Source organism: Eleutherodactylus coqui, chromosome 8 (genome assembly GCF_035609145.1).
Source record: "Eleutherodactylus coqui strain aEleCoq1 chromosome 8, aEleCoq1.hap1, whole genome shotgun sequence".
In the NCBI taxonomy this organism is placed as follows: Eukaryota; Metazoa; Chordata; class Amphibia; order Anura; family Eleutherodactylidae; genus Eleutherodactylus; species Eleutherodactylus coqui.
In genome coordinates, this window is record NC_089844.1 from 115792315 (window position 1) to 115936493 (window position 144179).

Consider the following 144179-nt stretch of genomic DNA (forward strand, 5'->3'; position numbering starts at 1 on the left):
ATGAGCAAGTTATTCCCTATTCTGTGAGTAGGTGATAACTTGATATTCTGGTACAACCCCTTTAAGAGGGACTGGGGACAGAGGAATGACTCAATGGAGAATGTGAGTGCAGAGAGACAAGTGAGCTACGACAGGTGTGGCATCAGAGGGAACATCTTCTTGGAGCAACACTGTGCAGCTGTTGCGGTACATGGTCGTATGGATTGCTAGCCACGGTGAGGAAGAAAAGGAGATTTCCATGCAAAATCTGGCTGCTTCAGATAAATGCACTTTCGTGTTTAAAATATTGAAATAGTCACTGGCTCTTCTCCCCCCGCTTCATCAGTAATCCTCAAACAAACAGCTAGAGCAAGTTCCTTTTGTTAAGAATGATTGTTAATATGGCAAACAAAAAGATTCATTGGCTACTAGCATTACTGCTCGGCCTGAGTACGAATCTTTCCCTGAACTCTCCAGTATACCCCTTGTGCCAGAGCTCTCTTCATCATTCAACCTGGTGTGGCCTGAACCTGTGCCTGCCCTGTATATGACAACTATGCCCATGAAGGAGAAAGGACCCGCCCCAATTAACAGAGGTAAATCTGAGTTAGAGACTGTTGGCCTGACCTGCTCCAGCGAACCTGATATAGCAGAGCCAGCTATCACCAGTTGCACTACAAAAGAGTCTCCCGAATATAAGCTGATCACATAGGTGTCCTTACTCTATTAATGGATGGTTTTTATTTTCAGACTGAGTGATTAGAACTTTGTATCTGAGGCTAAAACAAAGCTGTCATTGAATTTATGGTGAAAGAGGGGTGTGCAATTAAGGAAATCAATAATTGGCTGCATATGAGATGATTACTAAAATGGGGTATCACAAAGTTGGTGCTGAGTGGGTTCCCAAGCAGTTTACTGTTAACAATTGGAAGAGGTAGATGGAGGTCTGTCAAAGTTCCTGAATGACTCTGATGTTGCGGAACAGGACTTCTTCAAAACGTGGTCAATGGTGGACGTGTGGGCATACCTGTACCGTTAAATCCAAGAAATGGCACCATAGTGGTTCTATACATCCCAAAACATTCAAGTCTGCCAGATTAAGGCTTCTTTCACACAAACGTTTTATCGCGTCTATTTTGCCACGATAAAACGCCGGACGAAAATTGCGACCATCTATGGATTCTAATGCATTCGTTCAGACGGGCGATTTTCGGGTGCGTAAAATCGGCCGGCCGGAATAGATAGCACATACGGTGCGCATTCCAGCCGGCCGATTTTACACCAACCTGGAAAAGATAGGTCTTGTCCTATCTTTTGCCGGAATACACTGGCCATTCCCATAGACTCCTATGGGGACCTATGAGATCTGGCAGAAAAGGGAGGTGGGAGAGAGTTGCTCTAGTCCCTAGGGGAGGGGAAGAAACCTTTGCAGCGCTAAGGTCTCTCCCCCCAGCCCACGGAATTCAGGGCTGCAGCGTATATATACGTTGTAGACCGGCCATGTAAATAGGCGAGAAAACAGGAGATTTAGCCGTGACTTGGTCACAGCTTTCTCCCGTTCATGCAATTTTCGACCGCGATGTCGGCGGCCCAAATTGCAACGCCCTTGTGAAAGAAGCCTAACACAGAAGGTAACTCCTCAATTTTTCCAAACTGGATTTAAAACTTGGGTTCAACAATGCCATCAATGTATTGCATCTAAAGGTTACTATCTCGTACAGTAGTTTTGTGCACAGGAGACTTCAGGCTATAATTTCTGTTACTCTTGCTTTGATCTGTTCATTAATAAAGTTGTGGTTATGGTGGAGGCATTACTTTTTGATTCACCCTCAAATATGAAATAACAAATTCTTATTTCTGCTCTCTGTTTTTTAGGGGGGAAAAAGTTAGAAAGTGGTCAATGCTGTGACGAGACTATCAGTTTATTTAACACTGCCTTTTGTTATTAGCTCTAGGATCTAGGTAATGATGGCATACACATTCAGCAGCAGGCAGGGATCTCCTAACAATTTCACTTATATATCCTTAAAATACAGGCTCTTCTTAGCGATTAACTAATCGCCATACAAATCACCATAAATCTTGCTGCTGAAACATTGGGATTAGGTGATAGCTTTAGGGGAAGCCAAGGGCACCCACACAACTATTCTACTACAAAGTGGCTATTTAAAAGAATGAATAACCATTTAATACATGATCTCTCCAGACCCTTGTTAGGGGAAGATTGACATTCCAACTGCTCACGACTACAATAGAGAGGCATCTTGAGTAGGTGGGTGACCCACTCTAATAGAGCATATGGAAATAAGTTACCATGATAATATCCTGTGAAAGCCAATGATGTGCCACCAATAGAAGCAAACCATGCAACTGCTACAGGGCATATAGAGCAAGTGGGCCAACTGCTGAATGGCCATAATGATAACCCAATAGCCCCAGCTCCCAAACCGCCAGCCACCAGTTTAAGAATCTTCTTCAAAACTCACAAGCTTTTGAACCTGATGCCGGCCACTCACACAAAGCATAATCTGACTCCTCCCCTCTTGGTTTCAGGGCACAGCACAGCGCCTGTGCAGGAGACAGAGGAGAAGTCAGATTATGCTCTGAATGTGTGGCTGACATCAGGCTAAGACGTGGGTGGGTTATACATCCTATGCGGAGGCATGTATACATATATATGCATGTGTGTGCAAAAGTGTTCATCTGTGTGTTTGTAAAAGTGCTTTGCTGTGTTAGTAGGTAGAAGTGTGCCAATAATGGCATCTATATGTAATAACATGGTGTTGTGTGTATGTAGGTAAAATTGTCCCACTGTGTCTAAAAATGTGCTACTGTATGTGCAAAATTTACCAACACCCCATTTTTTCAGTGTTCCGCTGAAATGTCACTTCCAGAGAATCATGGGTGACTTAGATGCCGGGAGTACCAGAGGAACTGCTACGGTGATAGTAAGCGGTAGCACATGAAAGGTCATGTGACCGCGGACAGTATTTTACTGGCTCCATCAATGGAGAATGCAGATCAGTGAATAATGTACATATTAGAAAAAACAGACAAACACTTGAAATTAAAATAGGTCCGTAATTAACTGACATAAAGCAGCTAAAATGAAGCCGGTCATTCAAATCATCTGTAAGGTGAGTGTCAGAGTTTCCCTTTGAAGAGCCAGTCCGTCAAAATTTACCCTTCTTCCCGAGTGAGCAGTTTGCCATTACCACAGCAACACTGTACACCATTTGGTTTAAAATATTTTTTTCTTATGACTTTAAACTAAAACTTAGGTGTGTCTTATAGTCCGGAAAATATGACACTTCTCCCAGAATGCAATGCATCATTATAAGAACTCAGCTAAGGTGTTATGGCCCATCCACACTGACACGTTCTTGTACATTTCAGATATGCAAAAAATATGTACATGAAAAAAACGTGTAAAAACACACGCATTTTAAGAACATGTTTAACCCCTAAACACTCCAGGACATACATTAACCTAATGGAGGTTTGAGGTTTGTATGAAGGAGGATCAGGGGTTGATCCCGCTCTATACAATGCGGATGATGCCGGCTTTTTCTTACAGCTGTGCCCACAACAGCTCTGATCAGCACCACTGCTGATCGCAGCTGTTAACCCTCACATTTCCATATGTTTTCCATTGAGCAAATCGGAAAATATTTTAGCCTACGATGAGCTTTCTGATGGAATCTAGACAAGGAGCTGTCCACGATCTCAGGTGCTGGAGGGAAACAAGGCTTGGGCTTAATCCTCACCCTTTTCTAGCCTTGTTGTCTTTTACCTATTTAATATTGAGATGGATACAAGTAAATGTTTACAAATACAGCCCCAATATAAGAACTATATAACACTGGAACTGATATGTGATATTAAAGGTTCATTTTAATATATCAAGTCGTTTATATAATAGAAACAACAAAGTAACAACAACAGAAAAAAGACACATGAAGGAATCCACAACTATCGTATGTGATTGTAGACTCGAACACAATATTCTTCATTTTCTCCTGAATGATTTTACTTGTTGAGAAAATGTGAGAGAAAAGAACGCCTGTCCTTCCAGCTACAGATTTATCTAATTTGTACCTCTAAAATTTCTCTTGCCAACCGTCTCCATGGTAAAGTACACAGGAGCACCATGGAGATAGTAGTCAAGAGACAGGTTAATTTGGAGCTAAAGTAGAAGCTCCCTTCGTGTTCCTACTCCTGGTCAAAATGCAATATTGAATATTGTGAATTTGTATTCAGAATACAGCATCCTTGATTTGCATTAGATAAGTCGAAAGGAAGACAGTCCCTTTGCCCCGTTTGGTGCTAGTCATTTCTGTAATGACATTGTGTAACCTTCATTCTAGAACTATGATAATCACATTGGCATTAACGATAAGAGACATGTGGGGCAGCCATGTGAGTCATTGAAACTAGCCCCATGCTATCCTTATAACAATTCGTCCGTTCACTGGTAGTATATACCCTTATAAACGAAGCTTTCATTTAACAGTTTGATTTTCTCTTTGCTTTTCCATTTTCGATGTTAATATGATATACATTGTTAAAGGAAACTCAGATAATATAATGCATTTTCTTTGCAACATATAATGAGAGTGAATCAAAAAGTAATGTCACCGTGTCTGTAACTTTATATCTATTCAAGTGACTATGAATAGTTATGAATTATGTTACACAGGGTTATTACAAATGATTTCCCCCATTTGAAACTCACATTTAATGACACTCCGATACATAAATGTGATGTCAAATGAAACAGAAACTCAAACATTTTCATTTAGCAAAACTATCTAACAGTAAGATGTCCTGGTTGCCCGTGGAAATCAATCACAGCGCAGCTTTCATTTCTCAAACTGCTGATCTAATATGAATGCTTTGCTGTAATTGGGCAAAAAGGCCATCTTAGTGTTAGATAGTTTTGCTAAATGAGGCCCAAAAAGTTTTATTCTACTGTAGTTCCTGCAAGGGAGATAAGAGACGAAATGGCTGTTATTGAAGACAGGAGAGCATTTTGTGTCCTTGATTTTCACGTCTACCAGTCTGTTATTAGAGTGCAATGTCATTTTCGAACAAAGTTTGGTGAAGATCCACCCAGTGGGCGCACAGTTCATAAGTGGTGTTCCAATTTTAGGGAAAAAGGTTGCATCTGTAAGTGAAAAACATCCAGCCATCTAGGAGTAAATGTGGAAATAATGGAGCATGTCCATGCAAGTTTCAAACAAAGTCTTCCAAAATCCACCATTAGAGCCAGCAGAGAATTGGTCATCCCACAGATTCTGAGCAAATGTTTGCGATGTTATCCCTACTGATTGCACTTGTTACAGACCCTGAAACCAGATGACAAAGCAAGGGGATGTTCTTTCTGCAAAAGAATGCAGGCTTTAATGGAAAGTGATGGCTTCATGGAACCTATAGTGTTTAGTGATGAAGCTGCCTTCCACCTTTCGGGCACAGTTAACAAACACAATGTCAGAATCGGGAAGAGAAAACCCATGCCTACATGGAGTATATGAGTGACTCCCCCAAGATGAATGTGTTTTGCGCTATAACCTGTAAGAAAATGTACAACTCCATGGGGATTCCTGCCTGGACATGCTACAGATATGGCTTTTGCCGCAGCTGGAACAGGAAGTCCCAGGTTTTATCTTCCAACAAGATGGAGGCTCCCACCATTTTCACAATGAAGTCAGAAGTGAACTCAATAAACGACGAGTAAGCAGATGGATTGGCCGTGCAGGTTGTGATGATAGTGAACGTCTTCCTCGGCCTCCACATTACCTGGACCCTATGCCTTGTGATTTTTTTTCTCTAGAGGAATGCTAGAGTCTATGTGCCCCCCTCTACCACCCACCATGCATGACGTATCACAGAAATTATTGCATCAGTCAATCATGTACACTACAATGTGTATGCCAGGAACTTGACTACAGACTCATTGTGTGTCGAGTGACAAAGAGGGCTTGCATTGAACACCTCTGATGTGGAAAACATTTTTGATGTTGAGCAACACAACCTTTTGAGTTTCTGTTTCCATTGATATCACATTTATGTATTTGAGTGTCATTGAATGTGAGTTATGAGTGGTTCAAATTGAATGCATTTCTTTCTCAGACTGAGTGATCTGATGTTAAAACAAAGAGCGGTCATTGAATTTATGCCAAAAAAAAGGGGTGTGCACCTGAGGAAACCCATAATCAGCCAGACATGGGATCATTACTGAGTTGGAGTGGAAATTAAAGAACAGATAGAGATGTTTCTTGTGACACGCCGCAGACACCATTTCGGCTCCTATTCAGTGGAAGGCACTGTGTTACCATGCAGGGCTGCGCTGGGTCCCGTGGCCGGCGCGCACCGCTCCAATGTCGGCTCCGGCGTCCCTGAGCTCTGCTGTCGGGGCTCTCCCGGCGGCGTGGAGCAGCCAGCGTGCAGCGGCGTGGGCGTGTCCACCCGTAGGGTGCCGCCCACTCTCCTCCACCTTCCATATGCAACAGTGGGAGTCGGCTCCTCCCACTCTCCGCCCCTGGGCGGAGGCTTTAAGTTAAAAGGCTGGCAGTGACCTGAGCTCACTGCCAGTTATTGGTTCTGTTAGCCTCTAGTCAGGTCTGTCTCAGTCTGCTCTAGTTGCTAGTCAGTGTCCTTTCAGTTTGCCTGTTAGCTCCATCTCCAGCCTTACTCTGCCTTGTAAGTTCTGTTGGTCTGTTCCACCTGTCTCTTCTGTCGGGACTCTGTCCCATGTTAGTAGTTCCATCTAGGTAGTCTCCAGGTCCCTAGCCAGAGCAGGGACCGCCGCCCAGTTGTCCGCCTGGGGTTAGCCAGGGCCGAGGCAAGTAGGCAGGGACAGTGGGGTGCGGGAAGTTCAGGGCACCCCACCTGGCGCTCGGGGGGCAGAGTGCCGTAACACACTGAAGTGCGTCCTGAGAGGCACGCTATTCAAACATGGCTTCTGGCTCAAAAAAGAAAGGGCCTTTACGATTACTAAACTTCTTAAGCAGATTCACACCCTAGAGTCTGCACGTAAAAAAACTCTCTCACCAGATATTCTGGCCGATCTGGTTTGGGTCAGGAAAGAGCTGAAATCAAAATTAGACCAGGCATATCTCCACTTAAGAAACCAATACAAACGCTTTCAATATAAATATTCCAATAAAGCAGGCAAACCCCTGTCCCGGCTGATCCCCCCGAGGGCGGCGCAGACATTCATTCCCCCAATCAAAAATGCGACAGGCACCGACACATATAATTCCACAGAAATCCTGGATATATTCCAGAAATAGTACTCCCAGCTCTACAATCTAAAGGGACAATTTGCGGACAGGAACTAAACTTTACTAAAAGACTGCATTTCCAAATATATAACAGCCCTGTGGTAATAAGTTCAGACTCTAAAGATGCGTTGGAGGGGGACATCACAGTAGAGGAGATAGAGGAGGTTGTCAAAAGTACCCCGGCAGAAAAAAGCCCAGGGCCTTACGGCTTCACCCCCGCCTTCTACAAATTTCTCAGACAGCAGCTTGCCCCCTTTCTAGCCAGGGCTTTCTCCTCAGTCTCCCAAAAATCCCCCTTCCCACAGCAGGACCTTGAGGCACACATAAGCGTAATTCCAAAACCAGGAAAAGACCTCACAGTCTCCTCTAACTATGGTCTCACTGATTAACGTCGACATAAAAATTTATGCTAAGGTTCTGGCCAACAGGCTTTCTCTGCATCTCCAGAACATTATACACACGGACCAGGTGGGCTTTGTCAGAGGGAGAGAAGCCAGAGACAATGTGTCTGTTGTCGGTGGATGCGGAGAAGGCCTTCGATAGGGTTCGCTGAAGATTTCTTGCGGCAACCCTCAGGCAGATAGGGTTGTGTCCTAAATTTCTGACTAGAACACTTGCCCTTTATGCTTGCCCCACGGCCAGGGTTAGGATAAATGGCACGCTCTCCTCCCCCATCCATATCGGGAATGGTACCAGGCAGGGCTGCCTCCTGTCCCCTCTGCGGTATGTCTTAGTGATGGAGCATCTAGCGACAACAATCAGAAATAACACGAACATCAGTGGACTGACAGTGGGGGGGGGGACCCATTATAAAGAGGCCTTATACGCTGACGACCTATTGTTATATATCACACAACCGCGCATCACTCTTCCCTTCTTGATTGATTTTAAAATTAACTACAGCAAAACTGAAGCCCTAAATATATTCTTGGGCCCAGAAACAAAAAAAAACACATAATAGAACGCTTTCCCTTTAAGTGGCAACAAGAGGCCATAAAATATTTAGGGATACATATTCCAACGGATCACTTTAAACTATTCTCCATGAACTACTCCACCCTGCTGGACCGCACTCTAAAAGACCTCTCCGCCTACTCTACCAGAGTCTTGTCATAGTTTGGGAGGATACATTCCATTAAAATGGATGTCCTACCCAGATTCTTATACATTTTTCAGGCCATCCCAATTATGGTACCAAAGACATTTTTTAACACACTGAAGTCGGCACTGATTAGATTCGTATGGGGGGGACAGAGACCGTGGGTTGGCATGCGCACATTATCGTACCCCAAATCAAAAGGAGGAGCGGCTTACCCGACTTTAAAAACTATCATACGGCGGCGGTTCTTACACACCTTCTAGACTGGCACTACCACACCAACAACAAACAATGGATAGCATTGGAGCAAACAGATTGTACAGCTCCCCTGAGGCTACTCCCATAGGTGAAAAAAGAGGATAGGACCCAATCTGTAGGTTCATTATAACACGGACCCCACCTCTGTTATCAGTCAGTTTTGCACTGATATAATAAAAGAATAGTTGACTGGGGGGGAGGTGGTCTGGGAGGTCATTTTTGGGCTTGATTGTTCTATTTGTTATTCACATGAAGATGTGCCTAATTGTTGTACAATGTGAATTGAAGGTCCTGCGAGACCTGTTTTCATTTTTTTTTATCCCTATTGCTATTTTCTAGTGTTTGTGAAATATTTTGAAAATTTAATAAAAAGAGATTAAATATAACTGACTTGGGATATCACAAAGTCTGTGCTGAGTGGGTTCCCAAGCAGTTGACAATTAGATGAGGTGGGTGAAGCTCTGTCAAGATGCTTTTGAAGCTGAGGAACAGGGTTTCTTAAAAAATGTGGTCACTCTGTCCAAGACATGGGCTTACCTGTATGACCCAGAGATTAAGGTTCAATATAAGAAATGGCACCATAGTGATTCGACACATCCCAAAAAATTCAAGTCTGCCTGATCAACACAAAAGCAACATCCTCAATTTTTTCAAATTGGATTTCATACTTGGGTTAAACAATGGCAGAAATGTATTGCAAGTAATGGCGACTACTTTGAACAGTAATCTCATGAACACCAGACCTCATACTATACTCTATGTCACTTTTGCTTTGATCTGTTCATCCCTATGCCTGTGGCTGCCTCCAGCATGACTGGAGTGTTTTGGGTTATTCTGACCCTGTTTTCCATCTGAATCTTTTTGTTAAAAACTTGTTTTGCAAATCATATTATATGTAAGTATATTGTTTTAAACCATTCTGCAGACAATTTTGGATACATAGCACCTCCACTATACTCTACGTTAAGACGGGAATACTAACTAAGTTTGCATATCACTTGGGATTCTGTTGTACTATATATATTTGGTATTTTGTGCAATATCTACATTTGTAGGAGTGTTTGTGATTATTATAAGGTTGCATGTAATGATGTTCTTTGCTCCCCCCACTTGGCTGGAGGTGTTCATTTGATCCTATAAATGCCTACTTTTAAATGTATTTTCCTTATAAAGACCCCAATTCGGGATTATAACTTTTGTTTCACTTTAGTTTTCAACAAAAGTGCATTCCTTTTGGAGCAAGATTGACATTATACGCTGGTGGAAATTAAAAGTGTTACAACCAGAAGACATTGGTGGAATCTCATGAAAGATGGCAGATCTTAACAGTCATACCCAGAATAGATGATAGCAAATTGGAATAAATCAGATACAGTTAATTACTGTTTAGAAGAAGAAGAAATCCGATAGCAGCACAAATTGCAGGCCCCACTCTGGGGCTGGGCGTATAATATGCAATAGCCGAGGCAGCAGGTGACCGAATCCTTGCACCTGTGATAAACGTATAGTGCAAAGAAAGTAGCTTCGGCAGAATCTGAGGTGCAATTTCAATATTCCATTCTTTATTCCCCCATCACAGCCAGGCAAGCCAGCAACGTTTCGGCCATGTTGGCCTTTGTCAAGCTCCCAGTGTTCAGATATCTTGTTGGAGCGTCTCTCCGTGTCTGCATGTCTAGTACCTTCAGTTATTGTACAGTTTGTGGTAATGCATCTACCAATGACGTCCCAGACATGTTCTACTAGGGATAAATGGGCCAATCCATGGTCGTGATACTTTGCAAGGTGTGTAGTGATGTTGCAGTATGTGGAAAGGCATTATCCTGTTGAAAGATGCAATTTTGGATGGTGGTCATGAAGGGTATGACAACAAGATGTACCACTCTGTCCACATAGTGGCAGGTATTCATTGCACCTTCAACAACCACTAACGCAATCCTGCTGTCAGAACCAAGGCTGGTTTTAGAGAAAGTGGGGCCCGAGGCAAAATTAGAATTTGGTCTCCAAATACTGAAATACTGCATAAATAACATAGTCACATTCAAGATAATCAGGATACGGTGTGCAGAGTGCTACAGTGCTGAACCCTAGTACTTCCAGGGGTGTTAGTAGAGTCTTACAAAAAAAATATTAATGTATATTTCTAATTATCAAATACCAGGACTAATAAATATTACCTCCATATAGTGATTAAATATTACCTGCATACTGTTCTTGAACAAAACACACTATTTAAAGGGGTTGTCCCGCGGCAGCAAGTGGGTCTATACACTTCTGTATGGCCATATTAATGCACTTTGTAATGTACATTGTGCATTAATTATGAGCCATACAGAAGTTATAAAAAGTTTTTCACTTACCTGCTCCGTTGCTAGCGTCCTCGTCTCCATGGTTGCCGTCTAATTTTCGCCGTCTAATGGCCAAATTAGACGCGCTTGCGCAGTCCGGGTCTTCTTATCTTCTCAATGGGGCTCCGTGTAGCTCCATGTAGCTCCGCCCCGTCACGTGCCGATTCCAGCCAATCAGGAGGCTGGAATCAGCAATGGACCGCATAGAAGCCCTGCGGTCCACGGAGGGAGAAGATGCCGGCGGCCATCTTCACCGGGTAAGTAAGAAGTCACCGGAGCGCGGGGATTCAGGTAAGCGCTGTCCGGTGATCTTTTTTAACCCCTGCATCGGGGTTGTCTCGCGCCGAACGGGGGGGGGGTTGAAAAAAAAACAAACCCCGTTTCGGCGCGGGACAACCCCTTTAATGAGCGGTAGTACCAATAATACCACCACACCGTGCCCACTACCAGTACCACTATATAGTGAATATTACACTGGTCGACATCAAATCTGCTGCCAGCATGATATTATTTCATCTTTGTAGCTTTCTATGTGCTGAATTCAAATATCACATTCCTTTATTCCAGCTGGGTCCGGTGTTCCCTGAAATCACTGATATTGTTTATGATATACAGATTGTTTGTTATGTGTCTATTGAACTAATATGACATATCTATATGACTGACATAAGAAATAAATGAGCTGAAGACTGGATCAAAGAGATATCCATGATTGATTCCTTTAAATGAGATTAAATAAACAGAGGACTAGAACTGATAAATAATGTTGAACTCTTTCACGCTTCCGGCATATGAATAAAGGAGATATTATACATGAATCCTATTGCAGAATAATTACTTCGATAGACAAATTACATTAATTAAAATTAGGAATCTAGCCAAAGACAGGGAATTCGTGGACACCAGGAAAAGCATAGAAAGGGATGCTTGTTCTGCTTCTTCTGACATCATGACCAACCTTCTTGGCAATACCAGGGCTGAAAATGTTGTAGTCCTAGTTCATACTTTGACGACTTCCTTTCATAGACTGGGAGCAATTATGAGTACTAAGATGCATATCCTCAACAGTCCAACTACTTCATCCAAAATCTTGGAGCTCCGAGTGTGTATGCCATTGCGTAAGTGCTGTGTGCTTGTGCGGGAGGCTCTTGCGTACTGCCTCATACGGTCTTGTGCGCCCGGCCTTACTAAGGGCCAGATGGTGAAGCACGCTGACTGCTGTGTTTTGTACTTGTAACGGGATGGTTCATATTTCTCATGTCTACATGAACTGAAAGGCCACTTCATTAGAGACTCTATCCTTTTCATGAGCTTTCCTGCATGGAAATTAGATACGTGACCCCAAAGTGCTGCATCAAATTAAATGAGCAAGTTTTTCATGGATCACTTTCAGTGTGAACCCACATTAAAATGAGCTACTTCTAACAAGGCAGAATCATTAAACTTTTCCTTGCAATAGTGTTGAAAGTACACCCAGAATGGCGTGATGAAGCGAAAAACATCCAGCGAAAGGGATCCTGTGGCTGTAAATAATTTATCAACGAAAGTGGTCAGAGGAGGATGTTAAGAATCACTCTGATGAACAGGTGGAGCATAATCAAAAAAATTACAACCAAATACAACACTAGTACTCCAACTAGGGCCTCGCTCACACAAGCGTGATTTTAGCGCAGTATAGGCACATGAAAAGACTGCATCTAATAGAACCAATGGTTTTCTATGGAGGAATGAAGGAATATCAGTTGGACAATAAACCCAACAAAGATACAGCTACAATGCCCGCATCTAAGGCCCATGCTGCGAGAAAAGATAGGACCTGACCTATCTTTGGTGCGTGTTGCACCGGAGTTTCCATTGACTCCTATGGGAGCTGGACAAAAAGGGAGGGGGGGGAGGGAGTTTAGCTGGGAACCACTCTCGGAAAAGAAGACAAGTGTCTGTTGTTTAGACTTTAGAAGTTATTAGGAGGATATCTACCGACCGAGAGAATTCCATATGCCGCTAAACCTAGATGCACATGTTAAATTTCCTGTGGTAAACTCCTGTTAAGTCCCCATGAGGCTGAGAGGGCTCCCCGAGGGTTCTGTTCATCTCCCAAGGGGTTCCCTTAATCCTTGCTGCGACTAACAGGAGTTTATAGCAGGAAATTTAAAATGTGCTTCTGGGCAGCAAGTTTAAATGTCCTGCTGTAAGCAGCAGGGAATTCCTCTAGCCCCGCTGCTGGGCAATTCCCCAGCAGCGGGGGTAGTAGGGAGCTCCCTCCTCCTCTCTCCCCAGCACTGGGTTCCCCAAGGGATTTCCCCATATCAGGGAGAGAGAGGGGGGCTCCCCATAGCCCCACCCTCTCTCTTCCTGCTATGGGTTAATCCCCCATACTTTCTATTAGTGGATATAGCCAGGTTTAAAGTGCAAAAAAGTCTTGTTTCTTTATTAGAAGTTTTTACATAAAAGCTTGGGACAGTGCATTAAAATATTTGAGTAGCATTTATGTCATGTCAACTATGCGTTTCCACCAGCTAGTGGTCTTTTTCAAAATTTCTCTGGTAACCCATAAGAAGACTGATGAGCTAATTTCTTCTTTTTTCTATTAATCCCCCATAGCCCCACTCTCTCTCTCCCTCCCTGCTATGGGGAAATCCCAAAGCCCTGCAGGGCTTCTTCTCTCTCTCCTCCTGGAGCAGCTATGCTTTTTTTAAGAAACACGCTGCTCCAGTGAATAGGCAACTTTCATGCGCATTTGGCTTGGGTCTTAGTGCAGTATAGACACAATTTTTTTCACGTGCCTATGCTGCGCTAAAACCACGCTCTTGTGAATGAGGCCTAATGTGTCCGAACTCACAAATCATCATTCCTTTTTAATGACACTGAAACTGATTATCTACTGTTATATCCCATCCATGCTAAGGAATGATGATTTGCGAGTTTGGACATGTTAGTTGAAACACCGGTGTTCGCATATCAGTCGTTCACATTCACTGGTACAACAAAGCAATCGCTCTTCACACGCAACGACATGCTAACGAGCAAGCTTTTTTTATGCCTGAATGACAAACGAGAAGGGAATTGTTTAAATGTGCACAATCAATTTTACGATTTTTTGAATGATTGGGATTTTTTTGAATGCTAATCGTTCCGTGTAAAAGGGCCTTCTTATACTATGATAATGAATGAAGGTCTCTGTGTGAGATGTTTCAGGAGGGTAACACAATAAAACAGGGCTGAGGAGCACATTTATATTGTCAAATTCTATGAGAAGAGATATTGCTTCATGCGGCGGAGGCTGCCTGACAGGTGGTTTATTCTAGATCAAGAAAATAGAAAATGTCAAGATTCAGAAGGCTTTGTACTGGGTGTAATCTGCTGTGGCCAGAAACTATGATGAGTGGCAATAAAAGGACCACGTCTGTACGGTGATCGATACTGTCTAATGTATCTGTAGCCAAGGGGGGTTATACCGGAAGGCAGAAAAGTACTCAAAATATAAACTATGAAACTTTTCTTAAAAACTTGTTAATTCAGATAAAATACTGTACTGATCCAACACAACTGTTAGGCAGACACAGCAAATATTAACTGTTACCTTATACAAAACACTTCTAGCTTCTTTTTCCTTAACCCTTTCCAGTCCACTGTCTGACCTCTAAAGACATTATGATTTAAGGCTGTACAGCTCCGATGTTGGTAGACATCCGTCGGGGTTCTCTTACTGTATATTGCCAGCCTCTCTGCTGTCGGAGCCTATCCAACGTGTCACCTCATGCAGTACTGGCTTTAGCCAGCAGATAGCGCCGTTGTATAACGGCAGAAAAAGAGTAAGCCCCCTAGGGAAACCAGGATACAAATTGGATTGGAAAGGGTTAAAGGGGTTGTCCAAGTTATAGAATTTATGTACAAGCAGAACCCCAAGCTAAAAGATAATAAATAAGTATATACTCAACTCTTCCGCTGTGTCCTGTGTCACTGCTCGGGGCTCCCCTCTGACATCACTTTTACAGGCTTCCCCACAGGTGTTGTAGCCAATAACAGAGCTCAGCACTGGATCGCTAAGCGCTGTTATTGGCTGCAGTGCCTGTGGCGTCCTGTAAACCGGACAGGCCTGCAGACTGTAAACAAACACCGGTACGGAGGACCGGGCACCGATGCAGAACATAGCAGGAGCTGGGGGAGCTGCTTGTGCAGACATTCCATAACTTGGACAACCCCTTTAACATACAAGTGCTATCTGCTTTGGGCAATTCCTTCCAAGAAGAAGAGCCCCTCAAAATATAAGCTGATCACTGAGATCGTCGGGTGTCCCAAAAAAGGGTTATTTCTCTGTGAAATCAATGGGCTATAATGTACAGCAGTCTTGAGTCCTCCAGAGCTAGAGCTGCTCTTTGTAGCTTCTCCGGCTAATTCATAGAGGTTGATACTAGGGTACAAGTTCATGGGATGACATAAGTAAGAGAAATATATTTGAATATGCCATTTATGGGGCAAGACACTTAATAGTTGAGCTGATATTTTGCTATTACAGCTCAACCTCATTAAAAATGAATATAGCTGAGCTGCAGTACCGGATTTATCCTATGGACAAGAGTGCGCTGTTTTCAAAATCAAATCCAATCAAAACCCTTTTTCGGGCAACCCCTTACATTTTTTCCTTAAAAAATGATTGTGGGTCGGCAAAATTACTCCCACCAACTGCCAGTGCTTGGTTGGGCACTTAGAAACAGGTTGATATATTCCTTTGCTGTGCTTCATATGCAAATTTGTATTTGCAAGAGCAGTCCCGATTGCAGCAAGGATTTTAGTGAATATCTGGTAGTCTTGCCCAGCGCTTCCCCCCTTGCCTTAATGAAGCACCAGTCTTGTTTTATCATTATTTTGGGCTTTGAAATTTTGCGCATATGTAATTCATTTCCAACCTGGTGCAGGCATGGTATGCTCCCTGCTGCAGACAGCGGACGTACTGTGCATGCAGCACAAGTAAAGTGGGCCAACTCATCCAGAAGTTCATAAAGAATAGAAAACTTAGAACTTTAATTATAAAGTAATTGAAAACTTAGAACCCATCTTCCATTATCAGACAAACCATGAGTCCAGAGTACGTCATATACAGTGGCAGCTCCACATGTCAGGAACGCATCCGGCAAAAACGGACAGCAGCGTCCATAGCATAATTGTTAGGCACACAAACATATTTGCGCAGCCTAAATAGAACCCATTGATTTTTATGGGCTCGTTCACATGCACATATTTTGTGCGCAAAAAAAAAATACGCAGCATGCTGTATTTTCCTGCACATTTGCACACGAGAGATGCACATTATGAACTAATTAACTTAACTGCCCATTTCAATGAATGGTTGCATGTTTTTTTGCGCGTGCAAATGCACATGATTTTCAAATGCATAAAGTACTGTAAAACTATTATATGCACGAGCAAATACATAACATCCATGGCGCAAATGCCCATATAGATGCGCTTACGCCAGTGTGACACCAGCCTTAGGGCTTCTTCAGATGACCGTATTTGTGCGTGTTTTTGCATACGTAAAATATACGAGCACAATGTCAAGAGAATAGAAACTATTGATGTCAATGGGTTTATCCCCATGAGCATTTTCTGCTCTATCTAAATTCCCCCATAGAAGTCTATGCGAGGTGCACAAATGCACACGCAAAGCCCAGGAACATACGCATTTCTGTGAAGAATAAAAAAAAACATCTGGACCAAATTAGGCTAAATAGACTTTTAAATCAGGGTGGGGGTGTTTTGCGCACATGTGAACAGGTCGTACATGCACAAAAAGTACAGTACAATGCACTGATATGCGCACAAATCTGCATCAACCTCATTCACTGGCAAATACATTGTGCTGAAGCCTGCACAATTGTGCATATGGTTATCTAAAGAATTCCTTAAAAACACATTTACTCAACAAAAAATCTTCGTAATGAAAACGACATGGTGACACCCATAAAATTGCATGGATTTGCCATATTTTTACACATAGTAACATTGTATGTTAGGCTGAAAAAAGACATATGTCCATCCAGTTCAGCTTGTTTCCACCCACCCATGTTGATCCAGAGGAAGGCAAAAAAAAACAATGAGGTACAAGCTAATTTACCCCATGTTGGGGGAAAAAATTCCTTCCCGACTCCATAATGCAAGTCAGAATAATCCCTGGATCAACACTCTTCAGAGACAATTTCCAGCAGTCAGAAGATACCCAGATCAACAACCCGCTGGTCACCTAATGTCTATATCATGTAATATCCTTCCGCTCCAGAAAGACATCAAGTCCCCTCTTAAACTCCTCTATGGATTTTGCCATCACCACATCCTCAGGCAGAGAGTTCCACAGTCTAACTGCTCTTACAGTAAAGAACCCCCTTCTGTGTTGGTGATGAAACCTGCTTTCTTCTAGGCCAGGAGGATGCCCTCTTGTTACCGTCGCAGTCCTGGGTATAAACAGATCATGGTAGAGATCCTTGTATCGTCCCCTCATGTATTTATACATAGTTATTTGATCGCCCCCTTAGCCGTCTTTTTTCCAGGGTGAATAATCCTAATTTTGATAGCCTCTCTGGGTATTGCAGTCCTCTCATTCTGTTTTTTTTAGTTTAGTTGCCCTTCTTTGGACCCCCTCAAGCGCTGCAACATATTTCCTGAGCACCGGTACACAGTATTCCATGTTGGGCCTGACCAGTGCCTTAGGTAATGGAAAAATAAGGTTCTCGGCCCTTGCCCCTATACCTCTTTTAATGCACCCCAAAACTTTATTTGCCTTTGCAGCAGCTGACTGGCATTAATTGCTCCAGTTAAAGGGGTTGTCCCGCGCCGAAACGGGTTTTTTATTTTTTTTTCAATAGCCCCCCCCCGTTCGGCGCGAGACAAACCCGATGCAGGGATAAAAAAAAACAAAACGGGTAGTACTTACCCGAATCCCCGCGCTCCGGTGACTTCTTAATTACCTTGCGAAGATGGCCGCCGGGATCTTCACCCTCGGTGGACCGCAGGTCTTCTGTGCGGTCCATTGCCGATTCCAGCCTCCTGATTGGCTGGAATCGGCACACGTGACGGGGCGGAGCTACGAGGAGCCGCTCTCTGGCACGAGCGGCCCCATTCAGAAGACAGAAGACAGGACTGCGCAAGCGTGTCTAATCGGGCGATTAGATGCTGAAGATTAGACGGCACCATGGAGACGAGGACGCTAGCAACGGAACAGGTAAGTGAATAACTTCTGTATGGCTCATAATTAATGCACGATGTACATTACAAAGTGCATTAATATGGCCATACAGAAGTGTATACCCCCACTTGCTTTCGCGGGACAACCCCTTTAAGTCTACAGTCAACTAGTACCCCCATTTACTGTATATTGGTGACATCTGTTTCTTCTGCCCATGTGCTAACCTTACATTTATCAATACTGAACTTCCTTTGACATTTTTCTATCCAAGCCCCCAGCTTATTTAAGTCATTTTGCAGCCGTATATTGTCCTCTGTTGTATTAACCTGTTTAGGACCAGGCACTGTAAATATACGGTGCCTGGTCCTGCGCTTAAAGCCCCACCCTATGTAAAATTACATCAGGGATTTAAACCTCCTGCTCTGCAGCTGATAACCCAGAGGAGAAGGCAGGAGGGTTTTTTAACCCTTTCTGTCTTCTCCTTCCCCGAGGACACGGTGCTCAATGAGCGCTGTGTACTAGAAAGTGAAAGCAGAAGTGTAACTTCGACTACGGCAGCCCGGGGGTCACGTGCCGCCAGGATTCCCTGCTACAGCAGAGCTAGAGGGTGCCAGAAGACCCTGATCACCTCTGCCAGTGACTAATTTCACTACAGGGGATGTTTCTCCCTGTAACTGAGGCTCCTATGGATGCCCCAGCTACAGTGGAAAAATGTCAAATAAAAAACAACTAAAAACATGTTAATGTCACCCATCTTATATGATGTCATGGGGGACATAGATAGTAAAAAACATAATTATATACATCAGTAAATAAAAATTACAGAATAAAACAACAATATATATATAAGAAAGAAAATAACTCAAAGCCGACGTCAATCAAAACCGCCACCATATGCACCCTGTAAACTAAAACCATACATATTTTATATCAAAATGTCCGAAAGAAAATGAGGAACCCATTCCTATACTTTATTTTAGCGTAAATATACTAATTAAAAAAATAACTATAAATGTTTAAAAAATCATTTTATTTAGATTTTTACCCCCAATAAAACAAAACAATGGGGAAAAAAGTCAGTGAAAAAGATATTAAAAAATAGCCCTATATGTCAAGGGGAAAAAAACGCAGCAAAAATAATTTTGGTAGCTAAAGGAAACAAAATAGGGCAGTAAAACCGCCACATGGGTAAAATCCCTAAAAAAGTTTCTGGTCCTTAAGGTACAAAACAGCCTGGTCCTTAAGGGGTTAATTATCTTGTATTATTTCAGATTGTCGGCAAATATCAATATTTTACTGTGCAGTCCTTCTATCAGGTCATTGATAAATATATATACTCAATGTCGAACAGCATATATGTACCGCAAATCACTTGGTGTGCCGGACTATGTTGCTCCATCTTCTATTAGGTGGGACTTTAACTCATTAAGGAACAAGTACTGTAAATTTATGGCACTTGGTCCTGGGCTTTAATCCCAGCTGATACAGAGGGGGTTTAAAGCCCCTGCTTCTGCAATGAATCGGAAGAATGTCAGGTTGTCAGCTGTTAGTAACAGCTGATAACCCGAAGGGGAAGGCACGAGGGGTTTTTAACCTTTCCTGCCTCCACCTTTCTTTAGTACACAGCCCTCGATGAGCCATATGTACTAAAAAGTGAAAGTGGAAGTATAACTTCCACTATGCGAGCCGGCGGTAACGTGACCTCTAGGGTTGAGCGAACGTACTCTTCCGAGCTTGATGCTCGTTCAAGTATTAGCATACTTGAGCCTCATGTGGCGCAGAGTGTAAGCTCTCGCCTACGACCTGAAGGCTGCAAGTTCGATCCCCGCATGATTCAGGTAGCTGGCTCAAGGTTGACTCAGCCTTCCATCCTTCCGAGGTCGGTAAAATGAGAACCCAGCTTGGTGGGGGGTAATAAGTAATTATTACCTGAAAGCGCTGCGGAATAAGTTGGCGCTATACAAATACCAAGATTTATTTTTATTTTTTATACTTGATGGTGCTCGCTACTCGAGCAAGCATCACACCATGTTTGACCTCGCCCCAGTTTTGGTCCCTCCCCACCGCTGACGTGTCAGATTTGACCCCTCCCCACTGAGAGAGAGAATACGGGGAAAAAAATGCTCGAGACTCCCATTGAAGTCAATGGGGTTCGTTGGTCGAATAGAGTTCTCGAATTTTACGAAAAGCTCGACTCGAATAAAGAGGACCCGAGCATTTTGGTGCTCGCCCATCTCTAGTGACCACCAGGATTCCCTGCTACAGCAGAGCTGCAGGGTCCTAGCAAACCCTGATAAGCTTTGTCAGTGACTATTGCCACTACAGGGGATGTTTTCTCCTGTAACTGGGGCTCATGTGGGTGCCTCAGCTGCAGTGGAAAAGTGTCAAAATTAATAAAAAGCAAAAACATGTGAATGTCCCCCAGAGGTCTTATATGACGTTATGAGGGAAATAGATGGTTAAAAAAATAATTACATAAATAAGTAAAACAGAATTATAGAATAAAATAAAAATAGATACATGAAAAAGAAAATAACCCAAAACCGACGCCAACCAAACATTTGCCATATGCGCCCTGTAATCCGAAACCATACATATTATATATCAAAACGTCTGAAACAAAATGAGGAACCCGTTCCCACACTTAATTTTAGTGTAACTATACTAATGTTAAAAAATAACTATAAATGTTAATAAAAATCTTTTTTTTAGCTTTTATCCCCAATAAAACAAAACAATAGAAAAAAAAATCTGTGAAATAGATCATAAAAATATTGCTCTATTTGTCACAAAAAAAATACAGCAAAAATAATTTTGGTAGCTGAAGGAAAAAATATAGGGCAGTTAAACCACCACATGGGTAAAATCCCTAATAAGTTTCTGGTCCTTAAGGTACAAAACAGTCTGGTCCTTAAGGGGTTAAACAAGTGATTGTTTGATATAGCAGGATTGGCATCTCTCTCCCAACCCTTATGTAATTTGTAATGGCAGTTAGTGATTGGTTAATGCTTTATTAAAATGTGAACTGAGTTCTGAACCTCATTTGCTACGACTAAGGACACTAAGTGGTGTCAAAATGTATCAGCCGAAAGAATGTCTGTGCCATGGTTTGCTGCCATGATGGAATATTACCCATGTCTAATTAAGTTCTAATTTTGAATTACTTATGAACTACTGGATGAACTGGACCTTTTTTCTTGTAGTGCATATTCTACATTTGATCGGACGTAGCCTATGCTCTGTTCTTCAGTTCTGGATATTGCTGGTGAGCTGTTTTTTTCCCCTCCTTTTTGTCTACATATTGTGCACGCACCATAGCCACCTTCACAATACTTGGAAGAACAGGCAGAGCAACATCAATGAGAACAAGTGACGCATGCGCAACATTTCACAGCCAAAAACAGTGTTGACAAAGGCTATTGCTGCAATCAAGCAAACCTGAGACAGTGGAAAGGACTACCAAGCGAGAACCGGAGCAGTTGCCGACTTGAGTCTACCCTCAGGGCACCCGTCAACGAATTAGCATATAGAAAAAACATATTTTCTTCTCAATTAAGACACTATGAAATGTAACAAGAATATGTGCCAACCTGTATCTCAGTGCCCTACCAAGCGCTGTCAATAGTATAAAGTTTTACATGGCCCAGAATACCCTTTTATGCCTTCTATTTAATTTTTGGATGGAGTTACCTTTACATTTCGTTATCTATTTGACATTGTCACTCACTAACATTTTTACAAAGGGCATGTCTGCTTCTTTTCTATAGAACATCATCTTTGAGATCACTAAAGTGATCTATTTTTCAAATTTCATTTTCCCATCAGCTTCATGCAAGACCAGTTAGTGGTGGCATTATACTGTGCTAGGAGCAATGATATATGACTCTAATTACTGCATACATTGAAGCTCAATACCCTGCTTAATTCTTTGTGTTGCACACAGCCGTGCTTCGGCCACCATACTGTAGCAATGATAGAAATCAGATGAAAAGTTATTAGATTTTAGATATATCATTATTTTTGTTTGCTGTGGCCTCGTGTAGCCCTTGAGCAAAAGAATTGAAATTTGGAGTAAAATTCTATTAAAAATTTATGTTAAAAAGATTCAAAAATAAAATATTACTATGCTGAACTCTTAAATATGAAGCACCATTCAACAGAATCATATTATTTCATTTCTACATCCCAAAGTGCAGGGTGTGGTGCAATATACAGCATGTAGTTCTTCTATCCAGAACCCTTGCAATCTCACTGGCCGCTGCAAAGACCTGATAGCAGATACCACATCTATGAAACAAATGTTTGAAGCCTTAAACTGCTATGCAAACTAATGGTCAATATCCAATCTTTTAACAAGCCCTGCAACGTAACTAGTGATGTGGACCAGAAATGAGTGACTGAATAATCCTTTCATAGTGCCACCTACTGAAATGTAAAGGAGAAAAATGTCTTAACAGGTCAGTAATAACTACATAACTTAACTTTGTAGGAGCCCACTTCAAGAAGAAGTAATGTCTTAATGATGGGCCACATGTCTTAAAGGGGTTAACCGCTTTGGACATTCTCTGCTTGTTAGGAGTGTCCCATATCACTAAAATAATTATAGTGCCCCCTTCCTGCTGGGACCCCAGTGGTGAAGGGGAAACCTGTTCACTTTCCCTGTAGGACCACTTCCTGTGTTCATTTAAGTACTACCCAGTCCCCAATCAGATCAATGGGTTGTCTATGTAATGCAGGACAGGATAAGTCCTCCGGGCCGAGAGACAATGTGGAGAATTTAGTAATACTATCTAATAACAGTAGCTTCACAGAAAGAGCGCATGGGCTAAATGTAATAGGTGGTATAAAATTAGGCTAGGCCGTAAAAGGATGCACCAGATAATTAAGCCCCTCCTACATGCACAGTCACTTAGTTACATTGTAGGCCACTTTAGTTACTCACAGTTTCTTATTATTAGTTCAGCAACCCTGTAGAACATGACTGGAACTCCTGGACAGGGGACTCAAGGGAACTTATGCACAACTCATATTATGAATCTCGGCATACAGGCAACCAGGGTTCTTGAGAAGCACTAGGCTTGAATCCGCAAGTCTAGCACCTTCCTTCAAGTTTACTTGCGCTTCTCACCAGTGTGATAATACAACTTGCATGTGACCCTTCGCCATTTATATCTCTCTTGGCAACAACCCTCAGAGCATAATGTGTTCTCTGATTTGACCACTAATGCAAAACTCCCATTTTAGCATTGTGATCTGATGCTTTACACCTTCTAATGATCACATGTCTCAGTTCAAGACCACAGAAACACACATTTGCGCGGGCCACAACAGGGACTGTTGTAATTATTTAACTGCACAGTTATAGGAGTTTTCCAGGGAATATACTATTGATGACCTATCCTCAGGATAGATCATCAATAGTTGATCAGCCAGGGTCCACCCCTCAGGAAGCCAACTGATCAGCCTGCTAACAGTGCTGCAAATACACTGGGGTCAGAGTGTTGGCACTTGTAACTGTAGGCACACCTCTCATTGAAAGCTTGTTATTGCAGGCACAGCTCTCATTAAAACCAATGAAAGCTATGGTACAATTACCAGTGCTGGCCACTATACAGAGGTCGGAGCAGCAGCTTGTGCTTTGACCCCGGTGTACCTGCATCGCTGTCAGCCGGTGCCCGATCAGCTTATGGATCAGGGTCCTGAGTGGGGAACCCTCGGTGAACAATTATTGATAACCCCTCTAAACATAAACATAAACAATATAACCTATACTCTAACCATCAGTTGTTCAATACACAGTTATAATATATCATTAAAGGGGTTGTCCCGCGGCAGCAAGTGGGTCTATACACTTCTGTATGGCCATATTAATGCACTTTGTAATGTACATTGTGCATTAATTATGAGCCATACAGAAGTTATCAAAAGTTTTATACTTACCTGCTCCGTTGCTGGCGTCCTCGTCTCCATGGTGCCGACTAATTTTCGGCCTCTAATGGCCAAATTAGCCGCGCTTGCGCAGTCCGGGTCTTCTGCTGTCTTCAATGGGGCCGCTCGTGCAGAATGCCATCTCCGTGTAGCTCCGCCCCGTCACGTGCCGATTCCAGCCAATCAGGAGGCTGGAATCGGCAATGGACCGCACAGAAGCCCTGCGGTCCACAGAGTGAGAGGATCCCGGCGGCCATCTTCAGCGAGTGAGTATGAAGACGCCGGACCGCCGGGATTCGGGTAAGTACTACCCGGTTTGTTTTTTTAACCCCTGCCGAACGGGGGGGGGGGGGGTTTAAAAAAAAACAAAAAACGTTTCGGCGCGGGACAACCCCTTTAAGCTCCATATATATGTAATACTATTTAGCTCTGTAGTGCCTATCTTATTATGTTATGGCACATGCATTAACAATATTATTCATTAGAACATTTTCCTAATAACACAAGTATCTATAAAGGCTCATTTAGACACAACGACTATCGCTCAAAAGATGTCTTTTGAGCAATAATCGTTGTGTGCCTTTAAGCGCAAGGTGATCACTCAAACATTGAGCGATCACTTTGCGCTCCAAGTGAGGGATGCAGAAGACAAGCGGGCCACTTGTCTTCTGCATCCAGCTATTTCCCGCTCGGAGCGCCCGGCTGTTATACAGCCGAGCGCTCCAAACAGGGTATGCAGAACACAGCTGGACCGCTGTGTTCTACATGCCCCGGCTATTCATGGAGTGCTCAGCTGGTATACAGCTGTGCACTCCGTGTGGAGTATGCAGAACACAGTTGGACCGCTGTGTTCTTCATAGAGCCTCGTGTGGCACAGTGTAAGCTCTCGCCTATGACCTGAAGGTTGCAAGTTCAATCCCTGCGTGACTCAGGTAGCCAGCTCAAGGTTGGCTCAGCCTTCCATCCTTCCGAGGTCGGTAAAATGAGAACCCAGCTTGGTGGGGGGTAATAAATAATAATAATTACCTGAAAGCGCTGCGAAATAAGTTGGCGCTATACAAATAACAGGATTTATTTTATTTATTATATCCCGGCTGTGTTCACAGAGCAGGATACAGCTGAAACAATAGTATCAGTTGTATCCTGCTGTGAATCACTGATAAGGCTCATTGTTGTCTTTCAGCATGCTGAAAGACAACGGTTAGTGACTGCTTCACGAAAACTGCACGATGTCAGTGCAGTTACACACGATTATCGCTCAAAAGATGGCTTTTGAGCGAATTTTGAGCGATAATCGTTGTGTCTAAATGGGCCTTAACACTTATCTAGTGAACATTTGTATGTTACTTTCTCTTATCAGCTAACTACAACTTATATTTTATCTGGGTGAACACACAGCATTTATAGCATTACCACTAGTAATTAGCATCATTACTGACTTCTACTACAGAGTCGAGTCACATTAATATGACCTCCAGCTAATATCCAGAGTAAGGGCTCCCTCACACAGGCATTTTTGTACTGCGTTTAGTGCTGCCTTTTCAGCACTGCGCTAAACGCTGTACAACGCTCCCATTCATTTCAATGGGGCTCCTCACATATGCGTCAAAACGCAGCATTTCCAATGCTGCGCTTTGACAGCGATGCATGTTCTATCTTTGGGTGTTTTCAGCCCTGCATTGCCCATTGGAATGAACTGTTTGAGCGCTGCTGCATAACCTACAAAAAAGTGATTCCTACCTGGCAGGTGTCATTGGGATCCCCCGGTGCCGCGGTGCAGGCTGCTGTCCACTTGTCACGCCGACAGAGCATCTTCTGCTAGAGACGGAGATTGAATTCCCCGCCTCCAGCTAGAGATTGCTTTAATTGGCTGAGTCAGATGTGAGTGACAGCCCTCTCAGCCAGCGCTGAATGCACCAATCACAGCCATTCATTCAGTGCTGGCCGTGATTGGTTTATGTGGGCTGTCAATCAGAGCAATCTCTTGCTAGAGGCGGGTATTTCCAATCACTGTTGTTAGCAAAAGATCCGCTGCCAGCTTCACAAGTGCAGGGAAGGCTGCACGGAGATCCAGCGACCCTGATGACACCTTCCAGGTGAGTATTGATTTTTTTTCCCAGCATCCTTGGCCGCCAAAACGCAGCCAAAACTCTGGCATAACGCATGCCAATGCTGCTGAAACCAATCTGAATCTGCAGTAAACGCAGCATTGAAAAACGCCTGTGTGAGGGAGGCTTAACAGATGTGTACTACACAGACAGCAGCTAGACAGGATGGGAGTGACTTAATAAGGTGCTGTTAGTGTGTCTCAGGTATCTGGAGCCATACTGACTGCAGTCCATCCCACAGTTACTGGAGGGTGCATGGAGAGGATCCATAGAGAGAACGCGACGAGCGAGGTGCTCCCACACATGGTCAATCGGGTTTGGGGAATTAAGGGGTCAAGAAAGTACTTTTAAGCCTTGGCCGTATTTTTTAAACCACTGTCGGACATTTCTAGCCGTGTGACATGTCGCAATGTCTTGTTGAAAGATGCAATCTGCTCCAGGGAAGACAAACAGCATGGGTGTACGTGATCTGCAAGGATGGATTCATAACTAAATTTGTTCAGAGCGCCTTCCACATGGAAGATGGGCCCAGAGAATGCCACGAAAAAATCCCCTAGACCATAATGCTGCCAACACCAACTTGTGTCCTTCCAGCAATGGTCGTAGGGTGTTTGTTCTCTGTTTCTCGCCTGACATGCCATTCGATGAAGCAGAAAATGGGACTCATTGGAGAAGGCAACTCTTTGCCAATCAGTGGTGGTCTAATTTCGATACTGCCATGCAGATTCAAGCCTTTTATTCTAATGCACCTTTGTTGACATAGGTGCAGTGACCATCCACCTGCTTCGGAACCCCTGACACAGTAGGCTTTACTGAACTCTTGTTTAAGGTACATGACTGTTACCTCCCTGGTTCATTTTAATGCTGAGCTGCTCCACTGTAGCTTATCAATCGGCCCTCATGCACCTTCTTAGCTGAGGTTCACCTCCCACATAAATGGCACATGGTGCTCCATAGCTTCTACGACAGTTATTCCCAATGGTGCCATTTGGCAACTCATTCATCACAGCTGCACGCGAACAGTTCACAGACTATGCTGTTTGAAAAATACTGCCACCCTTGGTCCGAAAGTCAATAATCAACCCCTGTTTGAAACTCTGACAAATCACCCTTTTACCTGTGACAGCAACAAGTAGTATGTGAGCAGACAGCATATCACACATCTTATATACCCACCAAGCCAGACAAAGCCACATCACTTCCTTCATGGGCTATGCGCTGCCGACGTCGAAAGTAGGAGGTGGTGAGAATAATCTGACTCGACTCTGTATAATAAACACTGGATTTATAACATTATCCTTTAGCAGCTAGCATTCTGTGCTGTCCTGATAAATGAACTCTAATAAATGGGACATATCTACTAAGTTGAAGGGGTTAACTTTTCCATCCCCCTTATAAGTGTCTACTACAATTAACTATCTATCACTGGTCATGAAGAGGTTAGTATAGCAGTTATCTCTTTCAGGTCTAGGACTTTGTGCATATAGAATATGTGCTGTTTCTGCCTTTTCCTGGTATAGCAGATTTATGTGACCACAAATGAGCAGCAGCCTCAATAAGATTTTGTGTGGAAAGCTTAGCACAGCAACCGAAGAACCGGAGCCATTTACACTGCATGCAGAAAAGCATCTATTGGGAAACATTGCCGTTACACACTATACATGATCATCCTTCCAGACGCATAAATTGTTTCCCGCTACGTCTTGTAGAGTAAGTGATTGAGGGAAATGTGATGCAGCTTAAAGGCTATGTACAGTTCCTGAATCAGTGCTGTTCATTGTTCTCATCCAAGTAAAATGATGCAATTTTGCAATAGGTTTGGATTAAACAGAAGAAACAGCTTCTGTCACTGATAAACCCAAAACAGGTGAATGAAGCCAGAAGAGCGGTTGCTGATGCTTCGTCTATAATGATTTTTGGTTGTCCAGATTTTGGGTTGTCACTGACAAAACCTGTTTCTTGGACTTCGGAAAGAAGTTTGCATTGTGGGTAATGGGAAGTCTGGTTGGGTGACGTTGATTAAAATTTGCGGCGATGACACGTGTACTTAGTTCACCTGACATAAAGATAATCTCAACATGTTCTATTTGAGATAATGTTGGGGAGCACCATACTGGGGTAGAGGGTTCCAATGTGGAGGATAGCCCAGAATAACAGGCAATAGAGCCCTGCGCGGGGTGGAATGTCAGTTCCCCCGATGGCACCAGCTGCCGTTAGGTCTGAAGAAATGCTCTCCTCAACCTGGGATATGGCTAGCACAGTCAGGATAGTTTGTTGGCCTGGTTTACACCCCTTACTCTACAATCACACTATCGCCCACATGTAATGAGGAAAAATCACTGTGTTAACATGAGAATGACTGACGTTATGTTAAAATGAAGCACACAGTGGTTTCTCTGGGGAAATTATCTGTCAGTTTGATATATCACACACCTACATTCCCATCAAATAAATTAGGGTTGAATCTAAGATGGCGGCACTTAAAACGGCCGTCATGTTGATAACATGGCCTAACATGGCTAAATTGCATTATCATTTGTTTTTATTCTACATGGATGTTTCCACAGTTTGGAGATACACTTGTGTGTATATTTATATATATATATATATATATATATATATATATATATATATATTGTGAAGGGATCTGTTTGGGATCGCCTTTGTTGGGGTGATAGTTCTTTCTCAGGTTCTCAGGAGAGCTCCCCTTATTTTTCACCTTGTACCCACATATATCAATCATATTCACATGACATCACAAATTGTTACATTTCTAGACATAACCCAGACATTCACAGACATGAACCTCTTACATGCTGCAGCTGTGCAATACACATAACTAGTGATAAGACAATTTGCACAGAGCATCCACAGTGAAGACATGACATTTAAGACAATTATGGAGGGGCCAGATATAGGTATTTCGGGCCACTACATAAATATGTTAGTGGTGGCATTTATTGCGACTATAATAAAGGCACTGACTGTGTCTATCAAGTGCATGTGCATCCATTTGTATGCATGTGTATAATCATTCAGTCCTTGCTATAATAATTGCAGGGGTAACTTTAAAAGAAAGCTGTCACCTTCTATAAGCACAATAGACTAAGTTATGGTATTGGTCCTGCTGAGTCCAGAGTGTAATTTTTATACTTACCAGTCTTCCCGTTTGCCTGGGAAGGTAGAGCTTTGTCAATCAGTATGACTCTTTTCATTCTGTCCATGTGTGTGAACTCCCATAGAGAACACTGGAGTACGCTCGCACAGACAGAATAAAAAGAATACTATTGATTGACAGAGCGCCAACTTCTTGGGTGACAGCGCAGGAAGGGGGAGCCAAGCAAGTATAAAAATTACACCCTGGACTCAGTGGCACCAGTCCTATAAGCACCATAACTTAGATTATAGTGCTTATAGGAGGTGGCAGGCTCCCTTTAAACCATTCCATTATGGGGGCATCCCCTCCAACATATGAAATGTGTAACATACTCAACTTGCTGGGTAAACACTCTTCAGTCATTTGTGTTGGGGAAGTGAGATAGTTCACAGCTTTGTATTTAACAGATAATAACAAGAAACAACTACTTTTAACCTTCCATACCGCAGAATCCATTTCTTCTCTCACCCAACCTATAGGCTGGGTTCGGAGGAGTCCAGGGATGTAGCTTTTATACTCAAAAAGCTCTATGTTCCCATTCTGTCACCCATGGAGGCCAGCACCAGCAGACTCATCTCTGCAGCTGTGCATGTACGCTCCCATAGAGTAAAAAGTGCGCAAGCGCAGCCTGTAGAGATGATTCCGCTGTGCATGAACACACAATGTCCTTTACGGCAGCTGCAGAGATGAAACCACTGGTGCCAACATGGGTGACAGTGTGGGAACAGAGAGTTGGGGTGAGTATAAAAACCACAACCCCAGACTCCTTTGGGGCCTGTCCGATGAGCACCATTAACTAAGTTACGGTGCTCATAGGATAGGTCCTCAGGAGGCTGGGGATGTGTTTTCATACTAGCATTAGTTGCGGATTTTGACACAGATCCATAAAAATTCACCCTTTCAATTGAAGGAGTGAAGTCCAATGCTGATCCATGTCAAAATCTGCATTAATTGTGCAGACTTTGAGGTGAGTTTTGAAGGGAATTTGGTGCAGATTTTCTATTGTGCAAAGTCGGCAACAAATCCGCTAACATGTGAAGTACCCTAAGGCCTTATGTCCATGGGAAAATTAAGAATTAAAATCCGGAGCGTTTTTCCTGCACGTGGATCCGCGCCCCATATGGATGCATTAGACACCCGCAGGTAGTTAAATACCTGCGGATGTCAGTTTTCCTTGCAGGTGCAGGTCCCCCGTGCAGGAAAAAATCCGGACATGCTCCATTTTCGTGCGGGTCTCCCGCGGGGACGGCTCCTGCAGGCTTCTATTGAAGCCTATGGAAGCCGTCCAGATCCGCGGGAGACCCGCTCCTGAATTAAACTCACCTGCTCCGGACAGTACGGGTCTTCCCTTCTTCGCGACCTGATCTTCCTTCTTCATGGCTGGATCTTCTTTCTTTGGCCCGGAGGATGTGCCGAGCACATCTGCCGGGCCGAAGAAAGAAGATCCGGCCGCGAAGAAGGGAAGACCCACACCGTCCGCAGCAGGTGAGTTTATTCTTATTTTAATGCCTCATGTCCGCGGGGCAGGAGGGACCCGCTACGGATTCTCCATGGAGAATCCGTAGCGGGCCTGATTTTCCCCGTGGACATGAGGCCTAAGAGTGTATAGATATGAACTAGTCCTTAGTATTTTTTATTAGTATTATTTAATAAGAGTTGACCACGAAGAATGTGGCAAATTAGAGTTAAGAATCAACTTAGTGAGGGGTGTTTTGGTGCTGCCCCTCCCCATCATTAAGGCACTTTTAGCCAACTACCTGCTCTAAATGTGTGTAAATTTGTGAAAATTTGGACATAAAATGATGAAGAAATTTTCAGGACATAAATTACTGTAAATTCATGCTTATTTTTCCTTAGGGGTTTTCATAGGCTAAATTTAAACTCCGATAAATGTTGTCTCCATTCTCTCTTTGTATTAGCACTCTTGTAGGAATTCATGCCTGTAATCTGGGGAAAGCAATATATAATTAACTGCTTGCTAAACCCCCAGTATTTATCAGTAAAGCATATTAATTCAGATATTTATTAGTGGAGCGTTCAGCAGTTTGCTAAGTGTGTATACAAACACGCTTTCTCTGGGGTATAGTATACAGAAAACAGCGTGCTTGCCAACATGGCATGAAAATGAGACACTGTTGTAATACATTTCTATTGCTCTTTCAATTTTCAGCCTTAATAAGAGATGCCATGTTATGAAACAAATTATATACTGTTTACCACGCACAACATGGAAGAGGTGATAACACTGACTCACAAAATACTTTGTATCTATAAAGTTTACATTATGCATACTCAATGTAGCATTGAAGAGGTCATCTCACTAAGGCCTCCTGTTCACGGGCCATTGTTCGTTGCGTTACCCGCAGCGATAATCCAGCTACGGGTAAAGCAATGAACGTTTTCCATAGTGTTGCTATGGAAAGTGCAGCCGTGGCTTCCACGAGCAGAGAGTCATAGCGATTCCCCGCTCGGGGGATCTAAATCGCGGCATGCCGCGATTCTCCGTGGTGAGCCTATCTGTCAGATAGGCTCACCACAGAGAACCAACAGCTCTCCCCCCTGCTCCCCCACGGGAGCATGAAGGAGAGTTGTTAATGGCCCCTATACAAAATTAGGGAAAGGTCATCCAAACCTATCAACTGTCGTATGTATATGGGGCCTCCTCACTTACCCCTATCAGATGATGTCAGGGTAAAAAAAAGATCAGGGACATTGAACTTTGATGCCTGATCCTTTTGCTCTTCCTGGAAATAAGCTGTTATCAGAGGAGTCTAGCTATGGTTTTCTCCATACTGCCCATGAAAACCTAATGGATATTCGAGTGTACTTTATATGGGGAAGTTGGGAGAAATACCAGTCGCATTAGCAAGCATTCAGCCAACAGACATTGAAGGTGTATGGGCACCTTAAGTATGAGTGGCTCCCACTCTGCTGGACTTTACTCATGCATGACTTTGTGTGATGACACCTTTAAAGGGGAATTCATACCTACGAATATTATGGCATATTGTTAAGATATGCCATAATATTCAGAACTGTGGGGATCTGTTCCTTGTGTAACAGGTGTGGAATATGATTCAGTTTATGGAAAGCCTTCACACAGGTTTATGGAAAAAAATAACTCTTTACTCAAAGTTGAATAATGAAGTTGATAGACCAGTTGGTGACAGGTGTGGTCATTGAGGGTAGGCATATTTACCCTAGATTCCTCACCTATATGAGATAATAGGGAGTGTCCACCTGCTGGCTAATTAATCCAGGGGGTGGATATTTAAGGCCCACTTGAGGTGTTCAATCTAGGAGAGACAGGAATGCTGCTCTGTGTGAGCTATGGACTGTGAGCAAGGTTGCAAAAAGCCTTGTTTTCTGTAAGCTGGAAGGGAAAAGCTCTTGAGTGGATAGATAGGGAAATTACCGTATAGTTAGTGCCGGACAGGCTAGACTTTGATTTTGTACCTGTAATTTTGCATTTCTGTTTATGAATCGCAGCCTGATACAATAAAGTTAAACTGCTAACTGCATGTATTTTGGAAAAGACACGTGACATAGTAACATAGTATGTAAGGCCGAATGAAGACAATGTCCATCTAGTCCAGCCTGTCTATCCTCCTGTGTTGTTGATCCAGAGGAAGGCAAAAAAAACCAAGATCAAAAGCCAATTAGCCCTTTTGGGGGAAAAATTCCTTCCCGACTCCCTAATGGCAATCAGACTAATCCCTGGATCAACCCCTAATAGTTCCTACCTGCCTGTATACCCGGATTAACAATTAACCTAAGATTTATATCCTGTAATATCCTTCCACTCCAGAAAGACATCAAGTCCGCTTTTAAACTCCTCTATGGATTTTGCCATCACCACGTCCTCGGGCAGAGAGTTCCACAGTCTCACTGCTCTTACAGTAAACCCCCTTTCTGTGTTGGTGATGAAACCCACTTTCCTCTAATCGTAGCGGATGTCCTCTTGTTACCGTCGCGGTCCTGGGTGTAAACAGATCCTGGGAGAGATCCTTGTATTGTCCCCTCATGTATTTATACATAGTTATTTGGTCGCCCCTTAGCCGTCTTTTTTCTAGAGTAAATAATCCCAATTTTGATAGCCTCTTTGGGTATTCCAGTCCCTTCATTCCGTTTATTAGTTTATTTGCCTTTCTTTGAACCCCCTCCAGCGCTGCAACATCTTTCCTGAGCACCGGTGACCAAAACTGTACGCAGTATTCCATGTGAAGCCTGACAAGTGCCTTATATAGTGGGAGGATAATGTTCTCGTCCCTCGACCCTATACCTCTTTTAATGCACCCCAAGACTTTATTAGCTTTTGCAGCAGCTGACTGGGATTGGTTACTCCAGTTTAGTCTGCAATCCACTAGTACCCCCAGGTCTTTTTCCATATCACTTTTCCCTAGCAGTACCCCATTTAGTGTATATTGGTGACATCCGTTTCTCCTGCCCATGTGCATAACCTTACATTTTTCAAGATTGAACTTCTTTTGTCATTTTTCTGCCCAAGCCCCCAGCTTATCTAGGTCCGTTTGTAGCCGTACATTGTCCTCAGTTGCATTGATTATATTGTATAATTTTGTGTCATCTGCAAATATTGATATTTTACTGTGCAACCCCTCTATCAGGTCGTTAATAAATATATTGAACAGAATGGGGCCCAATACTGAACCCTGTGGCACCCCGCTAGTGACGGTGGCCCAATCAGAGAACGAACCTTTTATTACCACACTCCGCTTTCTATCATTGAGCCAATTCTTTACCCAGATACACACATTTTCACCCAATCCGAGCTGTCTCATTTTATGTATTAACCTATTATGCGGCACGGTGTCAAATGCTTTAGAGAAGTCCAGATATACGAGATCAATAGACTCTCCCAGGTCCAGCCTAGAGCTTACTTCATCGTAGAAGCTGATCAGATTGGTCTCACATGATCGACCCTTCATGAACCCATGCTGGTGAGGAGTTATTCCGTTGTTTTCCTTTAGGCACTCTTCGATGGCGTCTCTCAGAAACCCCTCAAATATTTTCCCATTACTGAAGTGAGACTTACCGGCCTGTAGTTACCAGGCTCACTTTTGCTCCCCTTTTTGTAAATTGGAACCACGTTGGCAATGTGCCAATCCAATGGTACAACCCCGGTCTTGATAATATCCACAAATATTAGATATAGCTTCCACAAAGGAGATGCCAAACTAATGATGAGCAATTAGTGGAATAATCAGTTTGAGTCTGTGTCGGGACAATTTTACAAAAAAAACCTATTGTGAATAATTGATTCCAACGCCTATTACAGTCACTGGAAGTAAAAATCGGATTCACTAATTTGCCCTCCAGAAGGTCTCCAATGCAGCCAAAGCCCCCTAAATTGCATGGGAACACATCAGAGGAACACTGGTCAAAATAGTGTACAGTGGTGCATGGGTCAATCGTAGCACAGGAAAACAAAAGACGTCCTACATAGATCAAAAATTGCACCAAGGAAGACAGCAGGTATGGTGCTTATTTAAAAGCAGTGTCATAAGTTTTGCAAAAGACAAATTCTGCCAGGTGAACAGAACAGTCAAGCACGGACCTTCTCCAAGGAAAAGCTGTAGAGCGACAACTGTTTCATATGCTTTAGAAAATGTTCATATTTTGCATTTGGGGGGAAGTAGGAGAAGGAAACATGGTAAAAGCAGGAGAAGGAAAGCAGCAGCAACACCAACACCACCAGCAACAGCACCTTGAGGGCACAGTGTGGTCTTTGATGTAAATCTATGCTCAATCATGATGTGACTCCCGGAATTAAGCACCAAGCTCATAAGCTTATTCAAAATATATATGTGGTGACCAGAATCCATAGAGCGGTCAGATGGAAACAGCCCACCCCATCATTTAGAGAAGTGCAGAACAGGATCTCACAAATTGCCCTGTATGAGAGGCCACGTGCTATACAGTCTGACAGCCTAGAGAAATACGGGTGTTGTGGGGACCTTGGATTGAACTAGTCGATATCCCGGGCTTTAGACACAACCTACTCAACCTAAAATGATCCCGTTGACCAGATATTTGTGATTACCTACTGTTTGAGTCTACTGTAATTGAAGGACCAATGGGAAATGATGACCTGCGTTAGGGTTTGTTTTGTTTTTGTAGTTTTGATTTATATTCAGGATTATTATTAAACAATGCAAAGTTATGACAAGTATGAGAAAGTGTATGGCAAAAATTTTCAATATGTTAAAAAGCAAAGTGTTGTTATTCCTCTTGCTCAATACTGTACCCCCTGCGTGGGGAAAATTGATTGAATGAATTACATATGTATCAGATTTTGTATTTCAATAAAATCTTTTGAAACTAAAAATTACTAGCATGCTAACTAATTAGTGGAATCTGCCATGGGGGTGCAGAAGTCAGGTGAAACCTATGCCTGGTTCATTTTTAAAAATATCAGGTGATCCACATTATCTATGGACAGGTGGATGTGTCTGTCAGTTATCACACCCCTAGCTGTGCCGAACACCCTTTCTGATAGCACACTGGCAGCGGGGCAGGCAAGCACCTCTAAAGCATGTTGTGCAAGCTCTGGCCATTCATGCAGCTTAGACACTTAGAAGTCAAAGAGGCCAATGCCATGTCTGAGTATATCCTTGTGGAAGCTGTCATACTCTTGGACTATCATGGATAAGTGCTGCCTGTGACCGTCAGTCCTACCCTGTACTTTTACTGCAGACTGCGACAGGCTCAAAACACTGTGCCACAAGTAAATCGCAGCGATATCGCATCAGAGGTCTGTGCAATATCACTGCATTTTCTTGCTGCGATATCTCAATTTTGTGTCGCTACAAAGTCGCACGATTTTGTAGCGCTCTTTTGCCAGGATTGTTTTTAGAGGGGGACTTGAAACATAAGCCCTACTCCAAAAATAATTCCTTGCTGCATAAAAAAACTAATACATCACTTAAGAAGTGCTGTCAACTCCATCTCGTCTTCTCTTAGGTCCCCGGCACTTGTCTTCAGGCATCTCTTCCTGGTCAAGGATTTGAAAATCCCTGCCTCCAGTAAGCACTGCTCCTGATTGGCTCTGAAGCACTGCAGCTCAGACAATCAGAGCCAGAGCTCGATGAACCAATTACAGCCATTCATTGAAAGCAGAAAGAGATGCCTGAAGACAAGTGCCAGGAACCTGAGAGAAGACACAGTGGAGCTGGCAGCCCTAGTACTTTTGAGGTTACTGATAGGGGCCATGATTACTATTGGGGCCACTGAGAGGGGGCACTAGTACTATGGGGGCCACTGAAAGCGGGCACTATTACTACTGGGGCTACTGAGAGATGTTATTATTACTACTGGGACCACTGAAAGGGGACACTTAATAATGGGGTCACTGACAGGCTTTCTGTGGAACTGCTTCAGATGTCTAAAGGCTACAATTCACAGGAAATCGGTGGCAAATCCACATCAAAATCTGTATGTAAGACATGTAGATTCTTTAGCATATTTGTCTGTAGCTTAATAAACTGCATTGCATGTGATTCCACTCTATTACAAGAGATATACCATCACTCCCTGTAGTGTAGATGAGCCAATGGCAGCTGGCTTTGCAATCACGGGCTCGCTGGACTGCGCTGGTTCAACTGCCCCCTCCTCAGACTTGCCTCTGCAGGCCTGCACAATGCCGCTGAGTATAGCGCTAGTTCAGGTTCAGGCCACACCGGGTCCACCAGAGGTCAAGTTAGAAGCAAGGTTCAGCTGCAAGGACTGCACCAGAGAGTTTGGGGAAATGTTTGATAACCAGATCAGCAAGCCATGATGCAACTGCTAAACCATTTATTGTAACCAAGTAGTTCTTAAACAACACAGAATGCCAACTTGTGGCTACTGATTACCCAAAATACATCAGAAGGAATGGAACCACTGGAGCTATCAACTGTAAGAATGTCTTGTACTCAACAGTCTCTTTCAACCAGACTCATAGGGTAGGGCTTCTTCCAGCTTCTCATTGGCGAAACAATCCGTGGGACCAAATGCACAAATGCTATTTTGCGTTGCTCCGCGGAGAGACTCGGACACGCCATGCCCGACTCACTCACTTTTGTTCCTCCGCTCCTAGAAGTTCTCACTCCTCTGATCCCACCCCACTTTAAGGACACAATACACATTCTACATCAACAATCTCAATATTAAAAGATACGAATTTCCACCCTTTGCAATGGTGGGAGAATACTTTCAAGGTGACATGATGAATTCTACACTAGCAAGTGTTCCGGATTATCAGACAGGTCCAGAAAAATATAACGTTTAGGCCAGTTTCACATCTGCCCTGGAACCTCCGGCCGGAGGTTCTATTAGAGATCCAGCTCAAAATACAGGAAGAAAGAATGCTGCATACAGCGTTTTTTCTTCCGTCCAAAAGCTGGGCAGTTGGGCAGAAAGCGGACGTACACCATCATAGTCAATGGGGTCTGTCCGGTGCTGTTTGGTTCCGTCCAGAGACGGAGCCATTCAGCTGCAGGGATTTTCCTTTCCTGCTCCCTGAATGGAGCAGGAAAATGAAACCCTGAGTGCAGATGTGAAACCAAACCACCCTTACTTCTACAACTCATCCAGGAAGAAAGTAAATTTTCGCATAAAACATTCTCCACTCACTAAATCTGAGATTTCAGATTCTCTTATTCTTCCTTGAAGTGTTCCGGTCTATTATGATTTTTGACTAGGATGCCAAATGAAAGGAATTTTGCTTTATTTTCAATGCAACTTCTCTTATTTATCTGAAGCTGCCTGGATAATATTAACATTATCCACATTCATTTTCCTGTATTGATAATATACATCCGTCATAAGGAAATTAATTATTGATACGTAATATATTATTAAAACAAGGTTGTATTATTCTCAAATTAATTTGATTTCCAGCGGCATGGGAATATTATAATAATTACAGACATAAATTTCAGAGTAGCAATGAACAGATGAGAGGGGGATGGTGCCATGAAATTCATTATCGCCACTTGAACCTAGTTGTTCTCCAACTGGTGCAGAGGTGGCTTCTTTCCTGCCTTTATTCTGACAGCATACACACACACACACTCTTCTCCCCCACTGATGTTCACATCCATTGCACAGAACTGCTCGCTCATCCACAATTCACCATATAAATTGGTCTTCGTAAGGACAGCTCAGCTCTTTCCTCCTGAGTGTGAAGCATGCAGCTCGCAGCAGCACCACTGCACTTTCTCTTAATTATAGCAGCGAGCAGCAGGTGGAGGGAGTCCTGGGATACAGGGATGCTCTGAAGGACAAAGCCGCCTGCTGGATACACAGCTCTCTTAAGAAGGGACCAGCATCTTTTCTGATTCTTTCACTTATGCTTTGAAAGAACAGAATCCAAGAAACCTTGAAAAAGCAAGTAAATGGAGCACAATCATATCTACAACAGCTCTCTCCTGTCTCACAAGTATGGCTGTGGATTGGGATATGTACCTGTCATCTACTACAGTCTCTTGCTTTGTCTAGGATTACCAGGTAAGGGCATATTTTATAATTTAATGATGTGAAAAAAAAATTCTGGTGTGTACGGTTCAGAGCCATAGTAACTGTGTAACACTTTGTGCTGTGATATATAATATCTGCAAGAACATCTGCATCTGGAGGAGGTCGTAAAAGACACCAAGTAACATCTGTATAGAAAATGAATCAATGTATCATTCTCAGACATGTAGTTAGTTGCATTAATATTATCAGCATGTTCTTATCGGTGTATTTCAAGGCTTCTTTAAAATAAGCCTTTAAGGGTTTTCGACATAGCAAGCTCAAGAGCAAGGGGATCCCATTCTCTGATTTAGTGCAAGCTAGTATCACTCTCCATGAAAATGAATGGAAGTTTTTGAAGCCAACTTAGTTGTCCGACCTTCGCATAGTTGCTTGACCCACAAATCCAACTAACGTCATTAAAGTTTTTCATTAATAGGATAATGAGGGTCAGGGTATTTCTTCTGGAACCTCAGAAACAGCTTGTTTAATTCAGTTTGTACTTGATTAGTGTTAATTTTCATTTAGATGGTTTTGACCCTAATTCTCAGTTTTATTACCATCCCTAATGAAACATAGTATTTAGAGCTGCAACCACTGGGGTCAACATGTGGAGGGCCCAAGAGCCTCATGTGGCTCCTGGGCTACTGAGCAGGTGGGGAAGCACTGCTTAAGCATAATAAGCTAGCAATATATAAAAGTATCTCCATTTATTTTAGGTATGGAAATGTAAAGATGGCACTAAAGCATCTAAAATAAGAAAATCTGGAGCTGAGCTGCTTTTTATATGGTTTGCAGATGGGTTAAATTAATTTTTGCTACCGTCATAACTTGAAGATTAAAAATCAAGCCCTACACTTTTACTCTGTTCAATTTTCTGCTTCCTTGCTCTGTAAGAGATTATGGAGATGAATCAAGAAAACACTAATGCTAACCTTCTCCTATAGAGAAGTAATTTAAGCAGTCTCATGGAGAATCCATAGCGAGCATGCTCTTGATTGCCCTGCGCTTGCTCATGTCTTTCACGGTATATTGATCATTTTACACACGGTCTTAAGTTTATCCCTATCTCAGAGATCTACTAAGATATGGATTGCTTAAGAATTGAGTCAGTAAACTCTAAAAATCTTGAGGAAATTAGCTAAAACATGTCAGGTCAACGATATCTATCGCATAAGTTTGCCCCTTAGATTTGTATCGTAGTCTCTTGTCAAAAATTATTGACTAGAGAACCAGGTCAAGTTAAGCAATGCTATTTAAATTCATGCTTCGCGGGCTTGTTTGTACCTTCACCCCCTTTCTCCAGGAATGAGGGCCCTTCTTCATACATAGGTCTAGTGTAATTGGTTTGGATGATTGACTAAAGGCATATGTAAAGATATGTCCAACCACTTTAAGTGGCTTTCTCCATGCTGTGGGGGAATTCTTTTCAAGTGTAGAAACTCATTAATGGTTTGCTGACTTTGCTTTTACCATTGCTTAGGATATTATTTTATAATCTAAACTATGGATGATGTAACTGTATGTGAGATATCAGAATATTTGGACTTTGACTCTCAACCTAAGCATCTACTGTATTATGTACAAGTCTACCATATGGGCTTTTTTGATTATTCCAACTTTTGCCTGTCCAATCACACTTATTTCTATGGCCAATTCTTAACCCCATTGTTTGCAAATACTGCAGTTCCTTTAGAGGAGAAAACTCCTGAAAAGGTTCTTGCCAACCAAGAGCAAAGTGGGTCAGATCATCCAGGACAGGACTCTCTCTCTCCTATTTCAGTTTGCCATTAAGTGCCTGGTAACTACTGTACTCACACTTCCAGTCCAAGCAAGCAAGAAAGATACTATTCACCTAAGGACATACCATATATGAAACTGCAGGTAGTCAGCATTGCAAACACTAACATTACAGATCTGAAGCAAAACTATCTGAACTACAGTTAGGATTTTCCATACAACATTCATGAGTTCCACCATGGTAATCCACATACTGTGCTGTATTTCACTCACAAATAGCTAATAAGTCCTTTTCACTGCCCTCCACCACTGTTACTGATGATCTATGCAAGTAAACCAAGGAATATACAGTATCTAAAAAATTAACTCTACCAACATAGTTCTGTACCGATTCCTCAGTTGTAAGGCTTTGGTCATGTTTGTGTTAATAAGGTCCTCTGGGGTTCCCATCTGTAGCTTTTGCAGTCAAAAAATACTGGGGCAATCAGAATTTGCCAATATGCATTTAAAAATGTATCCAATCTAGCTGTCATTGCCCTGTTATAACATGAGTTCATCAGGCCAGTATGGGCAGTGCCTTAAAGGGGTTGTCCTACTTAAAAAAAAGGTTAATGGCTGTCCATGCAATAAAACAACAAAAGAAGCCATAGTCACCTCTTTTCTCCCCATGGGAAACAGCAAAATGGCTTTTGCGGCACTTTCAGTCTGTACTGATAGCAGAAGTCAGATGACTGCTGCAGCCAATCAGAGGCTGAAGCATCACTCTTCTGAACTCCTGGCATCAGGGCACCCAGGATGTAAACGTTGATGCTAGGAGACGGATGCTGCAGCCTCTGATTGAGCGTAACAGTCTCCTGACTTCCACTGGGAGCTGTTTTGCTGTTTCGCAGGGAGAGGGTGGAAGGAAATAGGTATGGCTTCCTTGGTGTTTAATTGCATGGCCAGCTGCTCAAAAAATTAAAGTCAGTCAACCCCTTTAAAACGTACCCCTGAAGCTTGAAAGTGGAGGTTGTGCATCCACACCATCACGCCATTCACTTCAATGGGAAGTGTTGGAGATAAAACAAGTTCAAGCACTGAGAAATCTCTTGTGGTCACATTCACTTCAATGAAACCGCCAGTGATTGTCAGCTGTTTGAACTCAGCCATGTCCAGCAATTCCATTGAAGTTTATGGTGTGGTCACTGATGTAACAATTTTGAGACTCACCGGAAGTGATTTGTCTGGATCGGTGGGGATTCCAGCAGTTGGACCCCACCAATCAGCAAGTTATCCCCTATCCTGTAATACCCTGTGGCTAGAGGATAACTTGCCAAAATGGGAATACCCATTTAGGTTGACCATACACATTAAATGTATATCTTCTGAACCCTTTGATTTCAGTTGGACCGGCCAATTATCTAATATGTATGAGAGACTCCTAACTCTCTGGTGATGACAGATGCGGTGAGAGATACAGTAAGAGTTAGGGAGTGGGATTTCAACTTGTCCAATCATTTTCTTTTTGGGGAGATAAGCTGCCCTTCTCTACAGTCAGAACACCTGGTACACTCGGCTTTTGTATATGGAAGGGTTGGGATAGATAGCTGTTGGCTGGCCAAGCATTCAGTCAACTATATAAGGTGTATGACCATCCTTAGGAAATATTCACAAAGAGCAGTCAAATCTTTATTTTTTTTCGTTGCAAAGTGTCAAAATCATGGCAAAAAAATTTGCTCTAACTGCACAGTGTGAATGCAGCCTGAGTCTGGGCTTCCATGGAGCAAAAACCGCAAGCAGCTTAAACCCAGCCTAATCAGGGATGCATGGTTTTGCCAATATAAGGGCTGTATTAACAGCAAAATTGTGCAGGAGCAAGGCTTCAGCTTCATGTGGTTTTCACTGTTTGGAAAGCTAGCCAATTATCAGACCTCTGAGTTTATACTAAGTACTGATTAATTCCTATCAGTGGTTTTGCTGAGCACTGCGGGTACTACCAAAATCTTACCACTGAGTTATCACAATTGACAAGCAATGCATCTGCAAGGATTTAAGCTCTGTTTAATCTATACGGATCATATTTTCTAGAGCATATGTATAATATACATACAGGTATTTAGATATCTAATGCTACCAAGCTTTACAGTATATGTTCTCTTCCAGTTTATCGCACACTAGATGCTGAGGAGTGATCAAGTGTCCAGCGCAATCATCTTACAGTGTGAAGCAATATGTACAATGCCAAGATTACATGTGTTGAATTCTGCTGAACCGTACAAAATAATATCCTGAGAGCTTTTAATCTGAGACTAAAAGTAGGACATGTAAGTGATAAAATGAAAGCTTCCAAGGGCAGGCAGACGATATATCACCAGAGTAGTGTCATAGATACACTTTCTGGATGTGCACTGACAACTGTTATCCATAAGCAACACGTGTTATCACCGCATATACTAAAGCAGCCAGCTCATAGTACAATTAGCTGATTGGAATAAAATACTTGTAGATTGGGGTTTCCAAGGCAATAACGCAGGAGATATTAAGTACGAAAATATTCATGCTGCTTAGTGCAAGGCTGACAGTTTGGAAGGGTCTCATTAGATGCCTTCAGTCTGAGGGATCTGGTATTTAATGCTGCTCCCTGGTTGCCACTGATCCGTGGTTGGAATAAGGTTGGTTGCCAGTGTCTACATTCTCTGATCCCTTTGGATTTGTGAAAGTAACAGGAAAGTGGGAACCTGCACAAAGGCTTGGATCTGGCGTAAGGCTTGGAAGACAAAGTTGGGTAGGGCTCCAGGATGCAGAATCCATTCAACTACAACCCACCAATCTGGTCTATGTCCTAAGATTTGCAGTGCTGAACAGTGCTCTAAACCAGTATTGCACAGGTGATGTAATTATTGCTGGTGCCTCAGACATTGCTACAGGTGTTCCTACTATAGGATATCCTGAAAACATGACCTGTTGGGGGTCCCTGAGGACTGGAGTTGGGAAACACTGCTATAAAAAGTGCTTATCTGATGGGGAATATTGGTGTTTTGTGGCCAGCCATGGGCGTATATGATGTGAACTCTTGCCCCAGCATATAAAACTGCTAGTAATTCCCATCTTAAAGGGATTTTCTGGTTTTAGATAATCCCTATCCATCTGCTACATTAAGGTAATTGGATGTAATAGAGAAGAAACCCCCTTCTCTATTAACTAGCTTGTCCTCCTTGTATTATATGGATGGGCCATTTAGATGTTGGCATCCAATACTCTTTCTTACTAGATAATTGTCAATAAAGATATATGTTAGGAACAGCATTCAAGATGTCTTATATAAATATTCAAGAGGCAATATAAGTAAGAGGAGACTTGCATGGTGCCCGCAGTCTGACTCTACAATTAGGAGTCGACTGCTGCACCTTTTTTAGGCGTCCCTCCACATTCTAACTGACTTGCTCCCTTAAACCAGAAATGGCGAGCAGCAAGATATCCCCACCAGATGCCAGAAGGTGCCCAGGAAAATATAAAAAAAGAATGATTTCAAAAAACTTATCCTGCGCTTCTTTTTGGGAAACATAGAAACATAAAGGCTCACATTCCAAAACTCGGGGGTTTCCATGGAGAAAACCTCCCAAAAAAGTTCTCTAACTTCATTTGAAGATAAGATTGCTTTTTTTTCCCAAAAAGCAGCGCAGGATAACGTATTTTGAAATCATTATTTTGTTTCTAGGGAATTACAAACTCACAGGTGGTCCGAATATGGTGACAGAAAGCAATGTAAAAAAAAAGTAGTACAACAAAAAACCTGCATAAATTTGGTATCACCATAATCCTACTGACCCACAGAATACACTTCACATATCATTTTTGTTGTACCTTGCATGTTGTAAAAAAAGACCCTCCCCCCCAAAATGGTACAATTATGTTTTTTTCCCATTTAACTGCATTTAGAGATTTTCAAAGGTTTTTTAGTGCACTACATAGTGTCAGCTATGTTGATGTAAAAATGAAAATGTCAAGTTTTTTTTTTTAAAGCAGAGAGGAAGAGAACAAAAATGAAAAAGAATGAAAAAATGTCTGTGTCCTCGGGGGGGAGGGGGGGGAGGGTTTTGATGTAAGAACTGAGCATAGCAGTAGCAGCAGGAGGCATCTTTCAAATTCATTCTATAGATCAGCATGTATAAGTACTTGAAAAAGAATCCCAGCTTTACCCTTCATCACCCTTCATAGGTGGTACCAGTGCTCCGATTAGTGTATATGCGTACTTTCCTGTATAGGAATGTTTTGATGTCATAACCTTGATGTTCATCAGAGACATCTGAGTGTAGGATAACGCTCACCAACTGTCACATGTGCTAATAAATCAGTATGCTTTGACCTGTAGAAAGTGATCAGCCTCCAGGCCTGAGCTGTGATCCGCTCACAGTAATAATGAGGTAGCATTTTTGTATATATACTATTGTAAATGTACTTTCTGCATCTAATCTGTATGGAAATCAGACCTGTGACCTTGGAGTGCAACATAAAATCAATGAAGCAAACTTTCCATGGATCAGTTTCAGTGTGGATCCACACTAGAATGGGAAAATCCAGTGATCTGAGCGATTTCCAATGTTAACTCTGGAGGGGTAAAATGTGTCATTTACTGTACTTGAATATGCAGTTTGTTAGTTTGTCATGACAATTTATGCCATGAAGCACTGGCGTAACTATAGGGGATGCAGAGGATGCGGTTGCACCCGAGCCCAGGAGCCTTGGGGGGCCCATAAGGCCTCTATTCTCCATGTAGGGAGCCCAGTACTATGAATAAAGCATGATAGTTGGGGGCCCTGTTACAGGTTTTAAATTGGGGCCCAGGAGTTACGTCTCTGCCATGAAGGACTGTAGTAACAATAGGTATTGCTTGTAGTTTCAGTACAGCTAAGGACTGCACAAAAATGGGACTACAAATAGAAGCTCCACCTTATCACTAATTCCATCTGATTGTAGAATTCCTTTCATAGGATACTTGTATGGTTGGGCTTGGAGACCTGTCTGCTCTTCTGAGAGGTTTCCCCTTTTTTCCGGGGGTCTCTCAGACATTCTAGAACACTAGTCATTTGCGCTTACAAGACATTAGTGGGAGCTATGATTTCTCAGCTGCTTCGCTCCTCACTTGTAAGAGGAATCATTCTGATAATGTAACATTTCAGAACATCAACTCAATTTCTTGTTAGCTAAATAGATACAGTATGTCCTCTTGAATTAATCATTTCATCACTGCTAGAAGTTAGGAATGGAAGATTGTTCTATGAGGTCCTAGATGTCAATCATAAGAGTCCAAACATACTTTTATGGAGAAACTCCCTATGTAATTATTTATTGGAACATACTGTATAGCTGACTCTCTAATGGATTATTTTGTAACTGTTCAGGCTGTTATACAGTAGTCTAAATACAGTATATTCGGGGGTTAATTTAGTAACATAGGCTTTGGCTAGGACTTGACAACACTGGATCCATAGATGCAACTAGACTAGGGTCGGCAGTAGGGGGGATAATTGCCCAGGGCCCCCATCCCCAAAGGTGCCTCTGGTTTTAGGTCTTCAGTGCTGGCTGCGCTACTGTTGCTATTCAGTTGCCTGTCTATGAAGTGAATGGGAAGGCGGGCAACTGAAAATCAGAGTGGCGGCAGGGTACGATAGTGCAAGAAGTGTGTCCTAACCCAATAGTGATGACTGGAAGTGAAATCCTCCTGGTCAAAATTATGTCACTGGAGGGGGCCTCTTAGGATTACGGGACCCGACTAGAGATGAGCGAACGTGTTCTTCCGAGCTTGATATTCGTGCGAATATTAGGGTGTTCGGGATGTTCGTTATTCGTAACGAACACCATGCGGTGTTCTGGTTATTTTCACTTCCTTCCCTGAGACGTTAGCGCGCTTTTCTGGCCAATTGAAAGACAGGGAAGGCATTACAACTTCCCCCTGTGACGTTCAAGCCCTATACCACCCCCCTGCTGTGAGTGGCTGGGAAGATCAGGTGTCACCCGAACATAAAAGTCGGCCCCTCCCGCGGCTCGCCTCAGATGCGGTGTGAGTTAGATGAGGGACAGTGCTGTTTGTACCGGAGCTGCTGTAGGGAAAGAATTGGTAGTTAGTGTAGGCTTCAAGACCCCCCAAAGGTCCTTATTAGGGCCACTGATAGCTGTGTGTTGGCTGCTGTTAGCAGTGGCAAATTTTTTTTTCTCAAAATCGCCTCTGCAGACCGTTGCACCTGGCATTAGGGACAGAAGTGCTGCATAGGCAGGGAGAGTGTTAGGAGTGAGTGTAGCCTTCAAGAACCTCAACGGTCCTTTCTAGGGCCATATTTATCCGTGTGCAGTACTGTCCAGGCTGCTGTTAGCTGTGCTGCATTTTTTTTTGCTTCTCAAAATCGCCTCTGCAGACCATTGCACCCTCCATTGATACTGCAGGGAAAGAATTGTATAGGCAGGGCGACAACACAGTTGTTATTCATTGAATATACGCAGTGCTGCCTTTTGGTGCCAAAAAACTGAAAACAAATCTATTTGTCCAGCCTCTGTCCGTCCTAAGGGCTGTGGACACGTGTGAGCTGCGTGAACAACATTGCTAAATCAGACGCACCCAGCTACGCTTTACTGCTGGCTTCGCCATTTGCTTTCCTTAATTGGGAAAAAAATACCTGCTCTCCAAGAGTTATAAAACTCTGCTACCCTCACGTTCTGTGACACATAAGCAGGGACACAGCACAGTTATTAAACTTCTCATGTTCATTGAATATACGCAGTGCTGCCTTTTGGTGGAAAAAAACTGAAAACAAATCTATTTGTCCAGCCTCTGTCCGTCCTAAGGGCGGTGGAGACGTGTGAGCTGCGTGAACAACATTGCTAAATCAGACGCACCCAGCTACGCTTTACTGCTGGCTTCGCCATTTGCTTTCCTTAATTGGGAAAAAAATACCTGCTCTCCAAGAGTTATAATAACTCTGCTACCCTCACGTTCTGTGACACATAAGCAGGGACACAGCACAGTTATTAAACTTCTCATGTTCATTGAATATACGCAGTGCTGCCTTTTGGTGGAAAAAAACTGAAAACAAATCTATTTGTCCAGCCTCTGTCCGTCCTAAGGGCGGTGGAGACGTGTGAGCTGCGTGAACAACATTGCTAAATCAGACGCACCCAGCTACGCTTTACTGCTGGCTTCGCCATTTGCTTTCCTTAATTGGGAAAAAAATACCTGCTCTCCAAGAGTTATAATAACTCTGCTACCCTCACGTTCTGTGACACATAAGCAGGGACACAGCACAGTTATTAAACTTCTCATGTTCATTGAATATACGCAGTGCTGCCTTTTGGTGGAAAAAAACTGAAAACAAATCTATTTGTCCAGCCTCTGTCCGTCCTAAGGGCGGTGGAGACGTGTGAGCTGCGTGAACAACATTGCTAAATCAGACGCACCCAGCTACGCTTTACTGCTGGCTTCGCCATTTGCTTTCCTTAATTGGGAAAAAAATACCTGCTCTCCAAGAGTTATAATAACTCTGCTACCTTCACGTTCTGTGACACATTAGCAGGGACACAGCACAGTTATTAAACTTAGATAATTCATTCACTAGAGGCAGTGGAGCCTTTCGTTTTCCAAAAAGGGCAAAAATGATATTTGGCCTGCAGTCTTGCGCCAATTTATTTCCTGCCTGTGAAATCAAATCACTGGTAATACAGCATGCTGAGGGGTAGGGGTAGGCCTAGAGGACGTGGACGCGGCCGAGGACGCGGAGGGCCAAGTCAGGGTGTGGGCACAGCCCGAGCTCCTGATCCCGGTGTGTCGCAGCCGACTGCTGCGCGATTAGGAGAGAGGCACGTTTCTGGCGTCCCCACATTCATCGCCCAATTAATGGGTCCACGCGGGAGACGGTTATTAGAAAATGAGCAGTGTGAGCAGGTCCTGTCCTGGATGGCAGAAAGTGCTTCGAGCAACCTATCGTCTACCCGCAGTTCTGCGCCGTCCACTGCTGCCAATCCGAATCCTCTGTCTGCTGCTCCTCCTTCCTCCCAGCCTCCTCACTCCACTACAATAACACCTGCTCAGGAGCGGGAACACTCCCAGGAACTGTTCTCGGGCCCCTGCTTAGATTGGGCAGCAGCGGTTCCTCTCCCACCAGAGGAGTTTATCGTCACTGATGCCCAACCATTCGAAAGTTCCCGGGGTCCGGGGGAAGAGGCTGGGGACTTCCGCCAACTGTCTCAACAACTTTCTGTGGGTGAGGAGGACGATGACGATCAGACACAGTTGTCTTGCAGTGAGGTAGTAGTAAGGGCAGTAAGTCCAAGGGAGCAGCGCACAGAGGATTCGGAGGAAGAGCAGCAGGACGATGAGGTGACTGACCCCACCTGGTGTGCAACGCTTACTCAGGAGGACAGGTCTTCAGAGGGGGAGTCAAGGGCATCAGCAGGGCAGGTTGCAAGAGGCAGTGCGGTGGCCAGGGGTAGAGGCAGGGCCAGACCGAATAATCCACCAAGTGTTTCCCAAAGCGCCCCCTCGCGCCATGCCACCCTGCAGAGGCTGAGGTGCTCTAAGGTCTGGCAGTTTTTCACAGAGACGCCTGACGACCGACGAACAGTGGTGTGCAACCTTTGTCGCGCAAAGCTCAGCCGGGGAGCCAACACCAACAGCCTCACCACCACCACCATGCGCAGACATATGATGGCCAAGCACCCCGCAAGGTGGGACGAAGGCCGTTCAGCGCCTCCGGTTTGCACCCCTGCCTCTCCCCCTGTGCCCCAACCTGCCACTGAGATGCAACCCCCCTCTCAGGACACAGGCACTACCGCCTCATGGCCTGCACCCACACCCTCATCTCCGCTGTCCTCGGCCCCATCCAGCAGTGTAGTTCAGCGCACCGTTCAGCCGTCGCTTGCGCAAGTGTTCGAGCGCAAGCGCAAGTACGCCGCCACGCACCCGCACGCTCAAACGTTAACCGTCCGCATAGCAAAATTCATCAGCCTTGAGATGCTGCCGTATAGGGTTGTGGAAACTGAGTCCTTCAAAAGTATCATGGAGGCGGCGGCCCCGCGCTACTCAGTTCCCAGTCGCCACTACTTTTCCCGATGTGCCATCCCAGCCCTGCACGACCACGTCTCCCGCAACATTGTGCGCGCCCTCACCAACGCGGTTACTGCCACGGTCCACTTAACTACGGACACGTGGACAAGCACAGGCGGGCAGGGCCACTACATCTCCCTGACGGCACATTGGGTCAATTTAGTGGAGGCTGGGACAGAGTCAGAGCCTGGGACCGCTCACGTCCTACCCACCCCCAGAATTGCGGGCCCCAGCTCGGTGCTGGTATCTGCGGAGGTGTATGCTTCCTCCACTAAAGCACCCTCCTCCTCCTCTGTCTCGCAATCAAGATGTGTTAGCAGCAGCATGTCGCCAGCAGTCGGTGTCGCGCGGTGTGGCAGCACAGCGGTGGGCAAGCGTCAGCAGGCCGTGCTGAAACTACTCAGCATAGGCGATAAGAGGCACACGGCCCACGAACTGCTGCAGGGTCTGACAGAGCAGACCGACCGCTGGCTTGCGCCGCTGAGCCTCCAACCGGGCATGGTCGTGTGTGACAACGGGCGTAACCTGGTGGCGGCTCTGCAGCTCGGCAGCCTCACGCACGTGCCATGCCTGGCCCACGTCTTTAATTTGGTGGTTCAGCGATTTCTGAAAAGCTACCCACGCTTGTCAGACCTGCTCGTAAAGGCGCGCCGGCTCTGCGCACATTTCCGCAAGTCCCACACGGACGCTGCCACCCTGCGCACCCTGCAACATCACTTTAAGCTGCCAGTGCACCGACTGCTGTGCGACGTGCCCACACGGTGGAACTCTACGCTCCACATGTTGGCCAGGCTCTATGAACAATGTAGAGCTATAGTCGAATACCAACTCCAACATGGGCGGCGCAGTGGGAGTCAGCCTCCTCAATTCCTTTCAGAAGAGTGGGCCTGGTTGGCAGACATCTGCCATGTCCTTGGTAATTTTGAGGAGTCTACCCAGGTGGTGAGCGGCGATGCTACAATCATTAGCGTCACCATTCCTCTGCTATGCATCTTGAGAAATTCCCTGCAAACCATAAAGGCAGCTGCTTTGCGCTCGGAAACGGGGGCGGGGGAAGACAGTATGCCGCTGGATAGTCAGGGCACCCTCCTGTCTATTTCTCAGCGCGTACAGGAGGAGGAGGAGGAGCATGAGGAGGCATGAGGAGGATGAGGAGGAGGGGGAAGAGACAGCTTGGCCCGCTGCTGACGGTACACCGGCTGATTGCCTGTCATCCTTTCAGCGTGTATGGCCTGAGGAGGAGGAGGAGGAGGATCCTGATAGTGATCTTCCTAGTGAAGACAGCCATGTGTTGCGTACAGGTACCCTGGCACACATGGCTGACTTCATGTTAGGATGCCTTTCTCGTGACCCTCGCGTTGCACGCATTCTGGCCACGACGGATTACTGGGTGTACACACTGCTCGATCCACGGTATAAGGAGAACCTGCCCACTCTGATTCCCGAAGAGGAAAGGGGTTCGAGAGTGTTGCTATACCACAGGACCCTTGCGGACAAGCTGATGGTAAAATTCCCAGCCGACAGCGCTAGTGGCAGAAGGCGCAGTACCGAGGGCAAGGTAGCAGGGGATGTGCGTAGATCGAGCAGCATGTACATCCCAGGCAGTGCAACAGTCTTTAAGGGCCTGGCCAGCTTTATGGCTCCCCACCAAGACTGTGTCACCGCTCCCCAGTCACGGCTGAGTCGGCGGGAGCACTGTAAAAGGATGGTGAGGGAGTACGTAGCGGATCGCACGACCATCCTTGGTGACGCCTCTGCCCCCTACAACTACTGGGTGTCGAAGCTGGACATGTGGCCTGAACTAGCGCTGTATGCCCTGGAGGTGCTTGCTTGTCCTGCGGCTAGCGTCTTGTCGGAGAGGGTGTTTAGTGCGGCTGGGGGAATCATCACAGATAAGCGTAGCCGCTTGTCAACCGACAGTGCCGACAGGCTAACACTCATCAAGATGAACAAAGGCTGGATTTCCCCAGACTTCTGTTCTCCACCAGCGGACAGCAGCGATACGTAAGCAATACGTAGGCTGCACCCGCGGATGGAAGCTACGTTCTCTCTCACCATCCAAAACGGGGACATTTCTGCTTCATCAATCTGTGTCTAATATTCCTCCTCCTCCTCCTCCTGCTCCTCCTCCTGAAACCTCACGTAATCACGCTGAACGGGCAATTTTTCTTAGGGCCACAAGGCTCACTCAAATAATTTTTCAGAACAATTTTTATAAGTTTCAATGCGCTTAAAAGCATTGGAACTTTAACTTGAACCAATTTTTCGTTACACTGGGCTGCCTCCAGGCCTAGTTACCACTTAAGCCACATTAACCAAAGCGATTAATGGGTTTCACCTGCCCTCTTGGCTGGCCATGGCCAATTTTTGGGATGTACATTAGTACTGTTGATACAGCAATTTTTGTGGGCCCTCGCCTACAGTGTAATCAAATTAATTTTTAGCCCACCTGCATTACAGCTGACGTTACCTCAGCTGTGTTGGGCAATGCAATGGGATATTTTTATGTACCGCCGGTGGGTTCCAGGGAGCCACCCATGCTGTAGGTGCACACTGAGTTTTTAATACATCTGTACACTTCTAAAGAACCCGTCTGACTGGGGCATGCAGTGTGGGCCGAAGCCCACCTGTATTACGCACGACATTACTACCTCAGCTGTGTTGGGCAATGCAATGGGATATTTCTATGTACCGCCGGTGGCTTCCTGGCACCCACCCAGGCAGTGGGTCCACAGGGAGTTTAACCTACATGTGTCCACTTGTAAAGAACCCCAGTCAGACTGGGGCATGCAGTGTGGGCCGAAGCCCACCTGCATTAAGCACGACATTACTACCTCAGCTGTGTTGGGCAATGCAATGGGATATTTTTATGTACCGCCGGTGGGTTCCAGGGAGCCACCCATGCTGTAGGTGCACACTGAGTTTTTAATACATCTGTACACTTCTAAAGAACCCGTCTGACTGGGCCATGCAGTGTGGGCCGAAGCCCACCTGTATTACGCACGACATTACTACCTCAGCTGTGTTGGGCAATGCAATGGGATATTTCTATGTACCGCCGGTGGCTTCCTGGCACCCACCCAGGCAGTGGGTCCACAGGGAGTTTAACCTACATGTGTCCACTTGTAAAGAACCCCAGTCTGACTGGGGCATGCAGTGTGGGCCGAAACCCACCTGCATTAACCCTTTCCAGTCCACTGTGTGACCTGTGAAGACATTAGGGTTTAAGGCTGTACAGCTCCGTTGTTGGTAGACGTCCGTCGGGGTTCTCTTACTGTATATTGCCAGCCTCTCTGCTGTCGGAGCCTATCCTACGTGTCAGCTCATGCAGTACTGGCTTTAGCCAGCATATAGCGCCGTTGTATAACAGCAGAAAAAGAGTAAGCCCCCTAGGAAAACCATATACAAATTGGATTGGAAAGGGTTAAGCACAACATTACTACCTCAGCTGTGTTGGGCAATGCAATGGGATATTTCTATGTACCGCCGGTGGCTTCCTGGCACCCACCCATGCTGTAGGTGCACACGGAGTTTTTACTACATCTGTACACTTATAAAGAACCCCAGTCAGACTGGGGCATGCAGTGTGGGCCGAAGCCCACCTGCATTAAGCACGACATTACTACCTCAGCTGTGTTGGGCAATGCAATGGGATATTTCTGTGTACCGCCGGTGGGTTCCAGGGAGCCACCCATGCTGTGGGTCGACAGGGACTTCACAATAGGGAGTTGTACCTGCCTGTGTCTATGAATTAAAAAGCCCGGTCTGACTGGGGCATGCAGACACCTTGACAGAATGAATAGTGTGTGGCACATAGGTTCCCCATTGCTATGCCCACATGTGCAGCTTCTGATGGCGGTGGCACAGGATTCTATTTCTCATTGCTTCTGTACAGCATTGTGGGCTATCGCTCCGCCACTTTTAAAGAGGGTCGCTGCCTAGCCGTGCCAACCTCTGCAGTGTGTGCCTGCGGTCCCTCGTCATGGCAGACGCAATTCTAAATAGACATGAGCGTGGTGTGGCATGAGGGCAGCTGAAGGCTGCCCAGGGACACTTTGGTGTGCGCTGTGGGGGGGGAGGGGGGGCGGTTGGGCAGCATGTAACCCAGGAGAAGTGTCAGTGGAGTGTCATGCAGGCAGTGATTGTGCTTTGTTGGAGGTAGTGTGGTGCTTAGCAAAGGTATGCCATGCTAATGAGGGCTTTTCAGAAGTAAAAGTTGTTGGGAGGGGGGGGGGGCACTCTTGCCGGTATTGTGGCTTAATAGTGGGACCTGGGAACTTGAGATGCAGCCCAACATGTAGCCCCTCGCCTGCCCTATCCGTTTCTGTGTCATTCCCATCACTTTGTTGAATTGCCCAGATTTTCACACATGAAAACCTTAGCGAGCATCGGCGAAATACAAAAATGCTCTGGTCGCCCATTGACTTCAATGGGGTTCGTTGTTCGAAACGAACCCTCGAGCATCGCGGGAAGTTCGTTCCGAATAACGAGCACCCGAGCATTTTGGTGTTCGCTCATCTCTAGACCCGACACATAACAGGAAGGAGCTGCATGAAGAGCTCGTCTGCATGTGCATACAGGTGAAAGCTTCCACGTGGAACTGTAAAGGTGCTTTTAGAGGGAACAAAGAATTGTTCAAATGAGCAAAAGTGAATGATAATTGTTCGGTCTAAATATGAGCCAACGACCGAACCGCGAACTAATCATTCATTTTTCATTCATTGTTCATCTTTTGCAGACATAAAAATCATCATTGTGTGGTTCACTAATCGTTCAGTTTAACCAGCGCTCGTTCAGTCCTCCTCAGTCACTTATACAGCGAATGTGAAAGACTGAACGATTCTCATTTAAACGAGTCAACGACGTACTTACCTGTATAAATGAGTTAGCAATAATGTCACTCGCTCGTTCAAATAATCAGATTGTCTAAAAGGACCCTTATGTGAAGTTGGCTGTAGGGAGGAGGAAGAATATGTTTGTCAAAGGGCTGTATGTTGAAGGGGGATGATGGGAGGGGAAGTGATGCTTTTACATGGGACTGTAGGTTTATTTTTGTTCTATGTCAAAACATAGTTTACAGCACTGCAACGCATGCAACATCTTTAGGCCCCATTCAGATCAGTTTTTTCGCTCCGTCCAGGGGGTCCTTTCAAGGTGTCTATTTAAAATCCCCAAAGATTGAATAAGATATATCTTGGCCATTATGGAAAGCAGCTGAAACCGAGATCAATAAGTTTCCATTTCAGTAGGTTTCTGCTCATTTTCGTTATTCTGCGCCAGAAAGAAAAGTGCTGTCCACCATGCTTCATTTTCAGTACAGAATGCTGGAAATGAATTGAAACATGCCGAAACAGAAACCTATTGGTTTCTGTTTCAGCTATTTTCCATGATGACCAAGGTATATCTTGTCCAACAGAGCCGTTTAGGGGTTTTAAATGGACATCCTGGTAAGACCCATAGACAGAGCAAAAAATGAGATCTGAATAGCTGTTGAAACTGACACAGTGCCGCGGCCATAGGAAGGTAACCAAACCCATAGGAAGGTAAAGGTGCTTTTACACGGAAAGATTATCATTCAAAAAATTGCTGGATCGAATTTGAATGATAATTCATTCCGCAGCATGCTCCATTACACAAACCGCAGCATGCTCCATTACAGTGCGGGTCCCACACAGACGGCTTCCATCGAAGTAATTAGATGCCAGACGGGCCACGGATTCTTCAGGAAAAAAGGTGTTTAAAAAACCAAAACTCCACTGCGCCCTATTACTGCATGATACATCATTTCCAAATAGGGCACAACTAACATCTGCAGTGCAGTATGGGGCACTGTGTGCTTGGCACTATTGGGCTATTCATCAGTCTGGCAGTATTTTTTTCAGGGGTACATTCTGTGTGGCACTTGTTTTTGGGTGGCGGCAACTATTGCTATGGCAATATTATTGAAATATTTGGGGGCACTATGTCTCACAGCTGGTAGAGTAATAGAGGCAAATGGGGCACCAACAGGTACAACATTGTGGGAAGCAGCAGGATGTGGAGTTTATATAGGTAGGTTGTAGGTGGGGATGGTGCTGAAAAAGTGAGCCACATATGTCTGGATAAAGAATTATATAGTCACAGCTTCTTGCTGGAAGACGTCTTCATGGTGGGCTGGGCCAGTTGGAAAAGACTGAAAAAATTAAGAACTTAGAGGGGACTGCACCTGTTATCATTGGATATAACTGTACTGCAATACCAATCTCTGCCTACAGAGTACAGATGTACAACTGACATCTAGCATTATATGATCACTGTATGGGGGTAATATTGGATTTTGTATAGTGTATTTTTTTTCAGTAACTATATAGTGCCTGAGTATTATTGTGGGTATTATATGGTTCTTGTATATTGATATTATTGGTAATATGGTTCTTTGTATAGTGTGTTTTGTTCAGTAATAGCATCTAGGTAATAATTATTCACTGAATGGTGGTAATATTTGGTCCTGGTATAGAAGTGTTATTTGATAACTATATGCAGATAGGAGAAATTTTATCTAGATTGTGATACCATGATGCAGAAAGTTATCTTAACTTAACCCATTAAAACCTATTCTCTTATTTTAACACAACAAAGCCCATTGTAAAGTATTTTGAAGTGTAAATACACCAACCTGATAGCACAGCACACAGTGATATCACCTTGTGTTAGGAGTCAAGCTAAAGTAACCCATCCGTATGTATAGGAATATTGTTTGTGGAGCCTTGAGGCTTGTGTCCCTAAACTTTTAAGACCCTAGCAATTCTTCTGGAAAGGCTAAAAATCATTGCTGCAGATCTCATCACACTGCCTTCTATATTAACTGAATGAGATTGTATTGTTGGTAAAGTATTTCAGCAGTTGGGGCCCCACTTTTAATTTTGCCCTGGGCCACACTCAAAACTGGCCTTAAATTGGATACTTTCCAACCTAATACAATCTTTGCAACAGGGCTCAGCACCATGTACCATTTGTAATACAGCTGTCGACTTTTGTAGTAGAGGGGCCCTTGGGCCCCCTAAAACACCAGGGCCTGGATACAACTGTTACCTCTGTAGGCCCTAAAGAAATGCCCTTGATTGAATCTTTTTATGCTTTTGTAAACATCAGGCCCTTGAGCGATAGCATCAAAGTGTGTCCTCTAAGTCATTTATGGGCCTGCTGTGCTCCCTGAGTAATTTATAGGCCCCCATGTGACCCTGAGTCATTTATAGGCTCTCAGTGCCCCCAAGTCATTTATAAGCCCTGCTGTGCCCCCTGAGTCATTTATAGGCCCCCTTTGTCATTTGTAGGCCCTGTTGTGCCATCTCAGTCATTTATAGGCCTCACTGTGCTCCTTAGTAATTTATAGACCTCGCTGTGCCCCCTGAACAATTAATATGGCCCAACTATGCTCCTGAGCAATTAGTAAGGCCCCACTGTGGATGCTCCCACAGCATCCTTCATCCTCTGCCTTAGCCTCTTCTGGGCAGGATCATGTGGAACAATGCAGATGGTGCAATGACATCATCACGCCGCCTCCATGACAGAGAAGGTAGCAGAGCAGGAAGCATTTGGCCTCTGTAAGACATGGATACAACTGATTTCAAAGAACAATAGCTGGATCAATCCCACCCCTGAATGTGTGGACCCAAGCATCTGCCCAAGTCACCAAGGTTTGGCTCACATTAGATTTTTTGCCTATGCTTAGCATGTGTGCATCAGCCAAGCTCCTGATGTACACACTAAACATATCTATAGGGCTCCTGCTATGTCTGACCCAGAACATATAGGTTGCAAACAAAATGGATACAAATATACACATACAATACAAACACAGATAACACAATTTATAAACAGGGAATTTAACCCGGAACCTACAAACATGAGAAGACCTACCCATAAGAGTGATTACCCTGATGAGGGCGGCACCACATCAGCTACACTCTGATAGCTCCATAGACGTAAGTCAAAAAATTGTACTTTTGGCCTTCATCTAGCCAGCATACGTAAGTATATCACTTAAAAATGAGAATGGAATAGCATAGTAGACTACACGATTCTATCCTGTGGAGTCCTTTCAAAGACATACCTGTTAAACGGATAAAATATTACCCTATGGGTGACAGATGGCACTGCATGGCATCTATTGCAGGTGTCTGTTTAACATGCTGTATCTGTCATAAGCATTTCAATAGCCATTCGTAAGCTGTATTTTAATGGGTAAGGTTATGGTCAGTAGCAGACCAGTCATACATAATAGGCCTTCATGGTGTTTGATAAGGGATTTAAGTATGGAATATGTTCAAATACGTCAACACAAAGTTTGTGCTGGGTACACACAATGTAGCACTAGTGTAATCTGCTGTGATTTCTTTGCCTTAATTCTTAACCAAAAGATCATTAGTTAACATGGTGTGAGTAGTCTTAATCCCTTCACTAGATGTTTGTGATTTCACTATATCAACACCATTCATGGGAATAAGCATTGGGTATATTATTTCTCTGGCATAAATTAAATAAACATAATTAAAAACAAAAAGGAAATGGACATAATAATGCAATTATGCTTCCCCTAATGTGCATAATACATTTAGCATTTCCTAGGTTCTGAATATACAAAAATCCAGCACAATATATATCCAATTACTGCATCTACACCGAACATCACTCATTACTACCCGAAATTATTTTAATCAAGTCACATGACTTAACCACAAAACACCAAGCACCAGTATTATATCTCAAGGCTCTAAAACAGGAAAATCTCCTAGTGAAATCCAAATAGATTTGCGGTTGTATAGAAATATGGCTCATGCATATAGCTACATTGTGGCTTCACACAACTTCCAAGTTGAATGGAGCCAGAACACGGTAGCCATAGGCCTTTACAGGGCCTTACTGTACTTTCAATTGTCTGTGAATTAAAGGGGCTGTCCTGAGACCTAAAAAAAAATTCAAAGGTCTTAAAGTGAACAAAAACTGAATACTCACCTATCCCCACGCTGCACTACCAGTGCCTTCTGCAAGAAACCTGGAAGAAGCGGCAGTCAGTCAAGTGCCGTTCATTGTGCATGTGACTCACAGGCTTTACCAGCCAGAGAAGAATCCCTACTGAAGCCTGTGAGTAGCTAAGTAGTCACGTATACAATGAACAGCATGTGACACCCGCCGGGCTGTATGCGGCAGGCAACGGCGCTGCAATGCCTGACAGGGAGCCGCGGGGATAATTTTTTTTTGTAAGCCCTTTCAACCTCTTTTTAGACACAAGTCAACAGATTCCATATTATGCAACCTTTCTCCTTTAAAGCATAAGCATTGATTCTAGGGGAGAATAACTACACCGTACTGAGCCCAATATGTTGGCATACAGACAGCCTGCAAATCAGCAGAACAAACCACTGAGCCACCACCAGTACTTCAGGGCATTTAGAAAGTGTTCAGTAATTATTTTAGGGGGTTTTATGAAACAAACCGCCTGAGGTTCTGGTTCTCACTGAACTGAATTTTTATCAAAGTTTGACCTGAGTTAAAGTTCTACAAGTTCAGTTCGCTCATCTCTAGTCAAGAGGATGAGCTGTGATCTCTTCTATTATAACTGTGTGACAGGAGTTGTGTGATCATCATCAGTAACTGTGATAGAAATGTGTATGTTCCCCTCTAGACAGTTTCTGAGGTAGGGTCCATCTAACAGCATCACATAGCTTGAGAATTTCAATAGAAAATAAATGAACACATAAACCCAAGAAGCACTGGTCTTCTGTGGGTGGACCATTTTCAACCAGAAAGCAATGCGTTACAGTAGAAGTAGAAATGTAAATGACAGAATGACTGAAGTATCCAAAGAGCTATTTTCTACAGTAAGAGATACTGAGAATAAGAACAAAGTCTTTTCTACTTTGATCCTCTGGATACAAACATCAGTTATTGACAAAACTTGTAAATATCACCTTATCATGAGCTGGTTTTTACAGAGCAGCAGAGCACATCTGACAGAGCCATCTGATAGTTCAACTCTTAGTTATTAGCTTTCATTTCCATTTTTTGTTTGAGGATCTAGAATAATTAGGCAGAGCCTACAACTACCAGAATCTATTCTACCACACCTCAGCCAGCCGGAATCAACTCATGCCGACATATATCTATATGCTTCATTGCCATTTAATGAACATCAAGAATAATATCCCTAAGTATTGACTATATGAGGGGTGAAGCCTGAACATCTGGTTTTCAAGTATTAACATTGGGATGAGAATCCTCTGGATATTTAGCTATTTTCTGTAATACATAATGGGCCGGCATTTGTGGTCAATTAATTGTTAACAGGGTTGTTTGAGATTAGTAATACGTTCCTTACTTCAGTGAGTGGCCTCCTTCTGCTATGATACATGCTCATAGCCTTTTGACAGCACAGTCCATGGCTCACACTGTTATTGGGGGAATGTGTTAGTGAACGGCAAGGCACTGAATCAGGGCAGTTGCAATGCAAATTACTTGTAAGAGCATGACCCAATCAGAAGACAACGTTGCAGACGACGTGGATGACTTCCTAGATCAGTGTTTCTCAACTCCAGTCCTCAGGACCCCCCAACAGGTCATGTTTTCAGGATCTCCTATAGTAAGACACCTGTGGCAATGTCTGAGGCGCCGACAATAATTACATCACCTGTGCAATACTGAGGAAATCCTGAAAACCTGACCTGTTGGGGGGTCCCGAGGACTGGAGTTGAGAAACACTGTCCTAGATGATCTACTCCTATCATAGCAGAAGGAAGCCACTTCAAACACTCTTTCCTTACTTCAGTAACAGCGCGGTCCCATGGGACATAAAGAGACACAAAGTGTGGATTTCCACTTCTTACAGGCTACTCTTCAACTCTGCAGTTGGGTTTTACTCTCTATCTCTACCAGGCACCCCAACTCAGAATTTAAACCCAAGTTCAGAGGCCAACAGTTACCCATACACCATACCATTGTGTAACACATCCATGTCTTCCTATTCAAGTACGCTGTTATTCCAATATAGGACACCAGTACCGAGAAATAGCGCTGGATCAGTCTTTTTGACTACACCCCATATATAGTGAGTTATTCGTTTTGCGTAAACTATAAAATTGTATTGGACAATTAACTTCTCTATTGAAAGGAATGTCACTGGTCTAGAAGACCAAGGCACATAGAGCTTGTATTCCTGATTTTGTACTTGCTTCCCAAGCCTATGGTAGCGGATGAATCTACATTTCCTAGTTTAAAAATTGGGAAGTGCTATGGCACCTAGCAATGATGTTGCTTCTTCTACCCTGTATTAGGCTGCTTTCAGATCTACGTCAGGGGTTCCAATTTCCTGCTCAATTCAGGGGGCAGGAAAGGGGAATCCCTTGGCCAAATGGATCTGTCTTATGACGGAACCAAACAGTGTCGAATGGACCCATTGACTATAATTGGGTCCATTCGGTTTTGTGCATTTCTTCCAGTATTTTGTGCGATGGAACCTCAGAACCATCACAGATGTGAACCCAGCCTTACTGTATTATTTGGGAGCTACTGTTTTGGAACACCATAAGGATAAGGGGAGGTTCAATGGAAAGCACTATGTGGGCATTATTCAATTTATGGTTAATTCTGGGTCTCTTACACATCACTAATGCCCTTATAGCCATATTCTAAAGTCTTACTAGAAGGGTTTTGAGACTTCCCTGTGCAGATTTATATTCTGTTTCAAATCTGTACCAGATTGAAAAAATGGATAATATTATCCATATCTTATAATATGCTTGAAGCATGTTTACACTGATTTACTTTAAACCATCACTGTCAACATTTTGCAGCATCATCTGACATTCTGAATTTCATTTTAAGCAATATACCAGTTTCATATCTCTTTCCTGTTATCAGCAGCCACAGAGTGAAAGTTACAGCACCTTCGGTGACAGTAAAGGAAAACTTAACAACAAAACTCAGATAAGTTTCTTTAGAGCTGATAAGACATATTGGAGTTTTTCTTTGTCACTTTTTTTATTTTTGCCTAAAGTTAAAGCATCTTAAATTGGATATACACCATATAGTCTGTGTGGCTAATACAAAGTATTAAACAGGTAGGATTTTTAGTTTAATAACTATGCAATCAGTAACATCATCATAAGGACACACCAATAAAACATTGCACAAACATGTATTTTTCTAAAATTGGGGTCCAATTTAGAGGTAGCCGCAGTCTCCCTCTTAAATAGAAATACACTAAGTACCCTGCTTCCTTTTTAGCATTTAGGCAGATGGAGTGGCCTAAGGGCTCATTCACATTGGTGTAAATACATTGCATATGTTTTACATGCATATTCCACAATGACTGGAGTCTATTGATTTCAATGGGTTTCTTCACATCTGCATATTTTTCACACGTATTTCAGTCGCATGAAAAAAAATGCAGCATATCCTATTTTGTGCGTATTATGCCCAATGGGAAAGCAATGGGGGAATTATTTAAATTTTCTTTTACATTTCTTTAAGGGTGCCTATCCACTAGCATTTTTTTCTCTTGCAATGCAAGATCAAGTGCCTCACAGAGCAGAGAAAACGCTGCAATATCGCTCATAGTATTCAACGGGGCCGGCGGCAACAGTGACAAAGGTCTGTGACAGAAGTCCGTGATGCTATCTGGTTGCTTTAAATGGGGTCGTCACTGCTGCGGCCCCATTGAAAGCAGTGGATTGCAGACAAAAAGCAGTGATGATTTTCGGGGAAGGACTTGAAATATAAGCCCTTCCCTGAAAATCATGGCTAGCTGTAAAAAAAAGTAAAAAAAAAAAATTAAACTCACCTAGAAGAGCCATCCGTCTCTTCTCTCCGACACTGCATCTTCTTCTGCGTTCTGGTGGCCGGGGATTGAAAAATCACAGGCAGCACGTATTCAATCATTCAATAATTTTTTTTATAGCTAGCCATGATTTTCAGGGAACGGCTTATATTTCAAGCCCTTCCCTGAAAATTATCGCTGCGGTGTTTGCCTGCAAGCCACTGCTTTCAATGTGGCTGCGGCAGTGACGACCCCCTTGAAAGCAACCGGATAGTATCACGGACTTCTGCCACAGCTGTGACAGCTGTTGCAGAGGGTTCCTTCATACCGCGGGGATGAAGGAATCCTCTGCCATAACTGTCACAGCTGTAGCAATGATCCGCAATGTATTCCCTATGTTTTCAATGGGGTCGGCACTGCTGCGGCCACTGGCCCCATTGCAAATACTGAGTGATATCGCAGATTTTTTTCTCTGCACTGCGAGACTTGATGATCTACATTTTGGTTGATTAAGACAATTTGTAAAGCATATCCGCAAATACTCCCGTTCCAGCACAACTTATTAGCACAGTGAACAAGATTGATTTGCACGCGTGTCTGCGTTGTTTTTTCTACTTCTTCATGCACGCAGGGCCTGTTCATATGCACACCCCCCCCCCCCCTCCCGTCCTGATTTAAATGGCTATTTAGCCAATTGAGGTCCAGATGTGTTCTCTCTTTCACAGAATTGCATAGTGTATAGCGCATTTGTGCACCTCCCATGGACTTCTATAAGGACCTTTGCTGCGCAAAGATAGAGTATGTCCTTTTTTTTTTTTCGTGTGCAAGATCGGGAAATGAGAACGAACCCATTGATATCAATGTGTCCTATTTTCTGCGTATTACGCACATATAGTTTGCGCAGAAAACAAAACGCATGGAAACACGCCTGTGTGAAGGAGCCCTTATTTCTAAAATCCCTTCCATCTTGCATCCAGTTCCTATTGGTTCTGTTGGACCTGTAAACTACTACCTATAAACTGTCTATATCCATGTGGATGCTGAAAACAGAAATCGCGTGCAAATCCACTGCAACCCTTCACATATGGGCTACAAGTTATACATACTACAAAATCCCACCATGTGGCTAGTAAGAGGGATTTAGAAAGTGGTGGCCAAACTCCTTTGTTTCTGGGTGGAGAGAGTTGGGCAGGATTCCCTTTTCAAGCCAAACTGCATTGTTTGCAAATGAGGAAAAGACACATTGGCTTAAGAGTTATGGACGGGGTGCGGAGAAACAAACAGCAAGACCTTCTGTCCTGGGTAGCTGAATCAGGTAATATAATGGAGGGGCTCTATTATTATTATTATTATGGTGACCCTACTATTTTACTACCGGGCTTGTAATCGCTAGGGGGGGAATCCTTGGCCACAGGACTGATAGCCACGCTCAGCAAGTATGATCACTCAGGGCTCAGTCACACGGGCACCGATCCGCCCGTGTTTCTGGACGATAAGACGGCCGCACCACGTGTGGATAAATCTCCGCATGAGTGGCTCCATTGCCAGCCATGTGTTCTTTTTTCCGGCTGGTGCGGAAAGTCGTTCGCACCTGCAGTGCGGCCATCTTATTGTCCAGAAACATGGGCAGATCGGCGCCCGTGTGACTGAGCCCTTAAACTCCATGCTGGAACATTCTTTTATTTCAGCATCTGCCCCAGACTCACAAACAGACTATCCAACTTTCAATTCTACAGAATACAAATAATGGCGGTAATATCTTCAGCCGTTCATTGGGATCACTTGGGCCAATATTCATAAGCTTGCTCTGCAGCTTTTTACTTTAGCGCTATATGGTTTACTCGTTTTCCAATCTCATGTTGTTTAGAATTAGATAGTGCCTTCTGCTTTTGTAGACTGACACACTTAGGGGAGTATCCCATAATGCACCTGGACTTCTGCAGTTTGCACTGTTTCTGCACCATGCAAGAACAGGATTTATGTGTAATACCCATGGAACATGGATGCAACGTGACCTAGCATCTCTAATGCCCTTTCATTGCCCCTGCCTATATGGCGCTCCTACTCCCCGGCTTACACGTACCACTACCTTACAATTTTGTTTTACTCCTGTAAGTCATATTTTGACCCATACAAATAAAATGTACTGTAATAAAACGTGTGGATGCATTTTCCACCGATTTACAGGGTAATCGATGTCACTTCTAGTAACCCAACTATACTGCTTACAATCATACTTTAGATGATACCCACATTAGTAATACATTTCTTAACTGTATGTCTAGCACGTTCTTTGCATGTGAACTCATCCTAAGCCTCAGGCACACTAGAGTATATGAGGCCGTGTATTGTCCATTTTAACTCATGGACAGCACATGGCCCCATTATAACCTATGAGGCTATGCACATCAACGTTTCTTCATGTGAACCAATGGCCCATGTGAAAAAACTCATTATATGTCCTATTCCTGTACATATCAAGGATGAGAAATAGGAAATGGTAATGCACGTCAATAGGTTGCCTCAGCGTCAATCAGACAGCACACAGAAAGGTGTCTATATGCTATCCAATTTTAGTTACCTGAACTTCTCAGGTTCCAATTACACATGGCAAGGGTGTTGGGGCCCTAAAGGAGACGCTGCGGTCTATGACTTTCCTTACAAGTCAGGCTCTTGCCACACATCATAATATGTAAAAAAATTCATATAAGCCATGCCTCATAAAGCATGGTTCCAGTTCCATTGTAGCAATTAAATCACATTTTTTACTGCAAATTAGTTCAAAATCATAGGAAAAATGGAGTGGTTTTATGAGCCTACTGCTGCGGTATTATGGCTGCTTTTTTGTCGCCGTACTACAGCCAACCTCAACATCTATAGGGGTTTTCACCAGAAGGTGCAGTCTCAAAATGTGGTACATGTATTTCAGAGGGCACACACCATGCTTCTAAGGGGTGTATGCAATGTCCTTATGCTGTACTTTTAGGCTGGATTCAGGGGCGGAATTTCTGTGGAATTTCCGTGCAGAGTTTCTGCACAGAAATTCCGCCTGCAATTTTTAACCCAGTATTGAGCAACAAAATGATGAGATTTTCAAAAATCTTGTCCCCCACCCTGCAGCCGATCCGTTGTGGCCAACTGTGCTGAAATTGATATGGTGTGGAATCAAAGCCACAATTGTATCGCTGTTTCCGCTGCCGGGTCACTCCTCTTTATGGGGAGAGATGGCCACAGCGGAATATAGGTGACGTAGCTGTGCCGAACGCCACAGGTTTTGAAGCTGCATCTCCACTGCAGTAATCTCATAGAATTTCTGTGCGGTCCTGCTGTGGTCATTCCGAGAGATTTCCGTGGGAATTGAGCCTCATGTGAACCCAGCCTTGAAAGGGAAACTTTCACCAGGTTTCACCCTACTAAACTGCTTTCACCATTTACAAAATCTCAGGACATTGGGATCGAAAACAACAACAAAGGAGCACCGCCACGAATAAAGCTACGATAAATCACATAAAGGCTGGGTGCTCAAAAAAACTCTATATGTTAGATGATAGAGGAAAAAAGGCAAAAACATGTATGTATAGTAAACTGGCACACCAAGTAAAGACATAACATAGAATAAAACATACCATCTTTATTAGATAAAGTTTTTGGATTTGGTCTAATAAAGATTGTATGTTGTGTCAATTTGCTATACATATGTTCTTGCATTTTTTCTCTTTCAGGACACTGGGACCGGCACATGCACAGAGGAAACCTGATGTCCTTGCCCACAATAGAACAAAACAGACTGCTCTTGCACCAGTTCTAAGCGGGTGCAGCATCATCACAAGATGTCAACCAGCTTATGAATAACATAGGGGATGTCATCCATGTTAATGAAAAGAAGAGGGCTGACTTAGGGTAAACTCAACAGGTGCATGCAAAGACCAGTGGACTATTGAGAACTAATTAGCATATGTTGCAAGAGACTACTTTTCCTAAGGTATGCAGAACTACTGGGAACAAATAACTTTGAAATGGTGTTTTCAAAAGGTAAAGCATGATGGGAACTCTTAAGTAGGGTGAAACCTGGTGACAGATTCCCTTCAAAGGGGTATTCCAAGACTTTAATTATTGATGACCCCTCATAAGGGTAGGTCATCAATAGTTGAATAGCTAGGGTCCGCCACTTGGGATCCTGGTTGATCAGATGATAGTTTGACCAGATGACATCATCAGTGGTCAGTACGGGAAGTGTAATAGTGGCTTAACTCCAATTGGAATCAATGGGAGTGATGCCTCTTATTATATTTCCAGCTCCTCATTGTGGTCAGAGCTTCAAGTGTAATAGGAGGCATTGCTTCCATTGATTTCAATAAGAGTGAAGCTACCTTTTACATTTTTGGCCCTGACCACTGATGATGACATCCAGCCCACTGAACTCCTAGTGGGCCGAATGATCAGATGATTGGTGGGATTGCAAGTGACTGACTCCTGTTGATCATCTATTGATGACCTATCCTGAGGATAGGACATCAATGATTAAAATCCTGGAAAACCCTTTAATGTACAACATAGGATAAATATAATCAAAGCCTTATAACTTTTTTGAGTAGGGAAACCTGGAAGAAAACCAGTGATTTACAGCTTGCCGTAGACTACTCAATGTTTCTTTTTTTCCCTTCTACTACCCTCATTGGTTAAAGAAATATTCCCATCATTAGGCATTTGGCGGTGGTGCATGACTCAAGGACTCCTTTAAGCACCAAAGAAAGAATCCCTGTGCCAAACACCGCCCCTCTCAAACCCTACGCTAGTCCTAATCAAGTGTGCTCAGAGTGTTCCTTTATATTAGAAGGGCTGATATGTACTGAAAATACCAACCATTCAGTGATAAAGTAAAACCAATATGTCATTGGAAAAACAACTAATGGAGGCCTTAAATGTTAAAAATGTAGAAAAGAAATATTTGCTTTATTTCCACGGTAATGCTTATTAGGAGTGTGTGCTGGAAGGCTAAATAATAAAGTTCAATATCACAAGTAGATCTGCTGTTAGTACTATAATTACAAAGTCATCTTCATAGCCTCAAGTAAAATGTTAATACTAGTAGTATGAAATTGCTACAGGTTCTTCATTTGCAAGCATCTCATTTATAAGAGCCTTTTATAATTAACCAATTACTTCACGATCTGTTATGACTGCTAATAGCCTTGGTGAAATCACATTTTCCAGCACACTGTAGCCTCTATGTTTGGCAAAACAAAGAAGAAAGATTTTATTTTGGATGTCTTAGGCCAGTTTGACATCTGCATCAGAACCTCCGGCCGGAGGTTCCACCACAGATCTGGCTCAAAATTCTGGAAGAAAGAGTGCTGCATGCAGCACTTGTTCTTCTGTTCAAAAGCCAAGCAGCTAGGTGTAAAGAGTAAGTATGCCATTATAGTCAATGGGGTCTGTCCAGAGCGGTTTGGTTCCAGCCAGAGACAGAGACGTTCGGCCCTGGGGATTCCGCTTTCTTGCTCCCCGAACGGAGCAGGGAAGCTGAATCCCCAACGCAGGTGTGAAACCACCCTTACATTGGTAAAAAAAACTGAAACTGTCACAAAAGTGGACATTGTTAGAGTAAAATGAGTTGTCTGAGTAAGTACCATGGACAGGTCTTTTACTCGTTCACAAATAATCCTTATGAGTCTCCACCTTTTATCGTTATACTCTTTTTGAGAATTTTCAGAAGGGCCATTGTGCATAACTGTAGAAGGGCTGGTTTCTTACACAAAGACTTATAAATAGTCCCAAAGTAGAACTAAAGAGACAGAAATCTAGCAGGTATAAGGCTATGTTCACATCTAGACTTCAGATCCAGTGTTATGAGGGCCAGCCGTTATGGATGAGAACATCTCTTACCTACTCCTGCTGGCTATCACTAGTCTTTTTGTCATAAATGGCAGGCACCATGCTTTCTTGTGTCTTCCACCACATCCAAGGGGTCACATGTGCCGAAAGAGTGGATACATATGGTTGGCCGCTTAAAGGGCCAGTGCATGCACCCAGCTTTCCAGTCTCCAACCAAAGCAGATGGGTTCCAGTCTATGTAAGGCACCTCCCCCCCCCCCCCCCCACACACACACACACTGAATGTTTGAGAAATTAGTCTTCAACTGTGCAAAGGTGCTAGAGTGTTCCTGTCTAATCTCCTGTTTTTTGACCCGTGCTTGTCCTTCTTGGGCTTTCCTGGTTTCACATGTCCTAACCTTGGCATGCATATTGACTACAATTCTTCTGTCTGCTTACTTCCTGACCTTTGACCTGTCTGTCCTGATCTTGGCTCTGCTCTTCAATTATGTCTCCGCCTATGCCCTCTAGTACCATGCTATAGTATTCTTGATCAAATTGTCTCTCCTGACTCTTAACGGAGATTCTTTCTGGGGTTGCAATTTGGGTTTTTCCACAGTAAAGACCTCAGTTGGTGGGATTAAAGGGTGAAAACTATGGATCCCCAGGTGTGCAGCCCTCAGACCTAAACCCAAGTCTAATCTGTTTAGCGGCACAATGGATCCACATCTGCTGCTTCTCATCTGGAATGAAATCCCAAATTAAATAGCAAAGTATGCTGCAGATGTAAGTCAATAGGGTCTGTTTGGGTCCAGCATATGCCAGAGACTTCCAGTCTTTGTGTTGTTGAGCTTCTGGGATGGAGCCAAACAACGGAACCTAGGGCTACTGTGAATCCAGCCTAAAAGCAAGCAGCTGAGATCTTAGTCATAACTCCTGAGGTGTCTGCTCAAACTATCATCGCTCCGAAGCTGCTACATTCACTGATGCCATTCGTTCAAGAAAGGGCAATTTTGACACATATAAACTTACTGATAGAATCATCTAATCAGAGATCACGTATTCAAAGATCAAGTAGTAATCCTTCAAAACTCGAATCTGATATGAGTTGATTTTATATGATTTAATTAGATGTGAGTAAGAGGACAGTTTAAAGGGATATTCCAGGACTTCTAAACTTTTACTACAGTCAGCCTCAGTGAATCATTCAACAATGTTCTTCATTTACCTTAAATGAGTACTTGTGCTCCAACCAGGGTGTGTCACATGACTCCTGCTGGCCTGATTTTGAGAGTTCCTCTGATGTAATGACCATGGTCAGAGGCTCCTAGCTTCCTGTCCTGACCATCCTGTCTCAGCCACATGAATATTTAGGCCCCCTGTCCACAGCAGTGTATTCGCCGGTGGCTTACCGCCGGCGAATCACGCTGGCCGACGTTTCCCATAGCATTGCAATGGAAAGCGCCAGCATCTGTCGCATGCTGCAAATTGCCCTGATTCTCCGCCGTCAGCCTATCTATTAGATAGGGCTGACCGGCGGAGATTCAGTAGCGGCTCCTGCTCCCGGGCGATACCGCATTGCCCGTGGACAGCCGGCCTTATGATAGCCAGGAGTAGAGGATCAGCCGGAGTTATGAGCAGGCACAGTTGTAACTTCAGAAGTATGCTCACTAACACAGCCCAGGGCCACTGACTTCTCCCTCTCCCTGTTGCTCGGATAGTTATTGCTGATGCTATATTCATGGCCAAAATGTATCACAATGAAGGTTACATTTCTGGATGGTGTGTATGTACAGTATACATCTTATTCCACAGCATTGGTATTCACTGGAAAAAGGATATAGAAGGCAAATGTGTGTATTGCACTGTATGGATGATTTATAGCCGACCCTGTGCATCTGTGTCTGTATAATATGGAGTGGCTGGATGGTGTAGTGGATAAGAATGTTTGATGATCTACTGCACACTAGGATTGTTCTCTTATAAAAGTAAAGTTGCAGCTATAGCCGAGGACAGTGATACAAACTCTACCTTTTATTCAGCCTTGTGAAACAATGAGAGAAGCTAGATAATCATGATCAGTTTAGTGGGTGGGATTTAGTATTCATGAGCTGTATGTGGGAGGAGGATACAGAGTGAACAGGCAGAGATGCAGTCCAGGGGATTATGGGAGATGTGGTAGAGAAGCACAGGAGGCAGATTAGCCTCTTACTCTCAAGCTCAGCACTATGGAGCAATTCCAGCAACCTCATTGGTTCTGATTCACAATTCCAGCAACCTTATTGGTTGTCTGGGTTGTCTGATCCAACCTGATTGCTTGTTCAGGTTCCCTGATTCAACCTGATTGGTTGTTAGGGCCAAGCTTGAGAGTAATATAGGTATATGCACACAGGAGGGCTGTGAACAGGAAGTACTGAAGTACACAATAACAAAGCATAGTGGGTGCTGCAAAATGAAGAGGAGAGCAGACAAATCAGAGAAAGGGCAATGGATGCATTTTACTGTAGCACTGTGTGAGGATTCATGACTATTTTTGAACTTGACTATGGTCTCACAATACCCCTCTAAGAGAGGCAGACTATATAGACTGAGTCAACAGGGAGCTGTTGGGACTGAGAATGAGCTGAACCGAGTAGCTTGCAGTGTATTATAATAAAATCAATCGCAGAAATGTTTTATATCACATAATACTTATCATGTACTAAAAAGCATGGAAAGCCTTTGCTACGGGTTAAATTGACACCTCTGTTTGAGGCATGATTGTGCTAAGCTGACCAGACTACACTAAATTCAATAGACGCAGAGGAAACCATGGGAGATAATACTAAGGTCCAAAAGATAATTGCATATTGTTTTTATGAAAGGAAGAGTCTTCATAATAGTTGTCAACCCAATGAACCTTTGTACTTCTATTTATAGTCGAGCACACAAAGTCCTTGCACTTGGTGATCTCTAAAAACGTATAAATTGCTTGTAAGTAGACCTTTATTTTACATTGTTCTGCTAGCAATTAAGAATGAATGAAATTTGTATGTTCACATTATGTAGCATGCATTTTCTCACATGGTCATACGACGATTCTTTCTGCATACCATGTAGTCTTGTAGCTTCTGAAACAGTCACATGATGTTCGTCATTCACATGATCGCTGCAGCCAATCACTGGCCTCAACAGTCACATTCCAAACATGGCAGCATCACTTCTGAAGCCAGTGATTGGTTGTACTGGTCACATGAATGGTGAACGGCATGTGACCACTGCTGGAGCTTCCAAAACCAAAGCAGCAAGCCCCAGGTACAGCTCCCATTGATTTTAATGGTACTCCAGCCTCCAGTTACAAGCACCTGCTACTACACAGGGGTCAGTGTAGCGGCTCCCACTCCAACTCCTGTGTATCCCAGTACTGACAGCTGTCACCCAATCTGCTAATCGTCTGGGGTCCCCAGCAGCGGACCCCAACTGATCAAGTATTGATGACCTATCCAGAGGATAGGTCACCAATAGTATTTTGCATTAAAAAACCCTTTGAGGACAGGAAAGGGAATAAAATAAACTTCCTAGCATTCGATTGTTAAATATCCCCTGGCTCCAGCACAGTCACTCTGGGGCTTGCTGCTTTGTTCCTGGAAGTTAGATGTCAGGTGTATCAAAGCTCCTATTCAAAGGCCAAGGAGATGTCAGCTGTAGGAAGTATATTTTTTTACGGATAAACTAAAAATCCAGCTCACTAGTTGGCTCCATAAAATTCTTCTCTTTTGAAAAAACATTTTTAAAAGTATGACAGAATTCACATGGACAAGACTTTCAACGCGTTTCAAATGCACTTAGAAGTTCTTAGTTAGGACCATGTCTAAGAACGCTTAAGTGCATTTGAAACATGTTGGAAGTCTTCTCAAATCCATGTGAACTCTGTCATGCTTTTAAAGAAGTTTTTTTTTAAACAGAAGAATTTTACGGAACCATCTTGTGAGCTGAATTTTTGGTTTATTGCTTGAAGTTGGAGGTCTCAACAAGGAACCATCCATGCTCCAGGATTGGATTTTGGAGAGAAGGCAGGTGAGTTGGCATCTTCCATTTTCTTTGCTTAGCATTATTTTTTTTACCCTGAATCAGTATTATCTTCACCTATCCTTATCTTACCTTGCCTTTTTTTCTATTTTCATGACATCTTTTCCTTGGCCCATGTTATAGCCAAGCTCTGTCCTGTAGACTTTGACTTGTGTTTCTTCCATAACACTATCCAACTATTCTAAAGGTTCCTGAAGATGATCAGAGCTCATTACATGAGGCCGGGTTGGTTGAATTTACTTAGATAAGAATTAAAGGACTTGTACTGAACTGTATATAAATATTGATGTGGCAGTCAGGGCATACTGGAGGTTATTGCAATGCAATAGCTAAAGAACCACAAGCTGGAGAGCACTGGTCCAGAATATTGCTTCAGTAAAGGGTCATAGTAACTCAGATGATTGGATTTTCACCTGTTTGACCGGCACAAGGATGAATGGGTAATAATCAATATTGAGTAAACATTTAATCAGTGGAGCATCTGACTAATTGCTGTAGGCAAGTATTTCACTTTACCCTTGAACTAGTTTTGATCAATTTCCCCTATGCCTTGTAACCTCATTAATTAATACACACAGAAAAAAAACACACCTTTTATATTATTTAACTACTCACTCTACTGGTATACCTCTACTGGCAATAGAAAAAAATATTGATAGAAATTATGTAGCTATCAGTAATAAGGGGTATACATAGAATAGATGAAGCTCTAGAGGAGATATCAAATGCCCACTGGTGCTTATTCATGCAATCACATGCCATCACACCCCTCTATAAGACAATAGCACTCAAAATGTACCTGCCTTCCCAACATTGTCATTCCTTTTAGAAGAATAGTTCTATTCATTGAGTGACTGCCTTGAACAGGTTTACACAACACACTTAAAGGAGTGACAATGCCAGCCTGAGCCGGACTGCCTCTTCGGTAAGCACATCCTTGATAATACTCATTTACAATTACATCTACATCACATCTATAAGTATTGAATGGTGACTAGAGCACTAACTATAAACTAGTTCCGACCCTAAGCAACAGATGCCATTCTTCACAGTGCAGCCATACTGCCCATTTACAGAGGCTCCAACACAAATTCTGTTACATTTGCCAGAAGAATAAAGTAACACACAGCATAATTTTTTTGATGAAACAACGATCATCATAGCAGAACCCGACAGACTTCAATATGAGTCAATGGAGTCCATTGGGTGTCGTTGGTGTCTATTGTGTGATGGATCCGTCACAGCTTGAATTCCATTTTTGGCTCTTATAATGGAGCAGAAAAGCAGAATTCAGAACACAGTCTTAGGCAGCTACCTCTTGTTGAGAATCTAGGTCTGGCAATAATACAGGTTTCTTTGCATAAACATCTCTGAATGCATTTTATCCCAAGGTCCATGTATGGAAATCTCACTTTCAAAGTTTAATGATCCTTAAAGTCTATTGAAGAGCACTGCAGGAAACAACATAATGGCATATACCATTTTGCTGTTTGATGTTCTAGAAACTACATATACATTAGGGAGAGATGACTTTTCATATTGGATCCACTTGCATCTCGTGTCTTGTAGCCCTTCAAATAGTTGTTACATATTAGAGATAAAATCTCATTTTCTAAAGTGGTTTAACCTCAAACGAAATTCTGGTTTCCCGTCTGCTGTGAAGAATCTTGCATCTGCTTTACAGGCATATATGTATTGACTAATGTTAAAATCAATGTGATGACAAATGTTACAGCAGACCATTTTTGTACAGTAGAAAATTGGGAAACAGCAGTCTCAGGATATATGAATCCTCAATAACTCATCTGCCATGAAGATGCATTGAAGGACATTATTCTTCAAAGTCATCCAAAACTAACAATAAAACCCAACCAATAAAATGTTCATTTAGTTTCAGATAACAGTACTGCTTTATCATACTGAACTAGTCCCCACTGAAATACCTACTCCCCCACTAGGAGAAGTTCACTGCATACAGATTTATACAGCACCGAATGGCCCAGTTTTGTTAAGACAGACACCAAGCTTGTCTTAAAGGGGTACTCCCATCTGAAAACTTCATGGCATATGCACAGGAAATTCCATGAAGGTCTAATAGATGTAGAGCCCATCTCTGGGTGTCTGGCAGGTAATCAAGAATTACAGAAATAACCCAGCACAGCGAACTGCACTGTTTCTCCAGCTCCCAAGGTACAGAAAGACTCAGATGTTTCTATAACTCCCAACAAATCACATTTAGTTGGGCTTTGTGGGCCAGAACCAGAGATAAGTGCGGGTTGTGAGACCCACATCTGTCAGACTTCCATGGTATATCCTATGGCTATGTATAGAATTCCTCACCATGGAATACCCCTTTGGTATAAAGAGCACTAGAGTAGGATGTGCATTTTTTAATTTATGCTCCGTGAATATGTTCTTATACTACTGCTCATAACCACCCATAAGAGTTACGACTACTATAACAATGACAAATATAGCGCTAAAAGTAACTATGAAAATACTATAAATGAACCGACTAAAACTGAAAAAGCTCTGAAAAAAGAAGCCTCTATGTGAACTACTTGTAACTAATCCACATGTAGGGTGTTGATAAGTCTTTGGCTTTGACCACAAAAAAAATTGACATAGAACAATGAAATATCACAGATATCAATGGACTTCTGACTTCTTTAATCCATCCAGAAAGAATTCCTTTGGTTGGGTGGCAAACCAGCTGTCAGCCACCGCAGTTACATCAGAAATGGAATCAAATTTGGTTCCCTTCAGATGTTTCATCAAAATATAAAACAGATGTGTGGGGCAAGGAATTTTCATGTATGAACACAAGACTTTGGGTCAACTTTCCATGCCTCCTGCAATTTATCCAGAAGTGCTGTGTAATACACAGCCAAGATAGTAGATTGCTTTGGAAGGTAGTCTACAAGCAGTATTTCATTTTTATCCCATAAGACAGATGCCATCACCTTGGATGATGATTTCTGCACTCTGAACTTCTTTGGAAGTGGAGAACCACTGTGTCTCTATTCTTTTGACTGCTCTTTTGGCTACATAAAAATCCATGTCTCACCCATAATCACCAGTTGAGACAGGAAAGCATCAGCATTCTGCCAAAAACTCTGCAGAATTCCATGGGAAGCCTGCAGTTGGGCACACTTTTGTTACGCAAACATTTTATGGCCTATGTAACAGACATCTTCCTCATGTCCAGATAATCGTGAATTAGAGACTGAACTCTTCCTCTGGAAATGTTCAGAGCCTTGGCGTTCTTCTTAGCAGAAATTCGCCAGTCTAACAGAATCATGTCGTGGATGAGTTCTATGGTTTATGGAACTGGAGGTCTCCCAGAATGGTCTTTATGGTTGGTATTAAAGTAGCTGGTTATAAATTTGACAACCCATTTTTTCACTGTGGAATACCAAAAGCACTTGTTGCACCATGTCATCTGAATATCTTTGGCTGACATCAATTACAGAAACAGGAACTTCTTCCTCACTACTCTGTTCTCCTTGACAGTGAAAACACCATGTTGCCTTCACACCTGCATAACATTAGAATCGTATATGAGATCATGCCAAAGTTTGCTCACAAACTATTGTAAAGATTGAACTTTGAAATTATATAGCTTTCCCTGATGTGAAAATAAATGAAAACTGAAAAGTTAAAGGGGTTGTCCCGCGAAAGAAAGTGGGGTTCAGCACTTCTGTATGGCCATATTAATGCACTTTGTAATGTACATCGTGCATTAATTATGAGCCATACATAAGTTATTCACTTACCTGTTTCGTTGCTAGCGTCCCCGTCGCCATGGTGCCGTCTAATTTCAGCGTCTAATCGCCCGATTAGACGCGCTTGCGCAGTCCAGTCTTCTCCCTGGTGAATGGGGCCGCTCGTGCCGGAGAGCTGGTCCTCGTAGCTCCGCCCCGTCACGTGTGCCGATTCCAGCCAATCAGGAGGCTGGAATCGGCAATGGATCGCACAGAGCCCACAGTGCACCATGGGAGAAGACCCGCGGTGCATCGTGGGTGAAGATCCCGGCGGCCATCTTGCTAAGGTAAGAAAGAAGTCGCCGCAGAGCGGGGATTCGGGTAAGTACTAAACTGTTTTGTTTTTTTAACACATGCATTGGGTTTGTCTCGCGCCGAACGGGGGGCCTATTGAATTAAAAAAAAAGCCGTTTCGGCGCGGGACAACCCCTTTAAGGATTTATCAGCAACCACTCATAATGCTTGTATCTGAAGAAGCTTTTGAAATGACCCTATAGAGATAATATACTGAACCTGTTGGCTTCAGGCACAGAATGTCACACAGGGAAGCATATAGCTGTAAAGAAAACCTGTCTTCAGCCTGATGGTACAGATTGCAAAGGTTCCATTTTAACAGAGGTCTTTCATGAAAGCTTTCCACTAAACATTTCATTAGATGGATTTGGTTAAAAAAATATAGATTGGTTAGGAATTGATTCCCCATCAATAGTGCATAGGGCGAGAGTGTCTGAGCTTGTACTCCAAGGACCTTGCTTGGAAGCAGTAATTTAGTTATGCTGTATGCAGTGCCAAATCTATGCCCTGCAACACAGCTTCATGCATTTAAATATTTAACCCAGATGGGCACAATTTATCCTAATCATCTTCATTAATGAAGAAAATGCCAGAACTACAGTGCAGCCTGACACTTACAATAGAATAACACAGTCAGGGACTTGTATTTGCAGATATACTTTTATTTCTAGATTTTTTAACTTAGTCCAATAGGGTTTACTGATTATGATTATCATTGACCTGTTGAAATCTGTCTACAGCAAATAGAAAATGACTTTAACCCTGCAGCAGAGTAGCACGAGTTCTGTTCGTTCTGCAATATATTACAGTTTTGGATGAACAAAGCTTGTTCTACTTTAAACGGCTGTAACACATGCTTTTGGTGTTATTTTTTTTATTCTTGGCTTTAAAATGACAACAAAATCATGTTTGTAGCCCTTACAGAACCAGAGCTACACCCAGTTGAAAATACAGAATTTACAGCTGCCATTATTTTAGTCAGTGTGTGTAGAGGAGAGAAAGAGGGGGACAAGCCTGCAGCAGAGAAGATCTGTGATTCTTCTGTATATATCCCTGTCCCAGGGAAGGGGTAGCATGAATTTTTGTTCATGTTATCACTACCCCTCCATCAATCAGAAAGCATGTTTGCTCTCCGATTGTCCCATATGGGTTTTTTTTCCTAGAAAAGGAGTGAAATGATGAAGACTTGTTTATCACTCCTCTACACCATTTAACCCTGCAGATGCTGCAGTCATCACTGACTGTGGCATTTAAACGCTTGCACAGAAAAAAAATTGACTTTAAATAATGATTAAATAAAAAGAACAAAAAACCCTGCACATAATTGGCATTGCCACATCCATAGCAACCTGTACTATAAAATATTACAATGTTTATCCAGCACAGAAAAAAATTACAAAAAATCCAAATTAGCCATTTTATTATTATCTTGCTTATCCTAAACAGGAATAAAAGAAATTATTAAAAAATCATATATACCTCAAACAGGTATGAATAGAGATTACAAGTTGTTCCACAACAAACAGGCCTGATTCACTCTGACATGATATAATACTCAATTCCACACAGATTAGCACCCTTTGGCTTGGTTTCAGATTTACAGAAGTGATGACTAAGAACAAAGGTAAAACACAGAGGATCTCTTAGATCCATCTAGGGCCACCCTGCCCAACGTGTTCGCATCTCAATCTCAGACAGACCCTGCCTCTCTGACAGCATCCCAGTGTCCCTCAGAATCTGAGGTCAGTATCTCGGGCTCTCAAATCAGATTGGCCAGTGAAACTGGAGACATCACCAATGACGATTCCACTTTACTGGATCAGATGAAAATGATCTTTAAAACCGAATTGTCAGCCGCAGTGAAAGAATTTTCTGATCAGATCCGAGACTTAGGTCACAGGACAGACGAGTTGGAAAGAACGGCAGATGATATTGTGGACACTATAGAGGCAGATCGAAGCGATGTGATAGATATGGAAGCTAAAACTGAGCAATTAGAGACCAAATATGAGGACTTGAGTCAATCACGCCCCTAAAAGATACAATACTCAATTTATTTTCAGCACTATTGTCACAAATGGATTAAGCTTCTCTGTGGATTAATAGGATTCATAGAGCTGTGACTCGCTCTCCAAACCCAGACCTCCCCAGAGGCATAGTCCTAAAGTTACACTATAGTGAGGTTAGAGACTAGCTGCTGATGACTTCAAGGAATCTTTCAGAACTACCAGGCCTGCCTTCCTCAATCCAGTTATATGCTGATTTAGCGCCGGCAACATTGGTTAAGCAGAGAGTCTTCTGGCCGATCAGGCAGGCTTTGAGTTCAGCTAATATTTGATACAAGTGGGGCTTCCCCTTTTACCCTGGCCCACTATAAGGTTGATTGCTAAAAAGCTTCTAACATATCCACAATACAAGGTGGTGTGGGTGGGAGATTTTAATTTCCCCTTAACTCAACCCTGGATAGATCAAATAGTAACCTATTTCTCACCAGTTAGTCAGACATACTCGAGACTTGATTACATATTGTTATCTACTGTAAAGAGAATATGTGCATTTACCAAGGAGAAGAGAATCTCGGACCTCATGTAGAAATCCAGATTTGATATGGTCAAATAGTCCTATGGTTCCCAGTCTGTGCAGTACTAGTCCGCTTATTTACTATTCATTGCAAATATGGACAAACATTCATTATAAATATAACCTTTCCATACAGCACTCTAGGATGCTACCTCTGATACCAAATGTGAAATTTCCACCTAGCCTACCCTTAATTCACTTCCAATGGTGGAACAATTATGAAGTGACGGATCTCCATCATTTCGTAGCGGGTTCCCACCTATCAACAGTAACTCAATTTCAAGCCAAATTTAATCCCCCTGCATGATGGAGCTATCAAGTTAATCAACTTTTTATTTCTTACATTCATTGAAGCTACCTTATGTTCTCCCAGATATGACAATGTTTGAAAGACTATGTATGCAGGATTATATGACAAAAGGAACTCTGTCATTAATTTACAGTACCTTGAATAACCCATTGGAGGCAGGCAAACTTCCATTTATGCTGAAATGGGAGATAGATTTAGAAATTATCCTGTAAGAAGAAAGATGGTATCACTGCTGTGAAACTATCTCTAAAGGCAGTCACCAAGTTACCTTGATGGAAACGTCCATAAAAATCCTGCATCGTACTCATTAGGTACCTGTTAGATTAAACAAATTTTACCCAAGCTCATCACTCTTAGGTTTCAGGGGTTGTACAGAGATGGGAGCCCAGCTGCACATTTAGTGGACATGTTCTGAGGTGGCCTGGCTATGGTCTCAGGTGCACAGGCTGCTCCATAGACTTTTTATAGGTCCATTCCAGAAATCTCCATGGGTATTTCTCCTAGGAGATCGTCTGCCAAAGGTTAAATACCAGGCACATAAATTGATTCAAACTATTTGTATGGCGGCTAGCGTTCATATTGCAGCCAGATGGAAACAGCCTCACCTTTCTTTTCAAGAGGTGCTAAATAGGTTCTCTCAGATTGCACTATATGAGAGACTATATGCTATAGGGTTAGATACATTGGAAAAAGTATTGGTTAGTGTGGGGTCTATGGATAGAGTTGGTGGATATTCCGGGACACCAGCATACACTCCTTTCGACATAGAATGGCCTGGTTGTTAGGCTACGGATAGTTATTCTGTCATAAACATGTCAAGAATATCTAGCCAACTAAAAATAAGATGACCTTGGTTTGGATCACTTCAGTTTTAATGCTAAAGTTTATAATACAAGGTATAATACGTATCTTGAATTAAACTTAAGAAAGTTAAAGAAATCTTACATTAGGATTGCATAACTAAATGTGATTGTTTTATTATTGGATAATATGACTTTAAAGTCCCTGCGTGGGGAATATTGATGCATAAATGATATTTATACCAGATTAGGCTATTCTAATAAAAACCCTTTGAAACTAAACAGGCCTAATACAGCTGTCATCTAAAAAACTAAAAATGCTTTGGTCCTGGAATGTAGCGCAACACAAAAAGTATTTTTGTAAAAAAAAAGTGTTTATATTGCACAAAAGTGGTCAAACCTAATAAAACCTCTATAAATGTGGTGTTGTCATAATCGTTATGACTCATAGGATAAAGATAACATAATATTTATACTACACTGTGAAGACCCTAAAAATACTGTAAATCGCAAAAAACAATGGTGAAATAGCTTTTTTCCCTTGCTCCCAGCAAAAAAGAATTAATAACTTTTTTGATACGTTATATGTATGTGAAATTGGTTCCTATAAAAACTAGATTCAGCCCGCAAAATACAAAGTATTATAAAGCTACACTTATGAAAAAATAAAAAAGTTATGATCACTGGAACACAAAAGGGTTGTCACCGTAGCAATGAAATCCTTTTTCAACTTTAATGAAACTTGTCACCGAAAGGACCAAAAATAATAAAACTTAGCTTAATAAATTAATAAAAGCTTAATTAAGCTTAATTAATAAAAGCTAAGTTTTATTATTTTTGGTCCTTTCGGTGACCTGGAACACAAAAGGGGATACAATTTACTGACTCTTAAGGTTAAAGTTAGTTAATAGAGATGAGCGAGCATACTCGCTAAAGGCAATTACTCGATCGAGCATTGCCCTTAGTGAGTACCTGCCCGCTCGGAAGAAAAGGTTCGCTGCCGGCGGCGGGGGAAAGCGGGGAGATCTCTCTCCCCCTCTCTCCCCCTGCTCCCCCTGCTCACTGCCGCAACTCACCTCTCACCTGCGCCGGCACCCCAACCTTTTCTTCCGAGCGGGCAGGTACTCACTAAGGGCAATGCTCGATCGAGCAATTGTCCTTAGCGAGTATGCTCACTCATCTCTATTAGTTAAGTTACAAACGACTTAAAAATGCTTTTAACATGGCTGAGTTCTGTCTCAAATATATTTACATGAGACATAAATTCAAAATCTACTATAAAAAAGTGTCATTTTCAGGAGGGTTTTTCCAATGTTAACGTGACTTTTTGGGGGTTAACAGACTAAATCTGCACAGAAAAATAGCCATCTGTATATCTGCATAATTCATGCATATGTTAAAACCTCAAACACATGCTTCCATATGGTTCTTAGCATCATGATGATGTAAGGAGTTAGTTACACAATGTGAAACTTGAAAACGGGCCAGGAATTTTTTATTTTTTGCCAAAATCCAGCTTCCAGTACTCTGAGCTAGGCAACAAATAGTAATTGAAGTAGAGGTAGAAAGCCTTATTAAACAGATCTGTAGGCATGGCAGCCATATATGTAACATTCAGAAGGTGAAGCTATGAGACATGATACAGTTATATAGGCATAATAAACATCAATAAATTAAACATGAGCCAAAATAATGTAATTATGGAATAATATATTTTTGTCACAGTGAATACAGTCATCAGTATCAAGAACTGAACATGAAGAGTTAGATTTGAGTTCAAACCGATCAGTTATTGGAGTTGTGTATAAGATTAGAAAATCTTGACTGCTTTCTTCCATAATCAGAGAATCCAGATATAATTACTGATACAAAATACAAGGGCAGGTACAGACACCACTTTCCACAGCATGTAGAGAGGCAAACTGTTATTCATAGTATTTTGCACAGGTACAAATACATACCTATTGCATATTGTGGGGGGGGGGGGGTGTTTTGTATTATATTTGCACATAAATAAGTCATACAAAGGGTGCGAGACCAAGTGATATGTGTGGTGCACCATGCAGGCTTAAAGCCTATTAATGATGCCCCCTGTGATAAATCCCAGAGGGCTGTCCTGCACCTTACATGTAAACCCCACTAGTACTGACACCGTGGGCTCCCCCAGCATTTAAAGCCAGAATGCGTACTGCAAAAATAATGAAAACTACCAATTAATGCAAGGTATTAGTTAATATTTTGGCTAAAATATGCAAGCTTGCAACCCATGTCAAGGGTCCTCGTTATCTTTTAGGTCCCTACACTAACATTAGAAATAATTCACATAATAAGGACATATTAATTCAAAAATAACAGAAGGTGGCCATACTTACTGGTATACAGATACAAAATACAAGGGCAGGTATAAGCATGCAGAGAGGCATACTACTTTATAGAGGAGCAGTGCCATAACTCCAATAGAGGCAGAACATGCTGCTTCTATGGGGCCCAAGAAGCAAGGGGGCCCAAGGCCAAATGGACCTCTCCACTCCCCTCACCACTGTGAGCAAAGGACATTAGGAATTCCACCATGGCGAGGTGACTATACACCCTGCTGCATTCTTCATCCTGCCCCAGCCCCTAACTTGCCTAGTTCTCTCTGCTGCTAGAATTGTCTCAAGATTCAGCTGTCCAATAAGCAGAGAAATGCAATATTTTTATTGTATTCTTGTGAGGAGTAAAAAGAGGCTGAAGACCTGGTCCTTTAATGGATTTTACAAGGTCCCAACTAATTTAATGAAATTCATTGAGTGTTATATGATTCCAATGCCTCCGCTTGAGGGCTTCCTGCAAATCTTTGTTTCTAGGTCAGGTACGCCATCAATACAACCCTAGGGGGAAAAAAACTAAATGGTGGGGAAGAGTGGAATGAACAGTTGAGTATAGCTTATTTTTTTTTTTATAATGAACTCTGGATTTCATTAAATTTGTGGAGGTCTTGGAAAACCCATTAAACCCTTTGATGACCAACTATTTGTTATCCTTTTCATTTTTTTCATCCTTGAGAGAACTAGGCAAGTTAGGGGCTGGGGCAGGATGTAGGATGCAGCAGGGTGTACAGTCACTGGGCCAGGGTGGAATTCACAATAACTTTTTTTTTTCTCCCAACATAGTTGTAGGAGGGCTTGTTTTTGGCGGGATGAGTTGTATTTTCTAATGGTACCATTTATTGTACCACACAATGTACTGTAAAACTTTTAAGAATTTTTAGGTCTGGTGAAACTGAAAACTATGCAATTGTGGCATTGATTTCTGGGTTTCATCTTTGAGATTCATGGTACAATAAAAGGGACATGACTATTCTATTCGTCAGGTCTTCGATTTCAAATCTATAGACTTAAAAAAAATATATGCTTACTACTTTTGAGGGGGCCCAAATCAGACTTTTGCTATGGGGCCCTATGACTTCTATGTATGGCCCTATGGAAGAACATTTCACATCGCAATATATTGATGAACTACCACTCACAAACCTCTCATATTTAGGGAATGGCTGCTTAGTATTAAATTTGCATACTGATGGCTAATTTGTGAGATTATTCTCAGGAGATAAGTGTCTGGCAGCGGCATTCTTTCCTCACTACATACAAACACATATATGCTCTGCCAGGCATAAGTATTGGTGTTCAGCCAACAACTATCTGATGTGCATGAGTAGCTTAAAAGTAAGACTGTTTTTGGTAAAAAAAAAGAAGCAGACTAACCTGTCTAATATCCATTTAATGGGTATTATCTCTTCGATTTGGGCCCCCTCATCTGTTAGTATTAGAGATGAGCGAGCGTACTCGGTTCGGGTGTTTTTGTACTCCAGCACCGCTTTTTCCGAGTAACTGACTACTCAGACGAAAAGATTCGGGGGGAGCCGGGGGTGAGCAGGGGGTTGCAGAGGGTAGTGGGGGGGGGGGAGAGATAAAGAGTGAGCTCCCCCCTGTTCCCCACTGCTACCCCCCACTCCACCACGCCGCCCCACACCCCCCGGCGCCCCCTGAATCTTTTCGTCCGAGTAGTCAGTTACTTGGAAAAAGTGGTGCTCGAGTGCAAAAACACCCGAACCGAGTACGCTCGCTCATCTCTAGTTAGGATCATTGCCACCCCGGAAATTATGGTCTCATTCTAGTGACTTTCAAATCAACAGCTTCATGTTCTCCATATTGTATCACTTACAATGGAAACATACAGTATATTTCATGTTCTTTTATCTCCTAAACACCAGTGTTGTCAGAAACAAATGATAAAGGAGGTCATCACTTATGAGATAAGCCATGTTAATGTCAGATCAGCTTGTAGAGAAAGATAAATCAGCATATCATTATATGACTTTAGTCCACTGTCTCTATAAGGATGTGCCATAAATAGGCTAATAAAATGTATCTTGATGGCTTCATATCTCTCCATAGTACCTAGTTATCTAGCTCCAGTTCAGTAATGTACAATTTATGGTTTCCAGATTGTAACGAAGTCATCATTCTGCTCTGGCAGAGTTATATATTTGCCCTTGTAAAGGTCATTCATCTATCTTTATTGCAAGCAGTAGTTTGAAAATCTTTTTAAGCCTTGCAAATCTTAACTTGATCCTAATCTGGAAAGGACTTGATCTTGCTTTACAGCGAAGAAATGAATCATTGTAGCTGCATGATAAAATGGTTTATTAGATATGCAAAATCTTGGAAAGGTTTCTTGCTTTAGTGGCCATTTTACGTAAGCTGTATTAGGCGGCATTTATGCATCATTCATCACGAGGTGCTGCTCCCACTAGCATCATGGCTTCTGTAGATTATGGAGCCATGACAGCTATAGTGTGATGAATCCATTTTCGAATGAACAAATGAACAGATCTTGATAGATCCTGCTAATTTTTAATGAGCTCTATCAGCTTTCTGTCGAAGGTCCAGTATTTTGTTGGCAAGAATATAACTGCAGATTGCACTATTCTTGCCTTCTAAATCCCCTGACGGTAATCCAAAAATTCCTCAATCTCAGGCAACCATATAAATAGTCATTTTCAAATTTTCCATGAGGTTCTCCCTTCTGTTGGGTCTTCCGGTAGTGGTTTGATGGTTACTGCAATGGCATCAAAGCATGTTTTTGATTTGTTCCCTTCCTCTTTGCCTTTAAAGGGGGTGCCCCATATAGACAACTGTTATAGCGTATGGGCATCACAGACAGATATCTCAGTCTGGGTGACATGAAACGCTTGTGTATGCGATCATTTTTGCTGTAATAGTCTTGTCTTGGCCATTGATCACTCGTAAGCTTTTTAGGTCTCCTATTGAGCCAATTTCCAAACAGAATGTATTTGAGTGTTTAGAAAAGTCCAGTGTCTGTGCAATAATATAATAAAATAGATAAAACAAGGTCTGCTCACCTAGAGATTAGCAACATCCTTCACATTACGGAGTGCAGCAGGAGAGGCTCACTGGCAAGAATAGAAAAAGGATCGCCAGCACTTCCAAGATATCTAAAACTCATGACTAAGAACTTCACATTTGAAATGCGTAGCTGTTTGTCCTCCTTTGGGAATATCAAGGCTTAATTGTTTTCAATAAAGAATATTTTTGAAAGTGCTGGAGATCCTTTTTCTATTTTGTGCAATAATGCTACCCTGGCTCTAAAATTCTCAGCAATTACAATTTCTTAAAAGAAAGGGCATCAGATATTATCATCAAGGCTCCATTTTGGGAAATGTCTCTATTAACTTCCAGGGTGAAGGAAATTACGATTATATGGAGAAAATAAATCTAAAATAAAATGATGCATTTCTCATTGGATTGGATGTGATGGCTGGAGACCCTTAGCATGGCAGAGCTGCCCAGCTCAGCTCTGCCAGTGACTATTGTCAAACCATTGCTTTCACCTATATCTGGGGATCCTGTGAATGTTCCTCCTATGGATGCTCCAAACACAAAGGAGAACTGTGAAATAAGAAAAAAAAATCAGAATGTGACTGTCTACCAGAAATTTTAGATGACTACATGAGGGACATAGTTGTTAAAAAAAATAGTTACAAAAATAAGTTTAAAAAATAAATAAATAAATAAAATATAAATATATTTTTAAAAAAGTAAACAACCCACACCAAAATAAACTATCGTCGTATCCTCCCTGTAATCCAAGCCTATACAAATTATATATCAAAACTTCCAAAACAAAATGGCGAGCCCATTCCCGCACTTTATTTTAGAGTAAATATAAAAATTAAACAAATAAAGAACTATAAATTGCAGAAAATGTTTTTGTAACTTTGTATACACATTACCCCTACAAAGAAACAAAAAGTAATGGAAAAAAACTTCAGTGAAAGAATGGAATTAAAAAATATTTCAATATGTGACAACAAAAAACCTCAACAAAAATAATGTTGGCAGCCCAAGAAAAAAGCTCAGTAAAACCACCACACGCATAAACTCTCTGGTCCTTTCAACCCAAATTGCTAGTCCTTAAGGGGTTAAGATAGGAGTCTATGTGAAACATTTGCAACTGTATGCCGATGCAGTGACGTATGTCAGAGCCATCTATCGGAGGTATACATCATGGAATACTGCGAGTCTGACTAGACCCTAACAATTGTTATACAGTCCTACAAACCCATGAAGCTTTTAAAGGCATCAGCATTCTTCATATATTAGTAGTCATGGAAGAGAATAAATTATCCTTTTGTGCCACACAAATGATTTACCCAAGTGCACGGGCCTTCAGTGTCTCACTAGATGACGCACTGTAAGTTAGAACATTTAGATCATCCCCTCAAGAATTCTAACTTGTCTTGTTTCTCTTTGGTTTCGGATCCTTGGCCAAAATTTGAACCTCAGTTTACGTGGAAAAATAATACATTATCAAAAGTGCTTGTTTTGTTCATAGTTCAGTAAGTAGCTGTGATGGAATTTGTACTATAATGATTCTTCATTGCAGTTCTGCTCCTCTAACTAGCACATGACAGCCCATTCCATCTGGTTATATAGACTGGATGACCTTCTCTGCGTCCTCTTTATTTCACTATCCCTGCATATTTATGTGCTCACAGGATGCATTAACTGCAGTTCCTGAAAGTAATGGACAGAAATACAGCCTGCCATGCTTTATACAGCTGAAACATTGGTTTATATAGAGAAATATTGATTGTGCTTATAAAAGCATGCAAACACAAATAAGCCTTCCAATCTAGATAAATAACGTAGACGTTTATTAAGCTTTTCATCTCCCTTTTTTGAATGGAGTAGAATATAATAGTGGATAGCTTAATGGTAGAGTCAGCCAAACCTAAAACCTCGGCATTGACGGAGTTTAAAGGGAAATTCCACCTAAAAGTGATTCAATAATGTGTGAGCGATAAGAGTCTGAATATCACATCTGTGAGATCTGTGATCTTAAGGTCCATTTAGACACAACAATTCTCGCTCAAAGCAATCTTTTGCACAAGCACCGTTGCATCCAAATGCACAGACATCATGCAGTTTTTGTGCACGATTCGTTCCTCGCTCAAGTCTTGTTTTCTAGAATTGAGTGATGATCGCTTATCAGAGGTGCAGGCTGTTATCACAGTCAGCAGCGCTGATAAGATTCTGTAAGCTTATGTCCCACTGATAGTTCACAGCGGGATGCGAGCTGTAAGCATGGAGAACAATGCAGCTGTTTGCTTATGCAAAACAGCTGTATTGTTCGCCGAGCAATAGCGGCGGTGTCCCGCACCATCTGCATAGCTCTTTGGTAGCTAATTAGCTACTATAGACTATGCAAATATGATCGCTTAAAACTGTCACTCAAACTGTCATTTCAGCGATTTTCTTTTTTTGAGCGATCATCTTTCAGTGTAAATGGGGTCTTAGACATCCACCCAATATGCTAATTGTAGCACACAAAACCCATTAAAATCTCAGAATAGGGCATCCATAAGGAAATATAGCATCTTTCTTATCAAAATGTATGCTGGTTGAAGTTAATCAATTCCAACGTTTGTGGTCTTCTGACACATATCTTGGTCATGTCAGTAGATCATTTTTGCTTGGAATTTCCCTTCAAGTACCATTCTCCAGTTATTGTCAAGCCATGCTCACCAGAAGTCAGACAACTGAGATCTAGATCGTTGTTTCTCGATTCAAGTCCTCAAGGAACCCAAACCAAGGGCTATATGGGGTGAAGAGGTAGTAGTCACTACCAGGCCCTGGAGCCTTAAAGGGGTTCTCCCGAGAAAGCAAGTGGGGGTAAGCACTTCTGTATGGCCATATTAATGCACTTTGTAATATACATTGTGCATTAAATATGAGCCATACAGAAGTTATTCACTTACCTGCTCCGTTGCTGGCGTCCTCGTCTCCATGGTGCCGTCTAATTTCAGCGTCTAATCTCCCGATTAGACGCGCTTGCGCAGAAGGGTCTTCTCCCTTCTCTTGGGTCTCGGCACGAGCGGCGATCTGGCTCTGACCCCTTCTACGTGTCATCGCGTAGCTCCGCCCCATCACGTGTGCCGATTCCAGCCAATCAGGAGTCTGGAATCGGCAATGGACCACACAGAGCCCACGGTGCACCATGGGAGAAGACCCGCGGTGCATCGTGGGTGAAGATCCCGGCGGCCATCTTGGTAAGGTAAGTAAGAAGTCGCCGCAGAGCGGGGATTCGGGTAAGTACTAAACTTTTTTTTTTTTTAACCCATCCCTTGTGTTTGTCTCGCGCCGAACGGGGGGCCTATTGAAAAAAAAAAAAAGCCGTTTCGGCGCGGGACAACCCCTTTAATGGGCTCAAAGGCCCCTCTATAACATAAGAAGACCCCAGTTTTATAAACGGCACATGGTAGGTAGGAGGCTCTCTTACAGATTTTTCACTAGGGCCCAGGAGCTTCTAGTAATGTCTTTTCCTCTACAGGATTTCTTTAGTATTGCACAGGTGATGTCAGTATTTTCAGTGTCTACACAAATTCCCACATGTGTTCTCTCTATTGGATATCATCAAATCGTACTTTGTTGAGAGTACTTGGGTCATCCCACAATCCAATATTTTTGTCAAAAGCCCAATACCCTCTTAACATCAATAAATAGAAGGTCACATGCCCAAATGAGCTTACTCTGTGCCTCTTTATATGTATATACACTCTGTTACTCTCATTAGTGAACGTTTCGTCACTGAGAAAATAGGGCGGTCCTTCTGCTCAGTCACATGACCAGTATTTCTAACTGGCAAACTACAGTTCCCAGAAGGACCTGCAACACCTAATGGCACCTCTCATCTTTATGCATTTTCCAGTAATATTACTTTGCCTGTGCACTTAAAGGGTTACTTGAAACAGATTAACCCTCTGTACTCCCTCTGAGCTTTATTTACATGGTGTGAGGACTGGAGGATGCTGAAGCTCTGAAAAACTGCTCTCTTAGAGCCTTGATAAGACTTACTGAACTATACCTGTGAATATGAAATTGTTAACCTTTTGTCAGAAAAGGGGGAGCTGAACTTACTGAATGCAGAGAAGAGAGAGCAGAGACACAGTGGGGCCTATTTATGAGAGCAGCATTTCATACAATGTGCCCTGGTTTCGAGCGACAAGTGTATTAAGAGGCACAAGGACGGATAAATGATTTTTGCAGTAAACCTAAATAAAACAAGAAGTCCCCAAGAACAGAGCTCAAACACTAAATTGTGGACAGAGGCTAAATTTATAAGAGGGTCCAAAACGTCATGTGCCACCTGTAGTCTTCTTTTGATCTAGTATGGCAAGGAGGCCTGGGGCAACTTCATCTTTGGCATTTCCTATAGTTACGCTCTTGAGTCAGTTAATAATCTAAACTATTAGCTGTATCTCATTGTGACTCTTAAGTCATACATTATCTTTTCATGATTGTCAACAGTCCAGATTTTTGCCTGGACTGTCTCACAAACCAAACAGCAAGAGTGGTGGTTTTCATTCTATTTTGCATTAGAATGCTTGTCTAGACTCTTTTGAAGGTGTTCCTAGGTGTAGCAGGGTAGGACTTCTACCCTACCAAACCAACTACTGGAGCAGAGTAGGGAATTACTGCAATTTGCATAAATAACTTTGTTATTGTCCATTTTCAGGGTGCCTTCACACTTGCAAGAAAATTGCGCGTTTTTTGAGTGACGTGAGAGTGAGTGAAAGCGCAGGATTATGAAACCAATGATTTTCAATGGTTTCATTCCCATTTGCAATTTTTTCACTCACGCTATGCGGCATAAAAAAAAAAAATTGCAGCATGCCCTAGCATTCTGTGTTTTGCTTTTTTTATCTCCCATGTTTCCCTGTGGAGCCTCCTTTTAATCGCATCGCAATGAACGAACTTGCGGTTTTCGTGCAATGCATTTTTAACATTAGAAACATAGATTTTTGCCGCAATTTTCTCATGGCGATATTGCGATCACATGTATAAGGAAGCCCTCAAAGCATTCAAATCTCCCACACTGTATGCTAATGCCCACGATCTGGTCCGATGTGTAGGGCAATACCATGGTGGGACCACTGTATGCAGAGATGGTAACAACGAATATGCCTGTTAAAGGGATACATGATCTGCGCACGCCGCAGTTCGCAAACTTCCGGCGCATACATGAGAAATCAAAGAGCTCCATGGACAATGTGGTACTCAGCAGCCGAGGTGGGTGGGTTTATATCAAAAACTCTGGCCAGAAGAGAAGGTCTGAGGCCTCCCTCTGGGGGCATTAGCATACGGCACAGGAGATTTTAGTAGATGTTGTACACAGGTATGCTTTTAAAAGGAACAATAACAGAGTTAAGCCGGGTGCTGTTCGGTTCCCATGATAGCCTGGGGCCTTCTGAAAGCCCCCAGTGCTGCGATGTCTGATTGATAATAGAATGCCTGCTAGATCATGATATAATGCAATACTATGGTATAACATTATACTGCAGAAGCGATCAAACAATCGTCAGTTCAAGTCCCGTACTGGGACTACAAACATGTGCAAATGGATTTTCCTTTATTTATAATAAAAAAACATCTTTGGTATCTCTGCATCTGAAGTCCAATTTAATTATTTTTCTCACATGGTAAACATTGTTCAGAAAAAAAATACACCACATTAGAAATTTTTGGCACCCCATCTCCAAGAAAAATGTAATGAAAAGCAATCAAAGTCATAGGTAATTCAAAATGGTACCAATAGAAACTACTGGACGTCCAGCAAAAAAAAAACAAGCCCTCCCACAACTATATTGACATAAAAAAGATTTGGTTGTCAGAAGAAGGCGGCAGAAAATAATTTTATATTTTTCCAAAGATATTTTATTTTTCAAAGGCAATACAGTGAAAAAAAAACTAAGATAAATCTAGTATAATTGTAATTGTAGTGACCAATAAAATACATCCTGCTAGTTTTGCAGCAGTTTGTACGTTATATAAACAAGGCTTCCCAAAGACGGCAGAATTTAGTTTTTTTTCTATTTCACTACTTAGAAATGTTTTTATGTTTTTTCAGTACATTATATGGTACATTAAATGCTACCAATGAAAAATACAACTTGTCCAACAAAAAACAAGCCGTTAGACAGCTACATCAATGGATAAATAAAAAGGTAATGATTTTTTTAAGTGGCGAGGACAAAACGAAAATGAAAAAAAGAGTAGCATCTTTAAGGGGTTGTATCATTACAGCTGGGCCTGTTATAACATAAAAATGAGGGTATACTCCCCTATCTTAAGTCCACCAGGACACAGCGGAGCGTCTCCCACAGCTTCAGCTCCCGGCGTGTACGTCCGGCGGCAGTCAGATGACCACTGTCACCAATCAAAGCCTGCAGCATCACCTTTCGAACTCCTAGCACCAGTTTTCACATCCTGGGTGCCTTGATGGCAGAGTTCCGGAAAGTGACACTGCAGCCTAACAAACATGTGGGGAGCTGGAGCCAGGGCAATGGGAGCTGCTCAGCTGTATCATGGGAGGCTGAAAACGGGTGAGTATACTCCTTTTTATTTATTTTTATTTTGTACTAGCTTGCTGCGAAGACAGATATACATGCATTCATTTTTATATATAGATGACATCAGGAGGTGAGAGAATTAGATTCCTTACAGAAAATTTGGACGCTAATTCTTTTGCGCTTAGAATTTAACCCTATCCAGTCCAATGTCGGGCCTGCCCCGACATCATAATTTCCCTCCACAGCTCCGATGTCGGGGCAGGCCCGACACTGCAGTGCAGGAGTGGATCTGCACCCGATCGTCAGACACATCGGGTGTAGATACACTACTGCACTGGTCCTCATCGAGGACCCCTGAGGAGAAGGCAGAAAGGGTTTTTAACCCTTTCTGCCTTCTCCTTTACACATTACATAGCGCTCAATTAGCGCTATGCAATGCATAGAGATTCCGGCCGGTGATCATGTGACCGCCGCTGTTACCTGACCCCCAGCGGTCACATGAACGCCGAGCCGGGAGCCTGCACTGTGGGAGGACCTGCTTACCTGACCGGCGTCTTCCGCATTCTCCCTTCTGTCTCCCGGCCCGGCGATCATGTGAACGCCGGTGCCACCTGACCCCAGCGGTCACATGATCGCCAAGCCGGGAGGCAGAAGGAGAATGCGGAAGACACCGGACAGGTAAGCAGGTCCCTCCCTGCACCCTCCTGAACTCTGTCAGTTCAGGAGGGTGCAGGGAAAATGTATTTTTTTCTCACACATTCTCCCCGGTTCCAATTTATTTGGAGCTGGGGAGAATGGCTGAGAAAAAATAAATGGATTGGAAAGGGTTAATAATCGAGTTGGGACCCATTAGCTTTTCCTATTTATGACGAAATTTGCCACAAGCATTGATTATGTCATAAATAGGAAAAGCTAATGGGTCCCAACTCGATTATTCAATTCTAAGCACCAAAGAATTAGCGTCCAAATTGTACGTACGGAATCTAATTTTCTCACTTCCCAATGTCATAGAAACTTGAAATTTGCCACAAGCATTGATTATAAGTTTCTATGACATTGGGAAGTGAGAAAATTAGATTCCGTACGTACAATTTGGACGCTAATTCTTTGGTGCTTAGAATTGAATAATCGAGTTGGGACCCATTAGCTTTTCCTATTTATGACATAATCGATGCTTGTGCCAAATTTCAAGTTTCTATGACGTTGGGAAGTGAGAAAATTAGATTCCGTACATAAAATTTGGACGCTCATTCTTTGGCGCTTAGAATTGAATAATCGAGTTGGGACCCTTGAACTTTTCCTATTTATGACATAATCAATGGTCATTCAAAATTTCAAGTTTCTATGACATTGGGAAGTAAGAGAATTAGATTCCATACGTAAAATTTGGACGCTAATTCTTTGGCGCTTAGAATTGAATAATCGGGTTGGGACTTATTAACTTTTCCTATTTATGATATTATCAATGCTCGTGCCAAATTACATCGGGAAGGGAGAGAATAAGATTCCGTACGTAAAATTTGGACGCTAATTCTTTTGCGCTTAGAATTAAAAAATGGAGTTGGGACCCATTAGCTTTTCCTATTTATGACATAATCAATGCTCGTGCCAAATTTCAAGTTTCTATGACATTGGGAAGTGTATTAGATTCCGTACGTACAATTTGGACGCTAATTCTTTGGCGCTTAGAATTGAATAATCGAGTTGGGACCCATTAGTTTTTCCTATTTATGACATAATCAGTGCTCGTGCCAAATTTCACGTTTCTATGACATTGAGAAGCGAGAAAATTAGATTTCGTACATAAAATTTGGATGCCAATTCTTTTGCGCTTAGAATTAAATAATTGAGTTGGGACCCATTAACTTTTCCTATTTATGACATAATCAATGCTCGTGCCAAATTTCAAGTTTCTATGACATCGCGAAGTGAGAAAATTAGATTCCGTACGTAAAATTTGGACGCTAATTCTTTTGCGCTTAGAATTAAATAATTGAGTTGGGACCCATTACCTTTTCCTATTTATGACAATCAATGCTCGTGCCAAATTTCATGTTTCTACGACATCGGGAAGTGAGAAAATTAGTGGCAATGATGGAAATTGAACGATCTACGTGGGGGGGGGGGCGTAACTGTCGACGACGCTCGCACGCGCGCCATTTATTATAGCATAAATGTACTGTGCCTATAATCTTCCCAGGAGTGTACTCAACAACTTCCCAAAGTTTCATGGCGATCGGATGAATGGTGTAGTAGCGCATAAAGGACAAACAGACAGACAGACACGCAGACAGACATACATTCAATTTTATATATATAGATTGAGTCCAGCTGTTAGAAAATAATTTTTGTAGTGACACAGCCCCTTTAAGGGCTTAAAAGCTAATTTAGAATTTTCTAAACATAATGTCCAATATATTAAACCAGCTACCTTGTGTGATCTGCACTATTTAGACGTATCTTACTGTCCAGTGAATTGATTTGGAGAAGTCTAAAATTTATGTGGAGAACAGGTGAGTCAGATACTCCAAAGCTTATTTCGCTTGCTGTGAAGCTGTCCTAAAGGCCGTGTGAAAAGAACATCCATCTTCCACTCCAACAATCAAGGAGAAATACTGCATGACTTAGGTTTTATAGACGCAAAGAACATCTTGGGAGAAAATCAAGAATTTTTCCGTAGATGGGAGTCCATTTACAGGCAATTCTGTATAACGAACTTCTGCTAACACGGAAAAGTTCAGCAGATACTGATAGAAGTTATCTGATGAAACTTTTTTATACTACCATATTTATATGGACTATATATGTGTTATATAAAACCTAGGTAATTATCTAGGGTTTATTATAATGGCTGGAACTGAAGATGTCCTATCGCATTCCCAGAGGCATAACTTGTTGCTGCTGTGCCCCAATGCTAAATCTGTAAAAGGGCCTCCAAATATAGTACTTCATTCATAGTTCCGGCCTTTTATGGGGAAGAGATACCTTATTGACCCTAATAGGCTCTGCCGACCAGGTGCAACTGCGTCATCTCTACGCAATACAGTTACACCCCTACATATTTCCAAACCGCTGTGGGATTCTTAGCCATGTGTTACTTTATACATTTTGAACCTCTCTTTGTGTGTATTAGAATCAATATTTTACACTTTAAAGGAGTTTTCTGGTTTTATATAAATAGAGATGAAATGGTCACTGCACTTTGAGACAACATGTGTTAATATGATAGCCTATTTGATAACTAGCTAATGTGCAGATCACTTTATTTACCTAAAATTACTCTTTTGTGCTAAGATGTCCTTCTAAATATGTGGCCACTAGGGGGTCTCCCTTCTTTCTAATTTGCTGTCCACTGCCTGTTGCTCTGAAAAAGCTACTTTCACACATCTCTAATGTGCTGCAGATTTTGTAGAAAATTTTGGTGCAGATCTGCAAAAGATTTCACTCTTTTCAATTTAAAATCAATTAAAAGGGTGAAATCTGATGCAGATCTGCAGTATGTTACAAAATCACGGCAAAGCAGTGGCATGTGCACACCCTGAAGGTTATGTCCACTTTTACCAGCTTTTTTTTAATGATTGCTCCAATGCATCTAAACAGAAAGATATTGCAACTTTACAACTACTCTTTATTAAAAATTACCAACTGCTTTGTGTCTATAGCTCCTATGCAGATCCATGTATCTCCATGGTAGCAGATAGAAAACAAACTATGGAGTCTGATTCTTCAATCATACTATCTTTCAGATATTCCCTACTTCTTGCTAACATACATTCAGTCAGAAAAATAATAAAAGATTACACAGGTTTGTTGTGTGTGTCCATGAAGACGATTAAGTCTGCATGGGAATTGTAGACCCAGGATGGTAGGATAGTTTTTTTTTTCATGAAGACCACTTGCAAAGTTATCGCATATATTTAAGTCATCATGTTTATATGCCCACATATAGTCATGAATCCCCAGATTTACGACTCTGTAATTTATAGCACAACATTCAGATTTCTGCTGGTTGCTATAGGAATTAGTTGACTGTTTCTAACAGTTTAGCTGATTATCCATAATTCAGTGCTGTGGGCAGCATATATCAAATTACTGCACAATTCTTGATGCAAACTACAATTTCCATAGTACAAATCAGCAGAGCAAACTTTAAGAAGAAACTGAGCAAATTAAGTCTAAATGCTCCCACTCATTCTTACACTCCCACCCATATAGGCTATAGTCTGTGCAGAGATAGCAGTCACACTGATTCTGGTGTATATAGGGCAGGGGGTAAGAGTCACAGTGGAATCCTGCCTACTCTTCATTACCTCTGTTAACTGAGTATCAAGCAAGCCCAAGCAGTTGAAGTCTGTTTCAGGTCAAATTTTACTAAACGTTTAGCTTGCAAAGACCCCAAACCTTGGGTGGATCATTCCAGCTGAACTTATTCAAAAAAGAAGGTGGTCTTGTGACTCAGCAGTTAGCACTGTTGCTTTGCAGCACTAAGGTCCTAGGTTCAAATCTAACCAAGGACAACATCTGCAGGGAGTTTGTATGTTCTCACTGTTTCATAATAATCACTTATATTTATATGTTGTTGTTGGTAGCCATTCACGATCCTAAAGGCTCCCTCCCTGTTTTTGGGTTTTGCGCCGAATCTTTGAGTTGTGTGATATCCATGCCAGTATCTGCTCTGACAGTATCAGCCATCGTGTCCTTTGGCGGCCAGGTCTTCTTTTGCCACTGATCTGTCCAAGCATTATGGATTTTTCTAGTGACTCTGCTGGCATTACTTAGCCAAAATATGTGAGCCTGAGCCCGGTCATCTTGCCCTCCAGTGATATATCGTATCTTATACAATTCAGGACATCTGTTTGTTACTCTCGCCGTCCAGGGAATATACAGCAGCTTTCACCGGCACCACAGCTCCAATGCATCAATCCTCCTTCTATCAGCTTTTTTTTGCAGTCCAGCTTTCACATCTATACATGGCTATGGGGAAAACAGAGGTTTCCACTATCCTGCGTTTAGTTACTATGCCGATATCCCTACTTTTCCAGATTTTGTCCATGTTTAGCATTGTGCTTTGCCCCAATGCTATCCTACGTTTTATTTCTGGCATAGATTTTCCAGCCTGGTCAATTTTTGAGCCAAGGAAAATTGAAGTGTCGCACGCATTCTACAGCCTCGTTGTCGATTTTGATTTGAATTTGACCATTTTTTGCAGTTGTCATAATTTTAGTGTTCTTTAAATTCAGGTAGAGACCCATTTTTTTACTTTCAGATTTAATCTTACATACAGGCTGCTTCAGACCGGCTTCTGTTTCTTCAAGCAGAGTTGTGTCGTCTGCATAACGGAGATTGTTGATGTTTCTGCCACCTATTCTCACCCCAGTTTCTAATTTGTCTACGTCCATTTATATAGTACATGTATATTGCACAGCACTTTACATTACTTGATATTTTCTGTCCTCATTGGGGCTCACAATCTACATTCATCTCTTAGTATGGTTTTGGAGTATAGAAAGAAACCCATAAAAACACATGGAGAATATAGAAATTTCATTCAGATGTTGTCATTGGTCAGATTTGAACCCAGGACCCAGTGCTTTCAGGGACAGAGAGCAGTTAAATATAAGCAAAGCTTCTGCTGCTGGATGTTCAGGGGAAGGTAGGGCACAGAGGTATCATCAGTGCTTTGAGGGGGCACAGGGGGACATAAATGTTTTTGGGGGGGCACAGGGGAGAGATTAGTGGTATGGAGGGCCACATAGGGGACACTAGTACTATTGGGGTGTTACTGAGTGGTTTATTAGGAGAAGTGGCAGGAACGCAAGGACCCTTTTACAAAGGCCGATCAACATTTAGATATTCGCTAAATCGAAAATCTGGATGATAATCGTTCAGTGTAAATGCCGGCAGCAACTAAACGATGAATGAGAATTTGTTCATCATTCAGTTTCTGCAGATATTAAAATCAAAGGACAATCAGCCTATTTACTTCAGATGGAGGTGGGTGGACAGAATGATGTCCAGCCCACTCCGCCTCCATTCACGGAGTGATCATCGCTCCCATGTGTAAGCACAGAAGCAGTTAAAGGGGTTGTCCCGCGGCAGCAAGTGGGTCTATACACTTCTGTATGGCCATAATAATGCACTTTGTAATATACATTGTGCATTAATTATGAGCCATACAGAAGTTATAAAAAGTTTTTTACTTACCTGCTCCGTTGCTGGCGTCCTCGTCTCCATGGTGCCGACTAATTTTCGCCCTCCGATGGCCAAATTAGCCGCGCTTGCGCAGTCCGGGTCTTCTGCTCTCTTCTATGGAGCCTTTCGTGCAGGATGCTGGCTCCGTGTAGCTCCGCCCCGTCACGTGCCGATTCCAGCCAATCAGGAGGCTGGAATCGGCAATGGACCGCACAGAAGAGCTGCGGTCCACGGAAGAAGAGGATTCCGGCGGCCATCTTCACAGGTAAGTATAGAAGTCACCGGAGCGTGGGGATTAAGGTAAGCGCTCCGGTAAGCTTTCTGTACGTCCCTGCATCGGGGTTGTCTCGCGCCGAACGGGGGGGGGTTGAAAAAAAAAAAAACCCGTTTCGGCGCGGGACAACCCCTTTAAGGCTGAGATGACTATCTCTGTGTAGACTGGTATTGGACTATTATATGGTGACTGCATTGTGGGGAGGTAACATTGTGCTGAACCACTGCATCTAAACCAACCACAATATACTATAGAAATGACGCCTCTTATATATTTTTGTTTATCATTTATTTTAATTTTTTTAAATGGGGGGGTGGCCAATTCTACGTTTTGCTATGGGGCCCCATGAATTTTATGTACACCCTTGGTGATAGCTTATACTTTAGAGCACTGAGGATAAAATTGAACTCAGAATCTGTTTCTTTCATTCACTGTGTTAACCGTATAGTCAAGGAAATAACTGTACCACTATAGTGTCAAGAGAAAATATGCTTAGAACATCTGTATCTTACAGCTCGAAATGTCCAGCCTATTGTGTTGAGCGTTGAGCACAACTGTAAGACATTAAGTATATGGGAGTAAAAAGGTCATTCCACTTTCTAGAAAGGCTTCCAGTGAATTTCTCCAAGCCTCAGTTTAATTACTCTCTTCAGACTGTAACCGTTTACAGGAACCTCTCTGTAAATGATAAAGTCCCCATTCATTTTATATTATAATCTTGTCACCTATGACAGCTTGTCTGCAGATTAAATACGTGATCCATTAAGGAAAATATAGTCTTGGACAACAAGAATGTCCACCTCAAAAGTGATTGAATTGAAAACATTTCCAAAAATATGGCAGCATGTTAAAATGCTATTTTGCAGTGCTTGAACTTAAAGGGGTTGTCGATTTTGGACAACATTCTCTTGTTAGTAGGGTCGCCTTATGATACGTTCACCACTGAGTGTCCTGCCGATGGTGCATGCAGTGATGAAATGTAATCTGTGGGGAATGGTGGCAGTTAGTGGTCAATTTCCATGCAGCACCATCACTTGTGAAATCTTTTTGCAACTTTTTATAAGCATTGAACCTTTTTGTGTAAATAAGCTCAGACTTTATCACTCTAATAAAACTTATAGACCCTAATAAGCTCTAAAATAATCTAAATTTTGACTAGTGGAGCGCAGTGAGTACCCGTAACCTGGTATGTTACCAAAGCTTAGGCATCTGACCTGCCTCCCAGTAACATAATATAGTGTGTAAAGGCTGAAAAAAAATGACATATGTCCATCTATTTCTGCCTATTACAACCCCTAATGTGTATCCAGAGGAAGGCAATAAACCACAATGAGGTAGAAGTCAACTTTCCTGATTTTACTGGAAAATGGATGCTATGTCTTGTTTCAGTGGCTAGTGGCTTGAAAAAGACCCAATAGGGTCGAAACGTCGCCTATTTTAAAACAATGAAACAATAAAGTTGTTCCTTTGAATTAAGAATTGGGTTTTGCACCTTTTATGCTGCCACTTCTTCTATATCTCCAATGATATGCCCCAATCCAATAGAACAGACCCTGTTACTACTGAGTCCCTAAATATAAGAAACAAGGATCTGTGTATCACATTACTTCATTACCTTAGAACCTGGGGATGTATGCCATTGGGACCTAGCGATTTGTATATTTTAATCTTTTTAAGGCAGCCCTGCACTTCTTTCTGGGTTAGACTGGTGGCATTTAGTGCAGAGTTTACTTTATCACTCTGCATCTCATCTGACATTTTATTTTCCTCTGTGAATACACTGGCAAAAAAAAATTTAATATATTTGCTTTCTCCTCATCACCCTCCACAATTTTTCCCTCGTTACTTTTTAAAGGGGAAACACTTTGCATTTGAATCTTTTTGCTATTTATATAATTAAAGAATAATTTAGGGTTAGTTTTACTTTTTTTGTCAATGAGTCTCTCTGTCTTTATCTTTGCTGCTTTTCATTCAAAAATATTTTATTATGACATAGGTGACAAAACTTAATTAACAACAATATATAGCTGTATAACTTTGACAGATTAAGCTCTATAAAAGGAAATTTAACAGCATATCCCTTCTGCCAGTGGATCCCGAAAAGCATCCAAAGAGTACACCCATGTCACAGATTTTCAGATAAATCAAACAATATAATAGAACACAAAGTAAAATAGATAAAAACGGGTAGGAAAGGGAAATCTAGGGGAGGAAAAGGTGGGAAGGGACATCTGGGCCTCAAAGGAGGTTGGAAAAGAGAGATCGATCCTGCTGATTAGAAATGTTGGCAATCCAGGCTATCTTTGACATTCTCTCATGTGAGGCCAAGGAAACCAGGGTCAAGCCCAAATATAGCTTTTACTGTGCCATGCCCGAACCTAAAGACAACCCTTCTTCCATTCTGGGAGATGAGCTAAATTCCAGCCATGGCTGCCATACCGCATAAAATGCATTAAGATCTGGGTCCTCCACAGCTCTCATCTCTTCATAACGCACCAGTGTGTTGGTAGCCTCCACCAACTGAACTCTGGTTGGGGAAATGTTGGTTCTCCACAATTTAGGGATGAATATCTTTGCTGCTTTTATTTGCTTTTCACATAATTTATTTTTTACCTTATAGACTTTTAGTGTTTTCTCGTTGCTTTTTTTGGTAGGTTAAATGCTTTCTTTTGGTTGTTTATTGCCCCTTTACATTTTTATAGAGCCACATTGGTTTCTCATTTATTTTCTGTACTCTTATTTCTGAAATGTATTATATTGGTCACTATTTACCGTGTGCCCCCCTCCCCCCCCCCCCCCCCCCAACCTGCACCTGTACCTAGTATTCTGTCAGGTCTATTGGTTAATATTAAGTCCAAAATTCCCACTCCTTGATTTGGGTTCTGCACAAGTTGGAAAAGTTAATTATCTTTAGTTATTGACAGAAATTTGTTTCCTTTATAAGATCCACAGGTTTCATATTTATATCTGCATAGTTAAAGTCTCCCAGAATAATTACCTCATTATGATTTGCTGCTTCATCTATTTGCCTTAGTAATAGATTTTTGTGGCTTCTGTTATATTTGATGGCCTATGTAAAACCGCAATGAGGATTTAATTATTGTTTTTCCCTCCATGTATCTATAGCCATACAGACTCCTCATGTTCATCTCCTTCACATATAACTTCCCGTTGTGTGGGCTTTAAACACAACTGTACATAACGAAAAACTCCTTCTGTTCGATTTTATTCAATCCCTTCTAAATAACTATAACCCTTTAATTAATCGCCCAGTCACAGCTTTCATCTAATCAGTTCTCCATTATTCCCAATATGTCGTAGTTTTCCTCAGTCTTTCTTGCTTCCAGTTTGTCAACCTTAATCGGTCAGACTTCTAGTATTAGTCAACATATAATTTAGAAAGTTATCGTTATGTTTATTTTAAGTGTATCCCTAATAACTGTTTTGACATTTAATAGGGATACACTTTAAAAAAACATATGCTAGAAGTCTGACCAATAAGGTTGACGAACTAGAAGTAATAAAGAACCTAAGTGCCAGGAAGACAGCACACCATTCAACGATCCCCGTCTTTACGGCAGACTGCCCTGTCTGTCCCCCTAATTATTGAATCTCCCTCTACCAGGACCTGTCTAGCCTTCCCTTCATATTGGAGAAGACATCCCCTGGCGGTCAGAGGCATGTCATGCTGCAGCAGTGCTAATCTTGTAATGGCATGCCCCTCATCTGCCAATTTTGCTAACTTGTTGGATTGTGCCAGTTCAGGACTAGCCTCCCTGGTTCTCTTCCCTCTACCTCTCCTTTTAACTATCACCCAGCTAGCTGCCTACTCATCCTGCTCTACCAAACTACCATCCACCCCCACATCTACCCCAGCAAGTGTCTGCTCATTAAGCAGTAAACTCTTTATCATGTTGTCAATGGATGTCAGTTTTGCAAGCTGCTCATTTAGATCCAGAATCTGAGCTTCCAAACATATAATATGCTCAAAGCAATACGCTCTCTCGAATGGCTGTTAAAGGACTATATACATGGCCAAACTATATGTGTTTTGAAATCTAACAATGTAATCTCCTAATATATTGCCTCAGCAGAATGTATTAACCTCTAGGAAAGATAACTATAGCTACCATGTATAAGCTATAAAACCACTGGGATTTAATATAAGCACAAATAAATAAATACAAATAAAAATAGAGATTTCACCTGATTTTAAGTTACACAGACTTACTTGAAATCAAGCACACGTTCCAATGCTCCCCCAGTATATTCGCTTTGTTGTTTGCCTTAAGTAGTTATCAGCAGCAGTAACTCCTGCAATGAAATGGAATGCAGTAAAATGGTCAGGGGTGACAGTGTGGATATTGGGAGCACACACGGCCGTGTTGGGGTGTGATCTATCCTCTATCTTGCAATAAGTATAGGATTGAGGGAATGCAAATAGGTGAACTCTCTGCAGTCATGCCCTCGTCACATGCTGTGAAGGCCTGGTTTGTGAAAGTTAGCAAGAATTATATGAAATTACAAACTCAGTTCTATTGCATAGTATGTATATACAGTTCGTGTGGATCATTCGTCAAAGCTAAATGATAATCTATAAAGTACTGAAGATGCCTTTGAGAACTAGTATCTTCCTCTGCTATTTCCACTGTTGTTAGAAGTCAGGATTTTTAGCACATACATGGATTATCTCTACTGCCTCTAGAGGCCAAAACTGGTATAGCTAGCAATTTACAATTTTGGCATAAAAAAGTACAAATTTTTGCCCTTTGCCTTCACCATGTTTCTAATAAAATGGGTGGAGCTAAGTATAAGGGGTGGGAACCACCACAACCCAACATAGTTACCATAATTTATAAAAGAAACTATTGTAAGGCATACAAATAGGCAGAGATGCGACACATTTATTAAGGGCCCTATGCCAGTCTGTGGCCAATTATGCCACACACTTGCCATTTTTTTTCATGGTCAGCTGAAATTTTGCAACAGGCCGAGATCACATCTTTGGCTGACTATAACCTGCGATTGACCATCACGGGCAATCGTTCATATTATTTTTGTAGCTAATAGCTGCCTGAAATGGCCAAAACTGTCCATTTTTGGGTGACCATGTGTAAGGCCACCATAATACTGAATAGATTTACCCGCATTACAATAGAAATAATAAGGTTGCAATCTTTAACAAGTGAAAAATTAAGAAATTCTGGAAAGTGTGTTTCGCCAGCGAGGAAGTAATTAGCTTCTACTTATATTTGGGCATCATAGAAAGGTAAGATGTTTTATTGTACGTGTACCTCGACACATTTTTCTTTTAAAATCTGGAATCACATTTTAGTTGATCACACCTAGCACCCTGAGAAAAGATAATGACGTTAAAGCTAAAATAAATTGTATCTATTTGATGGACAGTGATACTTTAAAGTGTAGAGTAAAGTCAGAGACGTAAAGCAGGAGCTATAAAATAGATTTAATGTGGATTATGGCTTCTAAAGTGGTCAAAGTTAATGCAAAAAATGTGCAGCAACAGCGTGAAATAACATCAAGATTAGAAAAAGTGTGGGATAACGTGAGACAATCCGTAATATAGAATGACTTTTATTGTATAGCCTGTTACATTTCGAACTGGTTTTATTGCGAAAATTACTGTTTTCTGTATTTTTGTATCAATTTTATTAATTGGTGGTTCAGAGTTTGCAGCATGAACGCATTTTTTTTTTGCAGTTTAGACGCGCTTGCGCAGTCCGGTCTTCTCCCTTCTGAATGGGGCCGCTCGTGCCGGAGAGCTGCTCCTCGTAGCTCCGCCCCGTCACGTGTGCCGATTCCAGCCAATCAGGAGGCTGGAATCGGCAACGGAACGCACAGAGCCCACGGTGCACCGTGGGAGAAGACCTGCAGTCCACCGTGGGTGAAGATCCCGGCGGCCATCTTAGCAAGGTAAGTAAGAAGTCACCGGAGCGCGGGGATTCGGGTAAGTACTATCTGTTTTTTTTTTTAACACCTGCATCGGGTTTGTCTCGCGCCGAACGGGGGGCCTATTGAAAAAAAAAAAAAACGTTTCGGCGCGGGACAACCCCTTTAAGCATTAGTAATGGCCCATACAGACCTCTACTCAGGCCTCTGCTGGACAACTGGAAAGCATCAACATTTGATTAACAATGGTCCACCACTAGGGATCCCCACTGATCAGCTGATTATCTAGCCCGCTGTCAGTGCAGTGGGCCAAACATTGTCATCGGTGATCAGGGCCAGAAGTGTGATAGGAGGCATCACTCCCATTGATTTCCATAGGAGTGAAGCTGCCTATAACAGTTCAGGCCCTGACCACTGATGACCATGTCCAGCCCACTGCATTAACAGCAGATTGGAGGATCAGCTGATCCCCGCTGATCAACTATTGATGACCTATCCTGAGGATAGGTCATCAGTTGTTAAAGTCTCGGAATACCACTTTAACGGCTGAAGTAAAAACTACAGGATTTTAGAATTTTTTTTCTAAATATAACCTGCAGAATAAAAAAATCACCAAAATGTAAAACATTTTTAACATAAAAAATTGCTTTAAACAATAGGTCATTTTTAGAGATGAGCGAGCACGCTTGTTTAAGGCTGATGCTTGAGCGAGCATCAGTCTTTTCGAGTAACTGATTACTCGTCCGAGCACCATGCGGGAGGGGGTGCAGGGGGGAGAGTGAGAGAGATCACTCTCTCCCCCCCCCCCCCCCCCCCCCGCATGGTACACAGACGAGTAATCAGTTACTCGAAAAGACCGATGCTCACTCAAGCATCAGCCTTAAACAAGCGTGCTCGCTTATCTCTAGTCATTTTCTGATGGCACAAAGTTTGTTTAAAGTTTATAGACTTTCAGAAACCCTCTACTTTGAGCACTAAGATACCCCTATGATAATCCCATTGTTTTTTATAATTTTTCATGGACGTACTAATAGGCAAACACCTTCAGTTTCGCAGCCCTTCAGTAAATAGCTGTCATTGCAAGGGTCATACTATTTGTGCAGCGTACCATATCAGGTTTCACTGAGTCACCGCACCTTCTTGAAAAATAATGTCAATGTTGCATTGGCATTTTAGAATGATGACTTGGACCTTTTCTGTCCACCAACGCTGCATTGTGACACTTGTTATTTGTCTCCCTGGTCATTCTCCTTATGTCATCCCACTAGCTGATTATTTATGAAGGCAATTGAGATAACTTCTATTAGTGAATCATCACAAAGACTGTTAATCAACACTAGGAAAACACCTTCACGGAGCACAAGCAAGTGATTAATGCTAGCAGAGTACAACGCGCTGTTATGACACAATATGTCACACGTGAAAGTGATATAGCTATTTAGCAGAAAACCCCCGCACTGGAGTAAATGCAACCAGCAGGCTTCTTTGGCTTCACGTATACATTCAATTATTTCCTATGTTTTGTTCCTTAATGCAAGCTACAAACAGAGCATTTGTTTAAAGCACTGTGACACTTATTAGTCTCCTGGGGCAAAATTGGGCTGGTTGTGTGCAAAGGTCTTACAAGAGGAAAAAGTACAATTTATTTCAGTTGGATTCCATTTATTTGGTACATTTGTTACGGCTTTGTGCAATGATTTGGGCTTTTAGTCTTTGTTTTTTTTTTCTCTTGCAAAACATTAGTAGATGGACCCCTGAGTCAACTGAAACATTCTTCGCCACGTTCTCCCGTTGATTCTTATAACTATTGAGAATTGCTGTCTGCTTCCAGCTTGTTCCTACATTCTAAATGGACCATTTGAGTCATTTCAAAGAGAAATGGCATATTTCGCAAGGATATTGAAAACCTCCAAAAGATGTTAGAAAAGTTCCTACCAGCGCAGAAGTGACATGAACTAGTGTGCTTTAAGTGTCAGCTTACAATATAATCTTTCATTTTCCCCGGCAAGTACAATAAAAAAAGAGCACCGTTGAATCATTCTTACAAGTTCTTTGAAATGTACTAGTATATATAAAGCAAAAAAATCTCCCTTTAGTGGAAATAAGAAGATTTTGACATAATCTATTCTAGATGTCTATGCACTATACAAATACTATATGTCATATAAAGGGGTCACCTCACCACAACAATCTCTTTCCACATGACGTATTAGAGCACATGGAAATTATAAAGAGGGGTCCCTTTATTAGCCAGAGTGGAAAGCCATTTAAAAAATGCCTCTCATGGATTGAACATGATTGGCCATTCATTTACAAGATAATGACCCAAAGCACACAAGTAAACCAACTAAAGAAAAGTTGTGTTTTAGAATGGCTAAGTTTGAATCTCGACCTTATCCCTATTGAGATGTTGTGGCACGACCAGCAAAGGATTGTGTATACAAGACATCTCAGAACCATTGATAAACTGTAACACATTTACAAAGAAGGACAGTCAAAAATCCAATTCAGTGTTGTGTGAATCTTATTTGCAGTTGCAAGTGACATTTGCTGGAGGTGATTGCTGCTAAAGGGCGATCTACGTGTTATTAAATTCAAGAGTTTGCTTGCTTTTTTCTCCCTGCACTGTGGATATTTACTCCATGTCCACAATAAAAGACATGAAGGATACTAATGTTTGTGTGTTCTTAGTTTAGGTAGATTTTCTTGTCTATATTGTGACTTAGATAACAATCCGACCACATTGTATTAGGGTTCAATGCAGAATTAAATGTTATTCCAAAGGATGCACTTACTTTTTCTTGCAACTATACCTAGTGAAAAGTCCGTAGTCTTTAGCAGAAGTCTAATATGCAAAATTTCATGCGACTAAATGCAATGTCACAGCGATGATCACCCAGACAGAAAAACAAGTAGTTGCTAAGCTAGTTGGACATAGACTACTAGTCATGGAGAGGCGGCACCAGCGAAGGAGCGGAATCAGGTGATGTCATGGCATCAGTCCCGGTCCATGTGATTCTATTTCCAGTGCATAGTCCCTGCCATTCAACAATGAGTGTTGATGAGTGCCTTATTCCTGTCTCTGCAGAAGTTCCCTAAGATGTCGTCTGTCGGAAATCCTTCAGTGGCTTTAGTGTATAAAGTGCCCTGCTGTACATCTCTGCTACAGCATCTCCCATGGTGTATGAGCTGATTGGCTGACAGGAAGGTGTTTCCTCTAGCCAGCCAATCAGCCGTAATGGAAGTGTGTTCATTCCAGGCCCGCCTCCAAATGGAAGTTGGTTATTGTCCTGAGTATTTGGTGAGGCAGCAGATTCCTGTTAGATAAGTACCTGTGGCTATTTATTCTGTGTGGGGCTTATTCATTTCTATGTTATACTGTGTTGTATACATTACTCATTCAATCTGCATCAAACATCTTCCCTATCCTTCTCCTAGGGACAGACTAGGCCCCTTAGGTTGCTGACATGGGGCTGCTCATATTGGGATGATTGTTCTGCTTCTAGGCAGGGTTTATCACTCCAAAGATGGTTAGAGATAATGTTCCAATTCTCTTATCCTGACACCCCTGACTGCTTCCTTAATGATCCAGAACTCTGCATCCATACAGACCGCTACTGCACAGTCCTCCTTTTCCTGCCTAATCAGTCCCCTCCAGGAGATGACGCTTCAGATCACTCGGGGGTGCAGGTCCTACTACAGAAGGGACAGACAATAGGGTCTAACAGTAGCAGCAAGATCGTAAATGATGTTATAACCATGTGACCAAGAAGCAGCTAGAGGGGGTCATTACTACACTTGTATGTGGGGACTTAGTGTTAATAAAATCAGTACCTAACATGCCAGATGTGTGTGCACATTAAGCAAAGCTGTATGAGTTGTGTGTGCATGTATGTAGCAGAGCTCTATGTGTGTGGGCATATATGAGAGCTATATATTTACATGTGAATGTTGCAGAGTTGTGTTGGTATGTAGCAGAGTTGTGTTGGTAAGTAGCAGAGTTGTGTTGGTAAGTAGCAGAGTTGTGTTGGTAAGTAGCAGAGTTGTGTTGGTAAGTAGCAGAGTTGTGTTGGTATGTAGCAGAGTTGTGTTGGTAAGTAGCAGAGCTATGTTTATATGTTGAGAGATGTGTGTGCTACCTTCATGTACATTGTCTGTGCAGCAGTGCTGTGTATAATGTGAACTTATGTGTTTGCGCCATTGTTTGAATCAACACACTTGGTTTAATTGGACCTGACTGTTAACCCCCTCTTCTATACTAGAACACCGGAGTTAATGACAGAAGCCCCTCCATTTCATTAGACCCCCAGAGACTTTTAAATTAGTATGAAATAGTTTTTCCTGGTGTCCCAACCTGGGTGCATCTTATAGTCAGATACATCTTCTAGTCCATAAAATACAGTATGTATTTTCCAGCTTGAATTAAAGCACTATAATTAATGCAAGGCCAGACTTGGAAAGGAAGACTGGATCTCGTTCAAAAGAGACATTAGATTTAAAAGATTGAACGAAAGCCGGCATAAGTAAAGGCAGCAATACACTTAACTTGTCTGCTGGGTATCGCTGGCATTTTAATTTGGTAGGGTTTGCTGCTAGGATTATATTCAGGGTCAACTGGAAATGATCAATAAATCACAATGAGCTCCAAAAATTATTCTTCACCTGGTATTTTCTTCATTTTTTTCATTGCATGACTTTAATATTTCAAATTTCAAGGGCGATAAGCAGAGAAAGGAAAAATAGAATATAGAAATTTCCCAGAATAATCCATCTTAACAATAGAACTGCGCTGCCTTAGATCAACTCAAGGATTTACATTCACTGGTGATTGTTATATTCATATTCTTCTTCTTCCTATATTTGAGTATTTAGAAAATGATGAACCAGACTACAAACATTTCTAATTATTCCATTTTGATATGGTATAGTGTCAATGTCAATTTAACAGAGACCACAGGGTGCTTTAGGCACTAAGGTTGGGTTCAAGTGGAACTTCTGCACCACTTATAGTAATGTTGATGCCTGGAGCCATACCTAAAATTATTTACTTATAGTCATTTAGGTGATGGTTAAATTCTATGACTATCCTACATAATGCAGTATATGATCCTCATTCAATGTAATGTGACATACATACGGAGTTGGTTTGCTGTACATTCAGAGATGCTCTTCTACAGACCACTCTTGTAGCACATAAACATGGCTACTTGAGCTTTTATTGCCTTTTTGTTAGCTTGATCCAGTCTGGCCATTCTACATCACAGAAGGGGAAATATAGAAACATAAAAACAATCACAGACGACGGCCATTACTTACTGAGTAAGGAGTGCACATAGATGCATCCTCTCACCATGCAGGTAGCTGACTACCAAATGAGGGAGCTAATTGCACCTGTGCAGGACACCGATGAGACAGCCACTCACACTGCCTCTTGATATAGAGGGGGGTGGCTGCTTGGCGTACACTCCCACACATAGTGGATACAGGGTGCCAGACCATTCTGATATATACACTACCGTTCAAAAGTTTGGGGTCACCCAAACAATTTTGTGTTTTCCATGAAAAGTCACACTTATTCACCACCATGCGTTGTGAAATGAATAGAAAATAGAGTCAAGACATTGACAAGGTTAGAAATAATGATTTGTATTTGAAATAACATTGTTTTTACATCAAACTTTGCTTTCGTCAAAGAATCCTCCTTTTGCAGCAATTACAGCATTGCACACCTTTGACATTCTAGCTGTTAATTTGTTGAGGTAAGCTTGTGAAATTGCACCCCATGCTTCTAGAAGCATCTCCCACAAGTTGGATTGGTTGGATGGGCACTTCTGGCGTACCATACGGTCAAGCTGCTCCCACAATAGCTCAATGGGGTTCAGATCTGGTGACTGCGCTGGCCACTCCATTACCGATAGAATACCAGCTGCCTGCTTCTGCTGTAAATAGTTCTTGCACAATTTGGAGGTGTGTTTAGGGTCATTGTCCTGTTGTAGGATGAAATTGGTTCCAATCAAGCGCTGTCCACTGGGTATGGCATGGCGTTGCAAAATGGAGTGATAGCCTTCCTTATTCAGAATCCCTTTTACCCTGTACAAATCTCCCACCTTACCAGCACCAAAGCAACCCCAGACCATCACATTACCTCCACCATGCTTAACAGATGGCGTCAGGCATTCTTCCAGCATCTTTTCATTTGTTCTGCGTCTCACAAACGTTCTTCTTTGTGATCCAAACACCTCAAACTTGGATTCATCCGTCCACAACACTTTTTTCCAGTCTTCCTCTGTCCAATGTCTGTGTTCTTTTGCCCATCTTAATCTTTTTCTTTTATTGGCCAGTCTCAGATATGGCTTTTTCTTTGCCACTCTGCCCTGAAGCCCAAAATCCCGCAGCCGCCTCTTCACTGTAGATGTTGACACTGGTGTTTTGCGGGTACTATTTAATGAAGATGCCAGTTGGGTACCTGTGAGGCGTCTGTTTCTCAAACTAGAGACTCTAATGTGCTTATCTTCTTGCTTAGTTGTGCAACGCGGCCTCCCACTTCTTTTTCTACTCTGGTTAGAGCCTGTTTGTGCTGTCCTCTGAAGGGAGTAGTACACACCGTTGTAGGAAATCTTCAATTTCTTAGCAATTTCTCGCATGGAATAGCCTTTATTTCTAAGAACAAGAATAGACTGTCGAGTTTCAGATGAAAGTTCTCTTTTTCTGGCCATTTTGAGCGTTTAATTGACCCCACAAATGTGATGCTCCAGAAACTCAATCTGCTCACAGGAAGGTCAGTTTTGTAGCTTCTGTAACAAGCTAGACTGTTTTCAGATGTGTGAACATGATTGCACAAGGGTTTTCTAATCATCAATTAGCCTTCTGAGCCAATGAGCAAACACATTGTACCATTAGAACACTGGAGTGATAGTTGCTGGAAATGGGCCTCTATTCACCTTTGTAGATTTTGCACAAAAAACCAGGCATTTGCAGCTAGAATAGTCATTTACCACATTAGCAATGTATAGAGTGCATTTGTTTAAAGTTAGGACTAGTTTAAAGTTATCTTCATTGAAAAGTACAGTGCTTTTCCTTCAAAAATAAGGACATTTCAATGTGACCCCAAACTTTTGAACGGTAGTGTATATATGTACATATATGTAGTTCACCATGCAGACCAGCAGCCTATTAATTACACCATAATAATTTGGTGGGTTACCCTGCACTTCCAACAGTGAACCACATTGGTATTGCCTGGGCTGCCCCTGGAGTCTTAAATTTGGTAGTTTTTAGGAGTCTAGCCATTCTCCACTAAATTTCCTCCTTCACGAGGCATTTATTAATCTCAAATCTCTGGGGATCAGAAATGTTTGTAGTCTTGTTTACCATTTTCTAAAGAATCAAATCTAAGAAGAAGAAGTAGAAGAACAAATACAAGAATAATAAGAATACAACAATGACCAGTAAATGTAAATCCTTGAGTAGATCTAAGGCTACATAGGTCTATTGTTAAGATGGATTATTCTGATAAATTTCTATATTCTACTTCTCCCTTGTCTGCTTATTACCCTTGGGATTTAAAATATTAAAATCATACAATGCAAAAAAAGCGCTATTTAGTCAAGGAAAATGCCAAAGGGCATAGCAGTAACTGGACAGACCCGATTAAGGGGATTCTGTCAGGACAGAAATTAGCGATGCCCATTGACTTTAAAGGGATCCTGTCATCCGGATATACTGCCTAAACACAAGCAGCATGAAACTGGGGCAGGGATGCCCATTACCTCTGTGGGTCTTTTATTCTGAAAAGCTGCAGTGTTTCAGAATAAATAAACTTTGAAGTTTGGCTTGTAGCTGAGATCTGAGTCATGGGGGTGGGCCATGCCGGTCCCTCCCCGCCCTCATCACGCAGAGTGACCATTCTCCCCCTATACATAAAAGCAATTGGCTTTGTTTTATGCCAGTTTCTTGTGAAAAAAATTCTTGCATGAATATACTGTTATCCATGACTACTTTTCCATGAAGCCACCCACTTTTCTGGACGCAGCAAAAATGTATCTAAAAGTGTCTTAAATAAGCCATAAATCTGGTGCAAAGCATGTAAGACAGTTTTATTGGGCATTTTCAATCTGCCTTGTCTCTTCTGTACATGGAATTGTTTCTTGTAATGCAATTAATCCCATGTTCTACTCCATTCACAAAAATGAGACTGAGCTGGGATGCCAGGCACAGCCACATGTATAGTGCCAGCATGGTGTCTAATACAACAGTGAAGGAGCAGTGGATCCATCAATATTGATAGTTTATTCCAAATGTAAGCCATCAATGTAAATCCTTGGAAGACCCATGTAACAAGCAGATATACACTATCTTACCAAACGTACTTGGACAACTGAACAAGAATCACAATGGCTTTGTGATGGACTGCTTATGTGCAACGACATAACCCCTATACCCAATAGCATGTAGCTCCCGTCTTCTGGTGCTGACACTGACTGGGTTCTCACTTACTTGCAGATTTGAGCTTCTGGATAGTGAAAATGTGATCTCTGAGGACAATCCTTCCCAGCTATCGTTTATCCCTTTGGTCAATATTTTGGGTCGTCCGATTCTTGGTTTAAGTGTGGTATGTTCCTCTCTCCTCCACCTTGTGATCACGTAACTTACAGTTGATCTGGCAACCTGGAATTTAGGAAAAAATCTCACAAACCGATAGTCCACTAATGTGTCACCCCACAATGATACCTCACGTAAATTGTAAGATCCTTGGAATGAGGCAGGAAACTATGGCTGGCATTGCCATGGGTCTACATCTTGTGTGGCATGGTTTGGGTCCAAATACCTTTGCTAGGATAGTGTACAGGTGGACCTAATATGGTCACCGAGTGTATAAGAAATGCAATGTCCACAATAGTAAAGCTAGTTTATCTGAAATGTAACACCATACTGTGTTTTTCCTGGATAGCAGAATATATCATCCTATCGGTCAGTAATTAAAATCATTAATTGAATATAACTCATATACAACTCAAGAAGCTTCACTAATGAGATGTTTTTAAACGTTATTAGTATTTGCCGTGCTTGATTAATGAGTCAGAAGATAAGCAGCAAACGGCTCATCCATAATAAGGAAAGAACAAGAAAATCATTAAAAGAAATAAAAACCACCAATTAAAGTAGATCAATTGCATATGATACTTATATGTCCCAGATATATTTTAATCATATTTTAAATATATGGAATATTTGTGCATCTCTTTTACATTCATACATTACTGCCATCTATAGTATAAGATGGTAGTGAAAAGGCATAAATAAGGATAGCCAAGGACTGGTAATTCAATATACAGTATAATAGATACATACAACACCGCACCCAAAAGAAATGAAGAAAATTACTCAAGAAAACTAGTGGAGTGGAATTGTTTCCCGCAGTAATTAATCAGGTTGCCTGGAAACTTCTCCCCGCACTATAAAAGCATAAAAGCTAAAGGAAAGGAATGACTCCACGCATAAGAACTATGCATTATGATTAGAGATGAGTGAGTATACTCGCTAAGGCACATTACTCGAGCGAGTAGTGCCTTAGCCGAGTATCTCCCCGCTCGTCTCTAAAGATTCGGGGGCCGGCGGGGGAGAGCGGGGAGGAACGGAGGGGAGATCTCTCTCTCCCTCTCTTGCCTCCGCTCCCCCCTGCTCCCCGCCGCAACTCACCTGTCACCGGCGCCAGCCCCCGAGTCTTTAGAGACGAGCGGGGAGATACTCGGCTAAGGCACTACTCGCTCGAGTAATGTGCCTTAGCGAGTATACTCGCTCATCTCTAATTATGATCATTATAGTTGAAAACCCGCCAAACTTAATACACCATGTTCAATGGATCCCACCATTTTTAAAGGAATTTGCTCACAAGCGTGACACTTTTCTTTGAAGTTAAATACGTTTACCAGCCCGGTGACTGGAGTGACTGGAACCCTTTTAATATGTTTTGTGTATACACTGGGACCTTTCTGGTGCATTCGTGGCCAAATTGGATAAAGTAACAGTTGGAGACATTGGGAGAACGCTGCTCGGGTGCTAGCGTCCCCGCAATCCCCCGGTGGGGGCGTGACCGCCTGCATCCAGGCATCTTAATCTTAACCTTAACCTGAAAAACACCTCAGGGACCTAAGAGGTATGTGGAAGTAATATTGTTACTCACAAAAGAATTGAAGTAGGTGACGTGTGGGAGGCACCGGTGTATACACCTCGACCACCTAAGTGGCGTTAAGCGCAGATCCAAAGTCTGAAGTCTAAATACGGAGATTTGACATTGCCCCCCCTCCTCCCCCCCTCCCCCTCTCCCCCCCCCCCCGTCTCCACCCCTCCCCCTTTGCCCCCCCCCCCTCTTAGCCTTTAAGCCTTACCTTACTGATAAGTTGTAAAGTTTTTATAATTATAGGTACTTGAATGTGATGACCTATGCCCACTCTGGCCAGATAATTAAGCTTCAGAGCCGGGTGTCTGACCAGGCTGGGCAGCCCAGATATATGTCCGTTTGATAAGGGTTTACAGTCATGACGGTTATACTCGCACACAAATTCTGTTAAATACTCTTTGTATTTCATGTTATTGAATTTTGGACAAACAGTTAGTACTTATGTAAGGTTGAATACCCTGTATGAAAATCTTTCAATAAAAAGTGAATTAATAAAAAAAAATTATCTGTGTCTTAGACATACGTTGGCTAGATTTTAGAACATGTTATCTACAATTCATGTCATATATAGTTTTCTACATTTGCTAGTCTATGTACATTTGGATTATTGGTGAACATGACATGAAGATTATTTTGGTTATTAGTGCATAGATCATGTAGTAACTTGTTTATATCAAATGCTCCCAAGATCCTATTCACACAAACATCTACATCGAAATCTGCTGACAGACATTTTAGAGAGACTTTGTTACGTACTTTTAGCCCTATAAGCTAAGCTTATCTGGGAGATGTAAGTGTTATATCTGCATGTCCCGTCATTCTTCCGGTGTTAGATCTTGAAGCACCCACAGCAGTGCATTAAGCAGCGCTGCTAAGTAGACCGCCCATTATAAAATTAGAACATGAGGACTACTTAGCAACTTTCAACAATGACTTTCAGCGGGGAAACCACAGGATAAACAAGGAAGGTAAGTAAAACACTTATATCCCTGGTATCAGCGGGTCACATACTTTCAGTCCAAAAGCTTAGCTGATGGGGCTACAAGTAGATGACAGATTCCTTTTTATCGCAAATTACTGCAATTTTAGCAGTTATGGATCCACGTGTATAAAAAGTTAAATTACCAGAACTCAAGAGCAGGTTCAATGCCATATGAGCGGTAATTAAATAATGTGGTAAAAGCCATATTATTTAGTTAAACCTTTAATTGGATCTCTGCCATAAGATTTGCTGTCCACCGACAGTTGTCAAGTGAAGTTTATCTCTAGTAACAGAGGCTCTGAGATGGAACACAGGAAGTGTAGGAGGAGGATGATTCATGCTGCTCATAGAAGTCTATAAAGAGGGGAGGGGGAAAGGGACGGAGAAAGCTACTGCAAACTGGATACAGCTACTGGAAAAACATCTACTCTGCTAAGTACTGTGGTACATGATCCTGCAAGATGCTGTTATTTTTCTGTGTGTGCTGCAGAGAGTTAGAGAGCAGAATCTGCTGTTTTCTCCATATGCAGTATATGGGAGACATCATAAGGGTCTCCGCCTACTAGCTCATGGAAGACTGAGAATTAAAGATACAGCTTGCAAAATGAATATGTTATACAGTAGCTTTGCATAAATTTAAAATAAAACATTAATCTTCTCCCATTTTGTGTCCTCAGCAAACATTCTGACAGTGATCATCTTGTCTCAGCTTGTGGCCAGAAGACAGAAGTCCTCTTACAACTATCTCTTGGCCTTGGCTGCAGCAGACATCATGGTATTATTTTTCATAGTGTTTGTGGATTTCCTTTTAGAGGACTTTATCCTTAACAAGCAGATGCCTCAAATACTGAACAAGTTGATTGAAGTCCTGGAGTTTTCTTCCATACATACATCCATTTGGATTACAGTCCCGTTAACCATTGATAGATATATAGCAGTTTGCCATCCTCTGAAATACCATACTGTTTCCTTCCCAGCTCGTACTAGGAAAGTCATTGTAAGTGTATACATCACTTGCTTCTTGACTAGCATCCCATACTATTGGTGGCCCAACATATGGACCGAGGATTACACAAGCACTTCTCTACATCACATCCTTATCTGGATACATTGTTTCACAGTCTACTTGGTTCCGTGTTCTATTTTCTTCGTTCTCAATTCCATCATCGTCTACAAGCTCCGTAGGAAAAGCAATTTTCGACTTCGAGGATACTCCACGGGAAAAACCACTGCTATTTTGTTTACAATAACATCCATCTTTGCCATCCTCTGGGCGCCACGAATAATTATGATACTTTATCATCTCTATGTATCTCCTATAGACAATAGTTGGCTAGTGCACATAGTAACAGACATTGCCAATATGTTAGCACTCCTAAATACTGCAATTAATTTTTTCCTCTATTGCTTTATAAGTAAAAGATTTCGCACAATGGCCGCCGGGACGCTCAAGGCATTTTTCAAGTGCCAGAAACAACCAGTTCAGTTTTATACAAATTATAACTTCTCCATTACCAGTAGCCCTTGGATTTCACCCGCCAATTCTCATTGTATTAAAATGTTTGTCTATCAGTACGACAAGAATGGTAAACCCGTGAAAATCTCGCCATGATGCACTGGTGGAATTGATGGTTTGAGAATCCAGCTGATTGAAAAAGCTTGTTGGAATTGTTTTTTTGCACTCGAGTGTGCAGGCGCTTTCTAAAGGCCATATCATTTGACGTCACCGGTGACAGAGAGCATGGGAATGACGGCTAAAGTGATCTTGAGATCCAGGATGAGGTTAAGGGCGCCAAGTCAAATGTATGTTGAAGCCCAGTGTTACTGCAGTAGATATTGTGACAGGAGTTTGACGGCTTCACATGCGGAATTATTTAGATATATGCCATTTACATTCAGTACTGCAATACGACGTCCTCGAGACATCTTGTAAAGACACTCCTTGGTGCTTAATTTAACCAATAAACCCATAGAGTTAAGAGCTACTGTCATTTTTTTTCTATCTCACCAAGTGACTATTTGGGATTTGAAGTATTAGTTAGCTATGTGAACTTGCATTACAAGATGTTATACTGATATAGCAACTAGAACATACGTTGTAAAACCCACTGGAGTATTTGTATAGAATAATTAAAGTTTTGATATATTGCTTTTTGCAGCTTTTCGATGATATGTCAGATGTAACAGTGTGTTTTGTGTATGCCTTGACCTGCTACTTATGCTGTACAATACCTAATGTAAGCTATGTATGCATACAACCTGCAGAAAGTATTCGGCAGTGCAATCATCTGTACATTTCATCCATTTGAATTATTCATGAAGGTATTATGTAAAACGGGGGGAAAAAAGGACATTTACTTCAGTGCAATCCATTAATGTTGCCACACTTTCATTACTTCCTCTGGTGCATACAGAGTACAATTTCAACTTGGTTGTTAAACATTATCTTTCTCTTGAATAGTGATTGTAAAAATACAAGCACAATGAGCAAAAACAACTTTTTCCACCGAAAACAATCTGCAATATCTATCCTACGTGTATATCTCTGATGTTTTTATTGTTCTTACTAACCGAAGCAACGGGGTTGACTGTAATATCAGCCTTTAAAGGGAATATGTCATAAGAAAATTACTTAGTATTTAAGTTAAGTTTTTATGTAAAAAGTTTTAGAATTTTTGGTGTTTATTTTTTTTTTTTTTTCCATGTCATTATCTACGTTGTAAAATACAATTCTGAAATATTGCAGTTTTCACTCTGGCTACTAAGCCTAACAATACCCTTCCTATTCTGTAGAGATTACTTTTCGGCAGTCAACACAATAAAGGGGTTGTGGCAAGCTATAAACTTATTCCCTATCCACAAAATAGGGTATCATTTTATTATCGTAGGGGTCCAAATGCTAGGGCTCAGAACCGGGCTTTGATTGGTTTCCCAGTAAATGGAGTAGAGGTCATGCCGGTGCACCGCCACTCTATTCACTTCAATGACGGTATCGGAGATTACTGAGTTCAAGTACTTCAGCAATCTCCAGCGCTGTCATTGAAGTGAATGGAACAGTGAGGAGCAACCTCCACTCTATTTACTGGGGGATCTCAGGATAATGGAATGCCCAGTGGTCGAACCCCCATTAATCATAAAGTTATCCCTTATCTTTTGGATAGGGCATAACTTTATAACTTGGCACAACTGGTGCCCGGACTGGCTCACTGATGAACAGGTGAAGCCCCCTGTGGCCTCTAAGCTAAAAGTGGGCTCTCAGCTTCTTCATGGCACAGTACATTTGCAGCACTATATACAGATAGGCAGCATATACTTTCATATAGTGTATCTATTTATATAGATGCATTGGCTGACTGAGATTACATCTAGGGGTATTGGGAAGTGTATAGGGAATTCAGTGGACCCCTAGAATTATTTTTCCAGTGTGCCCTAGGCACTTCAGTCTGACACTGAGCACAACCCTTTAACATCACAGTCAGGATTACAATGAAAGGTGACACCTACATATAGAAAACATAGGATCCACAATTCACAATAGGTGATAGTCACAACTCACCTCCTCACCCTCCCTGCACAATGACCACTGCACAGATCAGAGAGCATGCTCACAACCCTCTATAATATAACTTTATGAGTCATCTCCAGACTGCAGTTTCCTATGATCCATGTGGCTGCTGTAAAGTATCTCTGAATGTTGGTTTCTGCACATGATTACGAGGGTGGCTATCTTGCCTGGGCTGCAATTAGCAGAATAAAAAAAATCTACAAAGCAGAAAATAAAAACAGATTGGAAAAAAGATTTTTTTACTAGCATTGGGGTTTTAATTAGTAAAAAATACAGGTGATATATTCCCTTTAAAGTGGAACACCACAAATTTGTATTGTTTTTTGTTCGTTTTATCAGGTTTAATATGTGCACATTGCATTTGTTTCAAAAATACATTTAATATTGTTTTCTTTTTGTTCTCATTCTTGTACATTGACTACTGCTTTTCTATAATGTCAATGAAATGTACTATTATAGTAATTTTCTATGGTGTAAAGAAGTATAGACAGTGTTAACTAACCAGGGTTTTGTGGGACTCTGATGTTCCTTGGGAACTTCTTGAAGTTTCACTGAAGGCAGCAGTAGCAAGAGCTGTCACATAGATATAATATGGAATAGGATAGTTGTAGGGGTTCCTCGGAAGAGTGAAATCTTATGAGAGTTCCCAATAAAAAAGTTTGGAATTTACTGCAGTGGGCCTTAAGTTATAGATATATTATAGGCCTTATCTTGTACTATTGGCCTTACCTTATAGACATATTATAGGGCTTATTTTGTACTATAGGCCTTACCTTATGTGCAATCTATAGGCGTTACCATGTAGGCCTTACATTACTGTAGGGGCATACTCTGCCTTACAGTTTAATTTTACATATTATTGAGTTGAGCTCTTTTCATCACCTGGTCATTACCAACCTCACATGTTTACTTAGCAAAACATTTGGGAATGTTTTTTGGGACTACACCTGTAATGCAGCACAATTTGCTAATTTAGTGTTTATGGGGCATTCTTTTACGGAGTATACAAACCCTATTCCAATAGAAATGTATTTCTGTATATTATTAATCTTTTTACAGCTTTAGTTATGTGTTTGTCTACTTTGAAGAGCAAAACGCTGTTATGTGTGTCAATGGTGACTGCAATTTGCTTCATAGCTTTAGTGCATTATACAGTATGTGCTGCAAACCAAAATAGTAAAATGCACTTTGAAAACTATAGTTACAAAAGCCACTAGTATTGTATTTGTTCAGGGTGTCTAATACTTTAGCAGTGCTTAAAGTGACTGTCCAGTCCTAGGCTTAAATATAAGGGGTGATTACCTGCTATTTAGTTTACTCAGATCTTGCTCCTTGGCTGCTTTTTAGCTCAGCTCCATTAAGTCGGAGCTGTGATCTGTCACTACAGCCTTGCTACAGTGCCTCAAGGAAGTCTAAGCTAGTCTGAGACACACCCCCTGTCTCCTCATTGGTTCAGGCTCTGCTTTGTCCTGCAACAGCTCCTTCTGATTGGCTCCTCAGTACAAATACATGCAGACCACAAGATCATAAGGAGCTGAATTCTATCACAGCAAGGACATAATGATTCTAAGTACATAATATTGTCATATAGATATTCATAAGAATGGAGAGTCACTTTAACAATTTTATGTCAACATCATTCAGTAGGGGTTGTCATGCTATAGCCACTATGTACAGATCCAGCCCATAAACTGGCTGCTACCATTGAGCATAGGTATAATGAAAGTGCATTTACATAATATATTGTGTACTGTTGCTTTCTTAGAGTGGCACTGGAATTCTTGCAATAATACATTGTGCAAAAATATACACACCCAGAATGTCACTTGTGGCTTCTTGTCTAAGGAGAACATCCAAATGATGTCACCTACGGCAAAGAACAATTGTATGTAACATTTCCCCTATGAGTGTAAGCAGACCACCGCACCCATGTTAATCTCTTGTTTACGGATGGAATATAAGCTATTAGACAACATGTTTTATGGGCCGTGTTTATATATGGGAATGTGAATGTTATCTAGATGTAAATACTTATTACGATTTTTATAAACCATATAACCTAGTCATTATAAATGATGTATCTATACTTTTATTTGATGCTGTATGAAATAGGAATGTAATAAATTGATATATGATGTGCAATTTTACCGAGACGGAATTCAATCTAATGAATCCTTGTTAAGTCTCTTTTCTTTCTTCTTACAGATTTCATAGATACATTTTTTTGTATTGAATAATAAGTGTTTTAAACTGTTTTTTTCTCCCTTTTTTATGATTCTAGCTTGAAGACTTTCTCCTTAGAGATATGTTTATTCATTTCAGGGAAATTAGGGCTTAAGTATGTTGCCTGTTTTCACTTGTGTGAGCTTAGTAGTATGTCTGGAATTACAATTAAAGTTTACTTTTCTAATTGACTTGGAATGCTGGTTGTTTCCTTTTGTAATTCACTGGTGTTACTGCTTTAAAGCAGGGGTGTCAAACTCATTTTCACGGAGGGCCACATCAGCCTGATGGTTGTCTTCAAAGGGCCGACTGTAATTGGAAGGCATCCTGTCCACGGGCGAGTATTCATTGCGTTACCCGCGGCGAAAAACCGGCCACGGGTAACGCAGTGAACACTTTCCATAGCGTTCCTATGGAAAGCGCAGCTGCAGCGTCCATGAGTGGAGAATTATAGCGTTTCTCCGCTCGAGGGATCTAAATCATGGCATGCCGCAATTTGCCGCGGTGAACCTATCTGTCAGATAGGCTCCCCACAGAGAACTGCCAGCTCAGTGACCCCCACAGTGGCCTCAGCAGTAATAGTGACCCCCCACAGTGGCACAGCAGTAATAGTGACCCCCACAAAGGCCTCAGCAGTAATAGTGATCCCCCAAGTAGCCTCAGCAGTAATAGTGACCCCCACAACATTTCTAGTAGTAATAGTGCCCCCGACAGCAGCATCAGCAGAAATAGTGACCCCCACAGAGACCTCCGCAGTAATAGTGACCCCCACAGAGGCATCAGCAGTAATAGTGACCCTCACTAAGGAGGTGGGCAGGGGCGGGGCTAAGTTCCGAGAATTAGCCCCGCCCCCACCTCTCCTCTCCCTATTGCAAATAGTGCAGATGGTCGGAGATGAGGCAGAGAGGGGGCGGGAGCTCAGTTCCTGCTCCTGGCTCTTCCATCCTCCCCCCCGCTGCACACAAGGACGACGTATATCGGCTCGGCGTGAAAACCGAGCCGATATACGTTCGTGTGAATCCAGCCTTAGGGCTTAAACAGATGGGCGTTAGTTTGTCCTGCCCGGGACGAAACCATTGATTTCAATGGTTCCGTTTTCACTAGCAGTATTCTTGCACGTTAATACCCTGTTTTCCTGAAAATAAGGCATACCCTGAAAATAAGACATAGCATGATTTTCCAGAATTTTTGAGGATGCAAAATGATTTTTCAGGCTTTTTAAGCATGCTTGAAATATAAGCCCTACTTCAAAATTAAGTCCTGCTAACAGTCAATTTAAATAGTGTCCAGGCAGCTATACATGTAAAAAAGTTAAACCTTTTTGAACAAAAATTAATATAAGACACTGTCTTATTTTCGGGGAAACACGGGTAGTACATGTGAGAAAAGATAGGGCAGGACTTATCTTCCCACTTTTCTTTTCAAACTTGCATGCACTATATTGCGCAGAGTGTGAATGGTCCAAAAAAAAAAATACTGTACATGCTCCAAAGTGGCAAACAAAGTTGCTCATACGCCCATCTGTTTAAGCCCGTAAAGAGTGTCTCTCACTGTAGAGCACTTTTCATGTCTATGAATTACATGGACAGCCCACTGATTTAAATGAGAACTGTGTAATACTTCATTTTTCCTCTGGTAGTGCTGTAGGGAAATTAAATACCTGCTGCCATATAGCAGTGGGACACATTGTGATTTGTTTATTGTTGGTGGACCCTTATACACACAATTAATTGCTGAAAGTGGACAAAACCTTTATTAAAAATTCTATTTTTTAGAATGGCCATTGGATGTCAGAACAGACTACACAATGACATAGTAAGGAAAACTATTACATTTTACTGCCTGCTTAAAAACTACAAGTCACTGTTTCATTATGACATGTAAACAGGAGGTAAGTAATGGAACAAAACTCAAATTGTACCATCTGAGCCTAGATATGAAGGTTCAATTATACAAATTTTTGCTACAGCATCAAGCTGCACAGGGTTTGTTTGTAATCTGTAACAAACCGTTAAAACCATTTAAAGGGGGTCTCCAAGACTGTTAGTGTAGATGACTTATCCTTAGGCCATCAATAGTTAATCCCTGCCGATCAGCTGATTCCAGTACCTTTGTCAGTATGGACAGTGTTGGAAGCAGATAGCAGATAGCGCTGTCTGTATTACAGTGGCCCACTTTGGTACTGCAGATACACACCCAATGAATTTAATGGGAGCTGTGCATGCACTACCATACTAGACTGCTGCAATATGAACAGCGCTATCTGCTTCCAGCACTGTCCACACTTACAGCAGGCCTGCCAATCAAATATTTATGACCTATACTTAGGATAGGTTATTAATAGTAAGAGTCCTAAAGATACCCTTTAAAAAGGTGGCAGAAGATTGTCAACATAAATAAGAAATTAGATTACACACAGCCCTATGTTGTCTGATCCTGCAGTCATACTACACCAATCCCCTACTTCTAGCTAACATACAAATGAAGGAAGAAATAGGGGACAGATGGAAATGATTGTCTGCAGTATCGGACTACACAGGGTTTGTTTGTAGCCTGCTATCATGAAAATGCAATAGTTTGCATGGGAGCTGTGTACATAAACCTAAAAGATTCTTAATAAAGACTAATTATAAGTTGGTTTAAAGGGAGCCCCCTTCAATCAGCTTTTCGCAAGGTCACTGTGCTCAGGTGCTGAACTTATTTCTGCAGGCAGCAGACAGCTCCATTCTCTATGTGGTGGCCAGGCTTGGTACTGTAGGAAAGACCTTGTTCACTTCAATGAGATCATTGCATGTCATACCAATTCTGACCACTGCAGCAAGAATGGAGCTGTCCGCTTCCTGCAGAAATAAGCTTAGTGCATGAGTGCACTGGCCTAATGAACTGACCACTTTAATCTTTTTTGTTTTAGTTGAATTGGATCCATAAAAATACCTGGAAATGTGGACATCTCCTTTAATAAACATGGCATGTGCAGATCGCTACTGTACATGAGCCCCAGTATACACAGAATGGCAACTTTATTAGCGACATCCATCCAATACTGCATGGGACCTCCCTAGACCTTCAGAATCACAGCAATTCCTTATGATATAGATTCCACTCGGTGTTGAAATGGTTTGGGGGAATATTGTCCCATGCAGACAGGAAGCTTCTTGCAGTTGCCACAAGTTAGACGGAGGCACTGACATATTCTGAACAGCTGACAGGAAGGGTTCATCGATTCATAACACTTGTGGCAAATTCTTATTCTCCCATCAGCCTGGTGCAACAGAAATGTGGATTTCTCTGCCCAGGTGATCTAATTTTTGAGCTCTTTTGCCCCCTGAAGTCTTGTCTTTCAGTTCGTCTGAGGACTCTTTCACACGAGCGTATATCAGCGCCGTTTTCACGGCCGGCCGATATGCACTACGGTCTCATGCTTTGGATTCCAATGCATCAGATTACATGGCCGTATTCCTGTGGCATAAAAGCGCTCGGCCGAGCCAATATAGCGCCAGGCACATTTACACCGGGCTGGAAAAATAGTTCTGGAACAACCTTTCTGTCCGGAATACGTCGGACGCTGCAAGGGCTCCTATGGGAACCAATAACAACAGTCGGAGAAGGGAGGTGGGAGGGAGTTTAGCAGCGTGACTGCTAAACTCCCTCCCTCTTCTCTCCTCCTCTCTCCTCCCCTCTGGCTGTTTGCAATGGGAGGGGGCGGAGCTAAGTGCCACCCTGTCCTGCCTCCTCCCATTGCTAGCTGTGGACAACGAGTGGGGAGGGGCTGGGAGCTTATCTCCATTCCCATTCCACCCCCTCCCATTGCAAACAGCTAGAGGAAAAGAGAGAGGAGGGGAACCGGCAAGGGGGAGGGAAGGGGAAGACAGCTAGGCTGTCTCCCCACTCCCAATTGCATTGCGGCCATGTCGTATATGTGCCGGGGCTGTGCTGTCTGAACGGGCACACAAACGTTAGAGTTGCGTGCCCATTCACGCGTTTTTACAGCGCCAGTGGGCGCACATAAAAATGCCTACGGACGTGTGAAAGAGCCCTCAGACAGTAATTACACTTAAACTGGTCTTCTGCTGTTATCCCATCTGTGCCGAGGAATGTTGAGTTGAGCACCTGAAGACATCATGGCCTAATGCACTGCAGGACTGCATTGAATGACGACCAAAACCCTTATCCAGCATACAATTTCATCGGTGCATAACACACATTATAAGTGTTTGCTATCCTGTTACAAAACATTACTTAAAGGGGTTGTCTCGCGGCAGCAAGTGGGGTTCAGCACTTCTGTATGGCCATATTAATGCACTTTGTAATATACATCGTGCATTAAATATGAGCCATACAGAAGTTATTCACTTACCTGCTCCGTTGCTAGCGTCCCCGTCGCCATGGATCCGTCTAATTTCGCTGGCTTCTTGCTTTTTTAGACGCGCTTGCGCTGTGCGGTCTTCTACCTGGTGAATGGGGCCGCTTGTGCCGGAGAGCTGGTCACCGCGTCGTCATCGTAGCTCCGCCCCGTCACGTGTGCCGATTCCAGCCAATCAGGAGGCTGGAATCGGCAATGGAATGCACAGAGCCCATGGTGCACCATGGGAGAAGACCCGCGGTGCACCATGGGAGAAAACCGCGGTGCATCCCTGGGAAAGGACCCGCGGCCATCTTGAGGAGATTTTTATAACTTCATATTTCGTCAGATCGGTGAGTAGCAAGCGGTTTAAAAACCGCTTTAAATTGCTATTTTATGCCCGGGGGGGGGGAGGGGTGACAGGGGGAATGGGGTAATGTAAAATTTTGATGTTTGCCTCGAGACAACCCCTTTAATAACTCACATTACAATATACATTCGTCCAACATCGTCCTTATACTATGCTCACTACAACATCATGCTGGAGACTGGTCTCACATGTCTGGCAGCTTGATCCATGTTCTTCCATCCTCTGCTTCGGGGACTGAGTCTTGTACAGGAAGGGAGACTCCCTCTCCGTCCATGTGGCATGTTCTGTGTGGCCCCTGGGTCTTCCAGTTCTCCCTGGACCTTCGATCACACAGTCCCTGGTCATCTTGGATATGTTTTGGCACAGATGCGGCCACAGTCACACCTGGTGCCACTCTCAGGCCCCTTTATAAATGTCCTCCGCCACTTCTACTGCTGCATCTCTCCCAACAATGCTGTGTCACTACCCTGTGGCGCGGCTGCCTTCCTTTTTATATGGCGCCTACAGTGCCAAGAACTCTCCCAGTTGCTTGGGGCAGTGGATGGGGCTAAGCCTAATTCATTTCCCCAGCAAGGTGCTCGTCTTCGGGCGTTAGTCATATCACCACTGCATCACTGAAGGGGTGATGTCTCCTAAACCTGGCACTTGGCGTGCCTTACTTCTGTGCACTAGTTTCCTAGTGCTTCACCATGCCTATCAGGTTCTTCCTACCTTGGCCATGTCACTGGCCAGCAGTGCAGTTTTTTCCCTTAGTGCTGGCAGCGCTTGTTCTCATCTGCAACAGCCCGGCAGCATCACAGGTAGGGTGCAGGGCATACTAACGGTACCTGAAGCCACTGTTACTAGTCAGAGGGGCAGCAGGGTGCTGCTCACCCCTCTTACACGCCAGTGTTATATTTAACTACAATTTGCTTGACTGTGCGCCACCTGTTGGTCAGAACAAATGTTAGCAGCCTCCTTCGTTGACAAGTTGTTTACCTCTACAAGATCCCCTTTCACTGGATGTTCTTCCTTGATCATACCATTCTCAGTATACTCTGCAGACCGTTGCATAAGAAAACCCAACAAGGTTGGCATTTGTTTAAATACTGACATTGGCTAGTCAATCACCAAAGACCATCTGTCCTTAAAGTTGCTCAGATTGCTTGATTTTCCTAGTCTCATGTGGATTCTCAGTGATCCACAAAAGGTCTGCTTACTTACTTTTCTGCTTCTCTTAAGGATCACATGTCTAATTTCCATACAGGGAAGTTCCAATCATGAGAGAGCAGGTGTCTCTAATAAAGTGGCCATTCGGTCAATGTACTGCTAATAATTAATGACTAAATTATCACAGATCCCTCAAGTAGCAATATGGTGGCTACCAAAAGGTCTATGCTGCTGATAGCAAACAAATAAGTTCACCTTCTCATTTTATCTATATGCAACAAAACCAATTTTTATCCATGATGCTTCAAACTTGTTCTAGGAATTGTGTATGCATGTACACATCCTGGGGGTTTTGGGACATGGCGGCATGTACAGCATCCTAATTACAGTAACACAAAGAAGCAATAAATCACTCAAGGAGTTGCAGCTCAAGTACACTGTTTTGTAACATTTTAATTTAAACCCTCAAGGAATGCTTTGTGGCTACAGTCCCCACTGTCCTTCAGTTTTTGTAAAGCAGCGAGCTATTCTATGACAGTACATTGTATTCTTTATTCTACAGTAATCAGCCTTGATCGATTTGACTTGGGAGATGTGAACATTTTATTTCAATAAATAGGGAAGAATGTGTCTTTGTATTACTGCAGGACACGGAGCATGTTTTTTCTTATTTATACAGTTCTAAGGGCTATTTCAGACGACCGTATATCAGCCGCGTATTCATGCCGGCCAATATATGGCATCTCTCTCTGCAGGGGGTGGAGGCTGGAAGAGCCAGGAGCAGTGCTCTGAGCTCCCGCCCCCTCTCTGCCTCCTGTCCTCTCCGCCCCTCTGCACTATTTGCAATGAGGGGAGGCGGGATGGGGCGGAGCTAATTCATGCCACTTAGCCTCGTCCCCGTCCCGCCTCCTCTCATTGCAAATAGTGCAGAGGAGCGGCGAGAAGGCAGAAAGGGGGTGGGAGCTTAGAGCACTGCTTCCAGCTCTTCCAGCCTCCTCCCCCTGCAGAGAGAGACGCCGTATATAAGCCGGCGTGATATACGGGCGTCTGAAATAGCCCTAAGGGTGCATTTCCACGAACGCATATCGGCTCGGTTTTCACGCTGAGCCGATATACGTTGTCCTCATGTGCAGAGGGGGGGAGGATGGAAGAGCCAGGAGCAGGAACTGAGCTCCCGCCCCCTCTCTGCCTCCTCTCTGCCCCTCTGCACCATTTGCAATGAAAGGGGGTGGGGCTAAGTTTTGATAATTAGCCCCACCCCCTTCCCGCTTCTCCCCATTGCAAATAGTGCAGAGGGGCGGAGAGGGGGTGGAGAGGGGGCGGTAGCTCAGTTCCTGCTCCTCGCTCTTCTAAACTCCCCCCCTGCACACGAGGACAACGTATATCGGCTCGGCGTGAACACCGAGCCGATATACGTTCGTGGGAATGCATCCTGAGGGTGCGTTCACACGAACGTATATCGGCTCGGTTTTCATGCTGAGCCAATATACATTGTCCTCGGGTGCAGGGGGGGAGGATGGAAGAGCCAGAAGCAGGAACTGAGGCTCCCGCCCCCTCTCTGCCTCCTCTCCGCCCCTCTGCACGATTTGCAATGAGAGGAGGCGTGACAGGGGCGGGGCTAAAGTTTGGGAATTAGCCCCGCCCCCATCCCGCCTCTCCCCATTGCAAATAGTGCAGAGGGGCGGAGAGGAGGCAGAGAGGGGGCGGGAGCCTCAGTTTCTGGCCCTGGCTTTTCCATCCTCCCCCCCTGCACCCGAGGACAACGTATATCGGCTCAGCGTGAAAACCGAGCCGATATACGTTCGTGTGAACGCACCCTAAAGGTGTTGAACAGGATATTGCCTCCATTGAAGGTTCGATGATCCTGGTGGCTATTAACCCCTTAGTGACGGAGCTTTTTTGCTTTTTTTTATTTTTGTTTTTTCCTCCCCCCTTTTAAAAAATCATAACTCATTTATTTATACATCGACGTTGCTGTATGAGGGCTTGTTTTTTGCGGGACGAGTTGTATTCTTCAATGGTGCTATTTAATGTACCATATAATGTACTGAAAAACTTTTAAAAAATTCTAAGTGGAGAGAAATTTTTAAAAAATGACATTCCGCCATCTTTCGGTGCGTCTTGCTTCTACGGCGCATAAACTGCAACAAAAATGACATGATAACTTTATTCTATGGGTCAATACAATTAGTACGATATCAAAATTATATAGTTTTTTTTTTTTGCTGTACTACTTGTATTTTTTTTTTTTTAAGATATTTAATTTTTTAAAATTATTTTCTGTCTCTATTTTCTGTGCACAATAACTTTTTTATTTTTTTGGCGATATTGTTGTGTGTGGGCTCATTTAGAGCGGTGTGTTCTGACGTTTGTGTTGGTACCATTTTTGTATACACACGACTTTTTGATCGCTTTTTATTACATTTTTTCTTGGACACAGGGCGACAAAAAAAGCGCATTTCTGGCGTTCTTTTTTTTTTTTTTCAGACGACGTTCACCGTGTGGGGTAAATAATGCATTACTTTGCTAGATCGGACTTTTACAGACACAGCGATACCAAATACATATTTTTGCTTTATTATTTAGATTCTTTCATTTCAAATATGGCAAAAGGTTTTTTTTTAATAATAATTAGTAAAACTTTATTGTTTTTTTTTTACTCTTTCTTTCAGTCCCCAGGGGGGACCACAAGCAACGGTGCCTTGATCGCTCCTGCAGTATGACGTAAGGGAAGCTATTCATTTCGCTTCACATCTATTTTTTATCCCTGGAAGACTGGGATCCCAGATACGAAAATTCTTTTTATGTTTCTTGTTTGTCTCTTTGAGCCGTCTCATATTTTATTTAGGATAACTAATAAAAGTTATGTTTTAAGGATTTGCGCAGTGAAGATAGTTCTAGTTAATTCGATTCCTCTGCTGCAGTGGAAAAAACCTACTGTGCTCCCACTGTTCAGTCTACTGAACCAATGTCCAGGCGGCTATCTACTACATCTGCATTTGACTATGTTAGGGATTGCTAATTTTTCATTTTTCTTTATGGCCTGGAGTTCCATCCGGGGTTATGTCTGAAATTCCAAAGACACGGTTTCAGCAGAGCCTCGGGACAGAACCGTAGACTTCTATTTCTCAGAGACCAATAGGGTCTCTGTTTCAGCACTTTTCCATTCATTTCCAGCATTTGTGCTAGCGAAAATGACCTAATTGACCTTATTGGTCTCTGTTTGAGCAATAGAAGCCTGAGGTTTCATCACGGAGCCCCGTCTAAATCAAGTTTAAGGCTTTAGACATAACCCATTACAAAACCCTGGGATGTAAACTAAAGCGAAATATGAATGGCCCCTTCGCAGTTCAGTATGAGATAACCACTGCTTGCTTGCTTCAATACAGAGCAATGATGATTCACTGCCAGACCTGGCTTCCTTCACACGACCCAGTCAGCTCATTTCCTAGGTGGCGCCAGTGTGCTATACCTAAAAACATCAAGTTGTGTAACATTATAATGGGTAACTTCAGGAACATCTAGCAGAATTGTTTGTAGCCTATGCCTTTGTGCACAAAACAAGACAGTGATCAAGCTTGCATAGACAGAGGGGAGGAATTCCTGGACAAGAAGGAGGGGATGGCGTGGTATGTGAATGTATGTTGGAACGCAAAAAACAAAGGGTAGTGCTGAGACTGGTGTGTGATAAGAGATGGAAGGAGCACGACAGCCATAGAGAAAGAAAGAAACTGATTGGAAGGCAATGGCAGCCTTCTGGTCTTATTCCAGCACACCCAAGTTCATCAGAGTCTGACAGAACACCACATCGCCCCATAAGTTAGTTTATGCTCTGCGTCAAAACAAGGCACAGAGACAGTGAAAATTATCCCATCATAGAGTAGGCCAATTTGACCATGGCATTCATGGTGTCCAAGTAAAGAAGAGAGCTACCCAATTTTTTGTCCATCCCCACAATGCTACTTTACATGGAAGTGCTTAAGGACTGACTACAAAACAATGGTGGGTAGCCGTAGCCATCAGATTACTATGTTTAACCCCACTGTATCAAAGCCAAGACAAGGCTCTCCTGCTGTACATGTTGTATGGTCTATCATACCTAGTGAAGGACTGAGTGGAGAGGAACAACTGAATGCTCCAACATTAGTAGCACTTCCACACTCACAACTTACACCTGTTGATAATCGTGAGTTAGAGTTAGGGCTTTTACCCACTAGCGTTTTTTTTTAACGCTGCGCTTATTTCAATGGGACTTTCTAATGTTAAAATCGCATTGCACAAAAATCGCCAAACCACAAACTTGCGATTTTTGTGCTATGCGATTTGAACATTAGAAATTCCCATTGAAAAAAACGCAGTAATATTGCAGCATTAAAAAAAAAACACTAGTGAGTAAAAGCCCTTAAAGAGGACTGGGAAGGAGAGTTCTGACATTTAAGCATTGAGGACTAAGGCCTCATTCACACAAACGTAAATGCCCTGTGTATTACATTATTTTATAGGCACGTAATAGAGACCATTGATTTCAATGGGTCCATTCACTGCTGCATTACCAGAGAGCAGCAAACAATTGTTTGATACATGACTTTTGGGACGGCATTACTGTTAAAGTATCCAAGAATTCAGCCAATTAAATATTATTTCGTGGTGGGTCTGTTAATTGAGAGGTACTGGCAACCCATCACATGAACCTGCATCACACACTCGCGCTGGAGTGAGTTTTAGACACACGGTGCACTCATCTTCAGCTGCACGTCTCTTTCATATTGATAGAGGGTTATCCCTCCATGACTCAAAAGCACAACATTTGTAATAGGGATGTGTCTAGGTACAGACAGACTCTGGTTGGAATTCCCTTGGTATTCGAGATCCCTGAGACATTGCACTGCAGAAGTATTGTTCTGATCAAAGATTTACTAATTGAACAAGAATCCAACATAAAAGTGTATTTCCATGTCATTGCAAGGCATCACACTTCACGAGAGCATACGTACCATGGAGGCAACCCATACAGCTGCCATAGGCTCATGGGGGGTTCAAATATGGGGCTGTCCTTCTCCACAGCCATTGCAACAACTACAACTGAAGGAAGAGAAAACCAGTTTGAGTCTCATGCTAATCTTCTTTCGAATAGAGGGTTAATATTGCACAATTATTGGTTTTCCATGACTTGAACAAGCACAAGAATGCGCCCAACTGAGATTTTCGTTACGGTACTCCCTACTCTATCTAAGCCAATGGTCGGACATAATACGATACATTCTTCAGACTTTCTACTCGGATTTAACAAGAAGGAGTACACAGCATCCTATTGATAAGTAAGTAATCACTGACATTTCATATATCAACCCACATAACATTAATATCAAAATTCTGAAACTATAATAACAGTATTTGCAGATCACTTGAACATGGAGGATCTCTTCTGAGAAACGTGCAGCTATTTCAGTAGAACAGCATGACCGCACCATTGCTTCTTCTAGACTCCTGAGGCAGCCACGTGTCATGGTGCTTTTGAAGAACTGTCATTGAGAGATAATTGGTCACAGTCTCTAAAGAGTTTTGCTTTCCGTAGACTCTGGTTAAATGTATAAATAGAATTACAGAGGAAGTCATTTTCAATGTACAGTGCAAAATCTGCTCTTATGTCCATTTATGTCAAATAGCATCTCAATTTGCAAGGAAGTAAGTGAATTGTGACTTTTGCAGAGCCGTTATGTGTTAGGAATTAGAGATGAGCGAGCGTACTCGGAAAAGCACTACTCGCTCAAGTAATGTGCTTTATCCGAGTATTGCTGTGCTTGGGCCTGAAGATTCGGGTGCCGCTGCGGCTGACAGGTGAGTCGCAGCGGGGAGCAGGGGAGAGCGGGCGGGAGAGAGGGAGAGAAAGATCTTACCTCCGTTCCTCCCCGCTCTCCCCCGCAGCTCCCCGCTCCGTGCCGGCACCCGAATCTTCAGGGACGAGCACAGCGATACTCGGATAAAGCAAATTACTCGAGCGAGTAGTGCTTTTCCGAGTACGCTCGCTCATCTCTATTAGGAATATATGTATAGGGAGCAGCCTAATTTGTTCATAAAAATAGGGCCCATTTTTCCGTAAAAAAATTGATCAACGATTAAAGGAGTGCCCCAACACGGGCTTTCAGAGTAAATAATAACGCCCTTGCAAAAAAACATATTCTTGGACTGCAAGAAAAGGATACAGCAACCATAAAATAACAGCTTTATTGAGGCATATTAAAATCTCAACAGGAAGGACATACAATGGCGCGACCATCTGACGTGTTTCAAGCTGTGACAGCAGCTCCTAGTCGTATCATTAGAACTTGGCCAACCTGCTGGGTTTAAAAAGAAACATGCAACCAATAAACAAAGAAACAAAAAAGTAATCATATGACTAAGCAGTAAAAAGGAGAGAAAAGCTAGATAAAAGAACTGGTAATTAACCCTTAATAGTGCAAAATCAGGTCAGATACCTTGTTTAAACCAAAGGGAGTGGTGGTTTTTACCCAAAAAATCCAGTATGTTGCTCTATGAAGTAATTTTTGATGGCGGTCACCTTCCCTAAGGGGACAACTGACCGATTCAATGCCTGTAGCGATGCAGATGAAAAATTACCAGCACGTATGTTGCAAAAATGCAGAAACTGCAGATTCCTGGATGCCCCACTTGGTATATCAGAGATAGGACGTCTGATACGTGTTTTTAAACTGCACGTTGTGCCGCCAACATACCGCAATGGACATGAGACACAAGTGATGAAATAAAGTACATAAGGGGCGTTACAATTAATATATTGTTTAATATTAGATGAATTGCCAGTGATGATGAATAGTGTTATCAATCTCACCATTTAATTGATTAGTGATAGAACAGTTACATTTTACATGAAGCAATTGGAACACTCTTGATAGAGTGAGTGGGGTGACATGACCAAGCGTGCAACACCATGTCAGCGTATTTACCTGTTCATGATCAAAGTCAGCGCTCAACTGTAAATCTAGATAAGAAAGGCATGAAAAGAAAAGAAAAATTTGAACCCAAAAGGGCTATTATTGAGATACAGTTCTAGCTGTGGCCCGGCTGCCACATCTCCAGACCAAATAAATAAAAGTTCATCTATGTAGCGGCCGTACCAGGCGAGAGTTGCATTGAAGGTATTGCCATTGCAAACATTTTTTGCTATTCACAAAGGTAACATGCTAAGTTTTAGTATTATAACTAGAGATGAGCGAGCACCAAAATGCTCGGGTGCTCGTTACTCGGGACGAAATTTTCGCGATGCTCGAGGGTTCGTTTCGAGTAACGAACCCCATTGAAGTCAATGGGCGACCCGAGCATTTTTGTATGTCGCCGATGCTCGCTAAGGTTTCCATTTGTGAAAATCTGGGCAATTCAAGAAAGTGGTGGGAACGACACAGAAACGGATAGGGCAGGCGAGGGGCTACATGTTGGGCTGCATCTCAAGTTCCCAGGTCCCACTATTAAGCCACAATAGCGGCAAGAGTGCCCCCTCCCAACAATTTTTACTTCTGAAAAGCCCTCATTAGCAATGCATACCTTAGCTAAGCACCACACTACCTCCAACAAAGCACAATCACTGCCTTCATGACACTCCGCTGCCACTTCTCCTGGGTTACATACTGCCCAACCCCCCCCGCACGACCCAGTGTCCACAGTGCACACCAAATTGTCCCTGCGCAGCCTTCAGCTGCCCTGATGCCACACCACCCTCATGTCTATTTATAAGTGCGTCTGCCATGAGGAGGAACCGCAGGCACACACTGCAGATGGTTGGCACAGCTAGGCAGTGACCCTCTTTAAAAGGGGCGGGGTGATAGCCCACAATGCTGTACAGAAGCAATTAGAAATATAATCCTGTGCCACCGCCATCAGGAGCTGCACCCGTGGGCATAGCAATGGGGAACCTATGTGCCACACACTATTCATTCTGTCAAGGTGTCTGCATGCCCCAGTCAGACCACGGTTTTTTATAAATAGTCACAGGCAGGTACAACTCCACAATGGGAATTCCGTGTGCACCCACAGCATGGGTGGCTCCCTGGAACCCACCGGCTGTACATAAATGTATCCCATTGCAGTGCCCTGGACAGCAGAGCTAACGTCAGATTAAATGCAGGTGGGCTTCGACCCACACTGCATGCCCCAACCTGACCGGGGTTCTTAATTCATAGACACAGGCAGGTACAACTCCCTATTGTGAAGTCCCTGTGGACCGACTGCATGGGTGGGTGCCAGGAAGCAACCGGCGGTACATAAATATATCCCATTGCATTGCCCATCACAGCTGAGGTAATGTCATGTTTAATGCAGGTGGGCTTCGGCCCACACTGCATGCCCCAGTCAGACTGGGGTTCTTTATAAGTAGACACAGGCAGGTACAACTCCCTATTGTGAAGTCCGTGTGGACCGACAGCATGGGAGGGTCCCAGGAAGCCACAGGCGGTACATAAATAAATCCCATTGTATTGCCCAGCACAGCTGAGGTAATGTCATGTTTAATGCAGGTGGGCTTCGGCCCACACTGCATGCCCCAGTTAGACAGGGGGTTCTTAAGAAGTGGACACATGCAGTTACAACTCCGTGTGGACCGACAGCATGGGTGGCTCCCTGGAACCCACCGGCGGTACATAAATATATCCCATTGCATTGCCCATCACAGCTGAGGTAATGTCATGTTTAATGCAGGTGGGCTTCGGCCCACACTGCATGCCCCAGTCAGACTGGGGTTCTTTAGAACTGGACACATGCAGTTACAACTCCGTGTGGACCGACAGCATGGGTGTGGCTCCCTGGAACCCACCGACGGCACATAAATATATCCCATTGCAGTGCCCAGCACAGCTGAGGTAATTGTCGTGTTTAATGCAGGTGGGCTTCAGCCCACACTGCATGCCCCAGTCAGACTGGGGTTCTTTAGAAGTGGACACATGCAGTTACAACTCCGTGTGGACTGACAGCATGGGTGGGTGCCAGGAAGCCACCGGCGGTACATAAATATATCCCATTGCAGTGCCCAACACAGCTGATGTAACATCAGTTTTAATGCAGGTGGGCAAAAAATTTATTGGATTACACTGTAGGCGAGGGCCCCAAAAAATTGGTGTACCAACAGTACTAATGTACGTCAGAAAAATTGCCCATGCCCAACCAAGAGGGCAGGTGAAACCCATTAATCGCTTTGGTTAATGTGGCTTAATTTGTAACTAGGCCTGGAGGCAGCCCAGTTAAAATAAAAATTGGTTCAGGTGCAAGTTTCAACGCTTTAATGAGCATTGAAACGTATAAAAATTGTTTACAAAAATTATATGACTGAGCCTTGTGGGCCTAAGAAAAATTGCCCGTTCGGCGTGATTAGGAGCAGGAGGATGAATATTATACAGAGATTGATGAAGCTAAAAGGTCCACGTTTTTGATGGTGATAGAGAACAATGCTTCCATCCGCGGGTGCAGCCTACGTATTGTTTAGGTATCGCTGCTGTCCGCTGGTGGAGAAGAGAAGTCTGGGGAAATCCAGGCTTTGTTCATCTTGATGAGTGTAAGCCTGTCAGCACTGTCGGTTGACAGGCGGGTATGCTTATTTGTGATGATTCCCCCAGCCGCACTAAACACCCTCTCTGACAAGACGCTAGCCGCAGGACAAGCAAGCACCTCCAGGGCATACAGCGTGAGTTCAGGCCACGTGTCCAGCTTCGACACCCAGTAGTTGTAGGGGGCAGAGGCGTCACGGAGGACGGTCGTGCGATCGGCTACATACTCCCTCACCATCCTTTTACAGTGCTCCCGCCGACTCAGCCTTGACTGGGGAGCGGTGACACAGTCTTGCTGGGGAGCCAGAAAGCTGCCAAAGGCCTTAGAGAGTGTTCCCCTGCCTGTGCTGTACATGCTGCCTGATCTCCGCGCCTCCCCTGCTACCTGGCCCTCGGAACTGCGCCTTCGGCCACTAGTGCTGTCGGATGGGAAATTTACCATCAGTTTGTCCGCCAGGGTCCTGTGGTATAGTATCACTCTCGAACCCCTTTCCTCTTCGGGTATGAGAGTGGAAAGGTTCTCCTTATACCATGGGTCGAACAGTGTGTACACCCAGTAATCCGTAGTGGCCAGAATGCGTGTAACGCGAGGGTCACGAGAAAGGCATCCTAACATGAAGTCAGCCATGTGTGCCAGGGTACCTGTACGCAACACATGGCTGTCCTCACTAGGAAGATCACTTTCAGGATCCTCCTCCTCCTCCTCCGGCCATACACGCTGAAAGGATGACAGGCAAGCAGCATGTGTACCCTCAGCAGTGGGCCAAGCTGTCTCTTCCCCCTCCTCCTCATCCTCCTCATGCTCCTCCTCCTCCTCAACGTGCTGAGATATAGACAGGAGGGTGCTCTGACTATCCAGCGACATACTGTCTTCCCCCAGCTCTGTTTCCGAGCGCAAAGCGTCTGCCTTTATGCTTTGCAGGGAACTTCTCAAGATGCATAGCAGAGGAATGGTGACGCTAATGATTGCAGCATCGCCGCTCACCATCTGGGTAGACTCCTCAAAGTTTCCAAGGACCTGGCAGATGTCTGCCAACCAGGCCCACTCTTCTGTAAAGAATTGAGGAGGCTGACACCCACTGCGCTGCCCATGTTGGAGTTGGTATTCCACTATAGTTCTACGCTGCTCATAGAGCCTGGCCAACATGTGGAGCGTACAGTTCCACCGTGTGGGCACGTCGCACAGCAGTCGGTGCACTGGCAGATGAAACCGATGTTGCAGGGTGCGCAGGGTGGCAGCGTCCGTGTGGGACTTGCGGAAATGTGCGCAGAGCCGGCGCACCTTTCCGAGCAGGTCTGACAAGCGTGGGTAGCTTTTCAGAAAGCGCTGAACCACCAAATTAAAGATGTGGGCCAGGTATGGCACGTGCGTGAGGTTGCCGAGCTGCAGAGCCGCCACCAGGTTACGGCCGTTGTCACACACGACCATGCCCGCAAGCCAGCGGTCGGTCTGCTCTATCAGACCCTGCAGCAGTTCGTGGGCCGTGTGCCTCTTCTCTCCTAAGCTGAGTAGTTTCAGCACGGCCTGCTGACGCTTGCCCACCGCTGTGCTGCCACGCCGCGCGACACTGACTGCTGGCGACGTGCTGCTGCTGACACATCTTGATTGCGAGACAGAGGTTGCGTAGGAGGAGGAGGAGGAGGGTGGTTTAGTGGAGGAAGCATATACTGCCGCAGATACCACCACCGAGCTGGGGCCCGCAATTCTGGGGGTGGGTAGGACGTGAGCGGTCCCAGGCTCTGACCCTGTCCCAGCCTTCACTAAATTCACCCAATGTGCCGTCAGGGAGATATAGTGGCCCTGCCCGCCTGTGCTTGTCCACGTGTCCGTTGTTAAGTGGACCTTGGCAGTAACCGCGTTGGTGAGGGTGCATACAATGTTGCAGGAGACGTGGCCGTGCAGGGCTGGGACGGCACATCGGGAAAAGTAGTGGCGACTGGGAACTGAGTAGCGCGGGGCCGCCACCGCCATCATACCTTTGAAAGCCTCCATTTACACAACCCTATACGGCAGCATCTCCAGGCTGATAAATTTGGCTATGTGCACGTTTATCGCTTGAGCGTGCGGGTGCGTGGTGGCGTACTTGCGCTTGCGCTCAAACTGTGGCACTAGCGACGTCTGGACGCTGCGCTGAGAGACATTGCTGGATGGGGCCGAGGACAGCGGAGGTGAGGGTGTGGGTGCAGGCCAGGAGACGGTAGTGCCTGTGTCCTCAGAGGGGGGTTGGATCTCAGTGGCAGGTTGGGGCACAGGGGGAGAGGCAGTGGTGCAAACCGGAGGCGGTGAACGGGCATCGTCCCACCTTGTGGGGTGCTTGGCCATCATATGCCTGCGCATGCTGGTGGTGGTGAGGCTGGTGGTGGTGGCTCCCCGGCTGATCTTGGCGTGACAAAGGTTGCACACCACTGTTCGTCTGCACTCTCAGTGAAAAACTGCCATACCTTTGAGCACCTCGGCCTCTGCAGGGTGGATTATTCGGTCTGGCCCTGCCTCTACCCCTGGCCACCGCACTGCCTCTTCCAACCAGCCCTGCTGCTGCACTTGCCTCCCCCTCTGAAGACCTGTCCTCAGTAGGCGGAGCAAACCAGGTGGGGTCAGTCACCTCATTGTCCTGCTGCTCTTCCTCCGAATCCTCTGTGCGCTCCTCCCTCGGACTTACTCCAATTACTACTACCTGAGTGATAGACAACTGTGTCTCATCGTCATCGTCCTCCTCACCCACTGAAAACTCTTGAGACAGTTGCCGGAAGTCCCCAGCCTCATCCCCCGGACCCCGGGAACTTTCCAAAGGTTGGGCATCGGTCACGACAAACTCCTCCAGTGGGAGAGGATTCGGAACCATTGCTGCCCATTCTGGGCAGGGGCCCGGGAACAGTTCCTGGGAGTCAGCCTGCTCCTCAGAATGTGTCATTGTAATGGAGTGAGGAGGCTGGGAGGAAGGAGGAGCAGCAGCCAGAGGATTCAGAGTTGCAGCAGTGGACGGCGCAGAATTCTGGGTGGTCGATAGATTGCTGGATGCACTTTCTGCCATCCATTACAGGACCTGCTCACACTGCTCATTTTCTAATAAAGGTCTACCGCGTGGACCCATTAATTGTGAGATGAATGTGGGGACGCCAGAAACGTGCCTCTCTCCTAATCCCGCAGCAGTCGGCTGCGATATACCTGGATCAGGAGCTCGGCCTGTGCCCACACCCTGACTTGGGCCTCTGCGTCCTCGCCCGCGTCCACGTCCTCTAGACCTACCCCTACCCCTCAGCATGCTGTATTACCAGTAGTGTAGAAACAGAACGCTGTAATTAAATGTGCCGCTTATTGGCCTGTGGTTGGAGGCTGACTTCCCTTACGGAACGCACAGCAGAGCCAGGAAACAATTTTGCGCAAGCCTGCTGAAACGCTTAGCTGCGTATTAATTAGGACTACTACCCCCAGCAGACAGATACTGTAGGCAGCGTATAATATTATGTATACTGTTTCCCTCTGGCGGGATGACGGCGGTGATGTAACGGAGACAGCAGAGCCAGGAAACAATTTTGCGCAAGCCTGCTGAAACGCTTAGCTGCGTATTAATTTGGACTACTACCCCCAGCAGACAGATACTGTAGGCAGCGTATAATATTATGTATACTCTTTCCCTCTGGCGGGATGACGGTGGTGATGTAACGGAGACAGCAGAGCCAGGAAACAATTTTGTGCAAGCCTGCTGTAACGCTTAGCTGCGTATTAATTAGGACTACTACCCCCAGCAGACAGATACTGTAGGCAGCGTATAATATTATGTATACTGTTTCCCTCTGGCGGGATGACGGTGGTGATGTAACAGAGACAGCAGAGCCAGGAAACAATTTTGCGCAAGCCTGCTGAAACGCTTAGCTGCGTATTAATTAGGACTACTACCCCCAGCAGACAGATACTGTAGGCAACGTATAATATTATGTATACTGTTTCCCTCTGGCGGGATGACGGCGGTGATGTAACGGAGACAGCAGAGCCAGGAAACAATTTTGCGCAAGCCTGCTGAAACGCTTAGCTGCGTATTAATTAGGACTACTACCCCCAGCAGACAGATACTGTAGGCAGCGTATAATATTATGTATACTGTTTCCCTCTGGCGGGATGACGGCGGGGATGTAACGGAGACAGCAGAGCCAGGAAACAATTTTGTGCAAGCCTGCTGTAATGCTTAGCTGCGTATTAATTAGGACTACTACCCCCAGCAGACAGATACTGTAGGCAGCGTATAATATTATGTATACTGTTTCCCTCTGGCGGGATGACGGCGGTGATGTAACGGAGACAGCAGAGCCAGGAAACTATTTTGCGCAAGACTGCTGAAACGCTTAGCTGCGTATCAATAAGGACTACTACCCCCAGCAGAAAGATACTGTAGGCAGCGTATAATATTATGTATACTGTTTCCCTCTGGCGGGATGACGGCGGTGATGTAACGGAGACAGCAGAGCCAGGAAACAATTTTGCGCAAGCCTGCTGAAACGCTTAGCTGCGTATTAATTAGGACTACTACCCCCAGCAATCACGCAGTAAACTGAAGACGGTCACAGGCAGCCCAAATATAGTATTTTTCCCCAATGTTTTTGAAAAAGCCCACTGCCTATATAGCCTGTATATCTCTTTTCCTGCCTCATCAGTACTGGCCCTATGCTCTGTACAATGACTGCAGACTGAGGACGCAATGCTCTGCACGGCCGATATACAAAAAAAAAAATTGTGCTACACTGCTAAAAGCAGCCTCAACAGTACTGCACACGATCAGATGTGGCCCTAAGAAGGACCGTTGGGGTTCTTGAAGCCTAAAATCACTCCTAACGCTCTCCCTATAGCAGCTCCGGCATCAGCAGCACTTTCCCTGATCTCTGTGGCGAGCCGCGGGAGGGGCCGATTTATATACTCGGGTGACACCTGATCTCGCCAGCCACTCACTGCAGGGGGGTGGTATAGGGCTTGAACGTCGCAGGGGGAAGTTGTAATGCCTTCCCTGTCTTTCTATTGGCCAGAAAAGCGCGCTAACGTCTCAGAGATTAAAGTGAAAGTAACTCGAACATCGCGTGGTGCTCGTTTCGAATAACGAGCATCTCAAACACGCTAATACTCGAACGAGTATCAAGCTCGGACGAGTACGTTCGCTCATCTCTAATTTTAACTTATCACTAGAGATGAGCGAACGTACTCGGTAAGGCCGATTTCGCAATCGAGCACTGCGATTTTCGAGTACTTCACTACTCGGGTGAAAAGTACTCGGGGGCACTGTGGGTGAACGGGGGGTTGCAGAGGGGAGTGGGGGGGAGAGGGAGAGAGAGAGAGCTCCCACCTGTTCCGCACTGCTACCCCCGCTCCACCACGCCCCGCCCCCCGGCGACCCCCAAATCTTTTCACCCGAGTAGTGAAGTACTCGAAAATCGCGGTGCTCGATTGCGAAATCGGCCTTACCGAGTACGTTCGCTCATCTCTACTTATCACCTATTGTTGCTATCTTTTGTGTCCAATTGGGGATCATATGTGAGAAACATATTGTAGATGCTTCCCATTGATTATGAGAGATGAGTTGTGTCTGGAAGAAGTCTTTATAGTGGTCTGGGCCCAGATAGAGAAAAAGGGGGAAAAGAGCGACTCCAATCAGAGAGGATGTCAACTGTGATCACTGCAGGTATTTGCACGCAATCACTATCACTGTGTAGAACTGGTATCTGACTTTAATTTGGTGATATAGTCTTAAGATGGTGTACCCAATACATATGCTGTCTCCAATATGTAAGAGAGTCTTTTGGCTCACAGTCTATAGTATATTTGATGTATGTGCTGGTATACAGCAAGTATATACTGCAAAATGCAGTATGAAGGCAGCCTCAGTGGATTTAATTTGTGCACAGGATGGGGGGGGGGGGCAATTTGTCCCTGCTTATGGCACCAAAATACCTTGTCTCAGCTCTGCCTTCACTAACTCCTTTCATTTACAGTAAAGGTACCATGATGTGATCACACTCACAGGACCTGCATAGATTTGATCTCCCCTCAGGTACAGGTGCTTTGTGATGTGAGTAGGAGCTGGGGAGGGAGGATTTAAGCTATGCTGGGTGCAGCGTGCTGTCAGGTCCTCTGAGTGGAGCCACAGGAGTTCAATATAACTAAGAGGGGCCACAGAGAATGCAAATTAATGAGGGGCTACAGAGGGGCCACTACAACTATGAGGGGACACTGTGGGGAGTGCTATAACTTTGTGGGGTCACAGAGGGGGCACTATAACTAATTTGGGAAACTGATTTGCTGCTATTGCTGTGAGGAAACACATAAAGCATGGCGTAGCATAAATGGGGCATGGTCTAATGCAAAAACATTTGACATGGTGCACTATGCATGGTGCAAATACTTGTCCCTCTTTTTATTGTACAAAAGTTGAGAGGTATGTATTTGTTCTGATGTTGCATCCCTAATGCATGCTACATTAATATGTTACTGAGAGAATGAGATAGGCTGAACCTCAATTTTATAACCACCAAGCTCTGTGCCTTTAAGAGACTCTATGACCACCAAGTTTTGTAGCTACTAGAGATGAGCGAGCACGCTTGGTAAAGACAGATACTCGAGCAAGCATCGCTCTTCTGGAGTATCTGCATACTCGTCCGAGCAATTGCAGGGGGAGACGGGCAGGGGGGAGAGTGAGAGAGATCTTTCTCTCCCCTCTGCTCCCACCCACTCCCCCCCCCCCCCCCCCGTTCACTTACGCTGCCCCAATACTCGAGAAGAGCAATGCTCACTCGAGTATCTGCCTTTACCGAATGTGCTTGCTCATCTCTAGTAGCTACACTCTATGTAAAAAAGAAACCAAGCACCTAGAAGGAGTTGTTGTTTTGCTACAAAACCTGGCATGCAGTTACATCTCAGGTGGATATTTGAATGATTAGAGTTGTGGCATGATTAGATGAAGGGTCTAGCTACATGAGGCCCTGAAAATGGTTCCACCCTTTGTTTATCCCTTAATGACACGGCCCCTCTTTTTTTCTATTTTCGTTTTTTCCTTCCCCCTTTAAAAAAATGGAATTTGACAGGCAGCCTATCAAGCCACAACACGGGGATAAAAAGGCTCTCAGGGGCTACATGTGTGTAGCGAACTTCTTTTTCCGCTTGTGTAGAGTTTGTTGACCACTAGACGTCTCTACGATGCATTTTCTGCCTTTAGCACCCATCCACCATAACCTTCGTTTGCAGTGGTGTCGCGAATGACTAAAATAGACTGCTACAGAGTGGAACCGGGTTGTCTTTAGTGATGAATCCAGGTGTAGTTTGGGCACTGGTGACGGTCGTGTTTATGTCTGGAGACCTAGAGGCGAGCGCTTCAATCCTACCTTTGCTATGAAGCAACACACTGCCCCCAATGCTGGTGTGGGGGTCATTGCATACAACAGTTGGTCACTCCTTGTA

At 43.0% G+C, this 144179-nt stretch overlaps 1 protein-coding gene across 1 annotated transcript; it reads left to right on the top strand.

Moving 5' to 3' along the window:
* The first annotated feature begins 38719 nt into the window (after positions 1-38719).
* GPR139 (G protein-coupled receptor 139) lies at positions 38720-117158 on the top strand. The gene is made up of 2 exons (XM_066577496.1): positions 38720-38847; positions 116219-117158. Exons 1-2 carry the CDS (start codon positions 38736-38738, stop codon positions 117151-117153), a joined length of 1047 nt encoding a protein of 348 aa, XP_066433593.1. The 5' UTR covers positions 38720-38735; the 3' UTR covers positions 117154-117158.
* Positions 117159-144179: the final 27021 nt, after the last annotated feature.

What these genes read in the sequence shown, in the direction of transcription:
- GPR139 (XM_066577496.1), top strand. Translation starts at nt 38,736, where the DNA reads ATGGAGCACAATCATATCTACAACAGCTCTCTCCTGTCTCACAAGTAT. An exon ending in GCTTTGTCTAGGATTACCAG is followed by an intron (nt 38,848 to 116,218) that starts GTAAGGGCATAT and finishes TTGTGTCCTCAG; the next exon opens with CAAACATTCTGACAGTGATC.